Source organism: Crocodylus siamensis, chromosome 4, assembly GCF_052110815.1.
Source record: "Crocodylus siamensis isolate JL-2025a chromosome 4, ASM5211081v1, whole genome shotgun sequence".
Taxonomy (NCBI): Eukaryota; Metazoa; Chordata; order Crocodylia; family Crocodylidae; genus Crocodylus; species Crocodylus siamensis.
In genome coordinates, this window is record NC_143398.1 from 36,706,043 (window position 1) to 36,850,221 (window position 144,179).

The 144,179-nt window shown below is 42.5% G+C and overlaps 1 long non-coding RNA gene across 1 annotated transcript; it reads left to right on the plus strand.

Moving 5' to 3' along the window:
* The first annotated feature begins 61,211 nt into the window (after nt 1-61,211).
* Nucleotides 61,212-93,698, plus strand: LOC149865632 (uncharacterized). The gene is made up of 3 exons (XR_016441856.1): nt 61,212-61,318; nt 62,192-62,268; nt 93,573-93,698. It is a non-coding gene; the product is annotated as an uncharacterized LOC149865632 (long non-coding RNA).
* The last annotated feature ends 50,481 nt before the right edge of the window (nt 93,699-144,179 follow it).

Sequence of the window (144,179 nt, forward strand, 5' to 3'; positions counted from 1 at the left end):
GTAGACCAAAGGCACCTCTTGGAAAATCCCAGATCTTAGTTTCCAGTTGGTTCACTTGTTTTCACTCTGCCTCACTGCTGATCTGGGATGTGAAGAGAGGGAATGGATGGACATTCAGCTTGCTACAACAGTATAAATAAAAACCTCTTTGGCAGGGCAGTTCTGAATTATATCCCATGTTGCACCATCCAGTTATTGTATCTTTTCAGCATTACACTCGCAACCAGATTTTAGACAATCATAGACGTCATTCCAGGCTTCTCCCCTGTAATTTAGTCAGTATTGTCACTAGCTGGACAAATTCATATATAAATAAGTAAGTAAAGATGTATGTAGGCCTGTGCTGGGGCAGAACTGTCTTATCAGCCACAGGTGTGTTCCCCAAACAGTCATGTGTTGTATTATCAGTTTTTATCACCCTTATCTTTAAGAAAAAAATCTGTAGTGGGTCTTCAGGGAATTCTTCTGCTGTGTCACTGACACTGATTGTGTAGATAACACTTAGGAATGACTTCTTAATTCTGCTCTGTAGCCCCTTTTAAAATCTACCTTGCCTGATGGATGTTCAGTTAGATGGGGGAGAACATTTGCCCTACAATAGGATGTTGTTATTTGTTTAAATGTATCATTATACTTGAAAATAAATCAATCGCAAAATGTAATTAATGTAAAAAAAATATTTGAGGCCAGGCTCGGATGTTGAAATCTAGAGACTTTTAGCATAGGTACATTGGTTTCTTTCAACTGCTATGCAGTACTAGGGGGGTGAGGGGGATTTCCACAGGAGCCAAAATAAAAATCCCGTTAAAACTAATACCTAGAGATGCACGCAGAAGCAAATAGCAATTTGCTTTGAGGCTAATCCCACTTGACTAGAAGCTGACCTTGTTTTTGGCAAGCTTCTCAGGTTGTCCCAAAAAGAGCATAATGTATTTTAATAATCCAGATGTGACAAAAATGTAATTTTGGAATTATTAATGTAGCCAGGGGTAGATGAAAAAATTCAAAACTGACCATTAATGCTATCTACTATTGTTGGCACACCTTAAGATCGAAGAGCACTGCCAAATTAATGCATAGTGAGAAAGTCTGGCAGCATTTCTCAGACAATCCTACTGTATTAGCAGCTGATGACCATGCTGAGAAGGTATTTTGGTGTTTTATCATTATAGGGTCTATAACCTCATTCAGCTATGAGGAACATGGAACCAGGCCTGGTAAAGATGAAGTCTTAGGACCAAATCTTAGACGGCCTCTAAGTCTTTCCCAGCTCCCACAGCTCCCCAGCTTCCCAGCTCCCACAGCTAAAGCAAAACCTACATTTTTCTAGGAAAATGTTTGGGAAGGATTTTATATTATTTCAATTCAGTTTAAAGCTGCTTATTTTTAGGATGTAAAAGGGACTTGAATGAACAAAATCTTAGGCAGTGAGTAAGCCTTGGTCTACTACATCATGTGTAGAAGGTTGGTGAAGCCACCTGCTTGCAAACAGGATCTTTGCTTTTGGTTTAACAACCCATCCACCCCCTCAGTTCTAGAAAAGGGAAAATGCTATCCAGTGTTTTTGGCATTTTACCCAAGTGCAGCTGTTTCCTTTTAGAAATTTCAGGCTAGGTTTAGTTAACTAAAAGGGAGAGGGTATTAAATAGGCCACTTCCTGGACAGTAGACTAAATTAAAGGCTAGAACAACAGAGGGAGATATTACTGTCTGAGACTAGTATTTAGAAGCAGTAAAACAAGGAAGTCTGGGTTGACATTCCATTATAATAACATAAGAAAAATAAGTGAGTGGTTGGTACAGTCAAGATATGAGACAATCCATGACTTATCTATGAAATATGACAATAAAAGATAAACGTTTACATATTTGAGGGCTTGCACATACTATATATATTTATGCGTATATTTTTTGCCATTCTGAAATGTAGCCTCACTAAAGTCAGATACAGTCTAAGCTTGTAACACACTCAGCAGCAATTACAATAAATTATTGACTTCATTTAGAACAGTTTTAGAATGTTAAATCACTTTTTCCTTCAGGTTGTCCAGAGGTTGTGTCTGCCTTGTTATAAGGACAGGAAAAATATTTTGGGAATGAATCTTGACTGCAATCAGTAGCAATATTCAAGCTGGGTGTCTGATTTAAAAAGACCCTGCACCTACTTTGAATGATTCTTAGCAGAGTTGCATATTTGTGCCTGGTTTATTAACACTGTGATCAATTGGCCTATGTTTCTTCTCTTACTAAATAAAATCTTGCAAAATTACGATATGGTCCTTTGTTTACACTTGGCCACAGTGACAATGAGCTGTCTTGATTTAATATCCATGATGAGACCACAAAATAGCATTGTTACCTTCATAAGTTTGGAAGGGACCTCAGGAGGTCATTTAGTCCAACCTCCGGCTCAGAGCAGAACCATCCCTAATTATATCATCCTAGCTAAGGCTTTGTCTAGCCAGGTTTTAAAAACCTCCAAGGCTGGAGACTCCACAACTTCTCTGGGCAGCCTGTTCCAGTGCTTTACTACCCATCTAATAAGAAAGATTTTCCTAATATCTAACTTGAACTTGCTGTGCTGCAACTTGAGACCATTGCTCCTTTTTCTGTCATCTGCCACAACTAAGAACAGTCTAGCGCTATCCTCTTTGGAACCTCTCTTCAGGTAATTGAAGACTGCTATTAAAACCCCTCTGTCTTCTCTTCTCCAGACTATATAAGCCTAGTTCCTTCAGCTCCTCCCCATACATTTTGTGCCCCAGCACCCTAACCATTTTCACTGCTCTCCTATGGACTCTCTTAAATTTATCCACATCCTTTCTGGATTGGGGGGCCCAAAACTAGACACAGTACTCCAGCTGTAACCTCACCAGTGCCAAATAGAGGGGATTAATCACTTCCCTCAGTCTGCGGGCAGTGCTTCTCCTAATGCAACCAGTAAGTTATTAGCCTTTTTTGCAACAAGATGCATGGGATTGTTCCACCTTTAAGTGTAGGAATTTGCACTTGTCCATACTGCATTTCATTAGATTTCTTTTGGTGCAACCCTCCGATTTGTTAAGGTCTTTCTGAATTCTAGCCCTACACTTCAGCATATCTACTACTTCCCCCAGCTTTGTGTCATTGTAAACTTGCTGAGGTTGCACTCCATCCCATCTTCCAGGTTGTTGATGAAGATATTGAACAAAACACTGACCTTTGGGGCACTCAATACTGGCTGCCAACTAGACATCGAGCAATTGATTACTACTTCTTGAGCCTGACAATCCAGCCAGTTTTTTTATCTACCTTACAATCCATTCATTCAACCTATACTGCCTTAGCTTGATTGCAAGCATGTTGTGGGAGACTATCAGAAGTCTTTCTATACTATTCCTATATTATTTGCTTGAAAAGGTCATGAAATCCCATGGAAATATTTATTAATACCAAAATGTGAAGCTATGCATATTCTTCTCTTAATTTAGACATCAGAAATGGGACCAATTGATAGTGTGATTCATACCACTGTGTTTTATGCTTATAACCTTAAAGTATAAGAACTGTCTAGAGAGAGATGTGGGATAGAATGAGTCAGCGGTTGTTCTAGTTCAGGCCTGTGCTTCTTTGGAAGGTAGATGGGCCAAGTATGATGGAAATCAGCTTGACTACCTCATTTATTTTCTTTGGAACTACATACTGGACTTTAAAAGAGTCCCAGAGCTGAAAAGACAAAGCAGGCCAAAGGAGTTTTATAAGAAAGGAAAATCTTAAATAAGCCATCATGAAAGAGTAACAACTGTATTCCAGTTATTATTACTGTAGTTTCTTTTTACTGGATTGGGTATTTGTGATCTCCAGGTTATCGTGCACCTATCACCAAGAAAACTTTCCTGTAATGAATTTGCATGTTAGCAGGTCAACTCCATAAGTAACTTTTAATAAATAAATAGGTATCCATTAGGGCTGTGCAAAGCTTCGGTTGCTGATTTGATACGGAGGAGAGTCGACCTGATTCAGCGGCTGAATCTCCAAATTCAAATTGAATTGGGAGACCAATTAAAAGGTCTTACTTGATTTGAAGTCTCTGAATCAATTTGGAAAAGACTTGGAGAAGATTTGGAGATTCAGGCAGTCTCCATTCACCACCACAGGGAGCTGGACTCAGAGTCTGTGCCAGTAAGTCGGGGGTGAAGGGAGGGACTGGAGGAAGGTGGAGGAGACTATGGGGAGACCCTCACCAGGTCCCATCCCCTGCCTTCTCCCCCAGCCTCCCTGAGTGCCCCCTGTCCCCCGTCCGCTCTCCCAGCTGCATCAATGGCTGCTCCGCCCAGCCCCAGCATCCTGACACTTAAAAAAAAAAATTCACCACACTCAGTGGCCGCTGCAGCAGCCACTGGGGCCTCTGGGGGCTCATGGCTGAGTCCCCCCATGCAGTGTGGGGCAGTGGTGGGGTGGGAGCAGGGGGGACAGGAGCCAGTGAGTGCAAGGCTTTTTTTTTCTAAAGTGCTGGGATGCTGGGGCTGGACAGGGCAGCCATTGACAGGACTGGGAGAGCAGGCAAGGGATGGGGCCTGTTTGATTCGGAGATTCAGCTGATTTGGTGGCAGGTGAATCTCCAATTGGGACAATGATTCAAATCACCAAATCGAATCACTATCCCCCGAATCAGCCAAACCCAAAACTGAAGCAGATACTAGCCACTTTGCACAGGCCTAGTATCCATTTCCCTGAATAAAAATTGAATGAGAACCCATCTAATAGTCTATGAAATACATTTGGCTTGGCTTTTATTAAATTAGTTTTTATAGCACAAGCTATAATAGGGAAATGAAAGGAACCCTGTGACTGTATAATATTAAATTCATGAAAGCCCTTTTAACATCACAAATACTATTAAGGTTCTAGGAAATTAAACTTAAGTTAAGCTTCTAATAGTTCCAAGTCTTCTATCTTTATATAATCATCACAGATAAAATTGCTAAAAGAATTCATGAATACAAATAAAATATTTACCTCTAGTTAGTGCAAATGATTAAAAAAATGAAAGTAAAGCCATTAATTTGGAATGTATAAGAAACAGTTAATATAAGTAGCATATCATAGTATAGCAAATTATGGTTGTAGTGGATAGAATATTTGATATTAACTTCATATTTATATTGGAGCAATACACAAAGAAGGTGAATTGGCATGTGACCCAAATGTATGTGAGCATCTATGTTCAGAATAGAACTTAAGCCAGGGGTGGGCAAAATATGGCCATTCTATCTGGCCACAGAGCCCCTAAAAAATGTAGAAAATTAATATTTCTCTGCCCTTGGTTCCTGTCAAAATGACAGGAACCAAGGATAGTAGAACCCAGGGGAAGCCTGGTGGGCTTCAACAACAGCAGGGCCCGCTGGGCCCCACCGCCCAGCCAGAAGCCCCAGCCAGGGTTTCTGGGCTGGGAGCACGTGGCTGCCCCGGTGCGGAAAGCTCAGGTAAGGGATGGGGGGTAAGGAAGGAGCACGAGTGCCTGCAGTGCGGGGCACCAGGTGTGGGGCGGGGGAAGGGCTGCTCCCCCATTGTGCTCAGCTTTTCCCTGGGCTCCTTCCCTACACAGAGAAAAGTGGTGCCTCACCCACCTCATGCCTGGTGCCCCACACTGCAGGTGCTTGCAGCCTGCGTGGAGCTGTCCAGAGCAGCAGCCCCAGGCAGGCTGCGAGAGGCTGCAGTGCCGGGTATGGGGCAGGGTGGGGCTGCTTTCTCCCACCCCACCATGCTCAGCACCACCTTGTAACCCAGCTCCACTGCCAGGCTGGCAGTGGGGTGGGTTACAAGCTGGTGCTGAGTGCGGGGAAAAGTAGCCCCTTGCCCACTCCATGGCCAATGCCCTGTGCTGCAGCCACCTGCAGCCCGCATGAGGCTTCCTGTGCCTGCTCCAGACAGCCCCACATGGGCTGTGAGTGCCTGCAGCAGGGAGCACTGGCAATGGGGCAGGTGAGGGGCCACTTTTCCCCATGCTCAGAACCAGCTTCTTCCCTGTTAGTGAGCAGGGAGTAGGAGCTGTGCACTGCCCCCCACCTGTACCACAGGTCTGGGGGGCACTGGATGTGAGTGGGCAAGGAGCCAGTGGGAGCACAATGCCGGCACCCGTGTCCTGGGGCCAGTGCCAGTGGGGCCCAGAACAGGGTGGCAGGAGCACAGGATCCCAGCTCACAGAGGCTCCATGGAGCCAGGCCAGCTCCCCCCTCCCTGCTGGTGCAGCCCAGCCCAGTTCCACAGACCCCTGCTGGCCTGCGCCCCACTCTAGGCCCCACCGGTGCTGGACCTGAGACATTGGTCCCAAGAAGGTGCTACCCATGAGGCCCTTGACAGCCAGCCAAAACTGGGTAAGTGGCCCTCCGCCCAAAATAATTGCCCGCCCCTGACTTAAGCACTATTGGAAATGGACTATGCAGCAGAGAAGTTTTACAAACATCTTCTGAACAGCGGGTGAGAGGAAGATAAAACAGGCACTTTATTATAAGAAATTAATGGTAATATATAATTGTGATATTTTATTTTGTTTTATTTATTTACATGTGTGAAAAGCCATCAACTTTACTCAATCCAGACCAGACAGTCAGCTGGTTGTATGTAGTGTGGCATGAGTAGGTACTGAGAAACCATTTGAAGGGGAAGAGGAGCATTTGAAGGGGGAGAGGAGTTTTGCAAGTTAGTTCAGAATTAACATTCCATAAACAGGCTGCAAAGAGGTTTGTACTCACATAACAGTTAAAACTGACATCTTTGCTGGAACAGAGGTGGTAAGCACCTTTGTATTTCGCTGCAATCCCACAATATGGGCATATTGACTACTGATTAGTATTCCTGGATTATCATAAAAGTAATGAGTTGAGAGGGGATGGATTAATTTTAGGCAGTCCAATAATTGAGAAAGTATCAGGAAAAGAGAAGAAAGGAAGGAGGAAGATGAGCTTGTAGATAATGAATTTATGCAGCATTCAGGAGACCAGTTTCCATACTCGGTCTTTCAACAGATTTACATGAGGTCCCCTTAAAAAGATTAACTGATTTGAAAGTTGTAGTCATTCTAGAAGTACTCCTTAGATTTCAAAAGGGAGATTATAATGAAATTGATTTTTCTAATCAATATGAATGTTTTATGAGTCCTTATGTACATATACCTTGACCTTCTTACACATTGCCTATACATCACTTCCCACCAGAGGTATCTGGAGTCATCTGTTCAGCCATACCTACTGATTCTCATGTAAAGAGACATGATCAGTCCAGTGATTTGGGAGGTATAGACTTTTATCACCTCACAATTTCATGTACCATCATTCCTTTCCCAACAACGGTGGCTATTTAAAAAAAAAGGAAAGAAAAATAAAAAATAAAATAATCTATGGTCAGTACAAACAAACAAAGAAATACTATTCTTTCCCCTTTCTCTCATACAGAGTAAAGGGGATTTGTTCATCTGAATGGCTGTTTGGCAGAAAGTGCTTAACTTGATGTTATTTAAAAATGAATAATAATAATAATTTTCAACTGCTGGGTAGTGAGTAATGGTTAGTTTGTAATTCCACCCTGAGAGAAACTTCAGCTAGTCATCACTAAAATTGTTGCCATGGGTACTATGCTGTGGAGTCTCTAAAACTGTGTCTGTGTTAAATATAAGAATAATAACATGAGATGGTGAGAATATGATAGGATTGAGGGGAAAAAATCCCCATAACTTACTACTTTGGAAATTATTTTCTTAAAGATTCTGATTTTAATGAACAAGATGAGCAAGATGCAATGGGGCTGTTATTTTCTGATATTTTCCAGACCCTGACAACAGCTTTACATGCAGTGCATTTCCTTGCCATTTTTAACCTGGATTTATTACAGAGTATGTGGTGCTGCTCAAATGCAGTGTTGGAGGGGGAGGGGTGCAACAGGGAGATTGTAACTGTGAGGATAAAACATGCTTGGCATTATTTTTTCTCTCCTGTACGGAAATTCAGTCGAGTATGCTTTTCAGCTTGTGTTCCTCATCTCTCCACGGCAATCATCTAATCCTGCTTTTTAATGTTCTCGTAGGTGAAATTTTAGCTCTGCTCTTTTGTGATGGTGAACCTGTCGAATTCTCCGTTAATTGTCTCAGAGATCCCCTTTCATCCACCTGTGATCAGTTAGCAGATCAAAAAAGTCAGACATCATTTAGAAACCAGAGGGTCCTAAATCAGTCTCAAGCTGCTGCTTTTAATGGTTTGTTTTGACGGAGAGGGTGGGTCACATGGTTGCAGTGTTATGTCTGGCTGCTGCTGGAACTAGGTCATTGAAACCTCCTCTACAGGAGGGAAAGCTGCTGCCTTTAATCTGACGTGAGCTCTCCTGCAATTACATTAAGAGCCCTACTCACAACAAATTGGAACCATAAGGAAAAAATATGTAGGGCACAAAAGACTGCAATTTTCCAAAATATTTACACTGCTGGGGAAGAAAATGAACAGTACTAAAAAAAGAGAGGGTTCCTACATATATCACATCTGAATAATGGGTCCAGATTAGACTATATTTGTCTTTAAAATGGCACTTACTCTATTTCTGATTCTTTATGGACCACTCTGAAACCATTTGAAATGAACAGAAAAGACAGTAATTTCAGTGGGTTTCAGTTGGGTTTATACTTTTCTTTCAGGAAGTGTATATGGAATATATTCATTCTTTTTCTTTGTGTAGGGTATGAAAATAAAAATAAAACATTTCTTGGTGAAACAATATATATTTTGGTATCAATAGTATTTTTCTTCTAGTAATAGAGTCTAATAAGAGAATTGATATCCAAAAAAATTAATCTTTTAAATGTTCCATAATAATAATAATCAAAAGGGTTTTTTTTCAATGTTTTAAGCATAAATGGCTGAGACACTATTTTATAAAATTGGTTCAGTAGGATTTTTTTGTTAAAATTTCAGATCTTGATTCAAAGGCAGTTAGTTCAAAGAGTTACTGGCACTACAATGACAATTGCTCTATGTCCTCTAATTAAAAAAGATACAGTGTTCCAGGTAAAATGTAAAGGTAGATTTATGTTTTTTCTTTTCTTTTCTTTTGAAGACACAATACATTCTAATTCTATGCTATGGAGCAGTACAAACAAAATTTTTCAGAGAACTAAAGCAGTCAGTCATTTTAGCACAGGAACCTTCCTGCCACACTAGTTACGTTATTTTAAAGCTTCCATCATACCCTTTTTTAAGTGCTGTTTCTAATGTTGTACTGAGTTTGACTTGGCATAAAATTTAACACTATGGATTATTTATTCTTGGGCATCTCTACACATGCAATTCATTCTCAGAAAGTTTACTGTGCAGTATTTTATGCTTTTTTTGAGTGCACATCTCCACATGCACCCATAGAGAGCAAATTTATTATATGGCAGCCAGGGGGAACACTAGGCTCCCCAAGGTGCCAGTCCCACGCTGGCAGGAGGTGCTGGTGCCAGGACCAGGCTCTGAGAGGTAGGGGGAGCTGTCCTGCTTCCAGGGCAGCTGCCTCCCACTCTGCACCCCTGCCCCAGGCAACTGCCTGCTGCCAGACCCCTGCTTTGATTATGGAACCAGGCTGGGACAATGTCTGCTGCTCCCACAGCAGGCAGCTCCCACCCCTGCCTCTGCAATCGTAGTGGGGGCTGAGAGATTGCTCCCTGTCCCTGGCAGCTGCCTGCTTCTGGTCAGGCTCAGATCATGGAACCCAGGCAAGACCAATGTTCCCCTACCCTGGCAGGAGACTCTGCGCCCAGGGCCAGAAGCAGCCTGCTGCCAGGGCAGGAGAATATTGTATCAGCTTCAGCTCTGCAATCGAAGCCTACCTGGCAGCAGGCAGCTGTCAGGGGCAAGGAGAAAACTCCCATCCCCCACTCTGACAGTAGAGTTGGGGCTGGGAGCTGCCTGCTGCAGGGGCAATGAACATTACCCCAGCCTGGGCTCTGCAATCAGAGCCCACCTTGCAACAGGCAGCTGCTGGGGGCAGGGAGAAATCTCCTGACCCCCACTTTGATCTCAGGGCCAGGAGCTGCCTGCTGAAGGGGTAAGGGGACATTGTCTCTACACAAGTTCTGAGATGGAAGCTGACCCCAGCAGTTGGTAGCCCCCAGGGGAGGGGATTTTTCTCCCACCCTCTGCTGCCTGGGCTGACCAGGAACAATTTGCTCCCAGTCAGTATCTAACCGTTTGCTGCTATGCAGTAGCTACACCACAGTAAATCGACTATCTTTATTTACTAGTAGAAAACCATGCAGTAGACTAATCTACTGTGTAGTTCAGTACACAGTTATATAGTGATGTTTTACTATGCAGTAAAGCGTCTTGTGGAGACGCACCCCTTTCCCACCTAATACAAACGCTTCTGAGTGTGAAGCGATGGCAGGATCAGTTCATTATCATGGTCCAGATTGCAATATCTTTATAACCCAGACAGCCACACTGACTTTAAAGATACTGCTCATGCAATAGAGAGGGTGAGTAAGAATAGTTTGGAATCTGCTTTTAAACTTTGCAGTTAGATTTACAAACCTATTATTAATGTCTGGATCTGTAGTTTAAGGCACATGAAGGAACTGTTTCCCTACTATTCAGGCAATATTCACTGGATGCAGTGTCTACATGTAACATTTACTATGGAGCTGCCTAATTAACTCAGCTGTAAAGTCTCAGCAGCTACATGCATGACCCTATTGTGTCACGGTAAACTAATTAACTCCACCATAGGTTTGTACTTGTAAACACAAGTACTATCCTATGGCAGCATTCTTTAGTGACAGCAACCCACATGTAGACACTGATGGGGCTGATGGGGGCATGAGGGTGTTTCAGTGCTGCTTGTACTTCAGAGCAGTGGACCATGTCCTGACCTGGCAGAGGTGCACGGTGGGAGGCAGCTGTTGTAGAGGCTGCCTGTTGGTTAGCCCCACAATGGAACACCCTCATGTCCCAGCCAGTCCCTCCATAGCACGTCAAGCCAGGTTAAAGCAGCCTCAACTGACAGGGAACCTGGGGGGTCAGTTTAATGGGTGGCAGTCCTAGGTGCACATGCAAACACAGTGCCTGGGAGTAATAAACTCTGGCACAATATTCATAGATTCATAGATTTTAGGTTCAGAAGGGACCTCAGTAGGTCATCAAGTCTGATGCCCTGTCCTGGGCAGGAAAGAGCACTGGGGTCACACAGCCCCAGCTAAATGCTTGTCCAGTCTCCTTTTGAAGACCCCCAAGATAGGGGAAAGCACCACCTCCCTTGGAAGTCCATTCCAGATTCTGGCAATCTTTACTGTGAAGAAGTTCTTTCTAATGTCCAACCTAAATCTGCTTTCCGTGATTTTGTGGCCATTGTTCCTAGTTACTCCAGGGTGTGCCCTCGTAAACAGAGCATCTCCTATTCCCTGCTGCCCTCCCCTGAGGGCATAAGATCACCTCTCAGCCTTCTCTTGTGAAAGCTGAAGAGATCCAGGTCCCTCAGTCTCTCTTTGTAGGGCCTTTCCTGCAGGCCTTTGACCATATGAGTGGCCCTGAAGGTTATCCACATCCCTCTTGAAGTGCAGTGCCCAGAACTGGATGCAGTACTCCAACTGCAGTCTGACCAGTGCCACTTAGAGGGGAAGCATCACCTCCCTGTTTGTGCCAGTAGGGTGGCCATTGATTCTGTTTTATACCAGATCATCCTATTTTTAAAGCCTTTGTCCCCTGTCCATTTCTAAATAAGGAATGGACTGCAAAAAGTCCTGTTTTTCAGTTTATTGGTGGAAGTACACATCAATCATTTGCCCTTGTGATTGTATTGGCTGTGCCTAGAGGTAGGGTGGTTCACAGCCAGGAGGAGTAGGGCTCTGAGATGGACGGTGTGGGGAGGAAGATGGCCTTTTTGTGGTGGCTCTGCCCCTTGCTGCTGATTAACCAAGGGGTCTGGTGGTCCTACCTCTCATTGCTGATTGACTGAGGGGAGCAGTTGTTCCCCCCTATTCCACTAAGGAGTTTTCTTATTGTCCTGGGGAAGAACGGGGGAGAGAAGAAACAAACGGAAAAATGAAAGAAAAACACTTACCTACAGCAGGAGCCACGCCACAGCAGGGATGAGAAGGAAAGCCCATGCAGCTCATTAGCCATGCCTTCATTCAGCTGGGGCCAGCCGGTGACGTTACCTGCAATTGCTGGCTGGCAAAAATAAAAATGGTGGCTGGCCAGAGAAGCAAGAGAGAGGGAACAGACCAGAGCAGAGTTCAGGCTCTGGACCCACTCCAGGAACCCTCTTGGAAGGGAAAAGGAGCAGACGGAAAGCCAGGAGGACATCCTGAGCTTAGGCTTGGTGGCAGTGGCAGTGGACAAGCCACCACTGGGCAAAGCAGGCTGAAAACAGCTCCTGCAGGCTGCAGCACCAGGGAGGACACAAGTCGCAGGGAAAAGTGTGCCAGGACCTACAGAACTGTAGGTGGGAGTATTGGGCATGGTTGGGAGGAGGAGGAGGTGACCCCTGCGGAGAAAGCTCAGCAGGAGCCCAGAGAGAGTGCTGGGCAAGTGGACCACCTACGTTACCCATAAGAGGGGTGACCAACCGTACGTGGGGCACAGCGAACCCATTGGAGTGGAAGACGCTGCAGGAGGCAGAGAAGTGGAGCGGACAAGACTCATGGGAGGAACTAAGGACGACAAAGCTGTCAATCATTACAGAAATAGACTAGGATTGGTCTAGTAAGAAGAAAGGGTTCCCTGGCTATATTACAGGGGAACCAAGTTACTGTGGCCTCTGCGGTGAGAAAACAAGGAAGGGAGCTTGCCTTATACTTAGGGTAGCAGCAGAGGCAGGGGCTTGTGGTTTCTGTTAGGTTTTGTGTTTCTTTTTTGTTTCCCTGGGGTGAAGGGGTTGAGAGAGCGAGACAGCTGGGGAGCATAGCTCACAGGGAGTCCGGGGATAATTTGGACTCGAGGGCCGGAGAGCTCGGGGCAAAGGCAGGCTCCACGAGCTGAACCTACGGGTACCAAGGACCCATGAAGAGGGCAAACCGAACAGGCCCCAAGAATCCCACACCAATAGGAAGGAGTCTGAGAGGCACCATAATCATAGGAGCAAGGGGAACACAGTGGAATCCACCAAGGTGGCATGAGGCCGAGGTGTAGGAGTGGTGGAGCCCCATGAGTGACCATCGGGTGACCTGTGGGCAACAGAGGGACCCAGGATAGTCAACTCCCCCGGGAACATTCAGAGTCATGGCAGATGAGACAGGGGAAGACAACCCCTGGAGGGATCAGCAACTTCGCCTATCACAGGAGCTGGGAAGATACATGGCGCCCATCGCCCGGTCTAAGGCTGCATGGGAGAGGGTGTTGGAAACTCTGCGGTCACACTTATATTTTGGGGATGCAGCAGTGGCCACCCTATGCACTGGAGTTTTTTTGCGTCACATTTATGTAACATGTAGATGCACTCACTGAGACTGACCAAGACTAGCAGAATCACAGGATCAGCCATAGACATGTTGGGAAGGGAGGGGTAATCCTTCATCTGATATTCATACTGGTCTAAAAAAGATTTTTTTCTGTGTAAGGCTTACAGCATTAGGCCAAAGGGGAAGAACTGATGAATGAAGATGTGTGTCTTAATATTAAGCATATCAACACTGTGAGTAAATGGTGGCTTGATCTAATGCCATTGAAGTAACTGGGAATTGGCTTCCACAGGCTTTGGATGAATCCCTAACATGTCAGAAGGTAAGTTATAGTATAATATGAAATATAAAAGTGATTTTCAACCTGTGACTTTGAATTTCCTCTCTTAACTTAGCCTAGGTCATTCATTATTATTACTTCGGTATGAAGTGGGCTTTAAACTGATAACGCTCTTACAGGGACTGAAGAAGTAGTAAGGTTATGACTTTTAAATTGAGTAAAGTTAGCTTTTGATTTGAGCTAAAGCTTTATGTATAGACGAATTGTAGCTACCATTCTTAATGGAGCAGATGTAGTATTATATATTTTCCTTACGGTCTGATGATTTTCTATCATCAGGGAGATCTTTAACACACTCTTCAGTAATGAGCCAAATTCAGGTGGCAGGGAAATTACAGCTTACTTTTCTCCAGAGGAGACAGTCTTTATTCTATTGTTTATCTTCTTAATTGTGTATGCTCTTTCTATGCTTCGTATATTGTTAATTGCTTTTCTGAGCCTCACGTTCTCAAATGACTGATTAAAACTGTAAATTCAGTCTCTTTTAGATTCTGCTTGGAGGAACTACATATATTTACAAATGCAAAGCTAAATGCTCACTCTTCTAATCTGTGTGGTAGGTTTCTTTAAAGCAGTGCAAGGATGTCACTGAAGGATTTGTATATAATGGCATAGGTAAATAATTATGTTATTCAGACTGACTCCTGAACCCAGTGAACAACATTGTCTTTAAGTGGGCAAAGAGTCTCATGTGCATAATTCTGAAACCTGTATTTCCTCCTGTCCTGGTACACTAATATTCCTCCCATATAATAAATAAAAATGAAAAAGGTGAAATGTCTATGGAAGTCTAGATGGCTATGGTAGTTAGGGTATACAGCATTCTGTAGTCAAAAGCACTCAGAGGAGTAGTATTGCTGGCATTACATTCAGCCACCTTTGTTTCCAAAGCCAAAAGACAGGTACACAATACACATTTATAGTCATGCCAATGGGAAGTAGTCTTTGCCATAAGTCCGGAGTGAGACGCACATGGTGTGACTTCGCATATATCTTCTATATGCCACACTGAAGCTTTTGTAATTTTTTATTGACATGATTTAGCTTCCAGTGTGGAGTGGTACATGAGAGCCAAAGACATATGGTGGTTGGGGTTTTATTTCTGTATTGCAGTTGGGTTGTGCAGAGAATTTGGTTGGTTCTTTCAAAGGTGTGGATTGTTTCTCTTGCTGGATAAAGATAGTTTTCATAGGGGTATCATGCTAAATGTCATGAATATTTTCCTTCTGTTAGAGGGATTCTGAAGCCATAATCTTCCAGGAATTATGTGAGAGGCAAGAATTTCTATGGGTGATATCTTTTTTGAACTAACATTGGGTAATTTCTATTAAGATTTGGAACCTTATTTTTATCCCCATACTCTCATAACTTGTCCCAATAACGTCATCTTTCATTTTGGATATAACATCACTGAGTTAGCTGTACAGTGAGGAGTAGGAGTAAGCTGCATGTTTCTGATGGAGTATTGGGAGAAGCTTTATCCCAAATTGCATACTTTCTGAGTTATAATTGTCCCTTCTGGTCTATGGATCTACCTTTTAGTACCACTATGTTAGTTATGTTACTTCTGGTACATTTCTTCAAATTAAACTTTTATTAATAACATAGCACAGCACATGCATATGGAACAAGTAAAAAACAAAGACAAGTAAAAAAAATTCCCAACATCAAATAACATTCCCATGTAGTTTGAGAGAGCACAAGAGAGAGAAAGTAAGAAATAAGTGTTCAGGTAAGGTAGGCACAGAAATTTATTGGCAAAGAAATCAAGGGTGAGAAGGGTTTAGAAAGAATTTATGTTTAAGGAGAAATTTGAGAAAGGAGAGAGAAACAAGAAATGGATGCAGCTTCAGCAGAAAAGACAGCATGAAAAAAGTGAAATGAGCTATAAGACAATAAAGAGATTTTTAAGGATTGGGAAAAGCAATGACACCATAGCATTCATTCTTTTTGAGCCTTCTTAAAAAATGACGTAGTACTTACTTTCACAGGAAATCTGAACTGCATCCTTTGTAAGGGGTATGTTGTGATGATGGCACCTAAAACATTAGAAATCAATGGTGCAGTTGAAATTAAAGCCACCTGTCATGTTTTCTACTTGTGGTTCCATTTCCCCCCAGGATTGTGGCTTGTTACTTTGAAGGCTGAAAACATTACTGCTACTTATAAGATTCCTTGTATTTTCTGGCTTGTGTGAAGGATGTAGGAAAATCATCTCTGTGGATATTTTGTGATAAGAGATTGGGCTTATTGGGTGCATCCAGATGAGTGCACATGTGCCTCTTGCCCCATCTCAAACCCCTTTGAGATGGGGCAAGAGGCATGTGCAGGAATGAAAAAATGTTCCCTGTGCTGCACATGGGGAAATCAAAGTTTAGAAAAGTGGGACAGGCAACTGGAGGCTGGTGCCTCCACGGAGACACTCTGCCTGCCAGAGCTTCTCTATGTTTGGCCCCTTGCCCTGGTGCTGAAACGTGTGGTCTGCCAGGCCATGTGTTCAGCACCAGGGCTCCAGTGCCAGTAGGTAAGGGGTTGGAGTGGGGTCTGGAGAAGAGGGGAGGGGACCATGGGGTGGACACCCACTGGTTCTGCCCACTTCCCCAGCCCCCCAAATCCCTGCTCTGCCTAGCCCCTCCCCCTCTAGTCCACCCGACCTTCCAATCACTTCCCTGCCCAGCCCCTCCAAGCCTCCTGATCCTTACCCCCCCACCCCAGCATCCCTATAGTTAGAAAAAGGCCCAAAACACAACCCCTAGCACTTACCAGTTGTTCAGCTGCCATCTGTGTCACTGGGGCCCCATCTGCACACTGCAGGGCAGAGAGATAGCACCAGTGGCTCAAGCCCAGGCCCTCCTGCCCTCCGCTGCACTGTGCTGGCGGGGGGGGGGGGGGCTCTGCCAGGAGGCCCCAGAGCCTCCCACCCCTGCTTCTAGGTTAAGTAGAGGGTTTTTTCTTGTTTCTTTTTCTTTTTTTCTTCTTTAAAGTGATAGTGCCTGGGGGGCTGCCATGAGGGCCTGAGGGTGCAAGTGGGGGGGGGGGCTTGGAGAGGCAGCAGTTGCAGGGTCTAGAGGAGTGGGGGATGGGGCCAGGTAAGGCAGCAGTCGGGGGGCTGGGGTGGGGCATGTGGGCCTTGCAGAGGGGGTGGTAGCCCCTGTGGGGGCCATTTGGCCCCTGTTGGGGTGCTGTAGCCCCCATGTGGGGTTTGTAACCCCTGTTGGGGGCCATAGCCCCTGTGTGGGGGCTGTACCCTTGTGTGTGGGGGCCGTATCCCCTGTTGGGGGGCCATAGCCCCCGTGTGCAGCCTGAACCCCCTGTTGGGGACCTGTAACCCCTGTGCGAGGGCCATAGTCCCTGTAGGAGGGCAGCAACATATATATTCATGTATTCATGAATTCATGAATGATGTGTTTAGAGTTCATTTTATTATTATGATAAGAGACTTGCTTTAACACTCTAGATATATCAGTAAAACTTTGTCCAACTGATTGCTGTGTTTGTCTCACTGTCTTTCTCTCTTTATAATGGTCTTTTGTTTTACTTGTGGAGGAACATGGATTTTGGGGTACTTTACACAGTGACTTTGGGATTTTTTTTATCAGGGATTTTTCTGTTTTCCAGTAGGGACCAGCAGAATTCCTGAGTGGCAGGACCCTGCCTCCTCAGAGCTGGCACCTTGGACCCAGCTGGCTGTGGCTGACCTACTGGCCAAATGGGGCAAGGAGGACATGCTTTGACAGTTCAAAGCAGGCCCGGAATATCTTCTGGGTGATAGCTGCCCAGATGGCCGGGCAGGGGGCACACATGGCAGTAGCACTCCACAGAGGCCAACTCTGCAGCCACAGCCCACTGACAGCTGGCCCAGAGGGACAGATGCTTCTATTGGCTGTTTAGTCCCCATCTGGGTCTGGCAAGTGCACAGCAGGTCACATCAAGCAGCATCCCCCACTGCTAGACTGCTGCAGTGGATAGAGGGGGCAGGGAATGCTCATGGCTGCTTAAGTCTGGCTGACACAAGGGGTAGTGTCTCCAGGTACCAATTGGCTGTACCTCAAAAGCTCCTGAGAGTGAGTAGCCCTGACCTACTTGATAGGGCAGTGTCCTGGGGTGTGGCGAAGGAACAAACCCTGAAGGATCCCAGGGGGACCCTGGGGGGCAACACACCATGGGGAAAGGAAAGAGGAAGAAAGAATAAACAAAAACAACTCACCAGCGGCAGGAATCGCGGCGGGGCCGGAAGCGGCGGCAGGAGTCGCGGCGGAGCAGAAAGCGGCGGCGGGACCCACACGGATCATTAGCCGTGGTTTGTTTAAAGGGGAAACAGCTGGGAAAGCATGGGAGGAGAACCAGATCAGGGGGATATGAAGGGAGAGGGAGTGGATAGAGGAGGAGGAGAGGCGGCAAGAGAGCCGGGGAAGAAGAGCTCCCGAGTGCACTAGGAAGGTGGAGGACCTAAGGAACGTTGCCGCCAACTCACAGGAGGAATCTGAATTGTGCCCAGGGGAAGACGCTGCCATCGGACCTGAAAAGACCCAGGTGTCCCGACTGCATGTAAACCTGGGGGCGCGTGGAAAACCGAGGCTAGAGGCTTCGTTATCTCAAGTGGAGGGCAACGGACATAAGAAGTAAGAGGGGATCCTTACAGGAGGATGGACTGAGACTCCACGTCCGGGACAAGGACCCTGACCAAAACTCATGGAAGGAATATTCCTCTGCTAGGGGGGCTTAGCAGGTCTCAGAGTGGTGGGGAATGTGCGGTATTACCCAGCACCCTACAAGAGGAAGGGCACTTAGGTTAAGGGAGATAGCATCGCAGTAGGCATACCTAGACGTTTGCCTGGGAAAGGTTGTGAAGGGACCTGGAGGGGTTTCTATAGCCTTGTGATTAGTTTATTATTTTTGTCACCACTTACGCCGCCTGTATGTGAGGATTATTTTCTTTATTATAATTGTTTGGGGCTCTAAAATTAGAGGGAGCCAAGACCCCTAAAGGCCAGACTAGCCAAGAAGGAACCAGGGCTTCCTTGGCCCTTGCGTGAGCCTAGCTGGAACTCAGAGGGACCCTATATCCAGGGAAGGGTCGGCCGTCGGCAACCACGATAGCACACCGCTGAGGCTGCGTCTAGGGCGGGGTACAGGGGAGGTTGGAGCCTCGCGAAGAACGTCATGCTTCGGCCTTGGGGAGGCAGCCAGCATCAGGCAATCGGACCCCTCCGTCACTGAAATACCATCGAAGTCGTGGCAGGAGGGATAAAGAGGGGGAAGACCGCCTGAAACGGGAGATCGTGGGCCACTTCCTTAGGAGACAGAGCAAAAGGTTACCAGCAGGCCCCTGGGCAAGGCGGCGAGGGACCATGTGATCGAGGCCCAGCGGGTGCAGGCAGCTTTTTGTACTGCTGGCCCCGGGCTCTAGCTCCCCCTGACTGCAGATCTAGGAGAAGCCAGGCAGGGTTATTTTGCCCCAAGTGGCACAATTTACTCCACAACAAAGTGCATGTCCAAGCATGTGCGCTGAGGCAAAAAGCCCCAGCTCAAATTTGCACCACCTCTATTTGAGCTGCTGCAAGCACACGTGCTTGCATGTGTGGATGCATCCATTGTAGCCAGTAATAATGGGAGTTAGATGCCAGTCTCTGATGGGTATGCTGAAATGACCTCTAGTTTTTCAAGAATTCATGTGATAATTAATCTCAGCTCCAGTTATGAGCAGAGTATTATGGGTACTTTGTACTATATGACTCCTTGTTGTTGTTTCTTGCTTTACATGTGTCAAATGAGAACAAAATGAATAACAAAAATGAGACAAATGCTACACATCTTTTTCTGCCATGCATACTTTCGATCTCTTAGGATTGTCTGGTTTTTCACTTGCAATTTAATGAAAGACTCAGATTTCATAGAAAAATTTTGTAGCCAAAAGAGTTACAAGAGTATCTTTATTTCTAAAATCAAGTTAATAAAACTACCATATGACACAGAAAGAAAGAATAAACTATAAAACTATAAAACTAGATATTGTAGGACTTCTGTATAAATATGCAACACATTTGATATTTCTAAATATAAAATAGGAGAGCAATACAAATGAAGGTCATATTTGCATTGCAGGACATTTCTAATATAGGAGAACTGCAATATGTATTAAAAATTTGAATTATAACATATTCTAAGACTTATGTTTAATTATATTTGTAAAAAAGGAAAAATTGCAGTTGATAGTACTTCTGAATTCAACGTAGTGTGGGGACAACATCTGTGTAAAATTGGCTTAAATGGGCTTTGGAATTAGGAACTTTGGAATCAGGTATGAGGCAGGAACTGGTCAGTTCAACCAGAGTTCTGCAAATAGGTGCAGTTTTAACTTTACTTATATGATAGTGCCACTAACTTCAGACTTCAAACCCACCTCCCATTTCAAATGGGCTGATTTTATTTTGGAATTGGGATGATTATCACTTTCTGATTTTAAAACAAAAGACCCCCTTGAACTTGAATATGAAGCATGAATTCTCACTGTCTCATTCCCTTTCTGCCAGGTTACATACATGTACATGGTTGCTTTAAGGCTAAATAGGTTCATTTCCAATATGGTTGGATACTATGGTATGGGGTCATATGGCTTACTGTAATGTAAAATGTTTACACAGAATACCAACAGTACCTTCATCTGAAAAGAGGATACTGTGTAAATATTTCTTCTGAAATTCAGTCCTGCAAGTGTAAAGCATAAAAATATAGGGTCTCATGGAGCACATTCTTTCATGGTAAAGAGGAACAGAATAAACTTAACTACCTTCATCTCAGGAGAAAACATTCACTGCTGGTTAAAGCTCTTCATTTTTAATCACTTGTCTTTCTTTAGTCTGATTTTATGATCACTGTGTACTTTTTGTGAGGTGATTGTAACATGCCAAAAAGTAAACCTACTGTACTGTGCCTTGGCTAAGAGTCAGCTTTGTGAGCCAAGGATTTCTCAGTACTGAGATGTACCAACCATCAGAGCATCTCGTCCTTGGCTTTCTTTAAAGTTTAGAGATGATTTATATTAGATTTGACTCTTCTGAAGGTGATTGTAGCCTACAGGCTGATAAACGTGCAGACTTGAGAACTGTAGTTATATGATGTAGACAGAAGAAAATCTTGCTAGAGATAGTAGAACAATAATGGTTTGCATTTTAGAGCATTTCCCCATGAGTATTATCACAGGTTACAGCTTAGACATAGAATATTGAGGGGAAAAAAATCTCAAAACTGCTATCCAGGGAGTTTGTGACACAAAGAGACCTAAAAACTTTTAATCACAATCATGCTTGAGGACAGGAGATACAGATACCAGAGTTCTGTAGAGGGAGAATAGCAAGCTCTAAAAGCAATTTTCTAAAATGTGGTTTTATTCTAAATCTGAATAAATATTAATTTTTAAAAAAATGTATAGAAAGGGCAATTAAAATAATTCATTTCAGTTCATTGAAATGTCCTTTTGTACTATATCATTTATATTTTTATAATTTTATTTTGTATTATACTAAAATTATACTATAAGAAGAACTGTCTAGAATTTCTTTTAATGAAAATTTAAAAATGAGTAATTGGGACATCTCATTTTGATATTATTGGAACATTTCTCCATTTTTTACAAAGCAAATTTCCAGTAAAATTGACCTAATTTAATAGACCTTTTATTTTTAATGAATTCCACATTTTACCATAACCTGCTCCTGTCAAAGTTGCTCCAGTGAGCTCTTTCTATTACTCCATTTGTCTGAAATTAATTTACCATATGTCTTCCTATAAGAATCTAAGGAAATGCCTTCAATTTCCTAGGTATTAAATCACAATGATTTTCAATGGGACTTACGCATCAAGCTTACATGCTTTAGAAATGTTTGCCCTTTTTCTTTTTTTGCTTAATCATAATTTATGCTATTTAGATGTTTTGTTCTTTCTGTTGTGCTGGTTTCTTTTATTCTGTGCATCTAACTCTATTGTATTCACTTGTTAACATCCTGGTATAACAATATCCCTTTTGTTAGCCAGGCAGTGGCTCACTGGGGCATGGATTGGACTGAAACCATTCTGAAAGCTGCAAGAGAATTATTTCAGCAAATTGCTCTCATAGTTGTCCCAGTTTTGTAGCAGAAGAGATTATTTTCTTTTACATAAATCAGATTGAGATTCTAGCAGAACTTCAGAGAGGTTGAATTTGTTCTGATCACCACTATCCTGAAAACTACCTTTACCCCCAGCTCCAACAGTACCAAGTCATCAGTTAGGGAAAATGTGTCACTCAGAACTCCAGCTGTACAAGTTTTGGCCTAAAGTAACTAATGAGACTTAATATTTGGCTGTCTCACTAGGCAAACTTTTAAAGGGCCTAATTTTTCAGAAAGTGCTGACCACCTCTTATATCTGGGCATGTGTAAATATTTCAAGTTTGGCACCCAATATCATGAGGCTATTTTAGAATACAGGACATTTGCCATCATTGTTTTAAAATTACTTGACAGTGGTTTACTATTCATTGGTTAACTTCATTAATACTTTTGAATACATATAATTTTAATGAATAATTTGCATATGCTGAGATTTTACAATATGGTGCTTTACCTGGACTTACCATCAAAGGAGTCATTTTAATTTTACAAAATATCATGTTACAACATTGTGAAAGCAATACATAAAAAAGGTTTATTAAAGTGTTTAGTAAGTATGATCTTAAAGAGTGTCTTTGGAAAAGGCATAAAGTACCATATTAAGACTTCTGAAATACATGTCATACCTTTTTTTGGCCTTTATGCCATATTCACTTCATTAAATCTCTTTGTGTTGTGCTTTGGACTGAAAGGGGTTCTTCAGGAATTTTAAGAGGAAAAAGTTTTTTAATTATGAATCCTTCAGGCAGGATTATCATTGCTGTTTGCTCACATTTGAACAAATGCTAACACCAAATAAACACAGTTCCACACCCTCATGCACATGTGGCTTTTCTTTTCTCCTTCATAGGGAAAGATAGTTGTCAATAAACTTGAGTAAGACATTGGTCTTCACTGCTGGATACCTTATATCCAATAGATTCACTAAGTAATAGTACATTTACAGCTTTAACTAAAATAATACAATAAAATGAACAACAAAATTATAACATTGTAAACTATATACATGTTATTATAGTATATATATTTTTGTTGTTAATTTATTGTATTGTTTTAGTAAAAGCTGTAAATAAAGTATTATTATATTCACTAAGTAAAATAAACATTTGAAATGCAGCAACCTTGGGGAGGGCTACCATTTTTGTCGTCTCCCAAGCCATATATCAGTCTTGCAGAGGTTTTTGCTACCAATCTCTTCCTTGTAAACTGCTTTTCTCCTATTGTGCATATATTTTAATAAAAACACCCAAAGCTAGCAGTAGCTGAACCAGACTGGCAAAAAACTAAATTCCTTTAAGAACTGGGCATACGGTTACAAAATAGATTATTTTATTTATTAATATATTTTTCATTTGTGGGTACTGTTTAAGAATCACCAGAATTAAAACAAGACATCAGTATTGTAGTTTAATTAGCCCAAAGCTTTATTAACATATCAGGGAATTATGCAGCAATACCTTCTAAGCCATTACACCTGCTAAAAGGTTGCTACCAACTATCTGATGCCTTTTCATGGATTCAGGTATCATTGCTGGGACCCCAGTCAATTTTTGTATAAGAACTAAATGGCTGTGGAATAGGGGAGTGTCTGCTTGCTGTACCAGAAGGAGTAGGCCCTAATACCTCACTTTTTTCTTGGAGCTGCTGTCTCCTAATTCATTTATAATAGTTTATTGGGGAACCAGGCCCCAAGATTATCTGTAACAGATCCCTGTCAACAGGAAGTACCAGCAATTTTGCTTGGCTTTCTCCATCCTACTTTCACCAGATGTCAAGATTGTTGACAATTCCTTCTGTAATAACAGAGCATATCATAATAACTCCTGGTCAAAGTCACTGAATAATATGCTTGAATATGCCAGGTATTGAATGTACAATGTCAAGACAAGTAATCGTTGAATTTATCTGATCTCATAATTTAGGTCCCAGCTAATTTGCACCTATCCTGGTTTTGTTCACCCAGGGGGTCAGGTAGTTCTCTTGTCAAATCTTTAGCTGGAGCCTAGCTACAAATTCCTAATCTTTCTTTGAACTAATTCTTCACTATATTTTTTTCATTCCCATATTATTTTCCTCCAGACGCACAATGATTTCTTAATGTAGCTTGTAGCAGGCCAGTTGGGGGTGCTCCTATGTTGATCCACCCACCTCGTGCCTGACCATGTTCCAGGCTCTGCGTGCCTCCATGGGGGTGCCTCACGTCTGACTGAACCCCTTCCAGGAGCACACCTGCTAGCCTGGGGGTAGAGCAGCCACTACCCAAGGATGGGCTTAATTCTGGCTCTGCACCCCCTGGGAAACACAGGCCTAGTAGCCCTTGAGGGTACTTGATTCACTTCAAGAACTTGGGATGCTTCCCTCAGTCAGAAGCACAAGTAGTGATCTCCCTTAGTCAGCCGAACCAAGGGGACCCCAAGGCATAATCTAGACCCACTCCCAGTAAGTCTCCCATGCTAGGTACAAAAGAGAACTTTATTGGTTACAAGGGGTAGGGTTGGAATAGTGTATATGGTAGAAAAATAGGGCATAGGGATATCAGAGAAGTCCCATAGAGCAAACTGGCATGGCTTTGATCACACATCTGAATTACTGCAAGCTATATATCTAGTTAGATCTCAGGTAGCTTACAAGTATCATCCAGAGGCAGGTAAAGATTCCCTCTGGAGGCTGGCAGTTCCTTGATCATGAGTTTTGAGAGAGAGAGCAAGTTTCAGATGGTCCAGCTCTTCTCTCTCTCTGAATCTTCCTCATGGCTGCTACCCCCTCCTCCTGGGCAGTCCTTAACTTATATAGGCATTATGACCTCCTTTACCTGGTCCAATGGAGGCCAGCACTTGTTGGCTGTGAGCCAACCAATTTGAAATGCATCACTAGTTGCTGAGTCTGTACCTCCCCAGGATGTGATGCCAGTCACGTAGGCAGAGGGAGCAGATTTCCCCCCTCTCTCAGGAATGTATCCAACTCAGGTTACCTAAAGAGATGGGGTAAGGTGTGTATCCTCTGCTGGGCCCATCCTAACCAAATTGTCACAGAGCAGAGTTTTTGGGGAGAAACAGAGATGGCCTTCTGCCACATAGCTCCTCCTCTAGATAATGGAAGTAAGAGTGTCATTACCCACAGAGCATGACAGACCCTCCGTAGTAACTGAGAGTTTTCTCACTAACTATGAACTTTCAAGTGAACTGGACACTGGCCTTTGGGAAAGGTTCACAGCACTGTGCCTGCATAAGATGCTGTGATCTGCTCACATGATTTTGAAGGATGGCCCTAATCATAAGAATATCTCATTTATTATCAACTTCAGCAAAGGGCCCCCTTGCACATACTCATATATGCTATACTGGGCTCTTCTTCAACTTGTCCTATGTAGATATCTAATCAAATTCCAAGGCTATGTACAGACATTCAAAAAGCTGAAGGAAGAATCAATATAAGCAGTTTTCTCTGAGTGACCTAGTTAAGATTGGGATTGAGTAGTATACATGTCCACCCTTGTGGGGGAGCAGGGTCATGTGGGGCCTGTGCTGGTGAAGGCTCACAGGCAAGAAGCACTCTTACATGCCTCCCAGCATGCACTGTGGGCTTCCCAAGCTGCTGGAAATTGATGAGCACAGATGAGTGCCCTTGGACACTCATGATTAGCTGCCAGGTATGAGCAACCATGTCCCCAAACTCCTACCACCTAACCACAGATCCTCCCCTATGTCCCACTCAGAGGTTTCCAGAAGAGCCATAGAGTAAGTGCACTCCCTTGTTAATTGTACATGCCTATGAGTCTCAGCCTGCACACACCCCACCATAGCACCTCATTGGTTGTGCCTAATCCTACAGACCCAGGAGCTATGGCTTATCCTATTTGTTACCCTGTGTGACTCGTGCTGGAGTCTGTGGGACATAACATGTGGCTGTCTAGCCATAACCTGGTAGCTGGTCACCATGGGATGCAGCTTCCTGCCCCTGGGCCAGCAGCCAACCATTCTGTGCAGGGCTACTTAGCACACCTTGTGCCTACCCAGTGTCCTGGGCTGGGTCACTACTTCCACATGGCTGGCAAGGATGAGGCCACCCAGGATATCATAGTCACCAGGGTGTTTTGGCACCACCTATAGACTGTTCAGTGCCAGTTCTGGGCCCAGAGCATCAACACCAACTGGCGAAAGTGGATCGTCCTGGCCACCTAGGATAACAAAAAGTTGGTCTAGACCTTCCACATGCACCAGGCCACCTTCATGGACATCACTGCCCAGGTGGCTCCCCCACATTATTTGCCTAAACATCAACATGTGGCCATCCCTCACTCCGGAGAAGTGGGTGGCCATTGCCATCTTGAAGATGGCCACCTCCAGCAGTCTCTACTACATTGCCAACCTATTTGGCATAGGCAAGTTGATGTCCAAAGAGGCATGTCTTGTCATCCAGAATGTCCTGGCCAACTGCTTCATCTGCCTTGTCCACCTGCAGGAAGCTTACATTACATGGCCTTCCCCAACTGCATGGCGGCTGTAGATAACACCCACAGAGCATGACAGTTTGCAGTGACATCTGGGGCCATGGACTCCTGGAACTCTGTCACAGGACCCCTACTCCCACCTCCCCCACTCCTCTGTCCCAGTCTCCTGCTGCAGGGACCCTGAACCCCTGCAACCTTAGGTCATGCCTGGAGCCTACCTCATGTGCTAAGACTGACTGCATGAGCTGTTCATCCCTGATATGGCTGGCACACTTCCCTGAAGCAGGCTCTCCACCTGGTGGTGGACAAGCTGGGTAGATGGGCTCTGATGCCAACTGCTGTCCCAGTAACAGACTGGCATGGTACGTTGGTGGACTGCATTCTCCCCCTGGTTCTGAGTGCTCTTGTGTCCCTCTAGAACTGTTCTGAAACTGTTTTGGGGACCTGCATACATGGGATGACTGCCACGGCTGGAGGGACATGGATTGGCTGAAGGTGGAGTGTTCTGTCATGGATGACCCTCTGGTTCCACACCCTTTGCCTGCCCTCACTCATTGGAGTGAGCTCCATCAGGGGCCTTTCTGCTTCCCTCAACCCACACCTTTTGTCTGGGTCTCTCTTCCTCTCCTCTTGCTTGCAGACAGGGTGGGATGGGGACAGTTCCCCTCACCCAGCATCCAGGGAATGCCAGCTCTTAAACCTCCTTCCCCCTTCCCTGTTTTCCCCCATCTGCCCTTCCCTTGATGGAAAGATGTTTCAGCTCTGTGTCTGTGCAGGCGCAGTAGTTGACTCCTGGCATTTCCTTGGTGAAAGTCAGCTGGGCCCAGAGGGATGAGCTTCCATTATTCCAGGGGGAATGCCAGTCAATATGCCCTCTTGCTGCAGCACATGTTCCCCTAGGTGGTAGGGTCCTCTGCTTTGAAGGCATGGAGGGGAAGCAATATGAACTGTTGATGTCACTATGAACTATTTTTTAAAAATCTGAGATAACTCTTTTCCCAGTGAACAAAGAGCATCCTGGCACTGGTAGCCTCTACACTATGCCAGTCTGTAATACAATAACCAATAACTAGGCAATTCCTAACTGCTCCAGACTCCTGTACAGTATTCCCAAGTCTCACCTTGCCATTTTGTAACTGTTTTTAATCATGTGTGTCAGCCCTCTCTCATTTCAATGCAGATTTCAAAACCCTTATGTTTTATGTGAATCATCTTTTGCTAATTAGTTAATAGTCCAGATTAAAACTATCACTGTTAACTAAAGCCCACAATGAACATTATGACAACCTAGTATTCTCCTACTTAGTGTTGTTCAGTAAATGACATAAAATAGTATGTGATGTCCATCTATGATACCACGTAATGTGATATCCCATTCGGAAATAGGTCACAATATGATCCCCACTTGCTATCAGGCAAATTCCTTAACCTCCCACAATACACCTACACATGCATAATGCAGGTTACTTTTTAGTAAGCCAGGTGTGGTCAGAAACCAAAGCATGACCAATCACCATTCTGACAGTCAGTCATTAGCTGCTAGATGTTAACCCTGCCTCAAGTATAGCTTTAAATGTAATAGGGCAGACAGTGGTGAGCTGGTTATACAACTCTTCCAGCGAGTTAACTCCCAGAGGTCTATATATTTTACTAGTTTCACAGATTCAGTCTTCACTATTTGTCTTGCCTAAATATCCCATATTTTTCCAGTGCATGTGAATTAACTTTCAGGTCCAAGTAGGGCATCTAATTCTCCCTTCAAAACACAACCTAAAGCTTTCTTAAAACAAGCAAAATATTTTTAATCACATGAATAAGTGAATAATATCAATGAGAGAGTGTTGTGACCACTAGATTCTCATAAAGAGGAAAGGGTGGCATCTTTTGGCTCTTCTGGGACATGGCTTTCTGTGCCTTTGAGGTTTTAACACAACGTTCATTTCTGAGTTATTTCTGGTGCATTTCTGGACCCTGGCATGGCTTTACATGCCAGATTCTTCTAGAGAAGGTTCAAGTGGCACATCCAGCTTTGTTGTAGCTGCTGCACCATAGCTGCATTTAGCCAACAGGGTTAAAGAATAAACAAAAAATGAAAGTAAATATATGAAAATATTATTGGCAACGGGTTGAAAACCCTAAAAATCTAAATACATAAGGCAGGTTTTTCTCCCCAACCACTTTTTCTGGGTATTGTCTAAATAGATTTCAAGCAGGGGTTAAAACAGTAGCTTCCTTATTATTTGTATGTGAAATAGCTTCCACACCCATTAATAATGACAGAAATTAATTATAGGATCACACAGGCTTCTTGGAAGATGTTAACTGATCTGTGCGCTTTCAGCATAAAGTGTAATATAGTCTCCCTTCCCCTACTTCCCCCTTTCCTTTTTCCCAGGGAGGAGAAGAGAAGTATTTTTATACTTTGAATGAGTGAGGCACTTGTAATGGAAGCGTGCCAGTACCATAAGTACCATAATGGCTGCTTGTAGGCATGAACCCACCCACCCCCCTCCCAAAATGCACTTTACTTTAAATTTGGTGGGCTCCCATGCTGAGCCCAGCACATGCCCAGAAGAGGCAGTGCATTAGTTTGACCCAGCTCTGCAACATCTGCATAGATCAGGCGCTTTAGTGGGGGGTTTTTGATGCTTTTATCTCATAACTGATTGAATCAGTTTTAGATAAAATCACCAAAAAGCCCCACTGAAGCACCTGATCTAGATAGATGCTGAGGAGCCAGGTCAACATAATGCACCGCTGCTTCTTGTAAAACATTTTTTTTCACATCTGCAAGCAGCCAATGTACCTATTGGAGGTGGAAGCAAAGGATTGTCTGTGTCTAACAAATACATTGATAATACAATTTTTGGAAGGAAACGGGATGTGAAGGAAAGAAGTAGATTATTTGTAGCATGGGATTGGAGTTGGGGTTCCAGGAATAAGCTATATGTTCTCTCTCATTCATGATGCTCTGAAGAATCTATATTACATGGGAACTAGTGTATCAAGATTATACTGGTCACAGATGAGTACATATTTATGCAATTATATAATCCATTCACTGGTTTATAGACCCTAAATCCTCCAGGGAGTGTCACAGATCCCCTTGTCCTCAAGTGCTGGATTTTGCATTTGTGTCTGCTTTAACAGAAGGATATTTTAATCCATGTAAGCAAACAACTCCTTGTTGCGTACACATCGGAAGAAAAGGAAATGACTTCTATAAATATTTCTAGAAAAGGTCAGTTTTAGCTTAAATTCATTATACTGGTTTAAGATGTCTCCCTGTTTAGCATACAAAGAGCTGGATCAACCTGATCTGCACAAACACTACTGTGTACTCTTGCATGCCTGCCTGAAAAAAAGTGGTCTTTCATCACATCATCTCCCATTGTACCTTGAGTCCCTGTGATCTCTGGGATTAAAGCATGGGAGGAGGTTTCACTATGGGAGGAGGTTTCACCATGGGAACAGATAAACATTACACATTGCCCTATTCTTTCTTCTTAGTGAGAAATCTGCTGAAAAAGGAACCTATATTATAGTAAGTGGGAATTGAAGTTTAGGTTTGAAAAGGAATTTAGCCTTGTGCCTCACCTACATCTGAAGAATACAAACTGGTGCCCCAAGTGTTACTATATGCAGCCAAATCTCTTAATACATACATACATGCTTATACAATAAAGATCTCTTTTCTACAGCTTTGCCTTTACCACATCACTTATTGCTAATGGAAAAATAGGAAGAATCACTGAACAGTGTCTGGTAGAAGAGATCCTGGTATGGTGGTTTGATTGGATTTGTACAGTTAGGAAGCTTAAAAGGGTTGCCCCAGGGACCTGGAGAGTGTCCAGAGGAAAAAGACCTTTCTGGTCTTCCAAGGTTCCTGAGTTCTGGAGTTTCTATGGAGCATGTAAAAAGCTGCCATGTGGACACAGTTCCAACAGGTTCATGCAACCAGGTCAGATGACGGTGTCATTTAATTATAGTGTTGCAAACTTGCAAGGAGTTTGTATTAGTTGTTTTTTCAACTGGAATCTTGTGAATATGGAAGAATCTCAGCATTCAGTTTCTTGACTTCATATTTGCTGAGGAAAGCAAGAAAATATGACTCAAGCACACTTGAAATGTTAAAAAATCAGGAGAGATATAAAGCAAAATTCAAAATGACTATTTAAAAAAATATATGTGTTAAGCCAATCTCATGACTTTTGGAGCCTGTGAGTTTGGATATTTATAAGCACCAGTGATGTAGTTATTCTCAGATGGTTATATTTACAGTACACACAGGGTCTAAATATTTTATTATGTCTCTGAAACTTTGGTTAAACTATACATTGTTAGGGAAATTCAGTAAATAAAAATGTAGAAGAACTAAATATCTGAAGTGGTATGGAGCAATATCCTCAGAAAATTGATATACTTTACTGAAATTAATTATAATACAGTAATTAACATCAGCTGAAAATACGGTTAATTATTTTTAGAAAAGATTAATGCCAGTAGCTCAAAAGTTAAGACCATATTCAACCACCCTGACTTGATACTTACATACTCTCTCCACATCAGTAGTTGTTCTACCATGGACTGGGGACATTGTGTCCCCTAAGGTGACTGTTCACATTTTATCATATATATTTCACCATGTATAAGTTGAGGTTTGAAGCCCAAATATTGACCCTTATTTTTCCACCTTGACTTATAGACCATATCCAGGGCCCAGCCAGGCCCACACAGCTTCTGGCCAGGGCTGCTGCTGCCATGGCTGCAGCTGCCAGTGTACTCAACTTCCCACAGTGTCCAGCAGCTCCTTGTAACCCTGCTGCAGCACTTGGCACATCAGGCAGGGAAGTGGCGGGATGGGGGCACTGCAGTGCAAAGCATGGGGCTGAGGCTGGTGGGAGTGCAAAGCCCATGCTCAGGGGGGTGGTGGGAGCAGAGAGCTCAGGTGGGCAGGGTGTCGGTATGGGTGTGGTAAGGGAAGGTAGAGGGTGTGGGGACCCTTCTCCCCCTTCCCATTGCATGCAGTAGCTGGCAAGTGGTGGGTGCTCATGGACTGTGCAGGCACTGCTGCCCTGTAGCACGTGGTTCTGCTGGAACTCGCATGTCACTGAGGAAAGGCACATGTGCTGCAGCCAGATGTCTTCCCCACCCCACATTGTGCACAGTGGTGAGGAGCACAGCCTGCCCAGCCTGCCTCTATCACACTGCTTTCAGGGGCCAGGGCTGGGGCCGGAGCCAGATTGGGTGCTCAGCTGGCACAGCCTAAGCAGTGCTGGCCCTGGCTCCTGAAAGCAGTGTGCCAGCTGAGCACAAAGCCTGGCCCTAGCCCCTGTGGGCAGTGCTACCTGGGCCACATCAGCTGAGCACTGAGCTTGGCCCTGGTCAGGCAGTGCTGGTCTTGCATGTGTCCACCCCCTGACTGTCTTGCCTGCAGCAAGGGCACGCAGCGGCTGATACAAGTTGATCCCATATTTCTGATCCAAAAAGTTAGGTCAATTTAAACACTGGATCTATGAAAATCCCAACTTCCTGAATCAGAAAAATGGGATTGACTCATATACCATGTTGACTTGTACACTGTGAAATATGGTAATCATTTATTTTTTAACCATGTACAAATTTAGGTTTCTTATTTGCTTTATTTTATTTTTGTTTAATTTGTCTCTTTGTATAGATTTGTGCTGCAGAAATAATACTTTCTCATTCTTTGTCATTTTTATTTAATGTTTGAAACATTTGCATTGTGTTTTTCCCAGTAAAACCATGTATATCTGAGTTACAGGAAAAATAGTTTAGCACCCTAATCCTCAAAGAGTACAGTATATAGTGGAGCTGACCTGGACCTTAAGCTGGAATATGGTACTGACTACATCACCTTCTTCTTGTGCTAAAGTTGAAGAAACAGTGGAGCCCTGCTTTGGCTACCCCAGTGGGCCTCAATGGCCTATAAGCAGGACACCTTTTTTTTTTACCTGGGCCATAATCACCCAAGTCCCAGTGGCAGTCCCTGTGGGTATCTCTATACCACTTCAAGTGCTCTTGAGAGCACTACTGAAAAGCATGACATGTTTCCCTGTTCTTATTCCTACTCCACATGTGCCAAACCTGGAAATGAGGAAGTAAAGCTGCTCCAAGTAACTACAGCCACCACTGTCAAGATCCATTTCTACCTGATTCTATCTGTTTGAGAGTGGTGGAGGGTAGGTAGAGAGGGCACTCTACAGTGACTAAACTTTCCTCCCCAGGTCATAATGTTATCTCTATATATGCACATTTTAATACGGTTTAGATAGTTTCATAGTTTCTAGGGTCGGAAGAGACCTGAGCAGATCATCGAGTTTGACCCCCTGCCATGGCAAGAAAGAGTACTGGGATCAAATGACCCCAGGAAGGTGTACATCTAGCCTCCTCTTAAAGACCCCCAGGGTAGGAGCCAGCACCACTTCTTTTGGAAGTTGGTTCCAGATCCTAACCACCCTGACTGTGAAGTAGCGCCTCCTGATATCTAGCATAAATATACCCTCTACCAGCTTGTGATCATTATTCCTGGTCACTCCTGGTAGTGCAAGGTGGAACAGGGACTTTCCCAGTGCCTGCTGGTCCCCTCTGACTAATTCGTAACAGGCCACTAGATCCCCCCTCAGCCTTCTCTTCTGGAGGCTGAATAGGTTCAGGTCCCATAGCCTCTCCTTGTAGGGCCTGCCCTGCTGCCCCCTGTTCATGCGAGTGGCCCTCCTCTAGACCCTCTCCATGTTGTCCACATCCCTCCTGAAGTGCAGTGCCCAGAACTAGATGCAGTACTCCAACTGCGGCCTGACCAGTGCCACATAGAGGGGGAGGATCACCTCCTTGGACCTGCTTGAGATGTATCTGTGGATGCATGACAAGGTGCGGTTGGCCTTCCTGACTGCCTCCCCACACTGCCGGCCCATGTTCATCTTGGCATCAACGATGACTCCAAGATCCTTTTCTGCCTCTGTACTGACAGGAAGGGAGTTCCCCAGCCTGTAGGTATGGTGCCGGTTGTTCCTCCCCAGGTGCATCACCTTGCACTTGTCTGTGTTGAAACCCATCCTATTCTCATCCTTCCACCCCTGCAACCTACCTAGGTCTGATTGTAGCCTATTCCTCCCTTCTAGCGTGCCCACATCCCCCCACATCTTAGTGTCACTAGCAAATTTGAACAGGGTGCTTTTTACCCCCTCATCCAAGTCACTGAAGAAGATGTTGAACAGCGCGGGCCCAAGGACCGAGCCCTGCGGAACCCCACTGCCCACGTCCTTCCAGGTTGAGAAGGACCCATCCACTACCACCCTCTGGGTGCGGCCCTCCAGCCAGTTGGCAACCCATTTGACTGTGTGGGTGTCAACACCACAGTCCCACAGTTTATTAATGAGAACAGGGTGAGAGACAGTGTCGAAGGCCTTCTGAAAGTCCAGGAAGACTATGTCCACTGCTACCCCTGCATCTAAGGATTTGGTGATCTGGTCATAAAAGGCCACCAGGTTGATCTGACATTATGGTATAATATTGTATAGAGTAAAACAATATTTAAACAATTCAATTGCATTGTGGAGTATCTGTAGATGCCAGAGCTAAGTGGCTGGGAAAATACAGTGATTAATTTGACAGTGAGAATTAAAGATATAAAGAATTTCTGATATAGACATGACTCCTCAGGATTTCAACTGACTAGATTTGCAATGGAAAGCAATCATTTATCAATTACAGTAAGCTAAATAGTCTTTGCATAACATGTGTTATCTGAGAATTTGGAGGTATTAAATTAATTGTAGGAGGTCTTCTGACTACAACAGGATTATACATAAGAAATTGTGAAGCACAAGAAACACTCATGAGGGAATATAATAACAACACATCAATTAGAGATAATTTGTTCAAACAAGGCATATTTTCAAATTGCTGTTGCTTTGAATCTGCACTTAGACCCTAGATATCCTATTTTTTTCTCTACAGGCTTCTCTGGCTAAAGTGACTAAAATAGGGAAGTTTGTGGCTTGCATCTAGTGTCAGGATTGACACCTGTGGTTCAAATTTGATTTCTGTCAGCAAAATAATCTTGATATCCTTTGATTTATCTTCATTTCTCTTTTCCAAGGAGTTTTAAGTTATGTACAGATATTCAGGAAAGTTAGGGGTAGGTTAGACTGAATTAAAAATGCCTACCTGATCTAAGATAATTTGGGATGGGAAGGCTAGTGGGGGAGGGGCTTGGGAGGAACAGGTGGGGGGCAAGCAGGCTCCAACGGGGGATGGGGGAGTAGAGTCCATGATGGGTTTGCTGGGGGCAGGCAGAGGCCATGGGAGGAATTGGGGCTCTAGCAGGGTCCACAGGGGGAACAAGGGGAATTGGTGGGGTGTGGAAGGGTTTGGTAGGATCAGAGGGCTTGTGGGGGATTTCAGGGGATTCAGGGGGGTTGTCTCCCTCACCTCCTGGGAACAGGGGTATTTTTAGCCCCAGGCCCCCCAACCCCAGATGAACAACCCCCACAGTGAACCAACTGCCCCATTCCTCCTTCCCCTCCCCCACCCTGACTTACTTCCTTGGCTCCTGGCATGAGCAAAGACTGGTAAAACCACCATCAGGAGTGCTTTGAGGGATGGGGGGTTGGCAGGCTTGTGGAGAAGCGGGGAGGGGGCTGGCTGGTTCATGGGGGGGTGTTTGTCCATCTGGAGGTGGAGTGAGGAGCCAGGGGGCTAAAAATAGCCCAGTCTTGGGGAGGCGAAGCACAGCCCCAGGCCTGAGGCTGCTCTGGGAACTGTACAGAAATTCAGTTAAATCAGTCTCACTGAACCTGATCTAAGTTAGCTGATCTTGGAGGTATGCTTAACTTAGATTAGTTCAGCCATTTTTAGACTGATCTAACTGTCCTGATCTTCTGTACAGTTTTGCTTAGATCAGCCTAACTTAGATCAAGTTAATTAGGGTTCTAAGTGTAAGGTCCCCATGTGGATGAACCAAGTTAGATCAGGTGGCTATTTTTAATGTGATCTAACCTTCCTCTAACCTCCTAAATATCTGTATGTTCCCTTAGAATTAAAGAGGCTTTCACTCTAGCAAGTTTGTAGAGCAGATCAGTATCTATTTTATTATTTATTTTCTCCCAATTTAACTTTATTTTTATTTTCATCATTTAACTTTTATATTATAGTAGTTTGCAGATCTCCATTCAATGTACTGGGCAGTATACAAACATGATGCAATACACAGTTCCTTCCCCAAAGACATCACAATCTGCCCCCATACAGTTGCAATCTGTTGTGCAAGCTATACCACCTGATTTTAGTATGTATGATGTATGCACCTCTTTTGTTCATGGCTCACACCTTTCTGAAAATGGCTTACAGATTTTAATAGAGAATTATAATCTTTCTGTAGACTTTTTAATTATCTAATAAAACATTGAAAGCAGTGATATACCATTCTTCATAAGTTTCCATACAAATTTAGAATAATTTCTTTAGAAGCCTATATGCCAACCTAATGGTTGAATTCTTGTTAAATGCCATAGAATTTGGACTGTATTTGAATTTTATTCTTGTTAGAAGTATACTGAAGCAGAACAGATGGCTTTAAAGGGACAAGCTAAGTTACTTTTAATACCATCTTGTGCTAGAATACATTTGCCAAAGTCTTTAACAAATAGAAGGCTTAACTTGTGTTACAGCAGAATATTGCAGCCATATTAATGCTGAAGAGAACTGAAAACCAAAGTCAATGGTATTAATATTAACCTTTTTATCTCTGTCTTCCAAAGTTGTGGATGACATGGATAAGCAACTGCAGGGAGGTGCCTGGTTTTTCATTCTGTGGTTCTGTGGGGGCAGTAATTATTTCTCCAGGATAATGTCAGAAAAAAAATTATGCTACCTTAGTTGTAGGAGTCTGGATTCTTCCTTTTCACAGGAGCAGTAGCTGGATGATGACTTTCAATGTGCTCACATCAGTGTCTTATTTTTAACTAGATATTTCCTTTCTCCTGCCTTTTGTCTCTCTTGTCTTGTTTATTTTGGGAACCCTTCAGGGCAGGGACTCTCTCATATCTTTGTGTAAAAGGTCTAGCAAAAGGTGGCTTTAAATGTACTCAGGCTTCCTAGGAGCTGCTGCAATGCCAATTAAGTTTAAAAAGTAAAGGTCAATGAAGACTCATCAGTAAAGGAAGAGGGGTTCTGCAGGGGTTAGTAGCAGATCCAACAGTATATTCATCAGCAATTTAGAAGTAAATACAAAATCATCAGTTAAAAACTTTCCAATGATACAAGGTTTGATGGAATAAGAATGATGTAGCCAGCCACAATGGTCCAGAAATTCTCTGAGGCAAGGATTTCTTAGGGTGATATATTTTATTGGACCAACTACATAGTTGCTAGTTGCTCTATCTCAACAACATAATCGGTCCAATAAAAGTTATCACCCTCAGAAATCCTTGCCTCTCAAAGTCTGGTGGAAGATTAAATGGTGAGGAGCAAAGAACAGTCACACTGAATTGATTGGATTGCTTGATAAATTGATTTAACTGAAACAAAACATGTTTTAATACAGACTAATATACATTTCAAAACAAGGGATATGGGTCATACCTACAAAAAATGGGGAAATATCTTGAAAAATCTGATTCTGAAAATGACTCGGGAGTTCAAGCAACTGAACATGATTTTTCACCACGATCCTGTGGCAAAAAGTACTTGGATGTCTACTCAGAAGAGTAGCCAGTAGAAGCAGTTGATTTAACTTCTGTTTACATTATTAGTGAGACACCTTATAGAAAACAGTACATTTCTGGTGTTCACATTTTCAGAAAGATGTTGAAGATTTAGACAAGGTCTAGAGGAGCCCCACAAGAAGGATTCAAAGGCTGGGAAAAGTGTCTCACAATAAGAGATTTAAAGTACTTAGTCTGATTTTCTTAGCAAAAAGATGACTGAGAGATATCTTGATAAATACCTACACTTGGAAAAGGCCAGATACTAAGGGATTCTTTAAATAGGTGGAGAAATGCATTACAATGACTGGAACCTAAATCAGATAAAATCAGATTTCAAGTAAGATAAAAGTTTTAATAATGAGAGTAATAGACTCCCCATGTCTTGATGTCTCCAGACCAACACAGCTGCTTCAGTTAAGAACAAGGTTATGTTTTAATCAAAGGTATTGGATTCAACGTTGTGCTTTAATCAAAGGTATCGGACTCAAAGGTAATGGGTGGCATTTACTAAGCTGTGAAACACAGGAAGTTAGACTACATGGTCTATGGATCCCTTCTGGCCTTAAACTCTATGAATGTATTAAAGTAACCATAACAATAGGACTTGGTTATATTATGATGTTTCGATTATAGTCATTGAAAATTGAAAAATTTCAGCAGTGGAATACTTATGCTAACTACTTTATCTGCACAGCACCAAACATTTCATTAAATATCAGATAAGAAGGGACCAAAGTAATTCTTTCTTATTGCCCATTGGATAGTGGAAGCATATGCAAAAAAAAGTTATGCTATGCATAGGAACAATCAGCTATCAGCAAGTGGTGATCTGTTGTTTTTATGTGTTTTCCAAAAACAAAATCTCTTGGGAGAAGGTGCAGATTTTACAGAATCACTAAATAAATTGATCACTAATTATTCTTATTCATGTGTTCTATTACTATGCCACTGATACTATATTTATCAGAATAAGTTTTGATTTAAAAAAATAAATATGGCATTTTGAACCAGATGCGTTTCTATTTTTAGGTCCACAGCTATCTTTCAAATACATTTTTGTTAGTTCAGCATTTGCATCATTGCTAGTACAGCTAACTAGTTCAAATCCACTTAGTGACTCCTTGGAAGAAGGAGGAATACTATTCAGAGTGCTTTACTCATAGCTCTAGTGCTTTAAATGCTAGAAAATGCCTTCTCTGTGAATGTTTTAAATGAAGTGAAAAAAAGAAGCCATAAGCTTTGTGTCCACCATTAAGTTGCATTTGTATTTGAGGGTGTGTGGGAGAGAGAGATGTGGAAAATCATTAATTGTTCCTACAAAAGGAAAGAATCTAAAAAGTACACCTGAGGAAACTCAAATAGCAAAACCAAGATAGAAACCTGGCAGCAAGTGGGCTTTCATACACATTATATGGCATAACTGCCCTGCACACCTAAGGTGTCAGGCAGCAATACCTTCACAGGTACTCTACTAAGATATGGAAGCAGCATTTATAGATTTGCATGGTATTAAGCCTAGATTAAGTGCTGACTTTCAGCAGAGCCAACTAGCACTGGTAGAACACTGTGGGCATGTCTACATGTAAATATTAAGGCTGTGCAAAGCTGTGGTTGCTGATTCAATTTGGCAGAGATTCGGCCCAATTTGGATCTCTGAATCCAAATCGAAAAGGAGATCCTTTAATCTCTCCAAATTGAATCGGAATCCTCCAAATCAATTCGGAGAGATTCAGAAAGATTCAATGATTTGGACATAGATACGGCTTTAAATGTTTTTTTGACATACCTCAAGGTGCCAGGCGGCTCATGAACACTGAGATGTTGGGAAGGGATGGAGCATCCCACAGGAGCGTGGGGAGTGGGGGTGGTCCCCAGTGCGCTCAGCAGCAGACCTGGGTATGGACCAGAAGCACTTCTGGTCCACTTCTGAGTCTGCCAAGGAGCATGCAGGCACCTTCCCTCCCCCCTGTACCTCCCTGGCTCAGTGACTGGCACCCAAGGTCCCCCTGTGGTTGATTGGCAATATTTTTGGTCTACTTCTGGGTTTGCCACTGAGCATGTGGGGGGCCTGTCCGTGCCCCTGTGGGATGTTCCATCCGCAGCATTCACAAGCCACACCTGGCCACCTCGAGGTATGTAGAAAAAACATTTAAAGCTGTGTCTATGGCTGAATCACTGATTCTCTGAATCAGCATCGAATCTTCAGATTCAAATTTGGTCGAATTGAATTAGGACAGTGATCCAAATCAACAAATCAAATCACTATCCCCAATTTGGGCCAAATCCAAATCTGAATTGAATACAGCCCATTTCAAACATCCCTACTAAATATTAATGCTAGAGTTTATTGCTCCCAGGTGCAACATTTACACATGTGCCTGGGACCGCAGCATGTTGAGTAAGAGCAGCACAGCCTCAGCTGGCAGGGGGTCAGCCTGCCAGCCTGGGGTTGCTCTGACCTGGCTCAACATACTGCAGAGGGGCTGGCTGGGGCACAGGGGTAGGGGTGCTTCACTGTGGAACTAGCCAGCAGGCATCCCCTCCACTGAGGCACCCTCATGCCCCATCCAGCCAGGTCAGCATCTATATGAATGTTGTGGTGGAGTAAATAACTCCACCATAGCATAGTATTTGTATCTGGAAGTACTAATATACGATGGGTTTAATTAGTTTACTCTGGCCTAGTAGCACCACACATGTAGACCAGTGACGCTTTACAGCAGAACTAATTAAGCAACTCCACAGCAACTAATTAAGCATCTTATGTAGATGCACCCTGTATGGAGCCAGTTACACTGCTTCTGGTTTAGAAGGTAGCCCATGATTGGTAGGACAGCGTGTTTGAGAACTCTCCTGTCTGACACAACGTTTCTAGCACAGATAGGCATAGCAGATGGAAGATAGGACAATAAATGGGGGAAAAAAAGCAATAGAAATGCAAATTCTCTTAGGTGTTCAAGCCTGAGAAAAACGTTATATAAAGTATAGAGCAAAATACAGTGTTCACAAGATCTGACTTTAATGAAAGATGCAGAAAGTATTAGAAAATAAGACAACTGTTTAGATGGGAAATACAAGTTTTTCTTCTGAATACAGACATAGAACAATGAGTATAGCCAATATCAAAATATGTGTTCTAGCTTCAGCATTGCAAGAGCAAAGTTAGAGATTCACCAGAAACTGTGCTGACCACCTGCGTAATGAAATGCAGACATGAAAAGCTTTCTTGACAGGGAACTGAGACTGAGCAATAGAGAAAAGAGCAAAATTATTTTTGGAAATGGCTCTTGGCACTAAAAATGAGTTGGTGACTATGGCTCTGAGGAAAGCTGTGATGCAGACACAACTCCTCCCGGGCTTCCTCCTTCATAGATTTCATAGACATTAGGGCTGGAAGGGACCTTGCTAGATCATCAGGTCCAGCTCCCTGCCCAAGGGGTAGGAAGTCAGCTGCGTTTAGATTGCCCCAGCAAGATAAGCATACAAGCATTTATTAAAGACACCCAGACTAGGTGCTTGAATCACTTCTGGGGGGGAGTCTATTCCAGACTCTGGAGATTCAGACAATAAAGAAGATTTTCCTTACTTCCTGTCTAAAATGGTCTTCCAGCAGTTTGTGACTGTTCAACCTTGTCTTCCCTTGGGATGCCCTGGTGAACAGATGTTCTCTTGATGCACACCCGTTATACACTTAAAGGCTGCCACCAAGTCACCCCTGAGCCTTCGCTTCTCCAGGCTGAAGAATCCCATGCTCCTCGGCCTCTCCTCATAAGGCCTGTTCCCGTGACCTCTAATCATGTGCATGGCTTTCCTCTGGACTACTCTGCTCTAGGAGAAAAGGATATGCCTTAATTATGAGACTGTGCCAGCAATATCTTACTGCTAATGATTCAGCTGAAATGACCTGCGATTGAGATGGTTGAGGTAAGAGAAGAACTTAGGTGTGCACCCACTCTTTGTTTCCACCTGCTTATTATCTGCTCCTAAGAAAGCATAAGCAAATCTCATAGTTCTAATAATACAAGTATATCTGGTTTGAAGTTCTGAATCAAGTGAAGTCAATGACAAAACTCCTTTTTACCTTAGTGAACCAGACTATTACACCTGAGTCCAAGATTCTGGTAGACCATGTAAATTTTTAACAGGAAGCATAGAAGATTACAGGCTCTTACCTTACTTCCTTCTATTGACATGTAATCCAATTTACAGTCAAGCCTTAAGTATTTACAATATCTTGGGGTGTTGTAAAAATAACTAATAAAAATACACAGCTTTAATAGGAGGTGCGTCAAAATCCCACCCCAAATAGCAGTGAATGAAAATATCCTTTGTTGAGTATAAACTGATATTTCATTAATCTCAAAGATTATTCCTTTATTTAAAAGAAATATTTTGTGTGCAAACACATTCATGAAAAAGAAGACCAATCCTTTCTCTGGATGTTCCATTTTAAGAATTTAGTGTTAAAAAGACAACTCTAGGAATTCTTATTTTCCCAGTCACTTTCATGATACCCAACGCTATCTAATTTTTTCTTTGTACTTTGTAGTCTGTTTATGCACGCGCGCATGTGTGTGTGTATTCACATGTGTATATATGTAGTCTTACCATTAGATTGTAAATTCTTTGGGGAAGGGACAATCTGCGCATACATAGTATGTAGTTAACATTACCTCAGATGATTGTATAGACAGATAGTATAACCAGGTACAAAATGGACTAGAAAGATTTATAGAGAACAGGTCTATTGACAGTAATTAAGTGGGACCACCAGGGATGTCGTCTATGACATCCCTAAACCAAAGATGGCCGGAGGGGAGTGGGGTACAACAGAGGATAGATTATGTTAGACATGCCTTGTACATATATTCTCCCACTAAAGCATCTACTACTAAACCACTGTTGGAGACAGGATACTGGACTGGATGCACCGTTGGACTGACCCTTGATGGCACTTGTTATGCTCTTATGTTCACATATATAGCACAACAGCAGGGGAAAAGCAGTATATATCACAAGCCAGGAAGTCCTTTAGAGGTCATTACAACACTTTAAGTTCTATCTAGTGCCAAAGAGGTAACTAGAACTGATTCAAAAGACACTGGTGTCAAGTGTTTCAAGAAATAATATCCTTGTAAACAGACACTCTGCTGAATTCTGCACTTGCTTTAATTTCTGGATAAATTTAAATGTAGCCCCATGAAGAATGCATTCCTGAAATCTATCTTGAGGTGACAAAGGCAGATATTTGCATCAGTTATACATAAATGGTTATAAAATTACAGTTAGGAAAAGTAGCTATTTTTACAAGTATACACATCCACTTTAAAGACTTTAAAAACTTTGTTTTTAACTGATGAAGTGGTGCAAATGTTTAATGGGAAAGGTGAAGACACTGGACCACAGAATTCTGTAACAAGAATAAATAAATAAATAAAAATCAATGCACTGAGATGTAAGGTTTTTCTGGTACATTTTCCCCAGATGCCAGGTTTTATCATGTACTTTAATTACATTTGGTTGCAAATATAGCCATGACAATCTAAATGTATGCACTGTTGTTTTTATTAATCCAGACAGAAAGATTGAAACAATAGAACTGAAATAATTGTCAATATCCTCCACTCAGCTTAATGGGGAGAATAACTTTGAAGCCTAATTATGCTACTTTAAATGCCAACATTGTTAACTGTTTCAGTGCTCACTATTCTAACAGAATCATCCTCTTGATGGATTCAAACATTGTAGCTGAATGTACCTGTCATGGTAACGTGTTTTTCTAATTTGAAATGAACTTCCAAAGAATTAAAACAGCAGGCTTATTTAGAATATGCAAATAGCAAAATACTTTGTTGCATAGGCTTTCAATCACTTGGATAATTGAGATGCTTCTACTGTTCTGACAAATTAAAATAAAATGAAATTTACATTGCCATCAGCTAAAAAAATGTTAGTTTTCTGGAATTCAGCTTGCATGACTTGGGTAGCTATTTCTGGAAAACATGGTCAGCAGTATTGTGAGAACACTAAAATAAGTAAGAATGAGATGAATGATATACTTTATAGTACTGAAAAATATTAAAGATGGTCCAAAATATAAATTGATGTTGTTATTATTTTTGTTAAAATTGTGTATGGGAAAAAATGGAATTTTTGAGTCCACTTGATTGTGTGTTATTTTTCTAGCTATTAGATACAGCTACTGATTTTTAAACCTTCTTGTCTTTTGTGAGGCTATTTTATTACTGCAGTATATTATACTGGCCATAGTTTCTTCTCTCATGTGCTATAAGATAATATTAGTTAATACTTAACAACTAAAGCTTATCATTTCTGAACACCATCGAGATTGCAAGGATGGCCAAGTCTTCCTAGCTCCCTTTTTTATGGACAAATAAGGAGAAACAAATAAAATAATATCTTTCACTTCCAGAAAGTGAGGCCAAAGTAAAAGTGAATTAGCAAGAAGTACAAATGGACAATGGAAGGAATAGTACATTACTAAGGAAGCATACAAAGCACTAACACATGCATGTAGGCATAGAATTAGGAAAGCAAAAACCAAATTAACTGGGAAGGCATGTTAAAAACAGTAAGGTGCCAGACAACGAAGAAAATATGGTACGCTTTTCAATGGAGAGTGTGGATTCTTAACAGAGGATGCAAAGAAGGTGGAACTACTGACTACTTATATTCAGACTTCACAAACAATTAATTGTGATCAGATGACTAGCAGAATTAATATAACCAAAGAAGGAGAAGGGAAGGAGATCATAATGAATAAAGACTATGTCAGAAATTTTTGACTAATTTGGAGATAAAAGGATATTTCGTGATATCTTTTAATGGACTTACTGCATAGATGAGAGATCTGTTGGAAAAGCTTTTGGGCATCAGGTATAAGAAAGAGGCAGACATATCCTCAGCTAAATAACAGAGAAAAGATTATATGCAAATGTAAAGTCTGATTGGAAAGATAAAGGAGGGGTGTATACTAGGAGACAAATGTTATCCAGAGTTCTGATAAGACAGAATAAGTGTGGTAGAATCAAGTCAGTGGAAGAGTGAGACCATTCAAAAAGGGAGAAGATAGTTATTACTTGTGAAATGCAGGGAGACTAATATCAGTATTTCTTAGATTGTAATAAGCTATAAAGTCATGCTTTTATTAATCCCAGATTTTTTTACTGTCTAGGAGGGTTATGAATTTCTGTTCCAAGGCCCATCTTCTAGAGATCCTTTGTAAATTCCTGTTGAGCATGAGGATTCATAACACTGCCAGTCAGAAAGGGAATTGTTGTTCTGTGAAAAGTGTGCTTTTACTGGTGTTTGTGTGTCTATCTTTTATATTTTTTTCTATGCAAGTTCGTTCTGGTATGTAATTCCCAACTAGTTTCACACTTGTAGTTTCTATGAGGGCATTTCATACTATGAATTACAGAGACCACATTCTGTGTTATTTACATTTAAGATCTGTGGATTCTGATGGTTTTGTTGTCGCGGGTGTTGATTTTTATGGCTCCCGAGAGGTGTTGACAGGTTTTGCATTTACTGAGGCAGGGTAGTGCCACATTTGGAGTTCGTTGATTGGAGGGGAGTTTGTTTCTGATGATGAACTGAGCCAGGCATGATAGTTGGCAATAGTTCCCTTAAGATCTGGTCATTTTTAATTATATGCTGTAATTGTTAATAACCCTTAATATAAATGTGGGATGGTGTGTAACAGCTTAATTCCTTGGCACTCAGTAAGGGGTTTCCTTTTTGTGTTGCAGTGGTGTATTTGTGTGGCTCATTCAAATATATGATCTATTTCTTCTCTCATTCAAAGATATGATCTATTTCTCTGCGGGAGTCTCCTTGCTGAATGAAGACATTTTTCAGGTTTGTGAGATTTGTGTCATAAGTATCCTCAGAGCAGATGCAGTGGTATCTGAGATTCTGATTATGGATGACAGTTTTTTTAGTGTCTGAGGTGGTTGCTGGTCTTGCTGATTGCTGGGCATATATGTGGTCCATGACTTTATTTTTTTTGCAGTGGCTTATTAGTGTGCCATCCTGGATGTGTATTGTGGTATACAGAAAGATGATGTTGGTGTGAGAGTATTGCAGAGAGAATTGGATTGAGGGGTGATGGTCATTGAATCTCTGATCCAAGTCAGTGAGTAAGTCCAGGTTTTCAGTCCAGATAATGAAAATATCATTAATGTAGCAGAGGCATAGTGCTGGTTTGACACCACAGCTTTCTAAGAATTCGTCCAGCTGGCTCATGAAGAGGCTGGCATAATGGAAAGCCATCTTTGTGTCCTTAGTTGTGGCCAAGATTTGGAAGAAGTAACAATTGTTGAAAGCAAAGCTTTTGTGAGTCAGGATAAAGTGGATAATTTGTGCAATGTGTTGTGATTGTAAATCTGAGTGTAGTTTTTATTCCTGTAGGTGTTTAGGCAGGCAGTTGTGCCTTTATGATGTCATCTTGGTTACCTTCTTTTTTAGGATACCTAGTTTAATGAATAGGGGCTATGTGGTATATATTAATGTACTTGTACTTTTAGCTAGTCACAAATGTGGGCTAAATAGAATTTCTATTAGGTGTATACATAAGAATAACGATTAGTGGATCAATGTCAGACTAGCAGGAGATATCAGGAAGAGTTACTCTGAGATCTTTTGCATCGAGTGCTATTTAATTTTTTTTAATAGCTTGGGTGCAGGAATTAAGTATATACTGATAACATTTGCACATGAAAGGGTTTGCAGATGCTTTAAAGGACAGAAGCAAAAATCAAAGGAATCTTGATAAATTGCATAACTGGGTTATAAACAACAAAATTACATTTAACAAAGACTAATGTGTAAGCTGCTACATATCAGAGAGAAAGAAACAAATATACAAATACAGAATAAAGGAATATTGGTTTGACAATAACACTGCTGGGAAGAATCTGGTGTTATGGTGGATGGAAACATTGCAACGTTCTGTACTGAGGCAGGTGACAAAGATGGTAAAAGGGATGAAATTCAAGCCATAGGAGGTAAAGAAACTATTTACGTGTAGTTTGAAGAAAAGGAGATACATGGAAGACATGGTAGTGACTTTCAAATATTTGAACAGCTTTCATAAAAAAGATTCCTCCCCACACCCACCAAAAAGATAAAAGATAACATAACCCCCTAAAAAAGCACTGCTTCTCACATACTGCTGCCTTACAGACCCATGGAATCTCCATTATGGGAGATTTTCAAGAAAAGGCTGGACAGGTGTAACAGGGAGCCTGGGCTCTCTATTACTTTAAGATAAAGGGAGCCCAGCCAGGGGGTACCATGGGGCAGGAAGGGCACAGCAGCTGCTAGTTGCCAGGGCAAATGCGGCAGGTAGCAGACACCTGCAGGCAGTCAGCTGACTGGGTGTAGGAAGGGCCTGGGGTGCATATAACCCCAAGGTTGGGGTTGGCAGGGGAGTCTCTCCCTGGCACCTTCTGGGGAAAAAGCTCCTGCCTAGAAGAGACACCCATGCTTGACTGTCTGCTTTGCTGCCTGCAGGAGTAGTGAGGCCTACTGGTTGGCCCACCAACCTGCACCTGGGCCCTTATCTCTGCTCTCAAAGTAGCAGGCACCTTAGTGTCCTGCTACACTCACAATGCATTTTTTATATGTTTTTCACAGTGCATCTTCATATTTCATCAGTCCCATCTTTACCATGGCATTTTGTATTTTATATTTTTAAACTATTAAGGAATGTATGCCCTGTAGAATGAAGTTACATCCTGGACCATTGTTATAGCTGCATTGAAATTGTAATTGTAAGGTGATAAAATCTGTTGAGTGAATGTGAGTGGATGATGATCATCAGTAGACAATAGCCTAGCCAAAGGAACTCCATTTTAAGCTAATCAAGCTTAAAAACTGATTCGTGGAACTTGAGTGGACTCCTGAAACTTCACGTACCAGCAGGCAGAGACCCCTGTGATTAACAGCTGTCACATACCACTCCAGATCCACGTGGGACAGCGACCTCTGGATTGGTAGCCAAGATGATGCTGGGGATCACGCAAGTCTGCCAGAAAGGAATAAAAGGCAGTAAAGTGTGACCCTCAGTGGCCTCTCATGCAGCACCTGACCTACCAAGACAGGACAAGCAGGTGACCCCCTTCTGGAGAAGGCATTACCTTGAAGGAAGCTGATCATCAACAGCAGACACCAGGGCCTCAGATAGGTAGATATACTGAGACCAGTGCTCTCACAATTACTACAGCAGCTACTATACACTACAGTACATGGGTTTGAATGACATGGGTTTGAATGAGTGAGTGAATGTGTGTGTGTGTATGTGCTAAGGTGACCAGAACTCAAAGTTTGCATGTATGATTTTATTGGAAACGTCACATCCCATCCAGGTCATTCTGCATTTTAAACCCTACCCACCAGCGTGTATGCCACTCCACTCAATTTACTGTCATACACAAATTTGCTAAGTGTACATTCAATTCCATTATCCAAATGATTAATGAAGATATTAAACAATATTGGACTCAGGACAGACCTGGGGAACCCCACTTGATACCTTTCCCCAAGTAGACATTAACCATTGGTGACTAGTCATTGAATATGATGATCCAAAGAATTACGTATTCACCTTACAATAATTTTGGTATCTTTCATTAGCTTGTTAATGAGAATGTTGTGGGACATAGTGTTAGAAGCCTTGCTAAAGTTAACACATATCACTTTCACTGCTCTCCCTACATCCACAGGGCCTGTGACTTTATCAGAGAAGGAAATGATTGGTTGGTCAGACATGACTCACTCTTGGTACATTCGTGCTGGGAGTGTGCCTGATCACCTTCCTCTTCCCTAGGTACTTTAACAATGGATTCCTTGAGGACCTATTCCATATATTTCCCTGGTATTGAGGTCAGACTGACTGGTCTATAATTTCCCAGATCCTCCTTCTTATCTTTTTTAAAGATGAGCACTAAATTTTCCTTTTCCAATCATCCAGGACCTTGGACAACCTCCCTGAGATCTCAAAAAGGATAGTCAGTGGCTCAGAAATTACCGTAGCCAATTCCTTCAGTACCCTAAGGTGCATCCCATCTGATCTTGCTGACCTGAAAGCATCTAGCTTCTCCTAGTAATCTCTAGCTTGTACTGCCATTGTTTTAAGCTGTCTGACTCCTTCCATATCTTTGCTACCAACTGTGATTGTCATCTGGTAGCTGCCCCTGTTTGTGAAGACTGAAGTAAAACAGGCATTAAATACATCAGCCTTTTATACATTATCTGTAACAAGATTGCCTTCTACATTCTGTGAGGGACCTACCATTTCTTTAGTCATCTTGACATATTCCTAGTATGCCTTTTTATTGCTTTTTATTTCCTTTGCTGACTGCATCTCAAATCATGCCTTGGCCTTCTTAATTTTATCCCTCCACACCTGTGTAATACTCTTATACTCTTCCCTAGTACCACGGCCAAGTTTCTATTTTTATAGGATTACTTTTTGAGTTTCAATTCCTTGAAGAGATTGCTGTCAAACCTGGCTAGTCTCCTGTTGCACATCCCATTCTTCCATTGCATCAGATAGCTTGATCTTGTACCTTTAAAAGACACTGCTTAAACTACAGCCAGCAACCTGGAATCCTTTACCCCTCAGATTTGCCTCACAGGGGGATCCTGATCACCAGTTCTCTGAGTTTGTTAAAGTCTGCTTTTCTGAAGTCCAGTGTCTTTATTCTGCTGCTACCCTTCTTTCTTCCCCTTACTATCTTGAACTCTATTTTTTCATGGCCATTGCCACCCAAGTTTCCTTGTACCTTTTCATTTTTTAACCAGTTCTTCTCTGTTTATAAGTTGCAAGTTGACAAGAGCTTCCCCCAATAGCTGGCCTCGCTACAATTTGTATGAAAAAGCTTTTTCCAACACACTTCAGTAATTTTGCTTGATTGCTCCTGCACTACTGTGTTTCCTTCCCAGCCAATGTCTAGATAATTAAAGTCCCCCATGAGAACCAGGTCCTGCAATATGGAACCTTCAGTCACTTGTTTAAAGAAAGACTCATCCATCTGCTCCTGATTTGGATGCCTAATGCAGACATCCACAAGGACACCCCCCTTGCTGTTTTCCCCTCTGACCTTTACCCAGAGGCATTCAACAAGTTTAATTTTCACTTCAGAACACATGTACCTTTCTTTTATGTATAAGGCACCTTTGTTCCCCTGCCTACCCTTCCTGAACAAGATATAACCATCCACAAAAGTACTCCAGTCGTATGAACTATCCCTCCACAGCCCTGTAATCCCAATTACATCATAATTCCTTAATTGTACTAGAACTTCCAATTCTTCCAAATTATTCTGAATGCTTTTTACAGTAGTATATAAGAATTGCAGGTATCTAAGTGATCAACTTTTCTCTGAGAACATTATTAAGGCTTCCATTATTGCTCCCCCTTACTAAGTTTTTATCCAGATACCCTGGCTCTATACTTATCCATGGTTTTTTGTTTCCATCCCCTGGTGAACCTAATTTAAAGCCCCCCTCTATAGGTTAGTAAGCCTATACGTGACCACCCTCTTCCCTGTCTTCATCAGATAGACCACCCCAACCCAACTCTTTTCAGTAGCCCTTCCTCATGGAACACCACGTCTGGGTCAAAGAAACCAAACCCCTGCTGGTGACACCAACTACGCAGGCAGGTGATCTCCAGGTTATGTCTGCTTCTAGCTGTGCCTTTACTGTTGCCTGGAAGGATTTATGTGAACCCTGTCTCTTTCAGTCTTGCACCCAGAGCCATGCACAGCTCAGCCTTGGCAGTATCACAGGCTCCTGGCAGGCAGCACACCTCCTGAGCTAACAGTTCAGGCCAGCAAATGGATGCCTCCCTGCAGGAGGGAATCAGCAACCACTGCCACCTGTCACTTCCTCTTGGCAGCAGTGGTCTTGACCCTCCCATGCCATAACTTGGATTCTCCTGCCATTGTAGTGGGTTTCCTCTTATCCAAAGCCAGAGGTTCATATTTTTTTTCAAGCAGGACAGCTGCAGGTTCAGAAGAGGAGTATGTCTGTTGCCAGAGGTGACAAGCTACCAGCTTCCACCTTCCTGAGGATCTGTGTCTTCTGGTGCTTTTTCTGCCTGTCCCTCTTCCATGATGTTGTAGGTCACTATTGCATTGAGTTGATGAAGGCCTCATGCACATGGATGCTTCTGAGCCTATCAGATAGGTCCCTTCTAACCAACTGATTGTGTACCTATGTTTTCCTCTTTGTAGGAGCCAAAACATCTTCAAATATAAAATGGACCAAACATGCTGAAAGAGAAAGCTTTCACTCTCTGTCTAATCTGAGAAAAGAGGGATTGTTCTGTTTAACTTTCCACCAAGGAAAGTCTTTTTCACCTCTCTACACAGGTGGTTATTGTATCTCCAATGGAGAAGTAATGCTGTCTGCATTCTTTGTGTACCATGATAACCATCCTGATCAGAGATACTATTTCTTCCTGTTTAGTATGCTTAAATTCATACCACACTCAAGGGATATTATACTAAACATTTTCCCTCCCTTGCTATCATTATGATCTATATTTCTTTTTTTTCTAGAGTCCTGAAATCTAAACATTATAGCTGTGTCCTGAAAGATAGCTTTACTGCAGGGTTTTTTTTTTCTTCAGGATAGCAATTAAATCACTTATCAGTTTGTCATTTTTGCACTATTTTACCATATTTGGAAGAGGCATTCTACAGATACTTCGGGATCTGAAACATTCAAAGCAATTTTGTTTGTCTCTGATGTGGTCACTATTTTTATTTGTCTGTATCTTTGAGCGGAAAATGTGCAGGCAAATTGATCATGCATTTAGTTGGTATCCACACATGCAGTCATTACTCTTACCTTCCTTCAGTCCTTCCCTTTTTTTCCATCAACACTTTCATTTTATTTTAATTAATAAGTGATTCTGCAAACATTCACGAATATGGTGAATATTTAAGGCAAGAATGGTTCTACTGAGGTCACTGGGATTACAACTGTTCATAAGGCCTTCATTGGGACATGGACAAATTGTCTTGTTGGCCATGTTTACATTACAAAGTTTCTCCAGAAAAGTAGTGTTCATTAGGAATGTGAAAAAGTATGCTATTTACAAGCATAGCTATGACAATAACCTAGTCCTCCAGCCCATCAGGTTTCTACAATTCCTATTGACAAAAAGGTCCTGCTGCCATTATGGCTTCTTCCAGTAGTGATGTTGCAACCGTGACAGTCCGGAAATTATGCAAGAGATAATGATTTCAAATATAAGGCATTCTTTCTCAGATCTCATTCAAAAGCTTGTCTAACTTTATCCCGACATAATTGGTCCAATAAAAGATATCACCCTAAGAAATCTTTGCCCCTTGCATTGTGGCTTTTATCATTTAGGAAGGTCATTTAGCTATATCAACAAAGTCTACTTTTTCTGGTTTAAGCAAGATCTTCATTAAGGAGCTTTGCTGGGAAAACTATAGCCATGTAGCTCCATGGACAAAGGCCATGTAGTATAAACTAGCCTTCTATATGTATTTGTGCAGCACAACAGGGTCCCCTTTCTGATTAGGACCTCTAGGCACTAATAAAAAATAAATAAGAGAAAGCTTTATTTATATTGTAAATCCTAACATTCTGGCCTATAAATATAAATTTTCCTTTTGTACACATGTATGTATATAAAATCAAATGCAAAAAAAGTGCATAGGTATGTATATGAAAGCAAATGATAAGTTGCAGTTTCTGATAACCTTACAAGAAATGGCAAAAACAGAATAGTAATTTTTAGCATTAATAATTCATCTCTGCTTTATACAGAGCTTTCCGTTTCCATAATCTTGTATTTATATGTATTGCTAGACCAAACAGCAGGCAAGTGAAAGGCATAAATAGGTGAAGCAGACTGAAATTAATTAAACAGACATTGCTAGTTGAAGCATCTGCATATTGCAGAGGGGCCTGACCTGGGAACTGCACTTATCTTCAGGCCCCATGACACAAACCCGCTGTCAGATCTAAGGGCCTTTGTTAAAAACAAGCTTATTGGTGAGATCAGTCACAGAGAATCAGTTTTGGTTCATTCCAAGGCAGTGAGGTTTTGTTTGTAGATGTCAGGAGGGATTTAACAGAGGAGAGGTTATAGAGAAATATCCATAGGATAACTAATTAAGTTGAAAGATTTTCATCCCATGCTGTAGGAAGATGCCTAGAATCAAAGTCCCACAATCTTTGGAATAATGTTGATCATTCTAAGAATGTTGGTATAATTTTAGAAGGACCTGGCTGTTAGGCAGAAAACAATAGAATTTCAAAGCAATGTTCAATATCCCACTAGCCTTTAGCAATTTCCTTCTTTTCTGTTGCTAAAACCAACATAAAATAAGTTTAATTTAAAATGTAATGTGTGTAAAGGAATTTACTGTAGAACATTAGGATATATTTTTACACCTTGATGCCCTGTACTGAACTGCAGGCAGAGTTTGAAAGTCTCACACCCCTCCCCCTTCTTTCCCCACTAATAAAATGACATACTTGAAAATAGGACTATAGTATTTTTTATGATAATTTTACAGTACTAAAGTGATTCATATGTGGTTATTCCCACTTCGATCAGTGTGAGAGGGTTTCGTACAAAAAGAAAATACAGTAAATTTCACTATTGCACTGCTTTTTTCCAGGAGGCAGAGAAATCTTCCTTCCCTCTCCCCTTCTGCCCCTCCCCCCACCAATGGCTTCTCTACTTATTTCTTCAGTGAGTGAACAGAGAGTTCTGCTAAGTTACCAATATTACAGAGAATAAAATATGAGAAATTAAATCAGACTATTAGAAGCGTTGGAGGGGTCCAGGGGATAAGGATTGAAAAACGGACATTTTGGAGATAGGTGCACTGGTTATGCTAGAAAACAAAGTTGGGGATTGTGAGAATCTTGTATGAATGGAAGCAAATGTATAAGAAAGATTGCAATTGTAGAAAGGTTGAGGGGGAGTTCATACATATTGCTAGCTGAATTTTGTACAAGTCAGATCCATCAGTGGAATGTAGCCTCATAATTTCCAATCCCCGTGTAATTGATGTCACACCCCAAAACATACACCCTAAATATTCACCTACTATGACACCTGTGGAGAAGTAAAACATCTGTATTATAAGACTTAGCCCTGGCAAGATAGGAGAGAATCGAAATATAATTTTAAATGACTAAAAAACCTCATCTAATGTCTGATTACAGGAATGCTTAGTTTACGTGCTAGGAGATGGAGCACTCAAATCTTCATTCAATTATTGATTATTTGCCCAGTCTTAAAAACCGCCTGCCTTATAACCTGAAATAGCTGAGGGATATTTCTGCTGCGATTCTAGTTCTTAATAGGAACATGGCTTATTTCATCTTAGTATTTAAAAATCTTCTTTAAAAAAAAATGTAAATCTTGTTCTCAGTACAGCTAAAACTTTGCCAGCATTTTACTTTCACATTTTAGTTATGAATGATCATAACTGGGCTGATTTTTTGTTGCCTTGTATTGATTTGTATGATCAATTTTAAAAAAGAAAATTAGTTGGCTTATTTTTATCCTGTGTCAGTTAAAAAATAGGGATAATATTTGCAAATGCATTAAAGGGAGTTTGATGCTAGACTTCAGACATGTCACCCACACACAAGATATCTTTGTGTGTTTTTAACATTCAAAGGACTTTAATTTACCAATCTGAAAAACAACTAGTATCTTTCTGTATTTAAGAATGCTAGTCAAAAATCTTCAAGTTAGGAGGGTTTTCTTTTAAATTAAATATGGCCTATTTCACAGAACAAAACTTGTTGCATAAATTTTGATTAGTTATAGTTTCATAGTTGGTAGGGTCGGAAGGAAACTGAGCAGATCATCAAGTCTGACCTCCTGCCATGGTAGGAAAAAGTACTGGGGTCAAACGACCCCAGCAAGGTGTTTGTCTAGCCTCCTCTTAAAGACCCACAGGGTAGGAGCCAGCACCACTTCTCTTGGAAGTTGGTTCCAGACCCTAGCCGCCCTGACTGTGAAGTAGCGCCTCCTAATATCTAGGCTGAATCTACCCTCTGCCAGCTTGTGACCGTTATTCCTAGTCACTCCTGGTAGTGCTTGGGGGAACAGGGACTCCCCCAATGCCTGATGGTCCCCTCTGACTAGTTTGTAGATGGTCATTAGATCCGCCCTCAGCCTTCTCTTCTGGAGGCTGAATAGGTTCAGGTCCCATAGCCTCTCCTCGTAGGGCCTGCCCTACTGCCCTCTGAACATGCGAATGGCCCTCCTCTGGACCCTCTCCATGTTGTCCACGTCCCTGTTGAAGTGCGGCACCCAGAACTGGATGCAGTACTCCAGCTGCGCCCTGACCAGTGTCACATAGAGGGGGAGGATCACCTCCTTGGACCTGCTTGAGATGCATCTGTGGATGCATGACAAGGTGCAGTTGGCCTTCCTGACTGCATCCCCACACTGCCGGCCCATGTTCATCTTGGCATCAATGATGACTCCAAGATCCTTTTCTGCCTCTGCACTGATGAGAAGGGAGTTCCCCAGCCTGTAGGTATGGTGCTGGTTCTTCTTCCCCAGGTGCTCCCCAAGTGCTCTACCTTGCACTTGTCAGTGTTGAAACCCATCCTGTTCTCATCTGCCCACCCCTGTAATCTGTCTAGGTCTGATTGAAGCCTATTCCTCCTTTCTAGCATGCCCACATCCCCCCACATCTTAGTGTCATCAGCAAATTTGAACTCAGTGCTTTTTACTCCCTCATCCAAGTCACTGATGAAGATGTTGAACAGTGCGGGCCTGAGGACCGAGCCCTGCAGAACCCACTGCCCACGTCCTTCCAGGTCAAAAATGACCCATCCACCACCACTCTCTGGGTGCGACCCTCCTGCCAGTTAACGACCCAATTGACTGTGTGGGTGTCAACACCACAGTCCCCCAGTTTTTTAATGAGAACAGGGTGAGATACAGTGTTGAAGGCCTTCCTAAAGTCCAGAAAGACTACATCCACTGCTACCCTTGTGTCTAAGGATTTTGTGACCTGGTCATAGAAGGCCACCAGGTTGGTCTGACAGGACCTGCCTCTAATGAACCCGTGTTATTTGCACGGGAGCCTGAACATCTTCCCACTTTTTTTTTTTTTTTTATTTTATTTTTCATTGTAAAAGTATTTTGTGGGGTGGGATTTTTAAATATATATTTTTCTAGACTTCTAGTTGAAAATATTTATCTTTCTTCTGTCATGCTTTGGTATTTACAAATAATGACTAACTTAGTGCTAGAAGACTATAAAATCATCCAAGATCTGATTAATTTCTTTTTACATGTTAAGGATAAGATTTTTAGAAAGAAATAAGATTGAGAATTATATCCATCTGTATGCATATTTGCTACAGCTGTTGCCATAACTCAGGCATTTATCTTTCTATGAAGTTGTTATGACGATAGTGATCATAATAAATATCCTGTTAAATGTCTTATCTTTTTCAGTCCAAGGTAGTAATTTAGCATTAATAAATGCTGACAATTTTTCAGATTTTTTTCGTGAAAAAAGTTATAGGTCAATATCCTTTATTGTTTGAGGCAACATGCCTTATTCTCAATACACTTGAAATAATTTGCTCAGTTCTTGAATTAGCCTAAAAATACTTTAAATGTAAAACTAAGTTGTGTGCCTTTCTCAAGTGAGTCCTTCATCTAATCATTATTCACTTAAATCACCCACTTAAATTTTGGAGTCTTTGGACACCCAGCCCCTTTTCTCCATCACATCCCTCTGTCTTTTTCTTTATTGCCTTTCTTTCCACCTACAGATCTCTTCCCAGACTCTTTCCATCCTCCCTGAGCTCCCCCTGCTACTCATTCTCATCGTTATCTAGGTAAATGTTATTCTTTGTTTCTTTTTCTCTGGCTCCCCCCTGCAACTCTTCTACCTCACCACTACTATCTCCTTCCACTAGGATCATGCACGCTTATACTACAGCATCAATTGTAACTTCCCAGTGACTCTAGCCATTCCCAACTCTCAGTGAATTCCATTCTACAATGGTAAGCCTAAGAAGCAATAATCATGTTGATACAAACCAGCATTCTATTAGTCTTTATTGCAACAAGAGCATACTGTTGGCTCATATGTAGTTTATGATCTGCCACAACCCCCCACCCCAGTCCTTTTCCACAGTATTGCAGCCTATCCAGCTGTTTCCCAATCTTTGTGCATGTGATTGTTCCTTTCTAAGTGCAGGACTTTTGCACTTGTCTGTGTTGAATTTCATTCATTTACTTTCAGACCATTTTTCCACTTTGTCTAGGTGATTCTGAATCCTGGTCCTATCCTCCAAAGTATCTGCAAATCCACTCAGCTTGGTGTCATCTTCAAGTTTACTAATTATGCATTCAATCCCATCCTCCCAATCATTAATAAGGATAATAAACAAGACTGGACCCAGACACAATACCTCCTCCCAGTTATACATTGAAACAGTGATGACTATTTTTTGGGCATAATGGTCCAATCAGTTATATGTGTATTTTGTAGTACTTTCATTTAGACTATATTTCCTTAGCTTACAAATGAAAGCATCATAGATTTCATAGATCTCATAGACATAGATTTAATTGATATCATAGACATTATGGCAGAATGAGACCTCATGAGTTCATCAGGTCCAGCCCCTTGCCCAAAGGGCTGGAAGTCTGCGGGGTCAGATGACCCCAGCAAGATAATCATCAAGCTTCTTGAAAGTGTTCAGTGTAGGTGCTTGCACCACTTCTGTGGGGAGTCTATCCCAGACTCTGGAGACGTAAATGGTAACGAAGCTTTTTCTTATGTCCAGTCTAAAACAGTCTTCCAGCAGTTTGTGGCCATTTGACCTTGTCTTCCCTTAGGCATCCCTGGTGAACAGATGTTCCCAGTTCCTGATGCACACCCCTTAAGTACTTATAAGCTACCACCAAATCCCTCCTAAGCCTACGCTTCTCCGGGCTGAAAAGTCCCATGCCTCTTAGCCTCTGTTCATATGGCCTCTTCTCTTTACCTCTGATCATGCATGTGGCTCACCTCTCGACTCTCTCAAGTTGCTCCACATCCTTTTTAAAGTGTGGAGCCCAGAATTCGATGCAGTACTCCAGCTGTGGCCTCACCAAGGCTGAGTAATGTAGGAGGATGACTCTTGGGTCTTGCTTGAGATGCATTGGTAGATGCAAGCCAGGATTTTATTTGCTTTGCTGGCTGCAGCATCACATTAGTGGCTCATATTCATCTTGTGGTCAGTCATGACCCCCAAGTCTCTTTTGGTCATGGTACTAGTGAGTATAATAGGCCAAGTCTATAAGTATAATATGGGTTCTGTCTGCTGAGGTGGAGCACCTTGCATTTCTGTATGTTGAATGTCATCAGGTTTTGATCCACCCACCTTGCAAGCCTGTCCAGGTCAGTCTGAATTCCCAACCTATCCTCTAGTGTGACCGTGCTTCCCCATAATTTGGTGTCATCTGCTAACTTAGCCAGTCTGCTTCTGACACCCGAATCCAGATCACTTATGAACGTATTATAAAGTACTGGTCCCAGAACTGAACCGTGGGGGATGCCACTGCTTACCATGCACCATGCTGACATGGTTCCATCAACAGTCACTTTCTGGATCCAACCATTGGACCGTAAGGTTGTCGAGGCCACAGCTCCCCAGTTTTCCCATGAGGACATCATGGAACACCAAGTCAAAGGCTTTTTTGAAATCCAAGTAAATGGCAACAGCCTCTCCTCTGTCCAGGTGATGCATCACCTAGTCATAGAAAGAAATGTGGTTGGTCAGGCATGACCTATCCATAATGAAGCTGTGTTCACAATCTCTCAGAATGATGCCTTTCATTAGCCTGTTGTTGATGGATTCTTTAATAACTTTTTCAAAGATCTTTCCAGGGAGTAAGGTCAAACTGATTGGCCTGTACTTCCCTGGGTCTTCCTTCCTTCCCTTCTTAAAGATAGGCACCATGTTGGCCCTCTTCCAATCTTCAGGAACCTCTCCCAATCACCATGAGTTCTCAAATATCCTCTCAATTGGCCATGCTATGATGTCAGCCAACTTTTTAGCACTCTTGGGTGCATTTTTTCCGGGCCTGCTGACTTGTGGATATCCAGCCTCTGAAGGTATTCCCTAACAAGGTCTTTGCCATTTGCAGGTGTATGGTCACCTTTACCCTGGTAATCCTGTGTCCTGTCAGGCAGGGTGATTTCCTGAGGCTTGTAGAAAACTGACACAAAGTAATCATTGAGGAGATTAGCTTTTTCCTGGATGTTGGTTGGCAGCTTTCCTGTTTCGTTCAGCAGGTGTTCAGTGTTGCCCTTATTTTTCTTTTGACCTCCATAGGAGATCACCTTGAAAGCCTTGCTAAAGTTGAGGCATATCACACTTACTAGTTTTGCCCATCCAAAAACCCTACATATTTGTTGTAAAAGGAAATCTGGTTGATCAGGTATGGCTTGCTATTGGTGAATCCATGCTGGCTGCTCTTGATCACCTTGTTCACAGTAGATTCCTTGATAACCTGATCTCTGATCTTTCTAGGTATCGAGGTCAGACTGACTGTCCTAATTCCTTTTTCCTTTACTTTAAGATGGTCACAATATTTGCTGTTTCTCAGTCATCCAAGACCTCAACTGACTTCCACAATTTCTCAGATATAAAGCCAATGGGCTCTGCAACTATCTCAACTAATTATTTGAGTACTTTAGGATACATCTCATCTGGCCCTCGTGACTTGAAAACATTCAGCTTCTCCATTTAAATTCTGACTTGTTCTTTTTCTGTTCAGACTGATTATCACTTCCGTATCCATGTTGTCAACTGAACCAGTCATTTGATAGATAACCTTATTTGTGAAGACTGAAACAAAAAGCATTAAATACTTCAACCCCTTCTGATCCTTTATTAGATTGCCCTCCCCTTTCATGAAAAGACCTATACTTTCCTTGGTATTCCTTTTATTTCTGATATATGTATGTGTAGAATGTTTTTTGTTACCTTTTACATCCATTGCTAATTATATTTTAATTAATGCCTTGGCCTTCCTGTTTTTTTTCTGTGTATGCTTGTGCTATACTTCTACAACTCACTCCTATATTATATTATTATATGAGTAAATATCCACTTTTTGTACAATACCTTTTTAAGTGTCAACTACATGACCTCAGCACTCTTTCCTGCCTGGGGCATGAGGTCGGACACGATGATTCTTTGTGGTCCCTTCCAACTCTACAATCTATGCATCTATGAAACTTGAACTCTTCAACTTGAAGAGTTTTCTGTTTAGCCAGACTGGCCTCTTGTTACGCTTCCTATCCTGTTTCAAATTGGGATAGGCTGTTTTTATACCCTTAATATGGTCTCTAACAGGATGGCATGGAAACCAAGTATCCCACTTCCAAGAGAAGTGCTCTAGCAAGTGGTTTATAGAGATGATGGGTACTACCTCTTTATTTAGCAGCTATCTAGATTGTTTGGTTTGTGGGTTTTTTATAGGTTTGTCTTGTTCTTGTTTCTTTAAAAAGAAATAGCAAGTTATTTGTATGCAAGGAGATGATTTAGGCATCTAAATCCAAGAAGGGGTTTTAACAGAGGCACTTCATGCCAGGAGGAGGCAGAATTTCAGACATGCTTCTTCCTGCACGAGTTTCTTTAGGCTGACAGAAACGTTTCCCAGATCAGCCTACTGGCTGTTGACTGTTGGCACTGTGAATCTCCTTCCTATTTATCTAAGCTTTCCTCTTCTCTCTAAAGGGTAATTAGGCACCAACATGGGTTTGTGAATTTTCCACTCTTGGAGTTCATCACCTAACTATGGTGATTTTGACTGTTGTTGTACTTTATGACATGTTCCTTTATGGATCTGGGCATTGCATTTCTAATGTAAATGCCTAATTCCAGGATCTAACACATTCTTTTCATGATGTACTGTGTGGTTTGCAATTAAATTCTGATCCACTACAGGTGACTGGAAGGCTTGTTTCTGCCCAGCTAGTTCTACAGATCGCCGGCTGAGGCTTAAGGCTGGGGAAGGGACTCTATGAGCTGCTACCATTGCTAATACCATGTGGAAAGCTGCTAAAGCCCTTATTTCTGGGATAAACGCAGAGAATACAAAGACAGAAATTGGTGGCAGTAGCAGAATCAGGTCTTCCAAAAAAAAACATGTTTGGGAATCAATAAAGACATGGGCTCAGGGGGTCAGTGCAGAAATGATTTATGTAGACCCAAAAAGGATAGCTATGTATAGTACTTACTCAGCTTTTTGCTTTCAGCCTCCCTGAGCAGAATGTGTTTTTCTTTATTGGTTCTTAAAGTCTCTGGTGATCTTTTCTATCCTTAATAGACTAGTTTCAGAGTTGGGATCTTATTGTTATGGCAAGTAGACCCAAATCAAACATTAGGTGTCAATGGGTGTGTCACTAACTGCAAGACACTAACTGCTCAGTAGCCTAATAACACAGTAGCGTGCCAGACAAAACCCATGCTAATATGCTGTTGCACAGTAGAACTAGGCTACTGTGCAGTTAACATCTGAAAAAACTCATGAGCCAGTACTATTGTTCAGTAGCACAAGTTATGGCGCATTCATTTAGTACTCAGTTATCCAAGCTCTAGATTTCATGTGCAGTAACTACAGTGCATTAATGAACACATAGACACACCCAGGGTTGCTTATGGGACTGTTTGCATTAGCCATCTCTAAGCTTATTAGGGACTATCTATCTGGTTACATAACTACAGCAGGTCCTTTATATATGCAAGGACATTATCGTCTTTATAATTCTAGAACACACCAACTTGCAGGCTGTATGATGAACATGTGTGCTATATCTTCAAGTTGCACGTATATTTACTTTATAAGAAAGGCATTGAAGATATAAATAAATGAAGCTGCAGTACTTTTATTAGACCATAGGAAATTAAAGAGATCTCTCTAACAACACTGTTTTTTATTTGACATCTGTATGTCAGTATCAATATTATAACCAATTAGCATACTGTTAATATGTTTTTTCTGTTCATATTTTCTCATAAATACCTTTTGTTATGAAAATTATATATGCATCATTGAATTCTCTCTGTGTCATACAGGAGCACACAGTGTTGAATAAAGTGTCCTCTTTTCAGAGAAGTGTAGAGGCCAGCTGCTGGAGATAATATAGGCTATGTTCTGTGAGACCACAGCACCCCATGATAGGTTTGTATGAAGTTTTAAATGTTTCTGACTTCTAATTATCTCAGTAAGAATTGTAGAAACTGAAAAGATGAAAATGTTAGTGAAATCTGAATTATGCTATTTAGTTCCAAGCTAATTATCTGACAGCTTTATTTCCTTGACTCTAAAATCATGAGTTAATGATAGCTGGATTTTAATAATGGGGTAGCAGTCCCTTGATATGAGGATGACAGACTTCCAGTATATAGGGAAGTCATTGGTGAGTCCAACATCCACATATTCAAATGCAGATACAGCAAATAAATTTAACAACAGTAGTTGTCAAGTTATGACACTATACAAAGAGCATTCCAAACGTAAATAAACCTGATTGTGTCCAAAGATATATACCATACTACCACACTGAGGTGCCACGCCACAGCTGCTCTGGAAAACCAGTTTTGGGATCAGACTTCTTCCAAGCCATCCCCTCTCCTTCTCCTCTGAGTCTAGCTGCTTTCATATGACCACTTCTAGAAGACATGATCAACTAGGCTGATCAACGCAACCAGGGAACAGAATTTGCATTTCTCACCTCTCTCCCTTCCCTGTTTTCTCTAGAGTGAGTAAATGTGTGCATTATAATTCTTACCTTTGAATGCTGAGTACCATGGTCCAAACAGTCCTTGCAGAAGACACCATACTCTCTTTATTTCTCTGTAGGGGCAAGTAGACAATATCATAATTCTAAGTCTTTTGAAATATCTGTGATCTACAATGTGTTTCCAAGGTTAATTACACCAGTGCAAATGTAATGAGTTTATGGACACTTCAAAATATTTGATAATCATGCCAGTTAACTTATACTGACGGTAATCTATGTTGTATTAACTCATAGTTTCTCATTCTTTCAAGATTCTCCCAGGAGCTTTTATTTGGCAAGATTTTCAAAGACCAGTTAAATTAAAAGAAAAAACTCAACAACTAAGAGTGTAAGTGAAACATCTATAAACTACTTTCTTAGAATACTTCTAGGATGTTTGTTTTGGAGAGAAAAAGGAGACCACAGATTATTTTTCCTTTTAATTGTATTGGTGAGATCATGCACTGTCTGAAGGTTCCACTGCTAGTTCTCTGATTTTCATTGTTTGACTACACAGTTTGAATGATGATTTGTCAGGTTAAATAGAAGAAGTGTCAACATTTTCTTTTATATCTGGGTATTCCTAAGAGTGAAGAGCCAGCAGACACTTGGTTTTTTGGCTGCCATTGGTGACTGAGAACTTGTGTAGAGAAGAAAACCCTGGGAAGTAAATTGTATTGATTTTTCTCAAGAGCTCACTTTGACCCAGTGACCACTCATCAATGTTCAGTTTGCCGAGGGACAAAAGGACCTTCCTTTTATATTTTGCCTGAGAGGTGAATGTGTAGGAGTTCTGTTTTAGTTATCATTTTTCCCTCTCTAATACACACTGAAGAAACTAGGAACTAAGATGACATGACCATGGTCTGCATTGAATTTAAAACAAAATTTTTTTAGGGTTTGTTAGCTAAATCCTGATAATCTTTTCTTTACATCTGAGGTGAAAAGTTTTAAAACCATACACATTACTATTATAGCACTTTCAGTACCATAGCACTTTCAAAAAGAACCAAATTTAAGAATATTAAGACAGTTGAATATTTTTCCTATGCACAGTGTGGGCTAGGTCTTAAAAAGAAAGATGTAATGTTGTAAATGCTGCCAATATATGAGGATTTACATCCTAAAAATACTAACATGAATAGGTTAATAATTTCACATGAAGTTGCTGTGTGGTAGAGAGGGAGAACGAAGCAACAGATACAGAAGAATTTTCTTGCTTCTGGATTGAAATGTTGATACAAATTAGGATTGGGGTTTTTGCTTTTTCCTTTTTGCTTTTTTTTTTTTCCTTTTTGCTTGCCTGGACAAATTTTGGGTAGAAGGCAAGCAAATGGCATGATTCCAATCTTATACATTTATTTTATGGCCACAGCTCTAAGAGGTCATTTTAGAAGTGAAGGGAGGCAACGTGAGATGAGTTTCTTGCAGCTTCAAAGGATCCAGCTTCCTACTCTGACTCTTCTCCCTAATGCTATGTCTGTTCATTAAACTTACAATCCTTGGCAGTGGCCTCATCAGGCATGCCTTACTATTCCAGATAGACTGCTTCTCATACCAAATAGAGTTCAGCTGCCCCTACATGATGCTTCAGCTGAACTAATTAGCACTGCTGAAGTAATTAGCCAACTATCAAGTCAATTAGCCTGACTATATTGATGTGGCTATACTGCTTCTGATTTGAGGGGTGGGGTGGAAAGGAAGACTGCCTAAAGCACTGTGAGGTGCTTGTAGGTGGCACTGTTGAGGGACTGTTATTTTACTGTATAGACATAGCCCAAGAATAGCATCTTACAGCAATCTTGCCAAACATCATGATATGCAATTTTCTCCCTGAAAGACTTATTCCCTGTTGTTTTATTAATACAACAGAGAATAAAAATAATTTTAAAGATAATAGTAAATGTTTAGCCCTCATTGCTGCAAAGATGAATTTGATAACATGAATCCCAGTGGATCAAAAACTAGACGTAAGTGGAAACTGCTCTCAATGCATTATTTTTAAAATCTTGTGATTTTATCAATGTTGTTTTAGGGCCTGACTCTTACATATGCAAATACTTGCTGTTGCATCACAATACTATTTTGGTGATTATGGAGGGGATTGGCTTGAAATTCTACTCTATATCAATTATGAACTATTGATTAATTAATGGTTAGAGAAATACAAGGATGTATGATTTTTTTTTCTCTTTAAACTCACATACAAGGCAAACAGGGAACTAGCTTTTGATGACACTTCAGCCAGGATAGTCACAGTGGAAAACACTATAAGAAAGTGCAGACAGCTTTGGGATGTAGATATTTTCATTTGGATAAAAGAGTTGAGTTTCCACTTCCACCCCTAGAATCTGGATTCAAGGGCCGTCGTAGAATTCTTCCAATGTCAGGAATTCCCAGGACTGCCAAATGTTCATTCCCTTCCAAGCTCCAGCTCAGGGGGTGTAGTAGGTAGGGCCATACAGGGGTGGATCAAGGTTGGGGGATGAGGTACAGTGGTGTACTTGCACCCTGCTTTGATTCCTGTTCCGCCCAAAGTTCAAAGCCAGGTTGTCAGTGGCAGCAGCATTTCTATTTAGGCAGCAGTGAGGGAGTTGCTTGACTTCATGGTTCATTATAATCTGCCCAATTCCTTCAAAACTCTTCATTCCGCAGAGGTTGATGTCCCTCTCTCCTTTTTAATAGTGTTGAGATTCCATTTATCAAACTATCCTTTCTTCTGCAATTTTGCTGTCTATTAGCAGCTACACTACCAGGAACAACCATTTCACAGCCCTGCAGACTATTTTTAAGTCCACATAAAAAGATTAACTCAGATGAACATTAACTCCAGTGTGGAAATAACTGTAAGTGAAAGATTCATTGCACTGTCAAGAAGCACAGGAAGGCTAGATTTTTGTTTTATAAATCTGAAATAAAGATGTGCATTTAATTCGAATGACTACAGGACTAATGAAACAATATATTTTGATTATTCTTTGCCTAGTCTGCTTTTCTTATACATCATATATGATTGTAATGGGACTCATACCCCATTACTAAAAGAGGGAAGGAGCCCAGGGGTGCCAGGCCTTTCCCAACCCCTGGAACAAGCTAACACAGGCAAGGAGCCCTGAAACAAAATGGTAACTCAACCATTGTAAGTAGTCACTAGCAGGCTGGCAGTGGAAGTGGAGGGTCAGGTGATCCAGGAAGGGACTTATAAGCCCAAACCCCAAGCCAGAAGGGCAGACTGCCATAGGAGTTGCAAGGGGGTGTGGTGCAGAACAGAACATAGCTCCAGGTAGGAGCCAATCCAGAAGAAGGACTCAGAGCTGCAGTTGAGGTGAAGGAAACTTTGCATCCTAAATTGGGAGCAGATAAGTACCTTGGTCCCTTTGGACAGCTTCTCCCAGAATTGTGCCATGAAGGGGAACTTATGGATTTGAGCAGACACTCATGTTTTTTGTTTATATTGGAGGGCTGGACTGTGGCTGTAGGAGAGGAGGAGACCGTTGAGATGGGTGCCCAGGAACACCCCAGATCCTAGATGCTGTTGCTGGCAAAAGGACTCTGTTGTCAGACAGCAGAGACTGGTGGTATAAGTCCAGAACCTACAGAGGGTGAGACCAGGGGCTGGAGACCCAGAGCCCATGCGGAGTGACCCACAGCAAAGACTTGGGGCCAAGCCCACAGCTTGCATGGGTGAAACAAGGGGATAAGGGGCCTGGCGCCCAGGAGGGCCTGAATAGGGGATGGGAGCCCAGAGCCATGAGGGCATAGCTGGAGCTTCAGCCTGGGAGTTTGTGGGCTTGGGACAGTGGACCACAGGCAGAGGAGTTCAGCCAGAGTGAAATGGGATAGAGATGAGGGGGCCTCAACCCAGACAAGGGCCTACTATCTAAAACCTTTTTTGTCCTCTAGGGGCAGCCTTCCTGCCAATCTATAACATCAAGGTGTGTCAGGAAAGTTAATGTGGTGGTGCCAAAGGGGCAACACAGTGGGGGTGAGGTGGTGGTCAGTAGAAGTGGTTTTGCCACTCCAGTACCCACTTCATTACAATGTTGTAACAAATTAATGCATATTGCAATAAAGTTTACATTTGTTTTCACTATGATCTTAAAGTGAATAATATAGCTTTAGGCCTCTAGCATATTCATGAAGTTTCTAGTTTATTTTTAGCTGGGAAAAAATGTGTTGTTATTTGTGATGTACCACACCATCTGTGCCCCCCTTTTCAAAATTCCTCCTAAAAGGTCCTCCTAAGTGCTATAGTTTCTTGTATTATGAGGGCCTAGGCTTGCTCCAGGCTATGGAGTCATAAGTAGACAAAAGACATGCATTCCACTTTCTGGGGGGCTCTAACTTCACTTCCTTGACATGTACAAGGTTGCAGTATGTAATGGACTGACAACCACATCCCTAGAACCTTTTCTTTCATGTTCTGTATGCATCTTGTAAGGGAAGGCTCGCAGAGGAGAGAGGTATGAAATGGGCTAAAGATGAACAGTCATAAAGATGGAAGCAAAATACAATCAGAGGGGCATCTAAATGAACAAGCAAAGGAAAATTAGAGAGAGGTGAGGGAAAGAAGCTGCTGTGTAGAGCGGTTCTGTTTGGTTTCTCAGCCCATAATATGCTTTATTAAAATTTGGGAACTTTCCCTAAAGTTTAGAGAGAAAAACCATGTACCTCAGGTGGCTAAGGTGTACATCAAGGCAAAACTCAATGAAAAGTAAACCCTACCTTCCAGACAGAATCCCAGGAAGCCTTTGCTGTTAGGGTGAATCTCTGCCAATAAACCTTCACTAAACTTGTATATAATTTGGCACAAACATAATAGATTTTGAAAAGAGTGCTCAAACTTGAAACAAGACCTGTAATATTCTATTCCTCAATTGTTCCTAAATTAGTACCAGAGAAAGAAGAATAGATGTGGTGAATGAGGAATGAAGGGATTAAAAATTGGTAATTATCCTTCATTAGAGAATGCTTCTTCCTGAATCTTCCCTCTAACCTTTTGAAGTTTTTTGAATAGTTCATATCTGTTTCAGTAACCAGGGGATTAGGGAATGACAAACATGAAACACCCTGATCTCATGGTAGGGGACTGGGGCTTCCCTCCATATTAGCTGTTCCACAATAAATGCCCATGTGCATACTCATATCCTATTGCAAAAGAAAGCTGACCAATGGTAGCTTAGTCCCCAGTTAGAGGGCTAAAATGCCTTAGTTTTCCTTGCATAACAAATATAAGGGGATGGGGAATGATGCAACAATTTTGTAGTTTTTAGCTTTCTTTCCTTCTCAAACTGTTACTTTGGAAAAATTGAAGTAGGCAAGCAGTGATTAACAATGGGATTGTACTAAGGCACAGAACTGTGGTAAATGAGAATGTAGGCCATATGTGGAGATTATTAAAATATCTGAGTATCTACAACAAAGTGTTAACAAGGTTGATAGAATTTTTTTCATTACCAAGTCACTGATTTCTCAATTTTGCTATGAACTGTTGGGAGCCTGGATTTGAATGCTGATTAATTAATGGCTTAGTTAAACACCCATTCAACATCTCATAAGGGGTGAGTTAAGGACACCTTCACCATGTCAGTATTAACTCTTAATATATTTCCTCCTATAATTTTGTTTTGTATCTTCCTTTTTGTCTTAGCTGTCTTCTAAACTACAATACCTTTCTTTTTATCTTATACCGACCTTAACTTTTGTATGATTCGTGTTTCAATTGTGCTAATTCCCTCTAATGTGAATGGTAGTTCAAAACTAGAAAGTGAGTACAGTTTCCTGGTAACTATAGCCAAATTTAAGGGGGTCATTATTGCCCTTATATCCATTCTCCATTGTCAGGCTATTTGATTTGTTCCTTCTTCAAGTCTGATGCTACATGGCCAGTGAATCAGCACTTTCTGGTCTTGGTATGACATGCTACATAATGCATTTATCTGGAAGTGAGATAGCACCACAGGAAATAATGACCACATTAGCAACCCAATAAATGGTAAAGATATATTGAAAACCCTGGCCTCTGAGCATATCCCTCTCCTGTTTATCCATTCATATCCTTAGGGTGTACTTTGGTTTTCAGGGTTTGTAATATTGCTCCCTATAAGAGGACAAGCATTTAGAAAAATCCTTAAAAACAAAATGCATTTTTCCTGGTTTAGATTATCAACATTGTATACATCTTTAAATGTTCTGGATTTTGTAGGGAAGGGGGTGAAAGGATTTGAGCCTGACAACATTTCCAGTGCCCTAGAACTAAAATATTACACATTTATATATTTGTCCCTGTCATTTTCTTGAGTGACTTCTAAGCTTTAAACAGCAAGTATCTTTTCTCGTAAGTTCTTTTCAGATTGTTACATAATTGTGAAGGCCCACATTTAGTAAAGAGCCTGCTTAATGTTCAGTGACTGGTCTGTTGACTTCAGTAAGGCTTTTTCCAGTATGCTTTAGTTTTTACAGGATAAAGTCCATAGATTAGATTCACTGCCTAATGGCATTTTGTGTTTAAAGTAAACAGTATTTTATCTGTGTGTCTCCTGTTTATTGATTTGTGCCCAGCTTGTATATTTGAGTACTGACCCATGTAATAGGGAGGCATAGTTGTATCATCCTTGCAGCACAGTAGCAGGGCTTTGTGAAGTTTTGGTAGCTGATTTGATTTGGTGGCTGAATCTATGAGTCTGAATTGATTTGGGAGACCAATTAAAAGGTCCAAACTGAATCAGAAGCCTCTGAATCAATTCAGAAAAGTTTCAGCACTGATTCATTCGGCCCTAGATTAAATAGGCAGCAGTCCTTACCACTTTGGACACAGCTGCCTCCAGCTGGTAAGTTGGTTGTAGTTTGGGGGTGGGGGGCAAATCAACACCCCCACAGCGAGGGAGGGATTGGGGCTGGGACAAACCGCTTAGTCAGGGTGGGGGGACACACAGGACTCAGGAAGTGGGACTCCCACCACTGTGGGATTCCCTTCCCTCCCTACTCTGCTCACCACAATAAACTTACCAGCTGGAGGCAGCTGTGTCCAGTATGGTGAGAACTGCTGCCTGTTTACTCTAGGGCCAAATCTTTGAATTGGCACTGAATCTTTCAGATTGGACTTGACCAAATCTAATTGGGAAAGTGACTTGAATCACCAAATCAGAGTGAATACTTGCTGCTTCACACAGACCTACAGAGTAGTAAGCATGCCTCAGACTAGGAAAAAATGAGGAGAAACTATAAAAGCCAGTGGCAATGGCTGTCTTGAGCACTTCCCTTTCACCCACTTTCTTTATTAAGCCACATTAATATGAAGCAGAATAGTTTAGTTATGATGCTTCTCTGAATGATATGCTGGAATGTCCTAGGACTATTGGATGTCACAGTAGAATGAAACCTTCAGATTGTGGGCACTGGCTAAAATTTATTGCCTTAAAGTTCAACAAATTGATAACATACTATTAAAGTCTGTCTTGCAGTATACTTCACATGCTACAAAATCAAGTCCTTTCTTTCCTTCTTTCTCGAAACTCTAAACATGGTGTCTCTTCAAGCTAACTCTGTTTGATAAGTAAATAGCAGGAATTATGCCAACACGGTCCATATTTTATCTGTTCTCCAATGTTCAGCAATATCAAAATCCCCTGAGAGTCATTTAGCATATCTCTGCCTAATATATTTTATAACCATGAGCTTTGTAAGACATCCTTGACATTTAAGTTGCATTATTAAAAAATAAAATAGAGTATATGTTCAAACAACAGGGGGCTTTACTCATGCAACGCGAAAAAAGACAGCAAAGTGTACAAAGTTTTATATGCTTTGCATTTAGTTTTTTCCCTATATTTCAGACGCCTCTTGGGCTTGTATGTCTCAGTCTGGAGTACAGTAGTAATAAAGATATAGAAAACTTCCCTAACAGCTTTCTAATGAACTCCTTAAGAGGAGGCATTAGGGAGCGTTTAGTTTTACTGCTGCAGTGAACACAGGAGTTTCTAGAAATGCAGCTTCAGAATATAGGAGATAAAAGAAAGTTATACAGTGTTTTCTTTTTCTGGCAATAATTTCTTCAGTCCTGCAATTTATGATCTTATGTCTTGTTTCAAAAGAAAAGAGTCAAGCTGATCTCCATTCCCTGCCTCCCTTTCACCCCGCCACCCCGTAATAAAAGGCTTAAGCACTGACCTAGTGCCTCTTTACAAGAACTGCAATGGTTGATAATTAGTATAAATAATAGATTCTCATCTAGCTAGTTTAACTGCAGAGACTAGAATACCTCCTGAATTCCACTCAAAAGCCTGACTGACTTTTAATAATGTAACCCATGCCAGCATGCTAGGCTAGGTGATGTGCTGGATTTTTTGGGTCCCCAGGGTGCCCATAACCTTGGGAGCTCCTCAGACAGATCTGCTGACTGAGGTGTGCTGTGGAGAGGTGTGTCCCTCACCGCCTAAGAATTCACTCTGCACCCAATGAACGCATTATTCTTTATTGTACGCAACCAATTTATATACAGAAAAAATAAATAAACAAAAATATTAACAATGGTTAGCAATAAAACTAACAATTTAGATCACATTTACAACAACAACATTATTTGGATAATTCCAGCACACTAGGTGGTGACACTTGTGTTAAACAACCTCAATAATTGCATTAACTTGATTATGACCCTTTATAAATGGCAACACAGCTATAACTATGATCTACCACCAGATGGTGAAGGTGAAGCTTCTCCTGCTCTGGGGAAGTGGACTCCTTTAATCCTTCCTGGCAACACAGAGAAACAGGCTCTGAACAGCCTCCCTCTTATTTCCTTCTCCGTTCCTGGTTGCACAGCTCTGAACCCAATGAGGAATCAGCTTCTAATGGGATGACACGGGCTCTCCCCGACCCTGATGCCTGGGCAGGCTTCAGCCCTGAGTCCCCAGCTAGGGACTGAGTTTCTGCCCCATCTCTCCAGGGCTGGAATTGGCTCCTCCTCAGCTTCTCTTTTCCCAGCCTCAGCATTTTTATAGTGCAATTAGAGGCCTTGGTTTGTGATTGGGGCTCTGGTCACAATTCAAATGCTCCAATAAAAAGCATGCACTGTGCAAGGCATACCCTCCTGTCTGGTAAAGTTATTGCACCCTTTGCAACCTTTTGACACCCTTTTCTTGCAGAGCCCTTAAACACAGCTCACCAACTCAGCTTGCAGCCAGGCAAGCTTTGCAACTGTTACAATAATGTCATTCCACCTCTTAAATGGCACCCAGGTCAGTTGTTTCATACCAAAAAAAAAAAAAAAAAATTATCCCTGGAATTTCTCTGGAAGCTTGTTTCATCATCATTCAGTATTACAGGCATAACAAGATAGTACATCTTCAAAACTTCCCTTTAATTTCTATACCTACTTTAGACACTTGGAGAAATGAAAAATTAAAGCAACTGAAAGAAAAAAGTGTGGACTTTCCAGGAGTGATTCTCCATGGCTGTATATTTCTTGTGGTCATTTGTATCTCTAGAAAGTGAACGCTAACTGGGTTTAAAGCACAATCCAATTTAGGTAGTAGCATAGCACACTGAATCTGCTCACTTGCCCAGGTGAACATGGCCTGGATGGCTTGCCAGGCAATGGAGAATTGGAACCTTCTGTTTCTCTTAAATTCTTTTTTTTTAGAGCTAGAAAGCGAAAGGTATCAAACTGGAAGATTTGTAATCAACCGTTTGACTCTAAATCGCTGTATCTGTAAATATAATGTCTATAAACTTCCTTAAGATACTGTCAACTAGTTTGAATATCATTCCACAGAACTGTCTGAAGCTTTATTCTCATTATTCCCACTTTAACCGTATATATAGTCCATTTTAAATATCCTTGAATTAAAGGCAGATATAAGTACTGCTATTTGGCCCTCAGAAATAATCTCTCTAAAAAGAGGTGTTTTGTTAAAATGGGGTAAACATCTGGCATCTCTGAAGGTACAAGATTGTTTTAGGGAAATGCACTGTGCTTTTTTTTCCTTCATACAACTCATTGCTGCACTACAGTCTTCATCACTTACATCCATGCTGTTTTCCTGAGCAGTCATACTCAAACTGTGCCAGATTATGATTCTTGTGTACTTGTCACTCTCTTGGCTACCACTAGGAATAAACCTGGGGACTTCCAGAACTATAAAGTGACCCTTGTCTTGTATCTTACATCAGGGATGTCCAGTAGGGGCTGCACATTCTGCAGGCCACAGTAATGTGAGACCTGAGGGAGGAAGAGGGAGCTTAGAGATGCCATCTACAGCAGCAGTCAGAGCAATAGAGTGAGTGGCAGCCAGGTAGGAGACCAGGGCCTGTGCATTAAGCCATTGTGGGCCACAGGCCACCAGATGGACAGCTCTGCTTATATTAACAAGCCACAGAGTCTTGCTTTCTCTCCTTCTGATTCCTTAAATCCTACATTCCTTTCCATCCAGTGGGGCAGCTTTCACAGGAGAGGTGCATCATTTACTCCGCCCTATCTAACGCATAGTCTGGGAGTTGAGACACTTTCCTGGCATGTGGGGAGATGTAAATTTAAACAGCCTCTAGCAGGGGTGGCAGCAGGGAACACTGAAGTCTCACCTGGAGTATTGTGCCCAGTTTTGGGCTCCTCATTTCATGAAAGTTGTGAACAAATTACAAAGAGTTAAAATATTAGAGGCCTGGGAAATAAAATTTATGAGGCTAAGATGAAAAAACAAAGTTTATTCAATCTGGAGAAGAGATGACTGAGGGAGAATTGAATAACAGTCTTCAAATACCTGAAGAGTTGTTCTATGGAAGATGGAGATAAACTATTTTCAGTGGTTGCAGGGGACAGGATAAGGAGCAATGACTTCAAATTGTAGCATGAGGAACTTAGGTTGGACATTAAGAAGAACTTTCTCACGATGATGAAATGTAAGCATTGGGACAGGCTCTCTCGAGAGAGTGTAGAAATCCCATCCCTAGGTTCTCCAAGAACATGTTAACTTTTTGACTGGGATAGTTTATTCAGGAATGAGTCTGCCTTGAGCAAGAGGTTGCAATAGCAAAAATGAAGTTATTAGTAGTGTGGAATTTGAATTCCCGAAGAGCTTCTTAATAACCTAGTCACAGAAAGATCCAGGTGTGCCCATTCACAGCAAACATAATTAATATTGGGTCTAGTTTTGCAAATGTAAATGGTTTGGATAAGCTTTGCTTAAACCAAATCCTGCCTCTATCCAAGGCTCATCCCAAACTTTCCAAACTTATTGTATTCAAACTGGGCTAGAAATCTTGTAAGACTTCTGAAAAAGATTCAATTTGATTTTTGTTTATAAAACAGATGAGAACTCTGGGGAAGAAAGAAATGATGGAGTTGTTGGGTTTTTTTTTATCTAAATCAATTTGCCCATATTTCTTATTTATCTCCTTCATTATCTTGCTTAATGTTTGGGTCTGAGCCACAGACCTCACTTTCCATCCCTTGACTCTGTCACTGTCAAATTTCCACAAATGGGCAATAACTTTGAATTATAATTAAATAGTCACAGGTTATGCAACTTTTTGCTAATTTGTGTTATTTCTATAACAGGCTGTGGTCTCTGCAATAGTGAACCCATTAGAGGAATGGGAGGAGAAAAAGGAGGGAAATGGGACAATGGGCTCTTGATTTTTATTTAACAGTATCACTCTTTTTCTCACTTTGGCAAGAAATAGTACATTGGCATGGATGCAGGGCTTGACAGTGATGCATGAATATAGATGTGCCAATTAAGACTCTGGGGTTGCTACAGTTTCTTCTTTGTCTTCTCTATATTTCTGATCTTTTTTTTTTTTTTTTTTTAAGAAAAAAATTCAGCAAACAGCCTTAATAGTTCTGTCCACTTGCAAAATTAAAAGATAAAAAAAATTATATATGCAAAAGGTTGATGCAAGCTTCTTTCAGTTTCTGGCATTTGTTTGAAAGGATTCCTCTCCCCTTTCCTCCCCTCCTCAAACTTTCCTCCAAATGGAGTTCATATGCTGTTGTCTACTAAATTACATGTAGAACAAGTCACAGAAACATGGCATTAAAATGTGGAGATAAAAGTTTCTCTTTAAACAGCAAGGCTTATTAGGCCTGCCACAGTGGTGTGTTAATGTGGTTATATTGCTTCTGGTTGGGCTAGCTTGTATATCTCTTTTTGTGTATTGCTGTATTGCAGTCTGCTGTGTAAACTAGTGTAATCAGTCACTGCCAACTCGGTATATCCCTGCATGGCACTACTGAGTTCGTATCCTTCATAAAGACACTAGATACTTCCAAGGCACAGTCTGGGTGGATCCAGGACAATTCACACAAGAGAACATCAGGAGACAATGGTAAAGAGACCAGAAACAGATGTAAACAATGTGTTGACTTGCTCATTTAGTATGTTTATTGATAATAACGTTATGTTAATTTAATTAAAATAGTATCTTGTGGGAGGGAATAAATCAATAACATCAACTGGCAACTGAGGAGAAGAGAAGGATGTCTGCCACTTAAACTGCAAGACCAACTACATTTACTGGCTTTAGAAAAGACTGTTTCTTTGTAAAGCAACCACTAGAAGAATAAACTAAACAATCCATTATAAACAGCAAAGCTAGAGACTAAGTAACTTGGATTTCCAATATTAGAGTTGATTTTCTTTTTGCAGTTTGTGTCTGAGTGGGGTAGGAAGCTTTGATTAATAATAATGATGCAATGTACTTGCTCAGCATTAGACAGAAGAAATATGTGTTGAATTCATTCTCTCCAAGTGAAATTCTGGATCTATTGAAGTTGATGGAATTTAGAATTACAGTAGGGCCATGATTTCATTTTGGGTCCCAGTCCAACGTACCCTTCCTTAGGTATGGTCAAATAGAACTTACCCTAGAATAATTCTACTTGTATCCCCTTTTGACCATTGCTCAATGTGCTGCAGTGAACATGCTGTTCAGTGCTATAAAATGTAGAGGGATTTCAGCAGCAATCCTAAAAAAAAACAAAACTCAACCATGGAAGCCACTACTAGAAAATGACTATTTTTGATAGCTTTTAAATTCACTGTATCTGAATAATTCTTCTTATGATGGGGGTGGGGAGGGGGCGCCTTTCTAATCCCGGGTCTATCATCCTGCCAAATAACTATGTCTAGTTGCAAAATTATGGAAATCTTTAGAACTGTTTAAATGAAAATGGTTGCAAAGGGGTTTTTTTAGCTTTAGTTTTAATGAAAAGTTCTGGTCATGCTCAATTTGTACTCCCCCTGTAACATGTTATATTTTCTTGAGTTAGCATGGGTGGGGAAATTTGGAAATGCAGACAAGCTTGGTATCAAAAACTGAATAGTTTCAGTAGAGCATAGTTTTTGCTTTTCACCTTTTGGTTCATTCAAAATATGCTTTCTAGGAGAAGTGGCCAGTAGTCACTCAGTTAAGCTAATGAGAGGCAGCACTGGCATCATGTTTCTCTTAGTCATAGTATGAAATGATAAGTGTGACTTTGTTTTTTGGGTTTGTTTTTTTGTTTTAACTGAAAGTCAGTGATTCTGTAAATGTCAATGAGTTTTATAGGAACAAATGGTTCCTCCTCACTTACAGTAATGGTTTCACAGCATGCCATAAATCAGTTCCAGTTCAGTAGACTAATGCATTTTCAGTGAGGGAGCATCTTGGGGGCTGAAATGTATAGGTAGACTAGAATCCATTAAAATTGTCAGGTTTGGGCTCCAAAAAGGCCTTTGAAAAAATGTTCTGCAATTATTGTAAAAATGTAAGGTGTTTTAGTTTTGAATGTTGTGTTAGTATTGTAATCACTAGGTGCTGCTTCAGCAGCTATGAACTGGCCCTGTACAAACTTTGTGTGTTATCTTAAACATTACTGTTTAAGGAGGGGGAAGCTATCCTGGGAATGAAGGTGATAGTGCACTAGTGATAGTGCTGATGGTGATGTTGCATATAGTCAGTCAGATGTCATGTGCATATGAAGTGTCAATTTGTCAATAGATATTTTTAAAAAAATGAAGAAAGGATCAAGTGACCATTCTTGCATTGCATTGAAATTTATGGTTTTTAATTGGTAATAATGGGCAGCATGCTTGACCAATGAGAACTGCCCATGTCTAACAGAAATGACTTATTTTCTTAGTTCTCAGTTCATTATTTTAATATAACTGTCAGTTAGTATATGCAGAGGTCTTTGATCCTCTCCTCTATTGGAGAAAGACTTTGTGCTGATGAAGTTAAAGAGGGAAAAATGGCTAGAGGAGAGGGGTGTAGCTTACAGCAAGATATTGTGACTTAGGATGTTTAAACTAATGAAGATATCCTGAACTCAGCTTACTATAGCCCTGTCCCATTCTAGCCCCATTGCTCATCCCCCACCCCCACATGCCACTTTCTTCCAGGGCACTATGAATTTTGGAAGTGGTTGTCACAGAACCAGCCAAGTCATTTTTTACTATTTTCTGACATTAAACAGTTCATGTCAGGGAGGGTATGACTGGGAATGGATTACCCTGCACACATACTTTCCATCTAAAACATCTTCCAATTCTCATGGTTGGAGGCAGGATACAGGGCTAGATGGACCATTAGTCTGATTTGGTACAGCTCTTATGCCCTTACAAGATGGGGATTACTTTCATGCTGAGAAAAGCCTTGCAATCTTAAAATGATGGTAGTGAATATCTGTCAATCTTTGTCAGAAGATATCAAAGCTCTTTGGGGTGGTATAACTCTTTCAAAATCTTGGGTGAAATTTGATCTAAAAATACTACTATCTGAGAATTTTGCCACGTTCCACTGAAATCAGTGAACTATCAGCTTTGTAGAAAGGATTTGCAGAATATGAAACTGTATCATAAAAATACTTTACTTCATAATATATTGATAGGGACCTAACAAAATTGAGGAGGTGACTGACTTTTTGCGGGCCAGTTGTGGGAACAGCTGTCATTTTCAGAGGCTTATGATAGGGCGCCCAGGTTTCTGATTGTCTGAATGGCCCCAGCAGTCCCACTCCTCACCACAGATTAGTAGATAGTCCCAAAACACAGATGAATTACCCTGATTAAGCCCACATAAGCCATTAACTGACACACTAAGCGTTCAATTCAACTCTAAACCAAAATGTCTTATGGAATTAAAGCTATATATAACGTGCACTGTAATTAATACCATAACCATACTTCATATGATGTTTTAAAAAGGAGTTTACTCAATGCTAAATTTGAGACGGAATTCATGCTAGCTGTTAAATGCTAGCATGCAACATCCGCCAGCAGGTGCTGCTGCTGATGGCATGCTCAGCCTCCACTGAGCTGACTGTGTAACAAGCCCCTTCTTCCCTGCACCCTCCCATTTGTGCATTTCTTTTTCCTTCTGAGTATTGGAAGAGACCTGGCACACTCATTGCATGGGTGTGGCAAAGCTCAGAGTGAGCCAGAAACTGAATTTGTTTTCTGTAGGAGAAACCTGCAAACTATACCTATATAGCGACTGAGCTAAGTGTCAGTAAAGAAAACAAAAGAACTAAAATATCCACTTCAAAGGCTGTAAATATATCCTGGTGCTAACCTAACTCACTGTTCCCAGTAGCCTTTGATCCTTACTATATCACAGTGCATTTTTATATTTCATCTGTCTCAACTTTACCATGGCATTTTGCATTTTATATTTTACACTTTTAAACCCTTAAGAAATGTACTCCCTGTAGAATGAAGTTACAACCTGAAGTTAAAAACTGCATTGTTATTGTAAAGTCATAAAATCTGCTATATTGGGCTGGTCTCTTGAGTGAATGTGAGTATGATGATCAGTAGGTAATTAAATGACAAAGCAAAACCATATGGCTGTTAATTGACAATAGCCTAGCCAGAAGAACATACTATTACAAAAGTCTACTCTACAAGCCGTTTTTAGGCTAATCAAGCCAAGGAAGTGATTCCTAGAACTGAGCACCCACCCTATTGACTATTCCTGTAACCTATGATGATACAGCCATTGAGTCAATCAAATCAAGGCTGGACTCTGAAAACTGCATATACAGGGAGGCAGAGAACCCTGTGACTGACAGCTGTCATTCACTACTCAAGACTTGTGTGGGCCAACAAACTCTGGATTGGGCAGCCAAGATGATGCTGGGGGATCGTACAAGTCTGCCAGAAGGGGATAAAAGTCCAGTGAAGTGTGACCCTCAGTGGTGCCCTTCCATCCAGCACCTGACCTACTGAGACAAAAGTAGGTCTCAGGAAGTGGCCCCCTTCTGGAGAAAACATCACCTTGAAGGAAGTTGACCATTGACAGCAGACTCAGGGCCTCAGGTAGCTATACTAACACCAGTGCTCTCACAACCACTACAGCAGCAACCATACACTATACTACATGGGTTTAAATGACATGGTGTGACTGAGTAAGTGTGTGTGTGTGTGCTAAGGTGACCAGTACCCCTCCTAACTTGGAGTTTGGGTTTTATGGTTTTATTGGTAACTTCACATCCTGTACAATAAATTGGAATTTATTATGATCCGGAGAATGGGTCCTTTGTAGCCAACAGTTGGAATGGTGAGGCAGCATCTTGCCAGGGTGTACAGATATGGAAACTGGTTACAGTCCCAAAACACAGGCATTTGGCACTCTTTGACAAAGTTCACATAAGCAGCACATTCCTTGTCCCTTTTTAATTTTATTTTTTCTTCTCCCATCCAGGGATAGTGAAATCAATCTGAGGGTCACAACTCGGAACTGGTACCTGGTGGGGGTCCAAAATGTGAAGAGCACTAAAAAAGGAGTCAGTTAGTTGTCTGAACCATGGTGGCAGGGATGGGTCATATGTGTAGTGATGGTTCAGCTTTAAAAATATTACTTGAAACGAGTCCCTTCTCCATTGCTTTTCATGTTGGCAGCTTAACAGTTCTTGTGATGCCATGTCTTCAACCCAATTTATCAAACCCATAAGCTTCTGTGTATGGTGATCCACAGCCTGCTGGCCTTCAAACCCCACTAGAAGCTCCATGAACGGGTGGTACTTTGTGCCATATATTTAACATGATCTTACCATTCCTTAAAATTTTCCTCATTACACAGGGGTATAGCTATATCTACGAAGCTTAACATACCTCACCTTGCACACAGATGGAAGCAGACTGTTCTGTACCATTTGTAACATGTTTCTGGATGTTTCAAGGAAAACCAATATAGAGCGACACTTAAAGAGTCCAAGGCACACAAAGTGAAAGGCTGCTGTAGAGGCTAAAGGTCAGAGCAAGAAACAAGTGACCATGTCCTCTCATTTTACAAAGGACAATGGAGAGCAGCCTGGCAAGGTGAGCAGCAGCCTTTTCCCTCCTTTTTGCAATGTGAACAGCCTGCTGGAGAAACTTGGTCACACCAAGCTAAGGCACTACCTGATGTGCCAAATGCTGGCAGTTTTCCATGTCCAAACAAGCTTCACCAAAGCTATCTCCCTGCAGTGACTGCTTCACATGTACAGTCCTCAAGATAACTGTGCTGCACATCTTATTTGTACCTGGAAGCTGAGCAGAGCCCCCTTTGTTTAAAAAAAAAAAAAAAGCTGGGCCACCTTACGCCTGTCAATTTTTCTACCACAGCTCAGGCTGTAGTGAAGGCAGTTGTGAACTATGGATTATGTAACCCTAGCCACAGTGCTACCCTTGGTCATGTCCGGATTCATAGTCCTGGGGCATCAAATAGCCTTGGTCAACTTCCAATTTGCTCCCTCTCAACCCACTTTTCCTCTTCCCCCCTGTGTTTCAAGACTTCAGGGATTCCCATCTAATTTTGCACTTTCTACCAAGTATGTAGAATATTACCAGCACTTTTGTAAGTGAGTAGCTGGAAGTCATACCAGGCACACAACGCATGCTTAAACTACACAATCTCCTGGAACAGGGATACATTTAAAATCAAGTGAAGTTTGTGGAAGAAAGTACCACCCGTTCATGGAGCTTCTAGCAGGGTTTGAAGGCCAGCAGGCTGTGGACCACCATACGCACAAGCTTACGGGTTTGAGGGGAGGGGAGGGGTTCAATGAGCCTGCCAAAATCATGGAGCTCACCATTTTTTTGCAGAAAACACCTAATTTTGCACTCTACGAAAAACCACAGAATGGCGATTTTGGTATATCCCCATATATTGAGCATCCATGATTTAAACAAGTAAAGATTATTAGTGGTAGAAGAACTGACAGGCTAAGGCCAACTTGAACTGTGTCCAGCAAGGCCAAATCTTTGCAGAACTACAACTAGGACACCTTGGTAAGTTCAAGTTATTTCTTTTAAAGTGAATCCTCCATTTGCAAGCAAACTATATGGGTTGAACCTATAAATTATCTGAATGGGGATGTGGTAGTAGATGGTCAAATATTTGACTGCAACGACAATATATTCATCTGTAGCAAACACAATACTTAAGTACGGATGTAGAGGAGAGATGAAACACATAGTCTACTGAGCCTTGATCAGCAAGAAACAGAAAGAACACAGGCCAAAAACTAATCGATAGATAAAGGAATAGACATTCAAGGCACCAAATGCAAGGCAGTTTTTTGTTTTTACAGGAGACTCAATCTGTTAAACCACATACAGTATACATCAAACTGTACATACTAAGATATCCTCAGTTTCTGTGAATCCTCAAAAAAGAGCAATCCTCAGAACCCAGAAGGATATACTTTGATTCCTAAACAAGTTAAGTCAAAGATCTGTCTGAGCCTGAAGGCCCATTGCACCAGCGTAGTTAAGGCATACCAGTTTTTAGAAACAGCAGCAGACAATGGAACAATGTGGTACACATGATATCCAGTTTCCTTTGACTCTCCACTCCCTCCATCCTGAGTGACTTGTCTACATCTGAGTTAACTGGAGAATGCCTCTGGGTAAGCCTGAAAAAGGGCTTAAACTTAAAACTTACAGCTCTTGAGCCACAGGAAAACATCAAAACTGCTCTGTCTCAATGCCCCAAGCAAGGAAATAGTCAAAAAAATGAAATAAAAAGGTGAGGTATGTTAAGCTTCATAGATATAGCTATACCGCTGTGTAATGAGGAAAAATGTAAGGGATGGTAAGATAATGTTAAATATGTGACCAAGTTGTCAAATCATGTTTAATTTGCCATTGTATGTAATTAATATTCCTTATCTGAGCTAGGTTTTAAGAGATTCTAGGCTATCCAAAATATTTATTAGATTGAAATGCTTGTTTAAAAAAAAATGTAAAAGCCAGCTCCTCATATGGCGTAAACAGGAATTTATTTATCAGTTTATACTGGCGGAGGTATATGCTAGGGGCCTTATTCTGCAAGATAGTCAAGTCACTGGGACTGTTTAGAAGGATTATTCACCTAAGTAAGGTTTGTAGGATCAGACTGTTAAAGATTAAATCAATAAGCAGAACATTCATTAATATTAATACAGATGAGACACTTCCAGCAAATGCTTGATTAAATAGTGTGCACACTACAGCATTTGTCCAATATCTGCTTAGCTGCAGTATCTCTGAGCTGCAATTGTTCTTGAATGAAAGAGATAGTGAGTACCTCTTCACTAGTAGAAATAAAACTACAGAGAATGAAATAAAGAAATATTAAGAACTCAAAAAAAAATAAAATAAAGAGGTCATTCCTCTTCTATAACAAAGCTCTATATAAAACAAAGAGGAGAAAGCAGGAGGGCATATGAGGGACTTGTCTGGGCTTTCTGCCAACAGTCCCTGAACCTAAAATCATGGGTTAACTAAACAGCTAAAATTTCATACTACTCAAGAGTTTTGTTTTTTTTTCTTTTCCTTGACAGCTATAAATTTCTGGTGCAGCTCCCCGAGTATGCTCACTGGTCCAGAAACTATACTTTCTGACTTCCATAATTCTTTATTGACTTTTTATTTCAAACAGCTACTGTCATGCTACTGTATAATCTGTTAATTTAGAAAATTGATAGTATATGACAAATTTTGCATGGGGAAAGAGGAAACAATTCACCATTTTAGATGTTTTTATTAAATAAAATACCAACAATTAATATCTTGTACTGATAAAGCAGCCTGAGTCTGAGGAGATCCAAGCAACTTCAGATTTTATTAAGCAAGCTTCACAATGCTTGAGTTTACACTGGGGATTAGACAAGTTGGTTGAGCCCACACTGGAAGTTAGAGCTGACAACTAAGAACTTTAATTCCCCTGTCCAATACACCTTTCCAGAAACACATACTTTCTTCTCACATTTTCTGAAATGTTGTTTACTTTGTTCCCACTTTTTTTTTAACTTGTTAGGAATGACACCAAAACACAGTATGTTTCTGGGCCTCGATTTCACTTACTCCTCAGAAACCTGTACGTCTACTTCCAGGGTTGTGGTTCACTGCATTGTAAAGATAACTTCTAGATATAAATTCATTATTCCTGTTTCAGTCTACGTCTGAGTCATAGATTTAGAAGCTAATTGCGAGGAAGAAGGTCCATTAGTTAGAGCAGTAGTCTGAGACCTGTATTCAGTACCTTGTTTTGCCATAGCTGTTCTGTGGGATCTTGAGCAAATCACTTAGGGTTAGATTGATAAAGTAGACTTGGGCACAGACATACACTGTCTGTTTAGGATCCTACTGCCTAATAGAATCCACAGCTGACTTAAAGCATTGTGGCTCCATTGTGCAAACACAATTCCTCCAGGTAGTTAGGTGGCTAAATCTGGGCTTGCGACAGGCCCAGTGAGGTCAGTACTTCTGTTGGACAAACAATAACCAGGAAAGGAAACTTACTACTTTACTTATGTAATGTAATATTGAATAGCCTAATGCTCCTGGGGGATACAGGAGATCAACTTTCAAATCCCTCCTCTAATATGAGCATAGCAGTTTCTTACCTTCTAAAGATGTTGTGAAAACAATTTTTAAAGTTGTATGGCAGTCAGATCATATGGTAATTGAAACATAACTACCCAGCCCTTAGTTGTGGAGAAAAGCTTAAAAATATATATCCTAAAGTTTCATGAATCAGAAACAAATGAGAACAATTCAACAGTTGTTGTTTTTTACATGTCTTCACATTCTGAACCCTGGCTATTACTTATTTGCAACCCCAAATACTATACCATCGGAAGAGGAAAATGCTCCCATAAAATCAAAGTGCAATATTTAAGATAGTTTTAATCCACCATATATACATTTAAATTTGAATGAGTACAATGGTGAGTTTAGTTACAAAAAATGAAAGTTCACCAAACCCCCTAATAGATCCTAATCTGAGTATGTACACAGCAGGTGTAAGTGTGGAGTTTTTCATAAAACAGGTGATCTATAAAAGGATTATGTAGAAGAAGCTGTTTTCCTCAGTCCTGACTTTTCTCTTCAAAGAGAGAGAGTGAGAGACAGAGAGAATTATTCATAGATCTTTCTGATAGGAGACATAAAGTAATAGTCAGCCAAGAGACCATGGAAATGATGCACTCCTGATTGTGCAACATCCAATCAGCAAATTATCTGCCTTGCTAGCACGAATTCTGCACCCAAGAAGTTCTTACTCTCCAGAACATGGTCACTAGTTATCACTATACATTACCAAAGTATTCATAGCTTTTTTTTGGAGGGTGACAGTTTTCAAGTTAAGGAATTAAGAGGAATTATACCATATCACACATTTATAACTAACAGAACTGTATGTAAAATAATTGCTATAGTTATACAACCCAGGAATCATCTCAATCCATTTGAGTACAAGGATGCTGTGATGTCATTAAATGATACTGCTTACTTTCTGTTATGCAGTTCTTTGTCATTTCATTGTGGGTCTTTCTCTCAGTTTACAAATTTGAGTATGCAAATTGGTTAGGCAACTAGGACCATAGACACTCACCTTAATATATGACTCTTTTATCAGAGTTGGGGTGTTCAGCACCTCTGAAAATTGGGCTACTTATTAAAGGTTTTCAAATATGATGACTATGATCTTCCACTCACTGTTGAGGTACTTCTTTTTTTACCTATACTCTGGTTTTCAAGTGTTTATTTTTGTTCATTGTATTTGCCAAGAGTGTGAAACCCCCAGCTCTTCTTTTTCACTTTGGTTTTTAATCATTGTGTGGGAAAGAAGGAGATTTATTTTGGAAAAAAGAGTGAGGTTGGACCATAGGGAAAGACTAGCATGAGAGAGGGAGGGGAAGAAAGGGTCAAAATGCTAGTATAACTTTTTAAATGTATATTCTAAGCAATTTCCTTTGCTGTTTTTTGACAAGCCATGTTAGTTTTTGAAAAAAATGTCATCATGGTTAATTAAGGCCTCATCCAGACATTCAGACTTTTTCTCCCAGTGCAAAAATGGATATTCTCAGAGAAAAATAACCTCGGAACAACCAAGTTTAAATCACTTGGGAGAGTGAATGTCAATACATGCCGTGGATTAAGTTTTTCTACTAGGAGAACAAACCTGGGAGAATTCTCCCAGATTATTTGAATGGGTGTATGCAAAATGTTAACTAATGAAAAATGGTAGTATAAAATGATAATTTGAAGATGATCCCAATTATTTCATTAATAGCCATATCTTGGGCAAATAAAAAATGAGATATTTTGCCTAGGGCTTTATTTTCATGTAAAGACCTTGGCTCTGGATCTTCTTTAGCCCAAGGTAGAGTTATTGCCTTATTAAATTGAGGGTTTTTCCCTTTATTTATTTAATATCCAATATTTTTATCATTTATTGTTATGCCAACTCATTCATTATGTTTACATGCTGCACTTATTAAACTTGCACATTCTTCTCTGTTCCCCTTTTTTGGTCCCTCCCTACTAATCCTACTCCCAAACCTTCAAACCCTGAGAAAATACCCTCAGTAGAATTATCATTATTGTTATTTTATTTCTTTGACATCTCACTCCTGGATCATAAACCAAATCCAATTAAGCAGAAACCAGCAAGACCACCAGGCATTTGGGCTCATAATACCAGAATTTTACAGTATTCTGGTATTAGAAGGTCATCAAGCTATCTGCCAACACTTGGCTATTAAACTTGATTTAATTATTAAAGAGTGTTTACAGTTAAATAATGTAGATACCAAAAGTCAGTAAAAAACTAAACAGAAACATTTTTGCTTAAGAAAAGAAAGGTTATCTTCTTGCCTTTTCCATGACTGCCAGATTGCCTTTATACTTGGACTCTGCTAATGAAACAACTCAGTATTAACCCCTCAGTTCATGCAGTCATGTGGTTCTAAAGGAATCTCATTATTGATTTACAGAAAGTAATAAGTACTTAAGTAATTTTCTATCCCTTTCATGGGTGGAAGAAAGCTGGAAAAAATGAATCCTAAGAGTGTATCCAGACAAGTGTGCACGTGGTTCTTGCAGCATCTCAAAGCCCTTTGAGATGCTGCAAGAGGTACATGTGGGAATGAAAAAATGTTCCCTGCACTGCAAATTTGCAGTGCAAGGGCAAAATTAGACACCTGGATGTCCAGGGGTCAAAAAACCCACAGAGGAAAAAAGCGGGGCAGGGTATGGTCCTGGACTGTGCCCTGAGGCAACTGGAGGCCAGGTCCTCCAAAGAGATGTTGTGGTAGCCAGCCAAAGTGTCTCTATGGATGGCCCTTGCCCCAGTGCTGAAGCACACTGCCTGCCCATGCGGCGCAGGCAGTGTGTCAGCCACAGGGAGCTGGACCTGGCTTGCCAGGTAAGTAAGTGTTAGGGAGCCTGGAGGGTGGGGGAGGGGACCATGGGGTGACCCCCACCAGCCCCACCTCTTCCCCAGCCCCCCTGATGGCTGCTCCTCCTGGCCTGAACCCTTACCCCAGGGTATTTCACAGAGTTACTTTGGGATTTTTTTGTCAGAGATTTTTCAGTTTTCAAATAGGGAACACCAGAATTCCTGCTAGTGAGCCAACTGGCAGGACCCAGGCAGAGGAGCCTGCTCAGAGCTGGCACTTTGGACACAGCTGGAGGTGGCTGACCAACTGGGGCCAGGAGGATCTGCTTTGACAGTTCAAAGCAGTCCACCACACTGGGAACATCTTCCGAGCAATAGCTGCCCAGATGGCTTGGCAGGGGGCACACATGGCAGTAGTGCCGCACAAAGGCCAACTCTGTAGCTACAGCCCACTGGCAGTTGGGCCAGAGGAGAAGATGCCTTTTACTGACTGCAGTCCCCATGTGGGTCTGGAAGGTGAGCAGCAGGTCACAGTCAGGCAGCACCCCCACTGCCAGACTGCTGCATTGGGTAGAGGGGGCAGGGAACTCTCAGGGCTGCTTAAGCAGTCCGGCTGGCACAAGGGGCAGTGTCCCCAGGTACCAATTGACCTGGCCTCAGAAGCTCCTGAGAGCGAGTAGCCCTGACCTACTTGATAGGGCAGCTTTTTGTACTACTGGGGACAGCACAGGTGGTGGCCCCACACTCTAGCTCCCCCGAGCTGCAGATCCAGGAGGAGCCAGGCGGGGTTATTTTGCCCCAAGTGGCACAATTTGCCCCACACTGAAGTGCATGTGTGGGCACATGCACTCAGGCAAAAAGCTTCAACTCAAATTTGCACCACTTCTATTTGAGCTGCTACAAGTGCATGTGCTTGCATGTGTGGATGCGCCCTACAGGTTCAAAAACCAGAAGACAAATGAGAACAACCTGATATTTTTTTATTGCTACTTCTCAACACATTTTGAGGCCTGACTCTCAACCTGTTAATGTCTGAGGCTGCAACTAAGCATTTATAGATTCAGAAAGAAAATATTTCTATCAAACCAAAGTGAAACATTTGATTCAGATAGTTTTAAATTATGGCATAGTCTCATTTGAAAAGCACACAGGACTGCATACCATTATTTTATGAAGAGGTTTCTCTGTACTGGCAGCAGTGAAATAATTCCTGAAGTAAACCATTGAAGAGGGATGGAGAATCAGTGACCACTTTATTAAAGGTTGTTGGAAGTTTTCTAATTGATTTTTGAAATGTCTTCCTAAAGTATGCATTTATAAAACAGAAAAAATATTATATCACAGGAATGACTTCAATATACTTCAGGCACTACAAAGGTTCCCTCTTCCCAACCCATCATATCTCTCTGTGGATCTATTTTAGATATTTTAAATACCCTTCACATTGATAGTGTCTGCTGTAGCCATACAGTACACCATACAGAATTGGTGCATGGCTACCATACAGAAGTAAGTATGAGTCTAGAAAAAAAGGAAGTTTTCCTTCTTCTCTGGGGAAAGTGATATTTGAATGTAAAGATTTCTTTCTTTGGATTGAAGGCTCTTGTTTTGTAATTTGTGTTAAGTGCCCCCCCCCCAATATGGATGATCTTTGGAAGATTCCTTATTCAAAAACTTTTGTCTTACAGATTGAAAAACAGCTCTGATATTCTTATTTTTTTTAAGCATGTCCATTTCAGATGGAGGCAAAATCAAGCTAAGGTTGAGTATGATGCCAGTGTCACAGTTAATTGTCTTGCTGCTCTTCTGTCCTCAAAAAGTAAAATTGCAGATCTTGGTCTGAAAAGGGTTGCAGACCCCAGGGATAAACTAAAACAAAAGCTGTGTTAAACCTTAAATATGATGGAGAAAAGAAAAAGAAAATCACAGAAGGATAAGTTGATGACCATTGCTAAATATTGTTATGTTAGAATGCCAACTAATCCTAATTTTTCTAAGAAACAACTCTGTTCTCCTTAAAATCTTTTTCATTATTGAACAGCATGGTAACAAATTCAAACTTTTGTCTGGTTAGTTGTATAAATCTATTTCATGTAGAACTGGGCCAATTCCGTGGCTGGTATAAACTGGCATTCCTCCACTGAAGTCACTGGAAGTAGAATCTGGCCACATTCTCTGTAAATTAATTTTTCACTGTATATTCTCATTTGAAAAGTTAGCCAAAATTAGTTTTTGAACATAATTCTAGCAGTAGCATTGCCAGAGTTCGCAAAAGGTAGGAAAATAATGTGACATGAATGGTCAGATTCTTCTGTACTGAAATAAACAGTTCTACAGAATTTGATAACAAGGGTCTCTGTACAGAACAGAGCATATTGGAGGAGATTTACTCAGGATGACAGCTGAGACAGAATAATATTTTTTAAAGCTCCATAACAAAAATTAACAAGTTTTTTGCTCTGGTTTTTATCATTTTCCTTCTGTTACTTTTTTCAGGTATGCCATATTTGTTCCAAGTTCTATTTTTTTGTCATTCTTGTGACCTTCATTTGCTGCTCTGTAAGTCTGTACCCCCAATTTTACTTTTTTTCCTTAGGCTTTAATTAAGCTTACCTTAAAATCACCAACATTTATAAAACTATAACCTTGTTCATGAGGGCAAGATTTCCCATGTTCTTAGAGCTATCACAATATAGCCAAATGGCAGAGGTTCAGTCCTTGGTGTTCCGCAACAAAAGTTTGCTAAAAGAGGAAATTCACGTTGTCATCTGCATAATGTAGTTTTGTCACCTTAAGGTTAAAGTGTATTAGGAACACAGTATAGAAGAAAACTGTGCTTGTATGGAATGAATGAACGGTACTTAACAATTGCTGGAGAAAAGGAATGTGAGCTTAATTCCTTTTCTATTGACCATTCTTTCTACAACTGACCAACCATGGAATGTAACATGCAACAGTCTAGTTGCCTAGCATTTACTTGGGTATTTTTTAATTACGTAGTCACCCAGACATTAATAGGATGTAATTACACTATGCTGTCTAGCTTAATAATAATTTAACATTTCATAAGTGTACATTTCTCACTGTATTATATTGGAGGTTTCTGAAATACATAAAGAAAGTTTGTTGCTTTATTTAAATGTAATTATTGAAATGCTTTCTCTTTTTCTGATTTTTCTTCACCATTGTAGCTGGTGCTAGTCAGAGGGTTTGAGGAATAAATAATAGGTGTGTAAGAAGTGGTAGAAAAATAAAAATAAATTGCTTGAATGTAAGATTGTGAAAGAAATACACACGCAAAGTGACAGCAAAGAGAGTTAGATGTTGTGTTGTACAAAGCTTCTGAGCTAGGACCTTATCTCAATGTATACTAACAGGAGATAAACTGAACCTCCTATAGGCCCCTGAGGCTTCCGTGCAGTGGGAGAGCCCAAGGAGCACGGCACTGTTAAAATAAAAAGATAAAATCCTGCACTTTTTTTTGTCTTGATTAGTTTTTTTTTTTTTCTCTTTGCTACTAGTAATAAGGGTTAACAATACAAAACTCCCACCAGCTGGTGTTTCACAATGAGAAAGCTCTTGGGAAAATGACTCTTCTACTGACAATGGGAGTCTGAATGCCTTACTTCAGAAGCCAATGCTATTTACATAACCGCATAAAGGCAAGTCACAATGCAATTAGCCATATCAGGATCATGCCAGAGTGTGTGAGGGTTCTTTATAAAGGTTCTCCTATATACTGTCATGATGGTGCTTTATGCTTTTAATTAGAAGACTCTGTTATTGACTTCAAGATGTTAATTCTCTGGGGTGTAGTGCCAGTAAAGTTATGACAGGTGTTCAACCTCTTTTAAATGTATACATTGCCATATATATAGCAAAGATCTGAAGAGTAGGTGAAAAGTCATTAATTTGTTTTCAAAAAAATAAAAGAGACATTTCAAAAGCAGCAGGTATAGTAGTTTGTGCAATCATACTAACATGTCCCTGCAGAGGAAATTTTAAAATGAATTTATCACAATTTCAAATGGATTGGATTTTAGTAGATTTTACCTGAATGGTAATCAAAAGTAAGTGACAAGAACATTTTGGGGGAAGAAAGATACCTCAGGCAATTTAAAAATCAATCAAAGTACAATTTTTATGTCATTTTATTGTTTGTGATTTTAATCACAAAATATTGAAAATGCTTTTGACATGGGGGGGTGTTTCTAATATTTAAAGACAAATTCTATGTGTTAAGTAAGATTTACAAACAATGTATCAAAGTTTTTGTTTAACAGTAGTAGTGCTGTCCACTCACCTTCTGTCCTCTGATCTGGAATGGGTCATTCTAGCCCACAGCCAAAAAAGGTTGCTCAAGCCTGGTCCAGGGAACATCAAAATAAAGCATAGCACACTTATTCTGTTTGGCACAAAATGGACATAAGGGTGGCTCCATGCACCTATTGATACTCTCTCTCAGGCACACTCACTGCCCTGCTTCCAGCACCTCATTTAGGTGGCTATGTTGTGTCCATTTCAGGGTGTAGTGTGCATACAGCAGGAGAGGTTTTACTGTCATACCCCTTGGCACTGTCCTTTGATGGTATAGAAAACTGGAGAAACACAATGTGCCGCTTGCTCTGGAATGAAAGTATGTAGTTCCAGGACCACTTGATACAATATGCTTTTCTTGCTGACCTACTTATGGTAAGTTGCACACACAGTAGTTAGGGTGAAAGCATCAAGATGCTGCACAGGCATATCTCTGCCAACTCTAACAATTTCTTTCCATTCATACTGGAGGAAGAATGAAAAGGTTGCTCTTATCTAGGCCTGTATCTGAACCCTAGGATCTGAGATGCTAGTGCAAGGGAGAGTGGCAGCCCAGGCTCATATCTAGATTCATAACCAACAGTTCTGCACCCTGAACTGCAGCATGCCGAGGACTGTGCGGGTGGCTGAGCCAGCAGTGGTGACAACTCCTGTTCTTGCAGGTGTGTGGGGTTTGTGCTCTGGCCACCCACCACTAATTAGTCTACTGCTTTTATCCACTTTCGCTGGACAGTCGCATCATCCAATCCACAATCTGTCCTTCAGTTAGGTGGGGAGGAATTTGAGACCTGAATAAACTTGAGCTGGAAACTTGAATCCAGAGTCCATTGAACTGCAGAACTCATTTCAGATTTCAGTCCTTTACTTCTGCCCTTTTAACCAGCTCTATAATATCTATGATGATCATTTATAATATCTATAACTATCATTCACTGGTACATTTCACCTGCTCTGTGTTGCTCAGGCACCCTGTAACAGTCACAAATTTGACTGGACTGAGCAGTGAAGATGTGCCTAGAGATTCTTTGCATTACCAAAGGTAGCACAAAGACCAGATGAGATCAATCAGCCAAGTCCTACCCACAACAAACCCATGTTGGCTATCCCTAAGGATGTTGCCATCAACCAGTTTGTCAAGAATGGTCTCTGATAATTTTTTCTAAGATCTTCTCTGGGATAGAGGTCAGGATGATGGGCCTGTAGTTCCTCCCTTTCTTGAAGATAGGCACCACATTGCATTGGGTCAGCAGAATTGGGGCGAGACATGCTTAGTCTTGTCCTCCAAAAAACCTGCTGCTGATGGGATTTAGACTAACCCCCCTCTTTCTTCACTCTTCCCAATCCCTTTTGCTTTATTGTTCCCTTTGACTTCTTTACCTACCGTTGGTTTCATATTTTGACTAGTAGCCTCTTCTGTTTTGAGCCACTTGGTATTCTCTCTGTTGTTCTTCAAGAAATCAAGTCGTTTTAACAGTCCTTCCTTCCATAAGTTCATCGATAATCCCATACTTTCCTTGTCTAAGGTCTTGTTTTATGTGTTTATTTAGGTTAAATCCTGCTTCCCCTGAAGTAAATGTGAATTCTGTTTATAGTGGGAGAAGACCAAATAAGAAATACCTTGGAGCAGAGATAATACTGGGGGGGTGGGGCTGGTGAGAGAAGGGAAGAGAGAATAGATGAATGAAAGAGAGAGGGGACAAGACAGGAACAGTATAAATAGCCAATGCAAAGTAAAAATGTGATATCAAAACATAATTCTGTAACAGCCAAATGGTCACTGAGATTTCTATCACCATGTTTGATACCTGGATAAACATTTCCTGCTGTTATTGCAATAAAATGGTAGAATATGAGTAGCTATAACAATGTCTACATTGATCAGTAATTTAGAATTCATCCACATGTCTCTGTGTTTGATAAGGTTAAACATGTTATTTGCTTTCATGAAGAGAGAAATATTTTTCACAGGAGGTTGCACTACTGGTGTAGATCAATCAATATGAATGCTTGGGTTTCAATCTAATGTAACAATGCATTGTACATGGTAATTAAATGCAGACAATTCTATTTTTAATTGAAACATTTACCTTGGGAAGAAAAAGACAATAGACTTAACATGCCCAAAAACAGGTTAGCTGCTTATTTACCCATAATGAAGGTAACCTTATATGTTTTCACTTACGTCAACTTCATAAATTTTCCCCCTCTTCCCATGTCCTCTGAACAAGTGGTTGTTTGTGGCCTTAAGTTTGATTCTGAATCACAGATAGGTAGACATTCCAAAACTGGTGCTTGGGGTTTGAACACTGCTGCCACAAAGTTAGTAAAAAATAAAATAAAATCAAACACCCTGTTGGAATAGAGTTGAACTGGACACAATTTAGTTATGCATTAAAACATAAGCATTAGAACATTAGAACATGTCTACTTCCTGGTATATAAGATTCCTGTCCTTTTACATCCTTAGGTAATGACAGAGTGGGTCCAAATACCAAGCAAGGAGCACAGGCACATTTCATCCAGTGATGCAGCATATAATAGAAATCTCCAGACCAAGCCTTTCTTTGGACAGGGGTCAGCCTGGAAAGATGTACCTAGTCTGGGCTTGATGTAACTCTTTCAGCCCTACCATTCTGTAATTCCTTCATTCCTCTAATCCAGAGGTAGGCAACCTGACACAAGTGGCACAGGCAGCCTCTGTGTGTGGCACACAGCATATCAGGGAAGGGGCAGGCAGCACAGCGGGAGATAAGGCAATGAGTAGAAAGCACAGCAGCAGATCATGCAAGGAGAACAGGGCTGGAAGCAGAAAGCAGAGCAACAAATTGAGGAAGACACTGGAATAGCACTCAGGGAGGGGTTGGGGCTAATTTATGACGCTCTTGCCAAAAAGGTTGGCTTGCACTGCTCTAATAAATAAAAAATGCTATGGTCTCATCACCCTACTTCAGAGGACTTTTTCCAGCTTTGCAGTCAGCTCCTGAAAGTTGGTTGAAACCTCTAGAGAAATGCAAGGGAGAGAAGCACTTTCACCATGGTTCTCCATTCATTAAACAGTCTCAGCAAATTACTAAAAGTAACCCAGGAATCCCAAGGGCAAAACTACTCTGCCATCCCATGTTTTGGCTGTCACAAGCAGTGCAGAAAAATTATCTTACAAAATCAGCCACAGCATCCCAGAAACATCCAGGACTTAAAATTTTAATAAATCTGGAAAGCCCCCTCTGTTGCAATCTATTTGAATACAACATGGTTATAGAGATGAATTTGAGAACAGTATCTGCCCTCATATATTTAAAATTTCCTTTTTTGTGGGGGAGAGAGGGGATTGGTAAAATTTTACATAAATTCAATCTTATCATTACAAATTTTGTTATGTGAAACAGTGCAAACTTATAGAGCAGATAGCTTGAGGGTTTTTTAATAAGAAAATTTGTACCTTTAGGTCCTGCTTTTCATTCAGTTCAGACTGATAATGATGGCAGGTCACAGTCCCGTGATACCTGGCTAATGGCATATAAAATCGCAGAAAGGGACCTGAAGAGGTCAGCTGGTCCCACTCCTTATCAACATCATCCCTGTTTTAAACAATTGCAGACAAATGTTTGTCTAATCATAAAACCTTCCAGTAGCCAGGCATCATGGGGCTGCACTGCAAAAACAGTGGTGAGCCTGATCTTTTGTTTGTTTGTTTGTTTTCTTCCCCAGAGCCTGCTTGCCTGCGCTGCTTCCCTCTGCAGCTGCGGTGCCCCCCAGGACTGCCCAAGCCGGGTGCTGCTGCTGCCACAGAGGGAAGCACCAGCCCCCTCCCTGCCACAGCCCAGGGACTGCTTGGCCCACCAGCAGCTTGCTCTCCCCTCTCTGTCCCCGGAGAGGCAGGTAAGGACACAGGTGTATATGACATGGGATTTACTTTGCCCTAAATTGAAGCAGTGTCTTTTTTTTTTAAAAAACATCACTTCAATTTAAACCCCAATGTCATCTACAAATGCCCTTACAAAGGGCAGAAAGGAACTTGAAGGGGTCAGCTGGGCCCACTCCTTATCAGCATCATCCCTGTTTTAAACAATCGCAGACGGATGTTTGTCTAATCATAAAACCTTCCAGTAGCCGAGATAGCAGAGCCTCTCTAGATAATCTGGTCTAGTGTTTATCCATCTTTACAGTTCAAAAGCTCTTCCTAGTATCAAACCCAATTCTTTCTCATTGCAATTTAATCCCATTATTTCTTTTTTATTGCTCCCAAAGTACAAAGAGAAGAATTCGTTGTTGTCATCTTTATAAACAACCTTTATTATATTTGAGGACTGTTATCAAAACCGTCTCATCTCCCCTTTGCCAAATTAAGCCCAGTTCTTGCAACCTTTCCTTGTATGAAGAATGAGTTAGTTTATCCCAGCTATTAGTAGTCTAAGGTAAATGTAGTCATGTCCCCAAAGAGGTCAAGGTCAAAATGGGAACAAAGGCAATCATCTCATACCTTCCAGGTAAAGATTGAGGAATATGGTAGGAAATTTTACACTACTACTGCCCCTGGTTCACCTGGCCTGTGAAGGATTTTAATCTCTGGGTCCTGAACAGTTCCTTTTTGTAAGGCACAAAGGCAAAAGTAAACAGACTCCTCACTATTAAAGAAAAACATTGTTCATCACTGGCCTCTTATATGTGGTCTTTATCTTTGCTTTTAGGCTGAAATCAAAGTTACAATAATGCTTGTGTCATTTTGCTTAGACTGATTTGAAGTAAGGTAGCATACTGCAGATCTTCAAGCACACAAAGTCTTATTCAGCTATCAGACATGACATTACCTAACAGTTTTTATATATATTTGCTCTCGGAGTGTATCAGTAGTGGGTGGACTGATTACAAGAAAGGAAGTTAGTGAAGTCCAGATCTTATTTTATCTCTTTGTAGAGTTCAACAGTAGAGTTAATGAGTGGTTCTCTGGAGTAGCTGTCTACGTTGTCAGCCAAAGATAAGGCTGCTTACATAACAGAAGTGCATCAGTAGTTCCAATTGTAGTTGTTTTTATTTATGCCAAAAACTGTCAGACTCCCACTTTAGGACTTCAAATGTATTTTTAGAAAAGTCTAAACTAGAATATCTTCCAAGTGACTCCTATACTTAGTGCAGACGTAGGAGAAAATGGAGAGACAGGCAACGCAGAAGCTACTATAAGCACTAACAAAATATACATCATCCTCATTTTTCTTCTGTACACACTGGCGCTTTCTCATCCTGTAGCTGTGGTTAGTAAGTCTTTGTATAAGAGGCCTCCCTCTCTCCGTTTGCAGGAAATGTCTGTCATAATTTACAGGAAGGGTTTTAGGGGATAATATTTAACTCTTGTAATTTTGCAGGGTCTTTTACAGTTCTCTTGTGATACATCTCTAAGTATTACACTAGATTTGTCACCTTTGCTTGACAATTATTTCATGTCTTCCAACAGCCTTTCTCATTAAACAGATGATCACTATGAACTAAATGAAGATGCATTTACACCCCCAGTGAGAAGCTATGGCAGGCATTGCTTTCAATATGTGTATTTTAAAAATATTCTCTTGCATATTCTAAGAGCAATGTATTCTTGAGATACTTTTCTGTTGGTGTGTTACATTATTCAACCCCCTGCGACAAATCAAACAAGCCCAGCATTAATCAAATACATCAACAATTAATAACATGAGCAATTAATTTTAGAAACATTTTAAAGACATTTTTGGAAATTAACAAAAATATGGAGCCAGAGCATCAACTGGGATAAACGGTGAGGTAATGTCACTTCAAGAAAATCCTTTGAAAAGTATGGGCCACGTAGCTGCTCCTGTCCAACCAAGTGTACAATTATGGATGGGACTATTCATTTGGATCAAAATACAAACTAATGTTTGTAGAATTGGGACCCACAAACTGTACCTGATCAAAGTTTTGAAGAGTTGCAGCAAATCTTTATTGTAAAACATTTTGTTTCTTCTCAACCCAACAGATTATGAAAATGGCCATTAAGATTGCTCAGGCTATGTCACCTTGCCTGGTGTCACAGAACATTAGACTGTAATCTAGTTTTATCAAGACTTCTAGAGACTGAGGGAAATAAACGTGGAGAGTACAAGTAATAAAATGTTGGGAAAGTCTTTTCTTAAAAAACAAACCATTCTTACATAATGAGTCATCTAACATAGGGGTTGGTTGTCAACTGGGGGTATGCATGCCCCTAAGGGTACTTATAAAAGTCATAGGGGGTATATGTGGGCACACAGGGATGGATAGTGCCATGGGGTGGAGCAGTAGCATCACCTCTGCTGCATTCCTGCACTCCACCTCTTACCCAGGGGACAGACATGCCAGGTGCCGCCTGCCCCACACAGCACCTCCCTGCGACCCACCTCAGTTTGCTCTCCTGATTTGCCATGGACCACTGCATTGAGCCAAAGGCTGATGGCATGGAGGCACCACAACCACCCCCTCCATGCAGAACTGGGAGGGACTTAATGGCAGGGGGTGTAGGGGTGCAGAATAAGTGTGTTTCTTGGCCCACTCCCAGGAGCAGGGCCAGTGGGGTAAGGGCAAGGGCAGTGGTGGCCCTCTGTGGGCTGCCCAGGTACCACCTGGCCTGACGGGGGAAGAAGGTCACATGCAGCTGCCACTGCCACTGCCATGCGCCGCTTTCCCATGGACAGTTGCATGTGCAGCTCCATGGGCTGGTAGGTTGCTGCAACACAGGGTGGTGGGCAGTGGCAGTGGTGGCAGTGCAGGGCTGTGGGCAGTTGGGGCGGGGGTTGTGTCTGCATTTGTGTGCGAGTGGCAGCAGGCACATGGTGTTGTGGTTCTTGAGGCAGCAGCACCAGGGTGCAGAGTCCAGTCTGCAGCAGCAGCTGCCTCCGCCCCATGCACAGATCAAGTGGGCATGTGCCCCCCCAGGCCTCTGCTGGGGTGTGTGCAGCAGTGGGAGCTTCCCCCCTTCCCATGTCCTCTGAACAAACTGCTCTCATGGCTCCATCTCACACTGCACCCAGCTGTGCAATGTTTGCCCCTGTCCCAGCTCTAGCCCCACTCCCTCCCTCACTATGGGGGACTCAATCTGCCCCCCACCCCTTTACCGCCCCTTAAAAAGAAGAAATATATATAAAAGTGTACAGTAGCTGAAAATTTAAGGCAGAAGGGGTACACTTGTTAAAGAAAGTTGAAACCCCCTGATGTAATATGCATGGGAAGAAGTTTGGGAGTTATGGAAGTATCTGGACTCATCTTGCTTTCAACACAGCTCATTGCAATGTGTTTTCAGGTAACTACGTTTTGTCTCTCAACACATTTTATGAGATCTCTTCCTGTGGGTTAGCAAAATATAGACAGATGGGAATGAATTAACTGTAACAAGTCTTTAGTGCAATTTACTTATTATGGACTTATCTGTTCAAATCACTCTGGCTAGACCCCACTCAGATTAATGCTGTACAATTCTAGTTGTACACCACATTGTGACATAGCTTGAAAATGCCATTAACCATTATTAATTCATGAATTAATCACAGCAGTTTTCTCAGATTGGATACCTTTTCATGGTAGATCTAGAGACTAACATACTTAACATCATAGGTTTATTGGTGTCTAACTGGACGGGGGAAAAAACCCTATGATATTCTCCTTTTCTCTGCCAACAAACCAGATTATAACAGCTCCAATACAGATGCTACGTAGTGGATTGTTCAGATACTTAAATACAATAATACCTTACTCCCTTGCACTGATATCAACTCTTGCATTGACTCTATCATTATTCCTCAGATGACATTCACACATCTAAGCAGCATTTTATGCAAAGACAGGATATTCAAGGCCAGCATTTCCAATGAGTTCTTTAACTTCCAAACATAAAAATTATCATGCAAAGCTTCGTGCAATTCAAAATTCACATCTGGACCTGAATCGCACAGGGCGGGCTTCTCTCTCTCAAAAAAATAATCAATTGACTAAGTTTGTACCAGTCTGTTTAATATGTGAAGTAAAAGATCATAATGAAAAATACCACAAAAGAATATAAATGATCTACCTGGCAATGAAGAAGGAATTTCGTCTTTAGGTTTTTTATTGCAATTTCTTTTCAGAGACAAGGTTGTAAGTGAAATATTAACCATTTGTATTTAAATAAACATTTGTTTTTAATATAGTTCCTAGAAATTTGCCAGCATTTGGATTTCTTTCCCTTTGAAAAAGACACTCATTATTCCATGATTGATAGTACAAAGATTGTGTATATAATAAGGGGGGAGGGGGAGGACCCCGCACACATAATTTTATTAGACTCTGGTGGAACATTGTGTATGCTGCCACTGCTGCATTGTTATACAATGCAAACATTCAAATGCCATCACAAATGTATTTTAAAATGAAATACAGCTGTGTACTACGCCAGCTGCCAACTTCTCAAAACTTCTTTTTGTCAATTCAATTTCCTTAGATCCAGTCCTATTCTTTTATAGATGAGCGAGTTCTTATGAATCCACCTAAGGAATTTTCTAGAAATCATGATGGAGGAGCAGGAGTTGATTTCCAAGCCCTTACTCCTGGGTAGACGGCTGAAGATTAGAGCAGATTCCAAGACCGATCTGGACATCAGTAATGAGTACTACTGTCAGCACTCTGCTCTCTGGGCTCCTACCCCCACCCTGGTAACATCTGAACTCCATCAGCAACTTTCAAATGTTTTTTATTTATTTATAATATGAACACCCCTCCACTAATACCAGAAATGAGCCTACCTGCTACTTTCTCATTAGCCTCAGAAAAACCATTGCAAGAGGTGAAGTATCATCTACACCCAGGTAAGATTTGCACAAGAGCATACAAGAAGTAAGCTGTAAACTGAACCAGAGAGACTTGAATCTTAGGCCCCTGCCCTTGGTTCTACATTATGCTCTGACATTTCCAATAAGCGGACATTTTTACATATCTTTAACTTCTCAATTGTCATTGCAATAATATGTTCAGTGGCAACCTGACACATCCTGTAACCATTGCAAGGTTTTTGAATAACTGTTGCAAGCTTTTTGTTTATCTAGTTTTTAATTTTTTTATAATATGTTTATAGCTCATATGAAATCTACCTTATCTTAATGTGATGGGATTTCAGTCTTTGCAAACAGAACTACTTGCTGTTAATACAGCAGCTTCTCTTTAATGGCACTAGATGCAAGCATTTACTGAAATTATAAACTATAATGTAATCTATTTGATTATGCTAGTTAAATAACTGAAATTCATCTGATGTGTTTTTAATAAACACTGTTGGGTGGTCTAATAGGCTTATCTTTATTGATGGTGAAAATGTGGTGAAGTAGGTTCCAATTGATTTATTCAAAACATATTATTTTTAAAGGAAAACTCATTTTTTCTTTGACAAAAGATTTATAGATAGAATGGTGTGCAATTAAAATAGATTTTTAAAATTATAAGAATATCAGTAATATTCAAAGATTAATAAATGTGACATAACTCTATGCATTTCAACTTTCCATTACATTTATTAGCACTATATTCTTCTAGTTGTAACCTTTCAAAATAGAAAGAATATTGGTCTTGAATTTGGCTGAATTTCTCTTCTTTCTCCCTCTACTCTGCCAAACTTCATCTTTTCCAGGGTTTGTTACATCCTATTCCCAACCCTCTGATGCTCCCCATCACCCTGCTAGAAAACATTTTTCCTGATATGTAAATTTGAGTCCCCTGTGACTTCATCCATCTCTGCTTAAGTACCCATTCTCTTTCTCTTACCCCCCAAACTTTGTGTCCTCTTCTGTGTTTCTATGGTTCTCAATATTATAATCTTACCATCCCCCAACCACGAGGCCATAGCAACTTCCTTTCTGCACATAATATCTGTGTGCAGAAAGGAAGTTGCTATGGCCTCATGGAGAGATAAATGACTACGTGTTTGGGAGGGACTAAGAAGGGATGCAGAGGCCACTTTATATCAGGTGGATCTTCTGTACAGATTCACAGAATTCACGGCTGGAAGGAACCTTGTGAGATTGTTGGGTCCACCCGCCTGCTCTGGGCAGGAAAGACCCCAGCAAGATGTGCATCCAGTCTCCTTCTGAAGATCTCCAAGGTAGGTGCCTGTACCACCCGCACTGGAAGCCTAGCCACACGAGATGGCCTGGGAAAACAACCTTTGGGAGTGGTGGTTCTTTATATTCAATAATCCTGTGTTTCTAGAAGAAAGTTAACTCAGGTTTGAACCTTTACTCTGTCTTATTTGAAGCAAGCACTTTAATTCATATCTTCCACATACATCCTAGACCTGGGTCAGAGACACTAAAACAAGAGTTTGAATTTTTAGCCCACCAGTTGGGGCACTTACCAGGGCACTGAGAGAATCAAGGTTTTTTCTCCTGTTAATATTTATGTATACGAAGTGGAACAGTTTTAACAGAAATGAAAGACACTCATCCCAGATTAGGCTAATGGTCATGGCAAGCTCATTGCATGGGAGAAACCTTGGTTTAAGGCCCTGCTCTGAACATGATAAGAGTGGGGATCTGAAAACTGATCTCCCACCTCACCAATGAGTCCCCTAACCACCTGGATAAGACAGGTAATTAACTTTAGGGTATGAGTCTTACGCCTGTTATCCTAGTGGCTAGATTAGGAAAGTTCCTGCTCACCTCATTCACATCTCTGAGTCCCCACACAAGGCATGGGGAAGCTGCAAATTTAATTCAGGGTTATGAATTGTACTAAGTAGCAAGACAGCTAAGGTATTGTAACACACAGCGTTTTAATACATAAGCTTCTTTGTGGATTTAGTCCTTAAGTATCTATTTTTAGAGGATAACACTTCTGAGTAGTCTATGTAAAGTCAGGCATGCTTGATAATAAACTTGTTCAGAAATGTTGCTCAGTCTGGAGAGAGAGCCCATTTTAGCAGAATTCCCAGGGAAGTCAGTGGTATTTTACACAGTAAAGTATCAAACTTTCAAAATTCACTAATATGAAGATCCTTTAGTTCATCTTTTTATGTACTGGAATTATGTTAAAATATGGAGTTCATATTCTGTTCTGTGCTGCTGTGAGGTGAAGGGTATACTCAGCCCACGAGAGAGGGAGACTGTATATCACCTTGTACCCTTTTGATTCTCCCTTCTAAATACTTGTAATTTTGAGGCAGTTCCTTTCCACCTAGTTCTTGATGTCCATTTTCTTCCAGCACAGATCAGGTTCAACAGAAACAATTTTTCTAAGCTTGATAAGAATCATATTGACATGATAAAATGTACCAGCAAAAACTTAAATATTTTTAGCAATAGTTTTTAGATCAAAATTAATTTAAATTCCATATTTGTGTCTGGCCTCACTGTGAGCCCAACTGTTTACTTTGTGCTACAATTAAATATAATTTCTTAGTCATTATTGCGTGTAAGTCTTTGCAAAACTGCTTATTTTTATTTTGTATAATATACTGTAAGTATGAGTAGCTTTTAATTGTGTTTATATAATTCTGACAATTGATAGTCTTGTCAGTCCTTTTCAGATGCATACCTTTCAGGAAAACTGTTCTTATTTTACAGAAAGATTTTCCATGGAATATGCTTTTGAAGAGCTAACTGGTCATAGTTATTAGCCTTCCTAGACAGTAGAAACCTGGGTTTTGATCTTCAAGTATTTGGGTGCCTCATTTCTATTGGTCTTCTACTTGGCTGTAATATCTTACAGGGGCAAGTAGGACTATTACTCTCTGACAAATATAGCTAGCTAGTATAAGTAGCTACACCGTGAAGATACTTCCCTCACAGTGGCCCCAACTTCTCTCAAAGAGACCTTTTCTTTCTCTGTGCCAACAGCAGTGTGCCTGGTCCAATTTGTTCTGTATTTTTGCTAGACACGCCATAAAAGTTCAGGTAGAACTCATAGAGCACATAGAGGTAAGTTCAGTTTTGTAACTTATATTTCTGAGCATTTTGAAGAGAGTATATTCTCTTCTTACCATACTCTTTATAGCTTGTTTAGCAACAGACCATAGTTATATTACATTTTAGTTTTCCAGCCTAAACACTGTGTCAATACTGTGTTTCTGATTTGTCTTGGGAAGGCTAGTTCTGATCACCTTGCACCTGACCTTTCCTGCTTGTATTCTCCAACCCCCCAAAATGCACAAATGAACCCACTCCAGGGATGCTGCAATTACAGCTTTCAAACACACTGGAGATTGACTGCTGAGGACCTGCTCAGAACAACTTTATTGGTGCATTTATGAGATTTTGAATGTGAGAGATGAAGTAGATGGACATGGCATGCTTGGGAGTGGACTTGTCAGGACTTGCTTTGGACCTGAACTACTAATGTGGGTAGAGCTTCATTGACCCCATTAAATCTATGAGAGTAATGGTGGAATAAGGAATGCAGACTTTTATTAGTGGAGGATTGTATGTCACATTCAGATGAATTCAGAGGTTTATGCAACAATGAAATTACATGAATCTTAGTGACATGATAAACTGATTTATTTAGCAATATGAGAAGCGCATTTGGTTTTAGACCATCATAGTTCAACCCAGTGTTCAAATAATGCATTTCTTCCTTCTTTCCTTCTTCCTCTTTTATTTATGACTAGAGCAGAGCAAAGGTCAGCCTGTCTCGTTTATTATGACACCTATACATGAAGAAGCAGAGGAAATACTTAGCATATTTATCATCCTTTCTCTTCCTAAGGACTGGCAGAAGAAAGTAGATTTTTGCATAATGTATATCAGTTAGGATTAAAATGTCAAATGGATGGTTCAGCACTTGAAATGTATACATTCTGAGACTTGTTTGTGAATAATTGGAGTGTTGTCGCTGTGTTTCTATGGAAATGAAAATTCTAAGAGATGTATTTACTGCATATTCTTTTTTGTGAAACCTTTATTCAAGATTTCAGCTGCTTCCTATTTTTACATGTGGATTACAGATTTTAAATGACTACAGAATTGCATTGCAGTTATATTTATCCAGGTTGTAGTATTTTATATCTATTTATAAATGTTTTCCAGTAATTGAAAATTACTTTATTAAAACACTACTATCCTAAGGTGTACAAGTAGTGGGTGTTCATATTAGTGATAGGAAATCTACTATACCCTTTAATCACATGAGCATTCCTACTGATTTTAATGAGTCAATTTAGAGAGTAAACTATTACTCACTGTGAAACAGTGTGGCAGAATCCGATCTCTAGTGACTTGGTCTCAATCAATATGCTGTTTATCACTGAAAGCTAGACATGATTTCAGTTAGGCAATTCAATCAGTAAACTAAATCAGATTTATGTAAATTTTTCAGATTCCCAAAGGCTCAGGTTTTTTACATTGGGCACATGAGCTGTTTATTGCAGAGTAGACTAAGTAGCTGCACAGTAAACATCCTGTGTCTACACATGCATTGCTGTTATGCTGCAGGAAACTAACAAACTCCACAGCACAGTAGTACTTGTGAATACAAGTACTGTTCCACTGCAGAGTTATTTATAGAGCAGCAATGCACACATAGGCGCTGACCCAGGCATAAACTGTGCCCAGTCAGTCCAGCCAGCAGTGGTCACACTCAAACCTGCTGCCTAACCACATGACTGAGCAAATGCAGGAGCTTTGTGTCCCAGCCAGCTCCTCCACTGCCTTACGTATCCACCTGCTGCTTAGGCCTAACCCACCCTAGGCCCCATGTCCAGCACAGGGCTGTCTCCTAGGCCCCAAGCCACTTTGTCACCACCAACTGGAGCCTAGGCTGACCCCTGTGCCCCCTGTGCCGCCTGCCAGCCAACTGCAGGCTCCAGCCAGAGTCTGGAGTTCCCCCTGGCCGCTGGAGGGAGCAGAGCAGAGCAGGGGCAGCCCTGGCCTAAGCTTCTCCTCTACAGATCAATTTGCTGCTGTCCCAGGTATATGTATAGACACTGTGCCTGGGAGTAGTTTACCACAGCACAAATTGCTTCATAGTGTATTCAGTTGCATTAATTGCAGTGTAGACACACCGACTGGAATAGATGAACCCAATTACTTTCGAGCAATAAACTCCAGAGCAATTTGAGCCAGAATAAACTACTCCCAGGCACAGCATCTACATGTGCACCTGGGAAAGCAGCAAATTGAGCTGGTGTGAAGCAGTTTGTGCCAAGGCCGCTCTGTCCTGGGCTCTGGGTGGTGGCATTGAGCAGTGTCAGGGTTGGCTGGGGTATGAGGGTGCTGAAAGTGCAGAACCATGTGGCTAGGCAGCAGGCAGGAGTCTCACTGCTGGCTGGTTGTGCCGACTGGGTGCAATTTATACATGATTAGTTGGTAAACCAGCCACAGTGACACTCCATATTTAATGTGGAAGATCTTTGTCATAGATTTCATAGACATTAGGGCCGGAAGGGACCTCGGGAGATCATCGAGTCCAGCCCCCTGCCCAAAGGGCAGGAAGTCAGCTGGGGTCATAGGATCCCAGCAAGATAAGCATCCAATTTACTCTTCAAGGTGTTCAATGTAGGTGCTTGAACCACCTCCACTGGCAGACTGTTCCAGACCTTGGGGGCTTGGACAGTAAAGAAATTCTTCCTTATGTCCAGCCTGAAACAGTCTTGCAGGAGTTTGTGACCGTTCAACCTAGTCATCCCTTGGGGCGCTCTGGTGAACAAATGTTCCCCCAGATCCTGGTGGTCACCCCTGATAAACTTATAGGTGACCATCAGATCACCCCTGAGCCTGTGCTTTTCCAGGCTAAAGAGTCCCATGGCTCTCAGCCTGTCATCGTAAGATCTGTTTTCCTGACCCCTGATCATGCACGTGGCTCTCCTCTGGACTCTCTCAAGTTTCTCCACATCCTTTTTGAATTATGGAGCCCAAAACTGGACGCAGTACTCCAGCTGCGACCTCACCAAGGCCGAGTAGAAGGGGAGAATGACGTCCCGGGATTTGCTCGAGAAGCATCTATGGATGCATGCCAGCATTTTGGTCGCTTTACTAGCCGCAGCATCGCATTGCAGGCTCATGTTCATCTTGTGGTCAATGATGATCCCCAAGTCTCTTTCTTCTGTAGTGCTATCCAACGTAGCACTGCCGAGCCTATAAGGATGCTGCAGGTTTTTCCTCCCAAGGTGGAGAATCTTGCATTTTTCGGTGTTAAACGCCATCAGGTTCTCATCTTCCCATTTGCTGAGCTTGTCCAGGTCAACCTGGATCACCTGCCTATCTTCTGCCGTGGATGCTTTGCCCCAAAGTTTGGTGTCATGGGCAAACTTGGCCAGTCCACTCCTGACTCCAATGTCCACATCATTAATGAAGCTGTTGAACAGTATGGGTCCCAGGACAGAGCCTTGAGGGACCCCACTGGTCACAGGGCACCACGATGAGTGACTGCCATCGATTACAACCCTCTGGGTCCGGCCATGGAGCCAATTTCCCAGTCAGCGGATCGTGGTGGAGCCAAGGCCACAACTGGCCAGTTTGGCCAAGAGGTGATCGTGGGATACCAGATCAAAGGCTTTTTTGAAGTCAAGATATATGACATAAACCTCTTCTCCCTTATCCAGGTGATTGGTCACCTGGTCATAGAAGGAAATGAGATTGATCAAACAAGACCTACCCGCAACAAACCCATGCTGGCTATCCCTTAGGATGTTAGCCTGGGCCAGTCCCTCAAGGATGGCCTCCTTAATAAACTTTTCTAAGATCTTCCCCAGGATAGAAGTCAGGTTAATGGGCCTGTAGTTAGCCGGATCCACTCTCCTGCCTTTCTTGAAGATCGGCACCACATTGGCCTTCTTCCAGTCTTTGGGCACTACACCAGAGCACCAGGAGTTTTCAAAGATCCGTGCCAGGGGCTGGGCTATGACGCTCACCAGCTCCTTGAGTACCCTGGGGTGCAGATTGTCAGGGCCGGCTGACTTGAAGGTATCCAGCTTCTCAAGGTGTTCCTTCACGAGGTCAGCATTTATGGAGGGTAGGGGATTCCCATCACCCGGATCTCCCTGTCCCATAGCAGGCATGGACGTCCCATGGGACTGATGAAGGACTGATGCAAAGTACCTATTTAATAGGTTGGCTTTTTCCTGGGTGTCAGTTGCCAGTTACCCCATCTGGTTTAGCAGGGGTCCAACGTTGCCCTTGCTTTTCCTCCAGCTCCCCACATACCTGAAAAAGGACTTTTTGTTGTCCTTGATGCTTGAAGCTAGTTGGAGTTCAGTTGCAGCCTTGGCTTTCCTGGTTTGCTCCCTGCAGGACCGGACCAGTGCAGAATAATCCTGGTTTGTATTGTGCCATAAATTGAATGTAAACAGGGATTGATCAATCCCTGAGATAAGGCAGAGGTTGCCCCTTCCCAATCCTGATGATAATCTGATCTCCAAGTTTGGGTAGGGGGCAGCCTGAGGCTTTGGGCACAGGTGTCTTCTGCCCAGTACTCTGATTTGGGTATGGTTGGTCCCAGAGCCTGGGCCACAGCTTCCATGCTGGCCTGTGCTGGCATTTTTTTCAATTTGCCCCAGCGTTGGACTCTTAATGCCAGGCTTGGAGTGCTCCAGCAACTTGAAAGGGCTGATCACTGGGATCAAGCAAGGGGTTGTTCTGAGACACAGCTGCTGCTTTGGGCTATACCAGTGCTTCTTTCAACTTTCTGGCAGGTCAGCTACATGAAAGAGAGCTGAAGCACTTTAAAAAAACATGAGCAGTTGAGTGTGGGGGTCTCCTCAATCCCCAGCTATACACAGCAGTAAAAGTTTGTGGTGTAGACATCTGGGGTTGGGGAGCTCTCTGAACCTCAGCAAACTGCCATGGTAATTACGTGATTAGGGTCTGAATAGTTTTATGTCCCCTCCCATGGCAAGCCACATGAGTTTTTGGATGGGGTATAAAATTCCTCAGATCCCAATTGTGCAATTATAGCAATGTATTCCACAGCACTTAAATACTTCTTTACTGTAATTGTTTCAAAATGAACTGTTAAAATCAGTCCTAAAAATGGAACTTCTGTTCTGAAAAAAATAACATTTCAACAATTTAGAATATTTATTTCCCCCTTTTTTTTTCAAAATGGGGAACATGAAATGTGAAAAATTGCCAAACATAAATTCTTATCCATCTTAAAGTGCTTATATTTAAAAAGCTCTCAGGCAGATCCCATCCTACTCAATTCATTAAGAAGATGTGAGTGAAATTAGAGCTGCAGTAAACATTTTTCCCTCCAACAAACCTTTTGCAAATTAGTTACATTAAGCTTACAAGAATATACAATTTAGAAGATGCTTTAGTGGCATCTCTGATTTCTCCAAATACATTCTGAAGCCTAAGAAGAATTTGAATCTGAGCATAAAGTGAGAAAAGGTGCTGCTGGGTATGAACAGAACTTCAGGAGTATTCATGATCAGTCATATCCTTTTGACCTTGACGGACATGTCCAGACAAGTGTGGTCTGCTGAAAAGTGGAGCTGAGCCACCCAGAGCCACACTTTGCTGCCAGCCAGGCTCCATGCAGCAGAATTGCCATGGCTGTAGCACCTAGAGGCCCCCAGGGCCCCAGGTAAGGCTGCTGGAGCCAGCCCAGTGCTGGCCCCATCCTCTCCTACCTGACACAGGGCAAGCTGCCATGTGCAGCTGGATGAGGGGATGGGAAGTACCCTGTCCAAATTCATGGATGACAAAAAATTATGGGGTGCAGCTAACAACCTGGAGAGGAGGAACCAGATCCAGGCTGACCTAGACACTGGGGAAGTGGGCAGAGAGCAACAGGATGCAATTCAATAAGGAGAAGTGCGAGGTGCTGTATCTAGGGAGGAAGAACTGCCATCAGACCTACAGGCTAGGGGACAACCTTCTCAGCTCCACTGAGGCAAAAAAAATCTTGGAATCACTGTTGACTCCAGGATGAACATGAGTCGCCAATGTGATGAAGCAGTTGGCAGAGCCAATCGCACCTTGTCACGCATCCATAGGTGCTTCACAAACAGGTCCAGGGAAGTGATTCTCCTCCTCTATGAGGCACTGGTCAGGCCGCAGCTGGAGTACTGTGTCCAGTTCTGGGTGCTGCAGTTCAAGCAGGATGTGGACAACCTGGAAAGGGTCCAAAGAAGAGCCACTCACCTGATTAGAGGCCTAAAGGGAAAGCCCTACAAGGAAAGGCTAAAGGACCTTAACTTCTTCAGCCTCTCCAAGAGAAGGCTGAGAGGGGACCTTGTGGTGGTGTACAAATTCATAAGGGGAGAGCAACATGAAGTATGAGATGATCTGTTCACCAGGGCACCCCCTGGAATGATGAGAAACAATGGCCATAAGCTACTAGAGAGGTTTAGGCTGGACATTAGGAGAAAGTTCTTCACAGTCAGAGTTGCCAGAATCTGGAATGGGCTCCCAAGGGAGATGGTGTTCACCCCACCCTTGGGGGTCTTCAAGAAAAAACTGACCATGTCCTCACATTGGTGGCCCATGTTCATCTTAGAATTGATAATGACTCCAAGATCTCCTTCTGTCACTGTACTTTCGAGAAGAGAGTTCCCTGGCCTACAGGTATGCTGCTGGTTCTTACTGCCCAAGTGGAGCATCCTGCACTTGTCAGTATTGAATCCCATCCTATTCTCATTTGCACACCCCTGTAACCTGTCCAGGTCCTGCTGTAATCTGTCTTTCCTTTCTAGCGTGCCCACCTCACCCCAAATCTTGGTGTCATCCATGAATTTAAACAGGGTGCTTTTCACCCCCTCATCCAAGTCACTAATAAGGAAATTGAACAGTGCAGGCCCAAGGACTGAGCCCTGGGGTACTCCATTGCTCACATCCCTCCAGGTTGAATATGACCCATCCACCACCACTCTGAGTGTGGCCTCTCAACCAATTTGCAATCTACCTGACTATGTAGGCATGAATGCCACAGTTGCTTAGCTTTTTAATGAGAATGGGGTGAGAGACAGTGTCAAAGGCCTTCCTGAGTCCAGAAAGGCTACATCCACCACGACACCTGCATCCCGTGATTTTGTGACCAGATCGTAGAAGGCAATAAGGTTGGTCTGACAGGATCTGCCTCTAATGAAACCATGCTGGTTGCCCTTGAGCATCATCCCTGCTGCTGGCTCATCACAGATGTGCTCCTTCTCAAAGAGCTTCCCCAGGATTGAAGTAAGACTAACAGGCCTATAGTTGCCCAGGTCCTCCCTTTTCCCCTTTTTAAATATGGGGACCACATTGGCCTTCTTCCAGTTATCTGGCACCTGGCCAGAGCACCACAAGTGCTCGTAAAGCTGTGCTAGGGGTCACAAGATAAGCCCTGCCAATTCCCTCAACACCCTGGGGTGGAGAGCATCTGGACCTGAAATTCCCTAACTCGGTCCTCCCTGACCCTAGGCCTAGCAGAATTTCTCCTGAGTCTGTCCTGAATCTCGGCAGGGGAGTCCCGGTCCCTGCACAAGAAAATGGAGGCAAAGAAATTGTTAAAGAGGTCTGCTTTCTCCTCTGTGCAGCCGCCAGATTGCCAAGCATATCCTGCGGCAGCCCCACATTACCCAGTGCCTTCTTCATACTCCCTATGTATATAAAAAGATCCTTGATGCTAGCCCTAGTTACATATCTGCCTTAGCTTTCCTAACAGCCCCGCTACAGACCCAAGCAGTGGAGGTATACTCCTCTTTCATTATAGACCCTCCCTTTCACTGGGTGTATGCCTCCTTTTTGGCAATCAGGCATTCCCAAATGCCCTTTGAGAGCCAAGGGGGCTTTTGGGCACTGTTACGCCCTTTGCTTCTCATTGGGATTTTCACCCCTTGGGCTCTGAGTATTGTCTCCTTAAGGAACGACCACTCATCTTGGGCACGCAGTTCCCCTACTCTCCAGGACCCCAGTGCCTCTCCCACTAACCTCCTCAACTCATTGAAGTTTGCCCTCTTGAAGTCAAGGGCTACTGCCTTGCTGCAGGCCCTTGACACCCTGCGCTGGATGGTGAATTCCAGTGTGATGGGCTAGCTGGCAGTGACTTAGCCCAGGGGTTTTTAAAGGGGAAAAGATGATTGGAGGACTTGGAATTCCCTTTCCTCACCAATCAGGCCCCAGAGACTCACCCTTTGTGTCCCCTGATTGGCCCCTTGGGTCACCTGGAGGGGGATAAAAGGGGCAGTGCAGCTGACTCAGGGTAGACCAGCGAGGGACCACAAGGAAGGAGCTTCAGAGAGCTGGGCCAATGGGGCAGAAGCAGTTGCCCCAGAAGAGCCTGAAGGAGTGGGACCTGCAGGAAGCAGTTGGACCCTCAGCCGCGTCGTGTGCAGCCAGCAGGAGAGGCTCCCTGCTGGGCTCCAGGATGGCCTACAAGAGGCTGCAGCCAGCAGGAGAGGCTCCCCAGCTCCAGCACGGATTTGAGCAGTGACCTGAGAGGTTCCCAGCTCTGCTTCCAGCTGGATGTGGGGCCAGGGCTTCTGGAAGGTCAAGACCCCTAGCAGCTTGGCACAGTACCAGCCCTGGTGGCTGTGGTAGATTTTCTGCCTACCACATGGGAGAGCTGTGTTTAAGTCCCAGCTGGGGTGAGTGAGCTAAGAGGCAGTGGAAAGGGCCCATTGTGTTTCTCTCCCTCCAGGTACCTAGGCCCTATATTCCTTGTCATTTGACATGTTGTGCCTTTTATATTTCACCAACCAGTATTGTTTGTTCTGCTGTTTGTGTTTTACATTTTGGTTAACCCTGTCTTTTGTCAACTGGATGAATATGTCTATGACTGTAAGTGTCTAACCTTTGTTGAATCCTGCCCCCTCAGGGCATTGTAGTGTCCCCTATACCCCCTGGTTTATACTGGTTATGTTCCCAGTATTGTTCTCTTATTAAAAGGTATATGGTTAAGTCCCATTGGTGGTCTGGTTCTGCTCTATAGGGGGAGAAGAGTCCCTACACCTCCCACAGCACTTGTGCACCTGCTTTCATAGATTTCATAGACATCAGGGCTGGAAGGGACCTCGGGAAATCATCGAGTCCAGTCCCCTGCCCAAAGAGCAGGAGGTCAGCTAGGGTCATAGGATCCCAGCAAGATAAGCATCCAATTTACTCTTGAAGGTGTTCAATGTAGGTGCTTGAACCACCTCCACTGGCAGACTGTTCCAGACCTTGGGGGCTCGGACAGGAAAGAAATTCTTCCTTATGTCCAGCCTGAAACGGTCTTGCAGGAGTTTGTGACCGTTCAACCTCGTTATCCCTTGGGGCGCTCTGGTGAACCAACGTTCCCCCAGATCCTGGTGGTCACCCCTGATAAACTTATAGGTGGCCATCAGATCACCCCTCAGCCTGCGCTTTTCCAAGCTAAAGAGTCCCATGGCTCTCAGCCTGTCATCGTAAGATCTGTTTTCCTGACCTCTGATCATGCGCGTGGCTCTCCTCTGGACTCTCTCAAGCTTCTCCACGTCCTTTTTGAATTGTGGAGCCCAAAACTGGATGCAGTACTCCAGCTGCGACCTCACCAAAGCCAAGTAGAAGGGAAGAATGACGTCCCGGGATTTGCTCGAGAAGCATCTATGGATGTAAGCCAGCGTTTTGGTCACTTTACTAGCCGCAGCATCGCATTGGAGACTCATGTTCATCTTGTGAACTTGACCCCCAAGTCTCTTTCTTCTGTAGTGCTATCCAACGTAGCACTGCCGAGCCTATAAGGAAGCTGCAGGTTTTTCCCCCCAAGGTGGAGAACCTTGCATTTTTCGATGTTAAACGCCATCAGGTTCTCATATCCCAATTTGCTGAGCTTGTCCAGGTCAGCCTGGATCACCTCCTATCTTCTGCCGTGGATGCTTTGCCCCAAAGTTTGGTGTCATGGGCAAACTTGGCCAGTCCACTCCTAACTCCAATGTCCACATCATTAATGAAGCTGTTGAACAGTATGGGTCCCAGGACAGAGCCTTGAGGGACCCCACTGGTCACAGGGCACCACGATGAGTGACTGCCATCGATTAGAACCCTCTGGGTCCAACCACGGAGCCAATTTCCCAGCCAGCGGATCGTGGTGGAGCCAAGGCCCCAGTTGGCCAGTTTGGCCAAGAGGTGATCATGGGATACCAGATCAAAAGCTTTTTTGAAGTCAAGATATATGACATCAATCTCTTCTCCCTTGTCCAGGTGATAGGTCACCTGGTCATAGAAGGAAATGAGATTGGTCAAACAAGACCTACTCGCAACAAACCCATGCTGGCTATCCCTTAGGATGTTAGCCTGGGCCAGTCCCTCAAGGGTGGCCTCCTTAATAAACTTTTCTAAGATCTTCCCCAGGATAGAAGTCAGGCTAATGGGCCTGTAGTTTGCCAGATCCACTCTCCTGCCTTTCTTGAAGATGAGCACCACATTGGCCTTCTTCCAGCCTTCGGGCACTACACCAGAGCACCAGGAGTTTTCAAAGATCCGTGCCAGGGGCTGGGCTATGACGCTCACCAGCTCCTTGAGTACCCTGGGGTGTAGATTGTCAGGGCCGGCTGACTTGAAGGTATCCAGCTTCTCAAGGTGTTCCTTCACGAGGTCAGCATTTATGGAGGGTAGGGGATTCCCATCACCTGGATCTCCCTGTCCCATAGCAGGCACGGGCGTCCCATGGGACTGATGAAAGACTGACACAAAGTACCTATTTAATAGGTTGGCTTTTTCCTGGGTGTCAGTTGCCAGTTACCCCATCTGGTTTAGCAGGGGTCCAACGTTGCCCTTGCTTTTCCTCCAACTCCCCACATACCTGAAAAAGGACTTTTTGTTGTCCTTGATGCTTGAAGCTAGTTGGAGTTCAGTTGCAGCCTTGGCTTTCCTGGTTTGCTCCCTGCAGGACTGGACCAGTGCAGAATAATCCTCCTTGGAGGTGAATGCCGTCTTCCATCCTTTGTAGGCTTTCCTTTTTAACCGCAGGAGGTCCGCTAGGTCCTTGGAGAGCCAGGAGGGCTGCTGTGCCTTCTTGCTGCCTTTCCTCCGTGTTGGAATAGATTTAGCTTGTGCAGTGAGGATCGCTTCCTTGAGAAGCAACCACTCTTCTTGAACTCCCATCTCCCTGGGGTCATGGTCCCTAAGGGCCTGACCGACAAGCCTCTTGAACTTGTCAAAGTCGGCTTTTCTGAAGTCAAGGACTTCTGTGTTGCTGACTGACTTGCCAGCTTTACGGCGGATGGTGAAGGTGATCAGCTCGTGGTCGCTGTCACCCAGCTTCCCATCGATCACTAGGTCGCCACTAGGTCGCCAATTAGGTTGATCCCTTCAGTTGGAGAGAGGGTACCTCTTGGAGTACAACCCAGGTTACAGCAGCAAGCAATGATTGCTATCGTCCAGGTGATTGAGGACCTGGAGTCCCCTCCCCAGTTCATTGCCTGTGGCCAGGGCCAGGTCCAGCAGGGCATTCCCCCTGGTGGGACTGTGCACCTCCTGGGTTAAGTGGAGGTCCTGTATTTCAGCAAGGAACCTTCATGAGCGGTCAGACCTGGCTGACTGCTCCTCCCAGCAGATGTCTGGGTAATTTAGATCATCCATGACAACTACATCACTTGCCTTAAGTGCCTCCGCAAGCTGACCTGAGAATTTGCAGTCCAGCTCTTCCCCTTGGTTGCTATGTCTGTAGTAAACCCCCCATTAAGTCCCTTTCCCCATGACCCCCCTGTATCCTGACCCAGAGCACTTCAGCCTGCCTCTCCTCAGACCCCAATCTGCTGGTTGAGGGTGTGTATTGCTCTTTGACACAGAGTGCCATACCCCCGCCTTTCTGCCCCATTCTATCCCACCTGTATAGACTATAGCCCTTAAAGTTAACTGCCCAGTCATGAGATGAATCCCACTAGGTTTTTGTGAGCCCTACTATGTCTGGGTTTGAACTAGCTATCCAGAGAGTAAGTTCCTCCTGCTTTTTCCCCATACTATGAGCATTGGTGTAGAGGCATTTAAGGCCTTGAATTGGTGCATGTGCCACCCCCCGATTTCCAGGACTATCTAGACCCCTGTTGCTTACCTGGGTACTCCTTGTGCACATCACCTATCTTGGTTGGGAGGTGTCCTCAAGTTCTCCTGTGGCCCCATCTCCTGGCAAACCTAGTTTAAAGTGCACCGCACAAGATCAGCCAACCTGGAAGAGAAGACATGGTTGCATTTAGGAGAGAGTTGTAGGCCATCCCACCCAAGCAAGTCCCCTGTGCAAAAGTATGAGTCATTATCCAGGAACCTGAGGCCTGCCTGGAAGCACCAACTCTGTAACCACCGGTTGACCTTGCCAATGCAGGCCTCATGTCGCTATCCACGCCCACTCACTGGGAGAATGGAGGAGAATACCACCTGTGCCCCCATCTGCTTGAGCTTGGCCCCCAGGGCCTTGAAGTCCTTCATGATGCGGTCTGGGTTGCCTCTGGCCATGTCATTTGTTCCTACATGGATGAGAACCATGGGGTTCTGGTCTGAGGGTCAAAGGTAGGCCGGGATCCTCTCTGTGATGTCCTGAATCTAAGCCCCAGGCATGAAGCAGACCTCTCGTGCCATGGGATCAGGTCGGCAGATGGGTACCCCCGTTCTCCTTAGGATTGAACCCCCGATGAGAAGGACCCAGCATTTCTTCCTCCTGATATTCCCTCTCTGTGCCATCTGTGTCTTGCATGGAGTGGTGTCATCCCCGCTGGAGTCATCCCCTTTGTCCTTCTCCAATACATCTGTCAGAACAGAACATCATATCTGTTCCCCAGTTGTACCTGGGGAGCCTCTACCATGCTAGCCTGAGCAGCTCTGGATCTGGTGGATACCTTCTGCCACTCCTGTGTTGAACGTGTCTCCTGGGGGGACTGTACACTGGGTTACTGGTCCTGCAGTGTACAGAAATATGAGTCAATTTCATCCTCTGCAGCCCTGATCCCCTGCACCCTGCTCACCTCAGCCTGGAGCTCCCATACCTGCTCCTCCAGAGCCCCAAGTTGGTCACAGAAGAAACACGCAAGGGAACCACCAGCCCCCCTCCCCCCACCGGCTGCTGGCACCCTACCAGGAGCTCCATCTGGGTGGAGGCCTCAGAAGAGCCCAGGGCAGGTAGCACCTAATCCACACCATGTCCATGGAGCTGAGTCTACTACTCTTGCTTGTTGGAGGCACCCTTCTGGGCTGCTACTGCACACCCGTCTTAGGTGAACACCAGTGCAAACTCTGGCATGCCCTTACAGAGCGTGCCTGTTTGCGCACACTGTTCATGCATAGCTTGGGAGTATGGCTCCCTGCTGGATGAACTAAGAGGGATCTGAAGGGCTTCCCCTTCAGATCTGCCTCAGCTGCGCCAGCACCCTCTTCCCCATTTACCTTGGGATCAGCTGCTGCTGCCCCCTCTGCTGCTGCTGCTGCCTGCTTCCTGCTGCCTCCACTGACAAGGTAAGGAGGCACACATGTGTGGGGCACACATGCGCCCTGCTCCCTCTGCTCCTGACCCCCATAATTACATAGGTATGAATTGTAATTATGGTTGTCAGTGGATGTTAGTGCTTTTCAGTAATTTTTAATTATTTTGTTTTAATTATTGACAAGGAATTTTCTACTGTGTGGGCACATCTACACATGCACTGTTACTACACGGTAACCAAAAGTTATTGTGCAGTACAAATGCACATCCACATATGCATACTCATACTGTGCAGTAACTATGGTGACTTACACTGACTTGGTCATAAATTTGCTACTTGCATGATCCACTTGTTTAGTTACTGCACAATAAGTTACGTGTGCCTTACTGCGTAGTAACATTACAACTTTACTCCCAAGTCAATGCAAACCCAGCATTACTGCACTATAATGACTACACATGTAGGCACTGGTCTAAAAACTGCTTACTACACAGTAACCTACTGCTAAGTACATGCACTTGTAGACATGCCCACTATGTATTTTAGAAATACATAAGCTCATTATTTCAATACCAGAAGTGAATTGTACTTCATTCTGTCTATGTATATTGGTAAATCAGTATGTTTTAATATTACTAATGGATTTTGCACATTGGTTAGTACCATTGATGCATAATATTTTTCAAATTGAATTGATAAGACAATAGAACAAAAATGAATGTCATGTGATTTAGAGAACTGATTGTAGACACATGTGCCATATTATATGGCCTTTTCAGATCTCCTAGTATCTTTCAAAAGATTAGCTGTCAAAGTCAACAAATAAAAGGAAAAAAAAAACTATACTGTACAACAGTCAGCATACTACAAGTATAACAGTTTTAGAACAAATTACTAGGAAGTATACCTTCCAAGGTCTGTCTCTTGGTTTTATTGGAACTGTATATTGTGCCAGAGGTACAAGATTAGCACAGGTGGCCAATTCACATATCTGCCATATTTTGTACATGAACTGAACCTGCTGCTGCTTAGTTTTCTCAAAAATGATGAGTGTTTAACATCCTTTGGCACTGACTCATGAAATCTCACCCATTTGACTTACTTGCTAAGAAGGACTAGAAAGTAATTGGGAGCCAGAGAGAGGAAACAGATTACGTTTGGAAAAATTAAAATAAGATATACCATCTCAGTGGTACTTGGTGTTTTACATACTGCGAAGATTGGCAAAGCAGCAACAAATTAATCATTTCTAAAGTCGGGTGTGCAGAGAAGAAGGTGGTGCTGAAGTTTCTGAGCTATGAAGGTTTATGGAATACTTCTGAAGCTTTCTAAAAAAAACATTCCTGATGGCACTGCAGAATACTGTCCTGTTAATCAAGAATCCTTACCACTGCAAGAAGTGCACTGAAAACTTTAAAGAGAATTTGGAAACTGTGTACGATTTCTTACTTGTAAACATGTTTTAGTTACAGAATCTGGTAATGTCAAAATAAGTCCATCATATATTGGAACAGTTTAAAAAGAAATTAACCTGCAATGACTCTTTCTAACAGGGCCAATGTGGAAAAGGATGGAGAACAGGTAATAGTAATTCTTTTCCCCACACCATTAGGGACAGAAGACTTGCTATTGTTATGTATTTTCAGCCTTTTCAGATATTTCCAAGAATACAATGAACACAATTTGTAATGAGCTGAGACTTTATAGCTCTTAGAGAATATACTTTATGAACATTTGTAAAATACAGTATTGATGTTATACATATCACTGTTTTGTAAAATGTATACATGTTTTGTAATAATAATAATAAGGTTTAAAGAATGTTGCTCAATAGACTTTTCTTTCACAGAGAAGGTTTTATCCTTCTACAACCCCAGAGCATTTTTCCATTATCTCACTTGACTTTTCTATAGAACCTAATTTTGCAAGAGGCTGATTCTCACCCACCATGGACTTCAGTGGGTGCTACAGGTGTGAAAATACCATATTTAACATATTTATAGTGGATCTGTCAACACGATGAGCACCATATACAGCAGACATAAAAAGTAAAATTTCAGTAATCTGTGTTACCTTGTATTGTGTAAACTATGGTGGTTTCTAGTGCCCCTGGCACATATTCATTTCATGGCATGTACCTGTGGCACTGATCCCCAAAATAGTGCCACGTGTGCATGACAGGAGTTGGGTTTTTGTGATCAGGGATAAGATGCCAGTCATGCTATTGCTACTGGTCAGTTCACAGGGCTAGTTCTCCCAGCACTGACAAATTGGGCCAGGATCAAAATCAACTGATTGTTAGTTCTGGCCCTAGGATTGCACTGGGTACTGGAACCAGGCCCCAGTGCACTCAGGCACTGAGGATGATTGTTGGTCTCAGCATTAAACATGAGGCTGTCCAGGTTGAAGCTGACAGTCAGCTGATTGGGGATGAGTAGGGGCCCCAGGGTGGGGCAGCATGATGTATAAGTTCTGCTGCAATCAAGCAGAGACCCCAACCAAAAACATTTTTTCCTGACAATCTGCAAACATTTTACTGACAACCAAGAATTTTTATTCTGTTTGATATTAAATTCCTGAATTTGAACCTGACCCGTGTCTAGAGACTAGAAGAAATGTAACATTATGTAAACCATGTATCAGTAAAATAATTTGGTTGTCAGTAAAAAGTTTGCAGATTGTCAGGAAAAATATGTCTTGGGTTGGCAACCCTTCTTCAAACCCTGTGCCCAGAAGCACTGGCTGGGCTGCTGGGTGTGAGTAATTCATGTGGGAAGCTGAGTGGCTTCCCCAACTGATGACTTTAAATCACATGCCTAGTAGCTCTGGCCAGGTTGCCCTGTATAGGGGATCAGAGGTTCCTGGTAGAGGGAGCTGAAAGGCCTTCCCCCATCAGGGACTTTACACTCCATACCTAGCTGCTGTTCCAGACCCTGGGGTAATTGTCAGTCCCAAACTAGCCATAAAAAAGTTTCTATATTATATATGGAACATTTTTATGTTTCGCTTCTCATTTTATGGTGCTTTTAATTGCGTGCACATGTAGCAACTTGATTAATATATTAATAGCTGCATAAATGTAACAAGAGGGCATACAGCTCATTTGTAAATAGTTGTTGAATTGGGCTCTGTCTGTCTTCTGGGGTTTTTTTAACATAAGCCAGTGTCACTATTCAGTTTGGTTAGAACAGCTTTATAGAACCTAGACAAGGTCCTTAGCTGGAGTAAGTCAGTGGAACACCCTTAAATCAGTGGTTGCTAATGTATCAGCATTGAAGGGTTAAATTAGCTAAGATTATGATAGTTCAAATTAATTTAAGAAGATCTAGCATCCTAAACTCCTTGTATGAGGTAAAGAAGACAGGGATTCAAAGGGTAAGTGAAGGGTTGTTCATCTACCAGTTTCTCTCTACTAAAAGTATCTCAGAAATTTGAAAAGAGTGTGTAGTAGGGCTGTGTGAAGCTTCAATCCCTGATTCAATTCAGTGGAGATTTGGCCCGATTTGGTGGCTGAATCTCTGAATCTGAATCAAATCAGAGGACCCTTTATTCTCTCTGAATTGAACTGGAAACCTCCAAATTAATTCAGAGAGATTAGGAAGGATTTGGCAATTCAGACATATACAGAGCTTTAAATGTTTTTTTCTATATACAACTAGGTAGCAGGCTGCTCATGAATGCTGTGATGCTGGGGTGGATGGAGCGTCTCAAAGAGGGCAGGGGGCACCTCAGTGCATTTGGCAGCAGACCCAGAAGTGGACCAGAAGTAGTTACAGTCCATTTCCAGGTTCTCCACCAAGCATGTGGAGGGCCCCCCGCTCCCCTGCACTCCTGTGGGACGCTCTATCTGGCCCAGCATCGCAGCATTCACAAGCTGCTCTGGTACCTCAAGGTATGTAGAAAAAACTTTTAAAGCTGTGTCTATGTCCAAAACATGGATTGTCTGAATCAGCATTGAATCTTCAGATTCAGATTTGGCTGAATCAAATCAGGGACAGTGATCCAAATCAATGACTTGAATCACTGTCCCTGATTTAGGCCGAATGGATGGACAGTTTGGCTGGCTGACTCAAGTGTTGTAGTGCCTGATGCTCTCATCTGCCATGTCTTGATGTTTTTAGTTATAAAGAATGAGAGGAATATCTTGTATCTCCTGGCATTGGTACTTGGTTCACTAAGGCGGTGTATCCTGGGGCTCTGGCTCCCCTACAACACTGCTGGCACCAACCCAATGTTAAAGGTCTCCAATCAGGTAAGTAAGGTCTTGCTGCCTTACTATAGTGGCTTTTTAAAAGGTCCATGGCCACCAGTAGAGTCCGGTAACTAGAAGGCAAAGCAAATAGTTCCCCCTGCAAAAAAAATTCTTGCAGTACTATTACTTTGTCTGTAACCACAGTTTCTTCAGTTAAGTCTTTAACAGTCTTTCACATTGACAATTCACAATCTTTCCCAGTAAAGGGATTGGAGGGGGGAGGAGGTGAGAAAACACCAGTCTCTCACTGTCCCCTTTCACTCAGTTTGACATTTTATTTTCTTCTCTCTCCTCAGGATCCTCACAGCTTGGAGACTACTTGGCCACTCTGGAGCTTCCATGAGGATTTTCAACAGACTCCTCCAAGTCTCTATCCATGGGACGCAGCCTCACCTCCCACCATTTGCCCCTCCTGGGGCAACTTGTACCTGGATGTTGTTCCTTACAACTCTGGGCTTCCACTTCTGGTCTCCCCCTGTTTACTTTCCGGGAAGCTTTTATTTTGGCATCTGGGTTCCACCCAGACAATTGGAGCTGGCATTTACTGTCAAAATGTGCCGGTGCCCATGCCAGGATTTCTTTCCATGGCATCAGTATTGGACACACTAGCTCATCTCTGTACTGGAGCTTCTCCTGCACTCCCAGATTGTCTGGTTTGGTGGCAGCTGACTTCTCATTGCCACAGAGTGTTAAGTCTAAGGTGTTGATACCAGCTTAAGGCCTGCCAGGAACTGTCTCACTCCTGACTGGCTCAGCTGTACCCAATTGCCCTGTTGGTAGCTGAACTCCAAGATGTAAGCTCATTATCTTCATTTGACTTTAGGCTGTTCAGTGCTACAGTGGTAGACAACCACTCTTGGGTTTTTGATTGTTTAAAATCTGTAGCTTCCTGTTTCTGCATTGTGTTTGCCTACTCCTCAGCTTCTGTCCTGGCTCCTGGCTTGTTACCAATTTTCATAGATTTCATAGACATTAGGGCTGGAAGGGACCTCAGGAGATCATCGAGTCCAGCCCCCTGCCCAAAGGGCAGGAAGTCAGCTGGGGTCATAGGATCCCAGCAAGATAAGCATCCAATTTACTCTTGAAGGTGTTCAATGTAGGTGCTTGAACCACCTCCGCTGGCAGACTGTTCCAGACCTTGGGGGCTCGGACAGTAAAGAAATTCTTCCTTATGTCCAGCCTGAAACGGTCTTGCAGGAGTTTGTGACCGTTCGACCTCATCATCCCATGGGGCGCTCTGGTGAACAGATGTTCCCCCAGATCCTGGTGGTCACCCCTGATAAACTTGTAGGTGGCCATCAGATCACCCCTCAGCCTGCGCTTTTCCAGGCTAAAGAGTCCCATGGCTCTCAGCCTGTCATCGTAAGATCTGTTTTCCTGACCTCTGATCATGCGTGTGGCTCTCCTCTGGACTCTCTCGAGCTTCTCCACGTCCTTTTTGAATTGTGGAGCCCAAAACTGGACGCAGTACTCCAGCTGCGGCCTCACTAAGGCCGAGTACAAGGGGAGAATGACGTCCCGGGATTTGCTCGAGAAGCATCTATGGATGCACGCCAGCATTTTGGTCGCTTTACTAGCCGCAGCATCGCATTGGAGGCTCGTGTTCATCTTGTGGTCAATGATGACCCCCAAGTCTTTTTCTTCTGTAGTGCTAACCAACGTAGCACTGCCGAGCCTATAAGGGTGCTGCAGGTTTTTCCTCCCAAGGTGGAGAACCTTGCATTTTTCGGTGTTAAACACCATGAGGTTCTCGTCTGCCCATTTGCTGAGCTTGTCCAGGTCAGCCTGGATCACCTGCCTATCTTCTGGCGTGGATGCTTTGCCCCAAAGTTTGGTGTCATCGGCAAACTTGGCCAGTCCACTCCTGACTCCAATGTCCACATCGTTAATGAAAATGTTGAACAGTATGGGTCCCAGGACAGAGCCTTGAGGGACCCCACAGGTCACAGGGCACCACGATGAGTGACTGCCATCAATCACAACCCTCTGGGTCCGACCACAAAGCCAATTTCCCAGCCAGCGGATCGTGGTGGAGCCAAAGCCACAACTGGGTAGTTTGGCCAAGAGGTGATCATGGGATACCAGATCAAAAGCTTTTTTGAAGTCAAGATATATGACATCAATCTCTTCTCCCTTGTCCAGGTGATAGGTCACCTGGTCATAGAAGGAAATGAGATTGGTCAAACAAGACCTGCCCGCAACAAACCCATGCTGGCTGTCCCTTAGAATGTTAGCCTGGGACAGTCCCTCAAGGATGGCCTCCTTAATAAACTTTTCTAAGATCTTCCCCAGGATAGAAGTCAGGCTAATGGGCCTGTAGTTAGCCGGATCCACTCTCCTCCCTTTTTTGAAGATCGGCACCACATTGGCCTTCTTCCAGTTTGTTACTTGTCCTTAACCACTAGGTCAGATTGTTGACATCCTAGATCCCTGATAAGAAAGAACTCAAAAACTGGTAAATTCCGGTACTCTTAATTTAGGGCCCCTCTAGACATTCATGAAAAGACATCATAGGATCTGATACATGATCCACATAATTGCACCACCTGCCTTGCCACACATGTATGGAAGGAGAAGTGATTGTGGAATCTGGCATTAGATCCTATCATGTCTGATTGCTGGTACAGGGTGAGTCCAGGATTACCATCCCAGGCTCCCCCTACACTGGCAACTAACAAGCTCCTAGACCTGAAGACACCTTGGTTCCAGCAGCACCCCACAGCTGTCAGGAGAGAGAGTGTTGCTTTCAAACTGCTTGCATGTGTAAAAGTCCTGCACCACTTGCATGTGTAAAAATGCCCAGTGGTTTTAACTGTCCATGTCTACAAGAGACAGTAGCATTGCATGGCATGTAGTAATGAGCTACAGTGCAGTCACTGTCACCAAAAAGCTGTTCCAGGATGCTACTGCACAGTAACACTGATTACTTGTGCATGCAAGTTCTAAATGACTACAGTAACAACTGCACAGTCAGTGTCTTGTGTAAATGTGGCCATTGTATCTTAACTGCTTTTATTCAAGGTGTGTAAATGATCAATCATCATAGCTGGAAAAGCTTTGCATTAGTGATAAGCCCATATGTATCTGCCTTTTAGTCTCAGACACTCTTCTTACAGTTGAGCTGGATCCCCAAGGAGTGCAAGTCAGTTTCATTTCCTTGGCCCAAAAAGTTTCATATGAAGTTCAGGAATAGTCTAGTTTATGATTCCTCTGTGCAACTGAAGTAACAAAAATAACCAATAACTTCCCCTTATCCTGAGATTTTATTTTTAAAGCAGGTTTGACTGAATTTGACACTCTCATAAGTCCAAAGAAAAGAGAAAATATGGAATGAGTATAGCAATTGCTCTGCTGAGATGTTCTAACAATCAATTTTTCATCATGAACTTAATGTCATAGCGTGCTGGTAGTTTATAAAGTGGTAGTTTATAAAGTGGGAAAACTAACAAATGCAGATTTATAGTCCTTAACAGTATAACATTCACTGTTTAATTGGGATACTATTTTTTTGCCTAGAACTTCAAAAACAGGTCTCGGTTGTTACCGGCAGGGCAGCTGAACTGTGATTCCTAAAGTGTTGGCTGTGAGGAGAGAAGGTTGAACCAGGCCTTTGTAAGTGCCAAGTCCCATCTACCCTTTCCTGCCCAGAAGGACTTTATTAGCTTTGTGGACCCTATTTTCCACTCCCATGCCATTATTTGCCTTGATCTCTCATATTTCCCTGAACACCAGGCAAGCCAGGCTACTTTACTTACAGAATTAATTTCTTAAGAACCATCCAGAAAGAGATTGGCTATGCCTGAAAATACATACTTCCCTTTCAGCAACCTTCTCTGCCCTCAGGAAAAGTCTTGGATATACTGGAAAGTTTTAAAGTGTGTCCTGTATATAATCAGACCCAGACTTTGTCAGCCAGAGAGAGAAGTTAATTCCAAAATTGAGGTCATTTCATGAAGAATATGCTGTCTAGGGCTGTGTGAGGCTTCAGACTGTGCTTCAGATCCGGAGAAGCTTTGGACACTTCAGCATCCAAAGCAGGATGTGTGGATTGAAGCGCTGGCTTCATTAGGCTTTTCAAAGTGGTTTGGAGCTTCCAAAGCTCTTCAGAAAAGCTTCGGAGCCACTTAGGAGATCTGGCCATAGGGTATAATGGGGAATCAATGAAATATCTATACCTTTGTTGTTTTTTGTTTGATTTAGATTAAATTTGTAGGAGTGGTAGCCTCTGCTGACAGCATGTTGCCTGCCAAGTTTCAAGACAATTGGCGAAGGGGTTCTGGGGGAACTGCACCCCAAATTCTTGAATGAGAACTCATTTCACTTCTATGTGTTACAACACAGGGGGGTGAAAAGTGCACAGCTGGTAGCTCCTGGTGAGGCCACAAAGCCTGACAAGTTTCAAAAAGAAAGTTTCAGTGCAAGGGTTTGGGGTGAACTGCACTTCAAGCTGCTGACAGGCAAAACTCGTGACACAGATGACCCTGTATTAAGGCACAGTGGGCTGAAAACTGCAGAGGAAGTGACCCCTGCTGAGGCCATGAAGCCTGCCAAGTTTCAAGGAGATAAGTGCAGGGGTTTGGGGGAAACTGCACCTCAAGCTGCAGACGAGCAAAACTTGTGACATGGGTGACAATGTGTGTGTTAAGGCACAGCAGGGTGAAAGATGCAGGGATGGTAGCCCCTGCTACAGCCTTGAAGCCTGCCAGCTGTCAAGGAGATAGGTGCAGGGGACGGTTCTGGGGCCTTGCACCTCTGGCTGCTGACAGGCAAAACTCGTGACATGGCTGCTTGTGCAACTGTGTCTGTCTTGCGGTGGGGGGCCTGGCTGCTTGTGCAACTGTGTCCATCTTAGGGTGGGGGGCCTAGCTGCTAAGCTACTGTGTTAACAGTTACCAATCAATCGTGATTCACTGAGCCCATTAGCCTGACTTCTATCCTGGGGAAGATCTTAGAAAAGTTTATTAAGGAGGCCATCCTTAAGGGACTGGCCCAGGCTAACATTCTAAGGGACAGCCAGCATGGGTTTGTTGCGGGCAGGTCTTGTTTGACCAATCTCATTTCCTTCTATGACCAGGTGACCTATCACCTGGACAAGGGAGAAGAGATTGATGTCATATATCTTGACTTCAAAAAAGCTTTTGATCTGGTATCCCATGATCACCTCTTGGCCAAACTGCCCAGTTGTGGCTTTGGCTCCACCACGATCCGCTGGCTGGGAAATTGGCTTCGTGGTCGGACCCAGAGGGTTGTGATTGATGGCAGTCACTCATCGTGGTGCCCTGTGACCTGTGGGGTCCCTCAAGGCTCTGTCCTGGGACCCATACTGTTCAACATTTTCATTAACGATGTGGACATTGGAGTCAGGAGTGGACTGGCCAAGTTTGCCGATGACACCAAACTTTGGGGCAAAGCATCCACGCCAGAAGATAGGCGGGTGATCCAGGCTGACCTGGACAAGCTCAGCAAATGGGCAGATGAGAACCTCATGGTGTTTAACACCGAAAAATGCAAGGTTCTCCACCTTGGGAGGAAAAACCTGCAGCACCCTTATAGGCTCGGCAGTGCTACGTTGGTTAGCACTACAGAAGAAAAAGACTTGGGGGTCATCATTGACCACAAGATGAACACGAGCCTCCAATGCGATGCTGCGGCTAGTAAAGCGACCAAAATGCTGGCGTGCATCCATAGATGCTTCTCGAGCAAATCCCGAGACGTCATTCTCCCCTTGTACTCGGCCTTAGTGAGGCCGCAGCTGGAGTACTGCGTCCAGTTTTGGGCTCCACAATTCAAAAAGGACGTGGAGAAGCTTGAGAGAGTCCAGAGGAGAGCCACACGCATGATCAGAGGTCAGGAAAACAGATCTTACGATGACAGGCTGAGAGCCATGGGACTCTTTAGCCTGGAAAAGCGCAGGCTGAGGGGTGATCTGATGGCCACCTACAAGTTTATCAGGGGTGACCACCAGGATCTGGGGGAACATCTGTTCACCAGAGCGCCCCATGGGATGATGAGGTCGAACGGTCACAAACTCCTGCAAGACCGTTTCAGGCTGGACATAAGGAAGAATTTCTTTACTGTCCGAGCCCCCAAGGTCTGGAACAGTCTGCCAGCGGAGGTGGTTCAAGCACCTACATTGAACACCTTCAAGAGTAAATTGGATGCTTATCTTGCTGGGATCCTATGACCCCAGCTGACTTCCTGCCCTTTGGGCAGGGGGCTGGACTCGATGATCTCCTGAGGTCCCTTCCAGCCCTAATGTCTATGAATCTATGAAATCTATGAGGGACCAGCTGAATACACAATTGCTAGCTAATGTAACCAGTTAATTAGCAACAATTAACACCTACAAAACTAAAGACTAAGGGGAGGAAAGAATCAATACAGAGACAGAGACAGTCAGTTGCACAAGTACCCATGTCATGAGTTTTGTCTGTCAGCAGTTAGAAGTTCAGGGCCCCAGAACCTAGAACCCCTGCACCAATCCCCTCGACAGCTGGCAGGCTTTGTGGCCTCAGCAGGGGCTCACATCCCTGCAGCTTTCACCCTGCTGCACCTTAACACACACAGTGTCACCCATGACACGAATTTTGCTTGTCTGCAGCTTGTGGTGCAGTTTCCCCCAAACCCCTGCACCTATCTTCTTGAAACTTGGCAGGCTTTGTGGCCTCCCCAGGGGTTATCACCCTGCAGTTTGCTCCCTGCTGTGGTGTAATACACACATGTGACATGAGTTTTCCTTTCACAAATTTGGGGTACAGTTCCTCTCAAACCCCTACACGAATCTTCTTGAAACTTGACAGGCTTCATGCTCTAAGCAGAGGCTACCACCCCTGCAAGCTTCATCAAACAACAAAGTTATAGATAATTCATTGATTCCCCATTATACTCTATGGGCGGATTTCTGAGGCAGCTCTGAAGCTTTGGAGCTTCAAAGCCACTTCGGCCAGATCAAAGCGGGAACCTGGTCTGGATCTCCGGATCGGATGCCTGGCATCTGAAGTGGCTGGATCCAAAGCTGGATCAAATAGCTGCCTACTTGCACACGCCTAATGCTGTCAGCTTTGGTACCATATTTTATGGCAACTGTTTGAGTTTCACATGGGGAATAGAGATAGTCTCTTTTGGTGTTGGTGTCCATTTAAGGCTTATAAAACACCAATATCTTGAACATCTGGAAATCAATAGGGACCCATTACAGACAATAAAAATATGTCTGCCCTGTACAAAGCATTCCATGTAGAGATAACTATTTAAGGCCAGGGACAGACATTACACATAAACCAGGTTAAGTGATCAGAAACTGGTTTAAACCTGTAACAGAACAAATGGTCAGTGCAGATAACCCAGTTTGAAAATGGCTGAAATTGGTTTGAGATAAACTTGGTTCAATGTAGTATCAGACTCAACTGATTTGGGTAAAACTGGTTTATGCAATGTCTGCCCCAGACCCCTTCCTGGTTTAAGTTAAACCAGAGTCCCCTAGCATCCCAGATGCTTTGCAACTCTGGGTGGTGCTGCTCTGCTTTCTGCTTTGTGCTCCCACCCCTCTGCTCCCTGGCTGGAGCTCTGGCACAGACTGCAGGTACAGTAGCATCTACCTGGCTTCCTCCTGCTCCCCCCTTCCCTCCACTCCCTGTTCAAGCAGGGATTCCCCCCTCCCCTTTGCCTTACCCAGACACCCCTCAGCATTAGCTAGCATACCACATACTGGCTATGGTCTGTGCTGTGGGAGACAGGACAAAGGCAGACTTGACAGTGTTGGCTTAGGGCTTTTTGGAACTAATCAATAGGTAGCTGGTAACGTTCCTCCATTTCTTCCTTGGAAAAAGTTGCTTAAGAAGAGCTTGAAATAATGAGAGAGGTTTTTGTTTTGTTTGATGGACTGATAAATGCTAACAACTCCCTGTGTAACTCCCTGCCATGTAACTAAATGCTCTGTTATCAATAGCGAGGTCGGGGGGAATCCCTTTCTAATCAGACTGTCCTTCCAAGGCCTCCCACTCCACCCCCCCCAGGCAGCTAAACACTGTGAAAGGGAAGGAAGGACTGCTCTAGCACCTCCCAGGTTCTAGCCCAGGCCACTGCAGGTGTGTGGCTGCATTTCTTCAGTCCATAGGGCACGTCTGTGTGGTTACAAACCGGTTCAGCCTAGCCAGGTTAGACTATCCTGCAAAGATTGAATTAATTCAGGCTCAGGCTTTTTTAATGTCTGTCCAGCCTAAACAAACTAGTTGGGCTACTGAACACACTAACCACATCAGCTCAGTACTCTATATGGGCGATTGCTGTACCTCTCAGCAGGGCTAATTAGGTCAGGCCAAACACTGCACAAATGTGACTATTGTGTTTCTGGTACTTGAGCTACTGTGGGTATCCCTGTAGAAAACCACATTGTATGGAATAAACCTATCTTTAGAGACCCATTGTGCCATTGCCATGCCAGCATATGGTGGCCAAGGAACAGAGATGGATATTTTACCCAGAGATGTAGAAGAAAACAATGCTGTATGTACATATAATTATAACAAGTTCATAGAACTATACACTCTAAGGAAAATATGTGATTTTGTATCATATTCCAAAGAATGCTTTAAAAACCCATACAAAATGACATTTTTTGTTAAAATACATGGAAATTTTTCATGATGGTTATCTAAATGAATTTCAGCTAACTGTCCCAATAAATGCCCTTCTTTGTGTTAAGCACTGAATAAAAGCCATAATAAAATTAGTCCACTCTCAAATTTAATTCTTTTTAGTGTGGATGAAGTAAACTACCAGTGAAAATTGGAAATAGAACTCTAAGTATTATGAAAAAAAGTTTGGTGAGTCCACTCAAAGGCTGAGTAAATCTTTTTTGTTTTCTTTTTTGATCTGCTAACAATTTTACTTCAATAATTCAAGTTGAATCTAGCTCATAATGATAGATTTTTATCTATGATTAGCCTAGCTTCCTTTATTTGATGTAATGCAGAGCTCCTTCTGTGCAGTCAAGTTTTATCTTGAGTGTATGTGCAAATTCTTTGAGGAAATTAACTTGCCATAGTTTCTGGTGGAAACAGAATATGCATATCATATATAGTATAAATTCCTTTTAGATGGAGAACAATTCAGAGAGCAAAAAGACATTTAAAACAGATGAGCAAAAATGACAATCCTATTGCATATTTATTTTCTTTTTCTGAATTTGGGCTGCTGGAAAGATATCATGATATATCACCTGGCAGATCTAATTTAAGGCCTACTGACATTGTTTCAGGCAGGCATGTTCATATCACACTATTCTCTCCTCTAGTGCTCCATTCTTGAGAGCTGGCAGAAAGTATACATTACTTAGCTCATACAAAACACATCTTCCATAATTTTTTAAGCCTGATTTCCCTCTCCTGAAGACTGCTGAGGCTGTCAGCCATTAACCAGGGCACATTCGGCATGAAAGAACAGAAAAATAGCAAAAAAAATGTGGGGGTTATATCAGGTTCCGGCTTACAGGCTGTACATAAGGATTCATGTACAGAGAGATAGGTCCCAGTAGTTATAGGTTTTAGAGAGAACAGAAAAATAACAGGATTTGATTAAGAGTTCTGGTTTATGAAGCTAAGTAACCTGCTTGCCAAGCACAGGAGATGCACTCTGGTACATTTTTAGAGGAAAAATGCTGGAAGCTTCAAATGAGATTATTTTTCTATTGTTTGTAAAAGGCATCATCAGACAGAACTGCAGCTTTTAAAACATCTAGCCTCCTTACTGAATGTCACAGTGCTCCTGGTTAGTTCTTAAAAGAAAGAAATCAAAGTCAGATTTTCAGGTCTTGATGTTCCTGTTCACACCGTGTTCTTTCTGTTCTGTCTTCACAACACTGAACAGAACTCAATTTTCCAAGCAAGTGACAAGAGAGCACATTTGTCACTGCTTTGTTCTTTTATAAACTCATGAGTGCACTCCAAAGGAGTAATGTGAGAAAATGCTCACTGGCTTTAGATTTAGGAAGCGTGATTTTCTTTGGTGAACCAAATTCTTCAGTTATATCTATATAACTGGAGCTGATTCACTGGGACAGATCCTCAGCTGGTATAAACAAACATATGGGCTTCTGTGTAGTTTGCCAGTTTAGATGCACTGAGGAGCTGTCTTATTTGGTTTTAATATATAATCTGCCAGGTTACTTTACTCTTAAAGAGAACCTTTGGTTCAATTCAACATAACATACCTGTTATGTTAGAGCTTGGCTGATTTGTTACTAAGAATGTGTATCTCAATACATTTCATCCTGCAGGGTTATCTAAATGGCTTTTCATGTGAATACTGTTGTCTTTATTCCATTAATAAGAAAGTACCCATTTTTATCTAGTAATTCAGACTATGTACTTTGTTCTCTTATTGAACTGTAATATTCTAAATAAGAATGGTGGTAATATAGGCATCCCATGAACAAGAAACATTCCTGCAGTCTGATTAGAACTCTAAGCAAGAGGCACAGAGAGGGAGAGAGAGAGAGAATAGAAGAGCATCTTTTTTATGTGACAATTGATATAATAGCAGAAAGGTAATTGCTTTCAAGTTTACAAGGCAATAAATGGCTCCCAGTGGCTGATGAACATCAAAGCCATAGGCATTAAAAGCAGAAAAGCTCAGTATTCTTACTAGACCCTTGAACTCTAGTGCCGAATCTAGCAGAAAGCAATATTGGCTTAAGTTTGATTGCTTTTTTAAGTTGTATTTTATTGAAATTTATAGTATCCTTACATGGATACAATCACATATTGAGCAGAATGGTAAAATCATCGTTCTCAGTGCAAATAAAATTCAACCTGGAGATTCTGGGGTTAAATAAAAACCAATGAGCAAGCACAGACAAGACTTACATTGTTCATGTCTAAAATGGTTCAAGGGAAGTAGCTCCCCTTTATAAAGTCAAAAGCAACTAGAGAATGATACCTAAACTCATGAGATTTGGGAGGGGAGGAAGAAAATCAGAGATATCGACAGTTATGTTTCCCCCAAACCCCTGCACCTATCTCCTTGAAATCTGGCAGACTTTGCAGCCTCTGAAAGAACTACCATCCCTGCAGTTTTCACCCCACTGTGGCTTAACACACACGCAACGTGAGTTTTGCTTTCAGGACTTTGAGGTGCAGTTTCCCAGAAACCTCTTTACCTATCACCTTGAAACCTGGCACGTGTCATGCTCTCAGCAGAGACCACCATCCCTTCAGGTTTCATGTGAAACAGCCAAAAGACAACACAATTATAGATATTTAATTGATTCCCCATTATAACCTATAGCCAAACCTCCAAATCTCCAAATCTTTTCCGAATCGATTCAGAAGTCCTGAATCTATTCGGAAGGCCTAAAGCTTACACCAATTCAATTCAGATTCATATATTCAGCCTCTAAATCATCTGAATCATCTCTGAATTCAAACCGTGATCCAAAGCTTTGCTGAGCCCTAGGGCACATGTGTAGACACACCCAAGATGCATTAAAATTCTGCCAGGGAAAAGAATAAGAAGTATCAAAAGTCCACTGTTATCATCATTTAGTATTGAATATATATATATATATATATATATATATATATATATATTCTATATATATATAGATACAGATATAGATATATATATACACACATACTGGCAATCCCTTGCAGTTGAGGATGATTGTCTTTCATGATTGCTTTATCTGTGGGACCGAATATGGCTGATGAAGTTGTTCCAGGATTGACAGACTTTTGCAACAGAGGTGCATGTTTCTATGTGGGGTGGGTGGCTTTTGATTCTTGATTTGGTCCACAAGACACTGTTTCTTCCACTCTCACTTTTCAGTCTCCTGATGTTGTTGTAAGGTTTCAAAGTACTGAGATCATTGCAGCATGCTCTTCCTCCATTTGGAGTGGTCCTGGGCAATAGTTCCCCTTGAGTTGATGTTAATGTTACATTTTTTCACACTGGCCTTGAGCATGTCCTTGAAGCACTTTCTCTGCCCTCCTGCTGAGCATATGCCTTGACTGAGCTGGGAGAATAAAACTTGCTTCAGGAGTCTGGAGGTGGAGATTCGGATGATATGGCTGGCCCAGAGATGATGCTGGATGGTCATCACCTTGATGCGCATTGTGTTTACTTGCAAGAGGATGCTAATGTTGGTGCATCTGTCTTCCCACTTGATTCACAGAATCTTCTGCAGGCAGCATTGATGCTTCTCCAGCAACTTGAAGCATCTCCTGTCTATTGGCCATGTCTCAGCTTTGTACAGTATGGTGGGGATTGCAACTTCTTGATAAACTATGAGCTTGGTTTTGGATCTGTTGTCATGATCTTCAAACATCTATTTCCTCAGGTATCTGAAGGTTGCACTTGCACTTTTATGGTGATATGGGATTTCCTTGTCAATGTCAGTCTCCTGCAAGAGATGGCTTTTGAGGTATGGGAAATCCTCAACATTCTCCATAGTCTCACCATAAATCTGAATTATTGAAAATTATGATTCAGTTCATCAATTTTAAATGTGCCGTGGTTTTTGCCTCTTGTCCAGGCAGCAGTAAGCAGTGGGGCCCACAGGGCCCTCCATCAATCAGCTGCGGGAAGCAAAAACTGCAGCATATTTAAAACCATGGTTTCCACCTCCTGGCCATCAGGAATGAGCAGTGAGGCTGATGGGGCTCCTATGCCAATCAGCAGTGTGGGGTCCACATGGGGGGAACTCCAGGATTAAAGGAACTGCTGTGCTGCCAGCTAGGTCCACAATTTAAACCAGGCCCTATTTCTGAACTAGGCTATATCGCCTTCCATCCTTCCGAGGCAATTTCACAGTATGCACAATTTGAAATCTTTTCCTGTCAAACTCTGTTTCAGTCACCTGTACTGTACTTGACTGATTTTGTTACAGAGTTTTAATTGCTATCTGAATTTGTCTGTGGTGGGTATTTCTTTTCCAGACACTAGTACCTTCAGACTCTGTTGAATGGCTTCTCAGTCATCATTGCAAAAGGAAATGCCTGCCTATCAACTGGGCCAAATAGTGAAAGATCTTCAGGAGTTATAATAGGAAATATCTCCAATCAGTTAACTAACATTCACAACCTCTACTTTACTGGTCTGAAGTGTGACAATCTGAATGACCTTTCTAGGTTCCTCTTTACAGGATACCCAAGGTAAGACATGTCAACATTCACATTATAGTTGTTTCTAAAGCACTATATGCCTATATGCCCTGTGTGGATGTGTACAAGGTGCTCAGATCCTGGATCTCCACCATTCTTCTTCTGCTATGGAGAGCATTTTTATGCCTAAAATTATCTGGATCACAATATGGGTTTTATCTGTACATACCACATATGCAAAATAGCATCCATAGCATGTGGTACTTGTTGCATAGTGAATTATTTTGTAACATACAAAAAATGTTGGAGACCCCAAAGTGACAGCACTTGTCACTCACAGCTTTTCTTACCCATACATTTATTATATGATAATCTGTCCTAGTCTCCTTCTCAGCATATGAACTGCATACATTTTCCATGTATTAATATTTTGATTAACAGTTTAATAAAAAATAATGACTCTCTTAAGAACTGCTTGTGAAGCATGAGCATATTACTGTGAGCCATCCACTTGCTGAAAAATAACGTTGCTCTTTAAAAAATATATGCGTGCACACCAGAGAGGAGACTGTAAAACTGTAAGAAATGAGACTATGTAGGTGCTGTTAGCCTGTGAGTCAGCAGCTAACATTTCACAAAAATTAGCAGTTTAAGCATAAGTGCTCCCCCTACATGCTATGAGCCATCTTTCCTGCATAATCGCCTGCTGTGGTTTGTTGGTGCTTCAGAGCTTATACAATCTAAAGTGTAACAAACTGATTCACTGTAAATTAGTAAAGTGGAGCCAGTCACGCTGAAGACACATTTACCACACGAGCAATCTGTGTCATAGATGAGGTAGGAGGAGCTGACAGCACACATATTATTGCACAGAGACTAGCAGCTTTCTCTGAGGCTGAAGATGAAACGCCTGCAAATGGATCAAATGTTTTTACTACTGGAGGTAATCAGTGATCAGTAATTAACACACAGGTAGAGGAGGAAAGAACTGGTTGGGATAATTAAATATTAACCCTTTCTGCTGTTAGGCTGTTTACACAAAACAGTTGCATGCTAAGTCAACTGTGTTGCTAATGAATTACAAAAGAAGGTTCCTGCTATTAAACTGAATTCAAAAGGAAGGATCTCAGTTCAGTATTTGTATTGCATACTGCCAGCCTGGGATATGGTCACAATGCCCTGGAAATTGAGTTCTAACATATTACTCCCATTTTCTTTGATAGTTGTGAGACACAGTGACACAGTACTGTTCTTCACTGAGTGCCTCTGATAAATCCAAACTGCCAGATATTGCTGGTCAAAGGTAAAGAGGACATTAGGAAAAAAACCAACAACAGTATTGACCTTTTGTGTAAGGCTTGCAGTAGTAAGTGGTTCGTATGAGGGCACTTAGTTAACTGTTTGTGTGCCACTGAAGGGAAAAGGTTCTGTGCATACATGACCTCTTTTTTTATTTACTCCTTGATGCTAGAAAAGATTTACGGTTGCCATGGCTTTCAAAGATGGGTAAAGTGGGAGGAAAGATACACTTATAAATAGAAGATTTTTTTTAAAGATTTGTTTGCACCAGTTCAGTAATAAAGCAAGAAAAGCAGGCTAAAGCTTACTATATTCTCTGAATTAAGGAGGCAACTGTAATGGATTGGTCACTATTATGAGAATTACAGAGAATGGAAAAGCCCTCTGAGGACATCTGTGATGACACAATGGTCTTTATCATGTCTTTCAAGGAGAAAACTCTGAGGAGGAAAATACAGTGAATAGGACTTCCAAACATCCACATCACCTGGCAATCTGAATGTATCTGAGCTATTTGCTCCTCTAAGTGGGAAATAGGACAGGTCCAGCTCTAGAATTCCAAGTTGCACAAAGTAGCATTAATTCCTGCATTGACTTCCATGGTGTTTCTAAATCAAAATGCTGTATATGATAGCTTTTCTCCAAGCAAAGCACATAATCCCAGGCAATGACAGAGGGGCTGGAAGTTGTATGTAGTCTAACTGTTGCTACCTATCTTCCATACACACCTCCAACTTTATTCAATTGTGTGCCCATCCAATCTTTTACATGTGTGAGGGTATCAGGCCCATTGTTTTTAAAGGTCTGCTCTCAGCCTTAAGAATAGGTTAGTCTTAATCAGTAGCACAGATGAAAAAGGAGATCTCAATAAAAGGATCAAGAGCCACCAATATCTATAGAGACCTAGCTACAAAGAGTTTCTTATTCATAACAAGCCCAAGCTGGAGTTTTATCTACTCTGCACATTGAAACTGATGAATATGACATATTTTGTTGACTTTATGGTTCATGATTATATTTTGTTATTATATGACTTGCTCCAAAGGTCAATCAAAGAGGGGCTAGTTAAGGCTGCCAGGCCCTGCTTCAGTAAGGTACTTAAACGTGTGTATCTTTAGGTAAATTATCTCATTGAAGAAATTTAATTATTTCTGTTCTTAAAATAACACACATTTACATATCTTATTGCTCCAGGGAGACAGGACTCCTAGTACAAGAAGTAAAAGTGAGAATCTAATAAATTAGTATATATCTTGAATATAAGTTCACACCAGTGCCTTTCCTGGCTTTTCTCCCAGTCCTACTGCTTTCTGTACAATCATAGATGATGCATAGGAGGGGAATGGGGAGGTCTGTGCTACCCCTGAGATTGGCCCTCACTGACTGGGGAGTGGGGGGACTGAGAGAAGTGCTGGCAGTGCCCCCCTGAGATTGACACAGGACAGAGAATGGGGATACTGAGAGAAGCACTGGCGGCACTTCTGCTTTTGCTGCTGGCACTTCTGGGGTTGGCATCTGGGCACTGGGGGACCCCCACCACACCCCTCAGCACCAGTCACCCATGTGTACAATAATTCCTTTAACCCAGCTCTGTATATGCTTTGAGTTTAAGCTTGCTTTCTCAGCTTGGGACGGAGGTCACGGGTCAGGTTTCATTTTATTGCAATGTCTAATATCCTTAGTTATGGATACAAGCTCAAAGATGGACCCATAGAGGGGCACAGTGGCACCCCTTCTTCCTCTTCATGTTCAATGGCACATCCCCTCTTCTCCTATTCTGCGTGCTCCCACTCGCTCTTGCCAGTGGTTCTGTTGTTCATGGTTTCATAGTTGGTAGGGTCAGAAGGGACCTGAGCAGATCATCAAGTCCGTCCCCCTGCCATGGCAGGAAAGAATACTGGGGTCAAATGACCCCAGCAAGGTTATTGTCTAGCCTTGTCTTAAAGACCCTCAGGGTAGGAGCCAGCACCACTTCACTTGGAAGTTGGTTCCAGATACTAGCTGCCCTGACAGTGAAGTAGCACCTCCTGATGTCTAATCTGAAATTACCCTCTGCCAGTTTGTGACCGTTATTTCTAGTCACTCCTGGAAGTGCTCGGGGGAACAGGGACTTCCCCAATGCCTGCTGATCCCCCCTGACTAGTTTATAACAGGCCACAAGATCCCCCCTCAGCCTTCTCTTGTGGAGGCTGAACAGGTTCAGGTCCCGTAGCCTGTTCTCATAGGGCCTGCCCTGCTGCCCCCTGCTCATGTGAGATTGATCCAGGGGTGGTAAAAGCTCTAGATCTTCTCCTGCTCTGCTGAAGCTGAGTTGTTTAGGGAGCTGGGCTGAGTCAGAGACAGTGGCTCTGAGAGCCTGGGAGTAGGTTAAGTGAGGGGAAAGCCATCCACCACCACTGAGCCCTGCTCTGGCCTGGATGGAGTGGGACAGGAGCAGCTCTGGAGATCCCCAGATCACCTAGAGCAGTGGCAGTGGTGGATGGAGGAGGAGACATGCTGCTGAGCACAGAGAGGAAGAGAGGGAGGTATCACAAGGTGGTGATAGGGAAATTCTTATCTATTTGGGGGTCGTAAAAATGTCTCCAGCTGTTGTCTGCCTACTCTGGTGGAGGGGGGAATTTGGGTGTGGGTGGGTACAGCCACTCTGTAGCACAGTTTACTGCTCAAACACCTATATTTGCAAAATCCTGAAGCCACTCATGTGCAAGCTATAAACCAAGTTCCAGAAACTGGGTTCTGACTGTTGTCCAATACCTTTTCATAATCCTCTGTAGCCTTATTTTCTTTCCTACTGTACCAGAAGGCACTTACCTTTTTATATATGCCCAATGGCTGTTTAAAACTCACATTACACTTCCACAGGTTTCCTCAATTTCTGCACAGTGTTTGAACAAAAACATTTTCTGTTTCTGGGGCAAGAGCAGGTGTATCCTGCAAATCAGTGCGGGGCTGCACAGGTGGTGTCACTAGCACAGATTTTGCTTTTTTGACCATGGGCTGTTGTTCCAAGAAGGATTTCTAGGAAGAGATGGGATCTACCTGATGAAGAGAGGGAAGAGCATCTTTGCAGACAGGGTCACTAACCTAGTGATGAGGGCTTTAAACTAGGCTTGCTGGGGAATGGAGACCAAAGCCCTGAAGTAAGTGGGGAATTGGGTGATCTGGAGGAAGAGCAAACAGGCTCAGGCAACAGGGGACGTGTTCTCATTCTTCCTGAGAAATCAGGACAATCGACTCAGGTGCCTGTACATGAATGCACAGAACCTGGGAAACAAGCAGGAAGAATTGGAAGTCCTCACAAAGTCACAGAACTGTGATGTGATTGGAATAAAAGAGACTTGGTGGGGTATGTTGCATGACCGGAGCACTGTCACGGATGGGTACAAACTGTGCAGGAAGGACAGGCAGCAGAGAACAGGAGGGGGAGTTGCATTTTATGTAGAAGAGCCATATGATTGCTCAGAGCTCCAGTATGAAACTGGAGATAGGCCTGTCAAAAGTTTCTGGTTTAGGGTAAGAAGAGAGAACAACTAAAGTTATGTTGTGGTGGGGCTCTGCTATAGACCACCAGACCAGGAGGAAGTGGTGGATGAAGTTTTTTTTCCAAACAGCTAGTGGAAGTTTCCCAATCATAGGCCCTGGTTCTCATGGGGGATTTCAATCACCTTGGCATCTGCTGGGAGGGTAATGCAGCAGTGCACAGGCAATCCAGGAAGTTTTTGTAGAGTGTTGGAGACAAATTCCTGGTACAAATGCTGGAGTTGTCAACTAGGGTCTGTGCTCTTCTTGACGTGCTGCTCACGAACAGGAAAGAATGTACAATATTCACCAAAATAATATTGGTGGGGAATATACTAGTAGATGGCAATTTGGGCAACAGTGGCTATGAGATGACTAAGTTCAGAATCCTGAGGAAAGGCAGAATGGAGTGCAGCAGAGTATGGACCCTGGATTTTAAAAAAGCAGACTTCAACTCGCTTAGGGAAATCACGGGCAGGATCCCCTGGGAAGCCAATCTGAGGGGGAGAGAAGTCCGGGAGTGCTGGCTGTACTTTAAAAAAGCCTTACTGAGTATGCAGGAACAAACCATCCTTATGTGCAGGAAGACTAGCAAGTATGGCAGAAAACAAGCTTGGCTTAGTAGGGAACTCTTCACTAAATGAAATCACAAAAAAAAAAAGTAACAAGGATTTCTACAAATATGTCAGTAACAAGAGGAAGATTAGGGAAAGTGTGGGTCCCTTAAGGCCATCATCTTTGAAAACTCAAGACAATCAGGAGAAGTCCCGGATGACTGGAAAAGGGCAAACGTAGTGCCCATTTTTAAGAAAGAAAAAAAGGAGGATCCAGGGAACTACAGACCTGTGAGTCTCATCACAGTCCCTGGAAAAATCATGGAGCAGATCTTCAAAAATCCATTTCTAAGGACCTGGAAAAGAAGATGGTGATTAGGACCAGTCACCATGGATTCACCAAGGGCAAGTCATGCCTAACCAACCTGATTGCCTTCTATGATGAGATGACTGGCTCTGGGGATGTGGAGAGACCAGTGGATGTGGTATACCTTGATTTTAGCAAGGCTTTGATACAGTCTCCCACAGCATTCTCACAGGCAAGCTAAGGAAGTATGGGATGGATGAATGGACTGTAGGGTGGATAGAAAATGGGCTGAAGCATCAGGCTCAGAGGATATTAGACAATGGCTCAATGTCTAGTTGACAGCCAGTATCAAATGGAATGCCCCAGGGGTTGGTCTTGGGACTGGTTTTGTTCATTACATTCATCAACAACCTGGAAGATAACATACAGTGCACCCTCAACCAGTTTTCAGATAACATCAGGCTGAGGGGTGTAGTAGATACACTGGAGGATAAGGCTAAGATTCAGAGTTACCTCCCAAATTGGAGGATTGGCCCAAAAGAAATCTCATTGGGCACATGCAGATAAGGATGCACATGCCTCTTGTACCACTTCAAACCCCTTTGAGGCAGGGAAGTGGCACATGCAGGAACAAAACAATGGTCCAGGGAAAAAATGGATATCCAGGGTCCCTAAGGCAACCGGAAGCTGGGTCCTCCAGGGAGCTGTTCTGGCTGCCAGAGCATCTCCATGGTTGTCCCCTCACCCTGGTGCTGAAATGCACAACCAGGCAGTGTGTTCAGCACCAGGGCTCTAGTGTTGGTAAGTAAGGGGTTGGCAGGGGCTGGAGAAGGGGCGAAGGGACCATGGGGGGGACCCTCACCAGCCCTTCCCACTCCCCAGCCCCCCAATCCCTGCCCTGCCCGGCCCCTCCCCCTGCCAGCCCCCCAGCCCCCAATCCCTGCCCAGCCAGGTTCTGCTGCTCTCAGGGCCCCTCTGCCACCCAGCCAGGCCGGGCCCAAGGCAGCAGGACCTGGCGTGGCACACAGTTACCGTGTGCTGGGCCCAACTGTGTCATGCTGCCCTTGAGGTCCCTCTGCCACCTGGCCAAGCAGCAGCCAGGTCCCAGAACCCAGCTAGGCCTGGAACATGGTCCCCATGTGCCGTGCCAGGTCTTGCTACCAAGGGCCCACACCAGCCAGGTGGCAGACAATTCCCAGGGTTGGCAGGACCTGGCTGGGTCTGACACCTGGTCCCCACGTGCTGCACCGGGTCCTGCCACCAGAAGCCCAGCCCAGCTGGGTGGCAGAGAGGCCCTGGGGCTGGCAGGATCTGGCTGGGCACAGCGTGCAGTCCCTGTGTGCCACACCAGGTCCTGCCCCCATGGCTCAGAGCACCCCACTCCCGCTGCTGCTGCTAAAGATAAGTCATGGGCCCTGGATGGGGGGGCTGGGGCCCTCCATGGTGCCTGGGACCCTGGGCGGTGGAGCTGGAACCCTTCATGGTGCCTAAGACCCTGGGTGGGGAGGCTGTGACCCTCCAAAGGGGAGCTGGGACCCTTGGCAGGGGGGCTGTGGCCCTGTGGAGGATAGGGGCTGTGGCCCTCCATGGGGGTGCTGTGGGGGGACATTCCATGTTCCACGTGGATGTGCCCTTGGGCTGTGTCCACACATGGTGTGGACATTTGGTTCCCTGGGGATAAGTAGTGGCGGTGCACCTTGTGCCATTGCTACTTGTCCCTGGGGAACACTTATGCTATGTGTGTATTGGTGCATAGCAAGTTACCCTAGGTGAGGTAGGGGAGGCTGGCACCAGCACTAGGCTAGGGCCATCAGCCTTACCTGAGGTCGTGGGGGCTTCCTAGGGCTGCAGCAGTAGTGATTCTGCCGCACAGAGCCTGGCTGGCAGTTGCAGCATGGCTCCGGGCAGCTCAGCTCCACTTTTTATTGGAGTGCATCACCCATGCGTACACTGTTCCACTTTTTTTTACCATTGGGTTTTTTTTGACCCCTGGATATACAGGGATAAAAAGAGGAGCAGCACACCCATGGGCACTCCCTTGCAGTGCAGAGAACATCTGAATGCGTGGTATGCGGCGCTACAGAGGTGTTTGCCCTGCCACATGCCACACAACTGGGCTTGTCTGGATGCGGCCTTGGAGTCTGTGTTTCTTGCTCCTTTTGCTTTTGTTGTGGAACTGGTACTTAGTACTGGACATAGACAGATTAGTATGTGCTTTCTATTTGAAATCTAATAGTCTCACCTACTGTGTCAGGGGAGGGTAATAATTTAGTATTTTCAACTTGGTATTTCTTCTGTTCTAGGTTTCTTCCATATAGCTCTTCTATAACTACCCTAGGTATCAGAAGCCTCTTACATGTTGACAAGACTTTTTTTCCTTATGTCCATATGTCTATAAACCCTAGAAGATGTGTAGAAATATTCTACACAGAATATTAAGGGTCCTTTGTACCCATGTGGGTTTTTATTTGCTATGTTCATATTCATAGTACTTTGCCATTTATATGGGTGCTTCTAGCAAGCCATGTATTATACATACTAAAAGACACAATATAGTGTGCTTGAACTGCTATATCAAAGAGATTTGCTGAAATGAGTTGTTCATGAATTGTGGGCCATTATCTGGAATCCCATGGCAAGCAAGCTGTGATTTATAATGTGTTATTAGGTTGTAAGTTCATGCATTGTATAACAGCTCAATTATTTAAAAATAAAAGAGTAGTGCTCTACTAGTGGGAGGTAATCTTGCCTTTTTTAATTCAAATAGATCTCTGTTAACTATGGACCAAAGGAAATCAGGAATTTCAAATAGTTTCAGTCATTCTTTTGCATTTTGCTTGCTATATTTATTGCAGATTTCACACTTGGAAGCCTTCTTTTTTTATGGGAGCATTCATACCTGACCAGAATAAGAGTGATTGACTTCTTTTCCTTCACATCTCAGTAGCAAAATAGGCAATGTGGATTGTGCCTGGTATTTCTGTTCTCATGACGTGTAATATTATGGCAAATCCCCATCATTCACAGCAATTTCATCTCTATGTTCCCAGTAGTTTTCGGTGCGTAAAAGTGCTTGACACATTAACTTACACTAGTACTTCTGGTACCTTATAAATGTCACTCTGTCTGCCTCCATCTATATTACTATATACAGGTAGAATTTCTATAACTACTACTTATACATCAATTTTAAAGAAAGTTAATAAACGTAATAAGAATGGGAGTGAAAACTACTAAGGCAAGCAAAGGTACAGAATGAAAAGAGAAATAATTTAAAGTCTCAGAAAAAATAAAAAAAAATGTGGATTAATGAAAGGGGCAGAGTAGATGAAAGACATGATGCAAGAAAAGGTGCAAACCATTAGACTATTTTTTAAAAACAAGTCCTTGCTTTAGTGCTCACGCTGGATGTCTTGGGGATAAATGCTAGAAACAGATGTACATTTCTCAAGGGATGAAAAAAACCCCTAAAAATAGCCAGGATCTTCCTGGAGCAACAAATAAAACAGAAACATATCTGCAGACTAACAAAACATTGGTGCCTCCCTGGCTCCATTCCATTTGGAAGGCATGGCAAAGCAAAAAGGGCAAAATCAAAGATGGCAAAAGAGATGCCACTGGGCTGATGGGAAGCCAATTTATTATTTAATTTTCAAAATGGCTCTGCAATAGATTTAGGAAACTGTTATACTAGGGATTTAAAATTAAAGTAATTGTGCAAAATACAAGATAGTCAGTTTGGGTCCCTGATATCTTCTATGTATCCAATGATCAGGTATGCAGGGGCAGGACTAGCTTTCTCTATTGTTTCACTGACATGATTCAACCTTGTCTTGTAGGAAACCACTTCTAGGAGCAAAAGGGTAATTGACTTTCCAACCTGTCCTTGAGCTTCCTAATGAAAATGTGAGCAAAGTTGTCAGCTGGTACCAGGTGCAGGCGTGTTCTCTACATATTCACCCATTAGGAACTGAATATTGAAGTATCACTTAATTTCACCAGAGCTACTAATGAGCCTTCTTGGGTGGTAAAAAGTGAAACCCTGACTTGTGGCTTCAGCTTTTGGAGAAGTTATAACTACACCTGAAATGCTATGGCAGGGGAATACATAGAAAATTAGGATTTGACCAAGAAGTATCAGCATGGATAATTATGAAATGATTATTAATATACTTTTGCATTCCAGAAAGAGCTAAGAAGAACTGATAGAGAGAGGGTATCAATAATAGTTTAACTTGGCCTTAAGAAAGTGTTTTGAGAAAAAGCTGCAGTAAATATTAATAAGGCAATAGGTATGGGATGTGAATAGGAAGTTTAGGTTATAGTTATGTTTCAGTAAGCAAGGTTTTTTATAATAAAGGAGAGAAATAGTAATAAATATAGAAATAGTGAATAAGAATAACATTGACAGTTTTACATATATACTGTAAAACACAGACTTCTATTTCAGAAATCTTGTATGTGTAGCATAACGTTCAAGAAGACTGAATACTCTGATACAGACAATTGATTTATGTAGAGCTGTTCACTCTGAACTGGACTGAACTCAGAAATTCATTTCACAGTTTATAGCCAACAGTGCCTTTCATCCTTAGCCTGATAAAAATTAGGAATGTTTCTACTACTCTGTTACTTAGGATAAAGTAAAAAAGGTACCAATTGCTAGTAAGCAGATTATGAATACATTGTAAGTTTTCCCCAGCTATACATATCCTTACATTTTCTGTGTAGTTAATTGGCTTAATTGTTTTCATATTTCTGCCCAAATTTTCCGTAATATCTACTGTTTTATTGCATCTTATATTACAGGCAACATTTCATTCAATGCCTAAAAGTTATGCGTATATTCCTTCATCCTACTGAAAAATGATCACATATGGTAAACTGAGAATAGAAAATATATATGCTGTTCTCAACAGAATGGAATTGGGTTTGATATATTGTCATTTTTCATAGTTTCATAGTTTCTAGGGTTGGAAGGGACCCGAGCAGATCATCAAGTCTATCCCCCTGCCATGGGCAAGAAAGAATGCTGGGGTCAGACAACCCCGGCAAGGTGTCTATCTAGCCTCCTCTTAAAGACCACCAGGGTAAAAGCGAGGACCACTTCCCTTGGAAGTTCGTTCCAGGTCCTAGCCACCCTGACAGTAAAGTAGTGCCTCCTGATATCTATCCTGAATCTGCTCTCTGTCAGCTTATGGCCATTGTTCCTTGTTACTCCTGGTAGTGCTCGGGGAAACAGGGACTCTCTCATTGCCTGCTGCTCTCTCTTGGCCAGTTTATAGATGGCCACCAGATCCCCTCTCAGCCTCCTCTTGTGGAGACTGAACAGATTCAGGTCCCTTAGCCTATCCTCATAGGACCTGCCCTGCTGCCCCCTGATCATGCGAGTGGCCCCTCTCTGGACCCTCTCCATGCTGTCCACATCCCTTCTGAAGTGCAGCGCTCAGAACTAGACTCACTACTCCAACTGGGGCCTGACCAAGGTCACAAGGATCACCTCCTTGGACCTGCTCATGATGCATCTGTGGATGCATGACAAGGTGCGGTTAACCTTTCTGACTGCATCCCCACATTGGCGGCCCATGTTCATTTTGGCATCAATAATAACTCCAAGATCCTTTTATGCCTCTGTGCTGGCAAGAGGGGAATTCCCCAACCTGTAGGTGTGCTGCTGGTTCTTCCTCCCTAGGTGGAGTACCTTGCACTTGTCAGTGTTGAAACCCATCCTATTCTCATCTGCCCACCTCTGTAACCTGTCCAGATGTGATTGCAGCATGTCCCTCCACTCTAGCATGCCCACATCCCCCCACATCTTAGTGTCATCTGCAAATCTGAACAAGGTGCTATTCATCCTCTCATCCAAGTCACTTATGAAGATGTTGAACAGCGCAGGCCCGAGGACCAAGCCCTGCAGAACCCCGCTGCCCACGTCCTTCCAGGTTGAAAAAGACCCATCCACCACTACTGTCTGGGTACAGCCCTCCAGCCAA